The sequence below is a fragment of the Schistocerca nitens genome, chromosome 8, assembly GCF_023898315.1.
Source record: "Schistocerca nitens isolate TAMUIC-IGC-003100 chromosome 8, iqSchNite1.1, whole genome shotgun sequence".
In the NCBI taxonomy this organism is placed as follows: domain Eukaryota; kingdom Metazoa; phylum Arthropoda; class Insecta; order Orthoptera; family Acrididae; genus Schistocerca; species Schistocerca nitens.
Window position 1 is genome coordinate 529,667,675 of NC_064621.1, and position 144,179 is coordinate 529,811,853.

General features: G+C 42.1%; 1 protein-coding gene, 1 non-coding gene and 1 pseudogene across 2 annotated transcripts; 1 reads left to right on the forward strand and 2 right to left on the reverse strand.

The window, feature by feature from the left end:
* Positions 1 to 8,194: 8,194 nt before the first annotated feature.
* Positions 8,195 to 81,429, reverse strand: LOC126199657 (glucose dehydrogenase [FAD, quinone]-like). Its single transcript, XM_049936586.1, has 3 exons — positions 81,286 to 81,429; positions 36,871 to 37,230; positions 8,195 to 9,745 (listed from the first exon to the last, which is right to left on the reverse strand). Exons 1-3 carry the CDS (start codon positions 81,427 to 81,429, stop codon positions 8,195 to 8,197), a joined length of 2,055 nt encoding a protein of 684 aa, XP_049792543.1.
* LOC126200031 (5S ribosomal RNA) lies at positions 10,953 to 11,070 on the forward strand (annotated as a pseudogene).
* Trnat-ugu (transfer RNA threonine (anticodon UGU)) lies at positions 22,457 to 22,531 on the reverse strand. The gene has a single exon. It is a non-coding gene; the product is annotated as a tRNA-Thr (tRNA).
* Positions 81,430 to 144,179: the final 62,750 nt, after the last annotated feature.

Genomic DNA, 144,179 nt, shown 5'->3' on the forward strand with positions numbered 1-144,179 from the left:
CCATTATGCTATCCTCTTTTGTTTTAGCTTCGCCCGATAATAGTCGTGCCTTACTTCTCGTTATCATTCATAAAAACAAATTCATCTAAAATGCACAATAAAATTAATCTACTCCATATATTTTTTACACATAAACATAAAATTTCAACAACGCTGTTCCAACGCTGTAATCACAAACACAATTTGATGTGGTACAGAAACCGCACACAAATCCGACAAAGTGCGATGCGGTACAGACACCACATCAGCGAAACACAAAAAAAACAATGAACAAAAAAATATATACACTGAAAACAAAAACTGTAGTCATGCGCCGCTACTTAAAACTAAACGCGGAACTACCAAAAAAAACTTGGGTATTAATCATTAAAAAAAATAGAGAGAAAAAAAATTGAATGTTCCTACTAAGAATCCTGTTTGTTTATCAGAGATTCACAGGAAAGATCCGAGGCCAAGGGTCGCCATATTATGCGAGGTGCCGGGGCTAGTAGTGTATTTATCACTAAATTCTACTAGAATCCACATGTGTAAATCATGCTCTAAGCCCCCCCTATTCTAACTCCGACTTTTGCTGTTGCACAAGGATAAAACAAATACGCGAACTGACTCTAATCAACCCTGCTAGTGGAGTAGAAGAGAGTTTGGCACCTGCAATAATTTAATTTGATAAATAAGTTAAATAAACAAAGGTTTCATTAGCATAGTGAGGAATGATAGGGTTGCTCTATTGATTAACAGAAAGAAAGTTCTGTCCAAAATAACAATATGATTTATTAAGATTAAACGCAGAATAGTAAAAGAGACACAGGAAATGTAAAACATCAAATTGGCTAAAATTGGAGATTCATACAAACACAGTAAAGGTGAAGTTGTCCCTAACTTAGATCGTGAGGTTTAAGACGAAGTGGTATGTGGAGCCAATTCCTTTCCACTCAAATCTCAAGAGAGACACACAGCTAACCCAATAGTAATTGCTGCTACTCGAAACTGAACAAAGTTAGAAAAGGATGAACAGGCGCGCTCTGCTGAGCTCTGATTATCACCTAGGAAAATCCCTATCTGCCGGTGCTGCGGACGTACATTACCAACAGTCTTCTTATCTCCCAGAACACGATCTGGCGTACCGCAGGCGAGGGCTGGTTGCTCCCACGTCCTCGACCGAAAGGCGACTGCCGACTTTTCAGAGCACCCGCACAGGCCGAACACCGAACATTCCCGCCCCCACGACAGTGGCCGTGGTTACGTTCCAATCAGCAACTCGAAAACCGGCGGAAATTCCACTCCATTGCCGGAGCACTACCATTCCACCAATGGAGATTCTTGGCGCCAATTTCTGTGCTGATTTTGCAGAAAGTGCGGGAATTTTCCCGCCACAACTGCGTGGGTACACAAGTCATTCCCACGCCTCGCTGGTAGCCCGCCAGAAAGTGTTTTCGCAAGGTTTCTCTGAAGTAACGGAACCTCTAGCCCAGCCGCTACTTCACACCCCAGCGGGCGTGTCTCTTGACAATGTCGGCGTCTGAAAAGCATTCACTCGACTGCCTCACACACGTCGGCTTAACTCTCTCCTGTTCCACAGAGCCCGCCTGTCACCGGCCCACCCGGGTGACGAGAGACGCTGCGTGGGAAGTACGCGTGTTAAGGAAAAGCAACCCTCCACCGCATGCAACTAGAGAGGAGAATCGTAAGATAGAAATATGAGAGGGGGCTCATGCCACCTCTCAGTGTGTGCATATGATTTGTTTGTTATTGTAATTATGAAAAATTTTTTCAAATCTGTATTGGCCATGGCCCAACACAATTTGTAAAATTTTTTGTGGGGACCATGGGGGCTATGTAAGTAGGCTGTTTATGTTTTCTTATTGGTAACGCCAGGTAGCGCTCTGTATGAAAATCACTGGCTGTGCTGTGTGCAGTCTGTGGCTAGTTTGCATTGTTGTCTGTCATTGTAGTGTTGGGCTATTGGCTGTTAATAGCGCGTAGCGTTGCGCAGTTGGAGGTGAGCCGCCAGCAGTGGTGGATATGGGGAGAGAGATGGCGGAGTTTTGAGAGCGGATGATCTGGACAGAGTAAATTTGTAATACTGGATATCATGGACTCTATCAAAATCTTTCATTTGCTAACTATGCCTATCAGTAGTTAGTGCCTTCAGTAGTTTGAATCTTTTATTTAGCTGGCAGTAGTGGCGCTCGCTGTATTGCAGTAGTTTGAGTAACGAAGATTTTTGTGAGGTAAGTGATTTGTGAAAGGTATAGGTTATTGTTAGTCAGGGCCATTCTTTTGTAGGGATTATTAAAAGTCAGATTGCGATGGGCTAAAAATATTGTGTTTCATTTTAGTGTTGATCAGAATAGGGAAAGAGCGAAATGTCTGAGGACGTTCATTTCTGCTCAGCTGTTTGAAAGTCAAATAATGTAAGAGGTTTATCAGCACAGTAATTCATTAATTTTTCTAATGGGACGTTTCAACAGACATTAGCCGATATAACCTCAATTAACTAAAAATGTGCATCTGTCTTAGCATTCATTCGCTTCAATGAACAGTAAACTAATTGATTTCACTGTAACAACAGTTATGCAATCAAAAATGCTTTTTCTGTCACATCTTTCGGCATTTGTTATTTTACTTGCAGTCTAAAACATAGTAAACGTGTAAAAATATTTAGTTTTGCTTTAATTATTTCAAATGAATGTTATGACGATCAAAGGGTGGAGGTATTTTGGATATGAATTGGTTATATAACTATATACAGATAATCATCCAGATATTTGCACTCTATTCTCACTTGCTAAAAATGGTTCAAATGGCTCTGAGCACTATGGGACTCAACTGCTGAGGTCATTAGTCCCCTAGAACTTAGAACTAGTTAAACCTAACTAACCTAAGGACATCACAAACATCCATGCACGAGGCAGGATTCGAACCAGCGACCGTAGCGGTCTCGCGGTTCCAGACTGCAGCGCCTTTAACCGCACGGCCACTTCGATTCTCACTTGCTATTAAGCAGTACTTCCCTTAGCAGACAACAACAAGTTTGGACAATGTCTAACACGTAATTGGTGGTTTCATGATCTTGTGTCCTGGAGATGTGCAGCCGAACGAGACCACACGTGGGCAGCGTATGCAGAGCAGCCATCCGCTGGCGATGGGATCGCGGCTTCGAATACCGTTCCTGCCGGGCATGTCCTCCACAACACACGCCGAGAATCAACGCACGTTGTTCCAGACTTCGGCCACGGCGTCGGCACCGTCAGCCGTCGGAGAAGCCTTTAGTTGATTTTTCATCGTATAATGATAGGAAATTTTAAACAAAGAAGTTTGTAACATTTCGGTCATATTCAGAGACATTTTATTAAAAGTGCACGTTGCACATGGAGTAATGCATCCTCCATTACACCAAGTAGGATAGACGTTAAGAGCTTGGTCTTTATCTGCAATATTACGAATGTGGAGTGCAAAGGGGAGGTGGGATCGATCCATGGAGGGCTTTTGTAGAGCCTTTTTCTCCCGTGCACCGTGCCTGAATAGGTGGACCCTTCGATTAATTGCTCAAGTTACTGGACCCCCTCTCCATGAACTAAAGGGTAATTCAAGGTGCAAAAACTTTAAACAAAAATTAAGCAGCAAAAACAAGTACAGTGAACCCATTAACTGTAAATGAACCGTAGAATTTCAAAGTGTGAAAGCTATGACAAACTGAACCGCATAGTAAGCTTGTGACATTCGCGAACTGTGATAGATAAACTTATGTAGTGTGTGACAGACTCGCAGGTGGTATATCCACAACACTATTACATTTTTGTATGGACATCCCAGGGGGCGATGTTGCATCCCTTGGGTAGTGAATTCAATAAATCGGATATAACGTATAGAAAAAGTGACATTAATAATCAACGAAAAATATTTTTAAACGTATAAAAACGAACAAACTCTGATGTATAGATATTTTGTGTAATTATGTCCAACATTAATTATATGAAAAACGATGAGAGATGTAGATGTAACGAGATATATAAGAATCACTGCCATTGTAATTAGTCTATAAATAGCGATTCGCAATTAGAATGTATCTTTATTGTTTTTTTGGTTTTGATCTTGTTGCTCGTAGGTCGAGCTACCTTTGTTTCACTTGTTACAAGAGCAATTGTTCTTATCTGACTTAGATGTCGGTATTGTGGTAAATGTATCGTGATTATGTTTCTTAATACACTGTAAAGCAACACTGAGCGTACATATATTTATTTGTTAGACCATAACCTCCACTTACCCATTATTTGGGATTTTCCAGCAATTTAGCACATCTGCTGCGGAGGCAAATAGGATTATCGCTGACCGCCATTTGATCCACCATTACGAGTACTTTCTAAATTTCAATATATTTAAAACCAACAGCGCACTCTAAGGTCTTACAAACGCTCACAATATGCAGTAAATGATCGTGGCGAGTACTTAAACACAAAAACTTTGATTCAAAAACCAGAACTTGACGTAAGTAGAAAAGTGGCATGACTGTATCAAACTGCGTAACTAGTTGACATCTGATTGCCAACTGTAGTGATAGTGACGTTCATATTTCTGTGATCAACTCCAAATGTTCCAATTTGAGTATCCCAGTGGGACTCTAATAGCAGCCTAGCTTCATCGTTTACCATAACAGCAAGTTGTAACACTTGGATCAGTTGGCCTTAGTGTACAATCACCTTGGCCATGGTAGGCTGATATGTCCCATGAATGACGTATGGTCGTGGTAACGACATTATCATCCACAGCACTTGCTTAAAATACACTCCTGGAAATGGAAAAAAGAACACATTGACACCGGTGTGTCAGACCCACCATACTTGCTCCGGACACTGCGAGAGGGCTGTACAAGCAATGATCACACGCACGGCACAGCGGACACACCAGGAACCGCGGTGTTGGCCGTCGAATGGCGCTAGCTGCGCAGCATTTGTGCACCGCCGCCGTCAGTGTCAGCCAGTTTGCCGTGGCATACGGAGCTCCATCGCAGTCTTTAACACTGGTAGCATGCCGCGACAGCGTGGACGTGAACCGTATGTGCAGTTGACGGACTTTGAGCGAGGCCGTATAGTGGGCATGCGGGAGGCCGGGTGGACGTACCGCCGAATTGCTCAACACGTGGGGCGTGAGGTCTCCACAGTACATCGATGTTGTCGCCAGTGGTCGGCGGAAGGTGCACGTGCCCGTCGACCTGGGACCGGACCGCAGCGACGCACGGATGCACGCCAAGACCGTAGGATCCTACGCAGTGCCGTAGGGGACCGCACCGCCACTTCCCAGCAAATTAGGGACACTGTTGCTCCTGGGGTATCGGCGAGGACCATTCGCAACCGTCTCCATGAAGCTGGGCTACGGTCCCACACACCGTTAGGCCGTCTCCCGCTCACGCCCCAACATCGTGCAGCCCGCCTCCAGTGGTGTCGCGACAGGCGTGAATGGAGGCACGAATGGAGACGTGTCGTCTTCAGCGATGAGAGTCGCTTCTGCCTTGGTGCCAATGATGGTCGTATGCGTGTTTGGCGCCGTGCAGGTGAGCGCCACAATCAGGACTGCATACGACCGAGGCACACAGGGCCAACACCCGGCATCATGGTGTGGGGAGCGATCTCCTACACTGGCCGTACACCACTGGTGATCGTCGAGGAGACACTGAATAGTGCACGGTACATCCAAACCGTCATCGAACCCATCGTTCTACCATTCCTAGACCGGCAAGGGAACTTGCTGTTCCAACAGGACAATGCACGTCCGCATGTATCCCGTGCCACCCAACGTGCTCTAGAAGGTGTAAGTCAACTACCCTGGCCAGCAAGATCTCCGGATCTGTCCCCCATTGAGCATGTTTGGGACTGGATGAAGCGTCGTCTCACGCGGTCTGCACGTCCAGCACGAATGCTGGTCCAACTGAGGCGCCAGGTGGAAATGGCATGGCAAGCCGTTCCACAGGACTACATCCAGCATCTCTACGATCGTCTCCATGGGAGAATAGCAGCCTGCATTGCTGCGAAAGGTGGATATACACTGTACTAGTGCCGACATTGTGCATGCTCTGTTGCCTGTGTCTATGTGCCTGTGGTTCTGTCAGTGTGATCATGTGATGTATCTGACCCCAGGAATGTGTCAATAAAGTTTCCCCTTCCTGGGACAATGAATTCACGGTGTTCTTATTTCAATTTCCAGGAGTCTAGATCACGTACAAATTCTTTCCAAGAAGTAAAGGAGCTGTAGAAGTTTTATGCGTTGTACCGAGTTCTCTCAGCACCGCCGTGATCACAGTACACGCGCAAAGTAGGCCGGTAAGTACAACAACCTCCTAAATATAGAGGGTGTAATGGATGCGCAGATACTCTTGCTGGTGACCGAGGACGGTATACTGAACAGCTTCAGATCTACATCTACATCTACATCTACATACATACTCCGCAATCCACCATACGGTGCGTGGCGGAGGGAAAAACGACGGCTATATGCCTCTGTACGAGCCCTAACATCTCTTATCTTATCTTTGTGGTCTTTCCGCGAAATATAAGTTGGCGGCAGTAAAATTGTACTACAGTCAGCCTCAAATGCTGGTTTTCTAAATTTCCTCAGTAGCGATTCACGAAAAGAACGCCTCCTTTCCTCGAGAGACTCCCACCCGGGTTCCTGAAGCATTTCCGTAACACTCACGTGATGATCAAACCTACCAGTAACAAATCTAGCAGCCCGCCGCTGAATTGCTTCTATGTCCTCCCTCAATCCAACCTGATAGGGATCCCAAACACTCGAGAAGTACTCAAGAATAGGACGTATTAGCGTTTTATAAGCGGTCTCCTTTACAGATGAACCACATCTTCCCAAAATTCTACCAGTGAACCGAAGACGACTATCCGCCTTCCCCACAACTGCCATTACGTGCTTGTCCCACTTCATTTCACTCTGCAATGTTACGCCCAAATATTTAATCGACGTGACTGTGTCAAGCGCTACACTACTAATGGTGTATTCAAACATTGCGGGATTCTTTTTCCTATTCATCTGCATTACTTTACATTTATCTATATTTAGAGTCAGCTGCCATTCTTTACACCAATCACAAATCCTGTCCAAGTCATCTTGTATCCTCCTACAGTCACTCAACGACGACACCTTCTCGTACACCACAGCATCATCAGAAACAGTCGCACATTGCTATACACCCTATCCAAAAGATCATTTATGTAGATAGAAAACAACAGCGGACCTACCACACTTCCCTGGGGCACTCCAGATGATACCCTCACCTCCGATGAACACTCACTATCGAGGACAACGTACTGGGTTCTATAAGTAGTGTTTACGTTATGTGGATGCAAGTAACGATAGCAATTACAAGTCGTATGTGTTTAGGTTGGGTAGTACCTCGAAGTACATATGGCAAGGGCAGGCTTTTAATGCTTACTTTCCACTGGGCAACTCATCAGATGTCCAAATCTGGACGCGTGAACTCAACACGGTTAGTCTATACTGACAGGCATGGTCCACTTAGTCGTGCACTTACGACCATGCAGAAAACATCAGGTCATAAAGTTTGTGGGAACATTATTCAACACACAAAAAACAAGCAACACACTAATGTGTGTACTCATTAAGTTACCACATACAAAAATATATGCACGTGTACCTGTTACATTGTGTGTGTGAGAGTCCCCCGTTATGGTCCTCTCCTCTCAACATCACTTTTTATAATAACCTCTAATCCAATATTCTTAATCTAACATTCTTTCATAGTATGGCTGTGGACTGTTGCTGCCATGGAGGTGGCTTCCCATCTTTCCTGCCGTTAAAACAGCTGAACATCCTCTCCATAACTGGTTATAAAGACCAAGCCAACAGACCAAAACAGCAAATTATTAGTGTCGTTTTTAGCCGTGAGAGCATATAATCGTCACTCCCCCATGTACCAGACTTGTGACATAGTGACTCATGAAAATATCAGATGGAAATAAATAATAAGTAGTTTAATAATTGACGTTGATCATGATAGCGGTTTGGCTGAGAACATGTATTTTGTAGTGTGGGAAGTTGCGATAAGTGTCAGCTTTCCGGGTAAAAGTAAAACTAGATCTTATCTAGTATTCAATCGTTCTTGGGGGAACCGCCTTTGTCTTCCTTACACTTGAGGATGTGCTGCTCTCGTTCTGTTTGTCCAACGCTAAGAAAGGTCCCGCCACTCTTCGGTCACCACATGTGCACACTTCTCGCCGATCATGATGGAGGCGACGTTGGTGTTGCAGCGAACAATGACTGGCATGACGGAGGCGTCAGCTACACGCAGATTGCGCACTCCACGGACTCGCAGCCACGGGTCAACGACTGCGTCAGCATCTGCAGAGGGTCCCATCTTGGCTGTGCCCACTGGGTGGAAAAGCGTGCTGGTTAGGTACGGCACAGCGCATCGCCAGTAATCGTGTTTCAGCAGCGATGAGCCGTTGCAGTTGTTAAGAGGGAAGTCTTTTACAGACCAACCAGCCTTCTTCATTGCCTCTGTCGAGCCCAGCCTGTGGGCGATTTCCACGCCAGCCAGTAGATTGTCGAAGTCGCCAGGGTCTCCAAGATAGCTGGGGTAGATGAGTGGCAGGTCCATCGGGTCGGCAGTCCTCAGTTTGACACGGCCACGGCTCCTAGGTGCTAATAATGTCACCGAAACTAATATCACGTCCTCGTTTTCAACAAGTTTCTTCAGGGTGCTGGTCACTTTGTCATTCAAATTGAAAGCTTTGGCAACGAGGCTTGCAGTGTTGCTTTGAGCAAGGACGAAGAGGAGCTGTATGTCAGGGTAGTCAGTTGGATCGATACCAGGAAGCGTTGGCGGCGCTTTATCTGTTACTGTGAACCCTGTGTAAGAAAAAAGCCGTATGGTTGAAAGAGGGCCTGTCTTGTTCATCAAATATTTGAATAAATCCTCTTCAGGTCTTGTTCCCACCAACTTTTGCCTTCTGTAATATAGTCCTATGTATGCCAGATGGTCCTGAAGGTTGTAACCAACTCTGAGATCCTTCAGCACTCGTACACCAACCTTATCCAAGTGGGCTTTTGGCCCAATTCCAGAATGCATCAGTATGTGAGGTGTGTTAATAACTCCTGCTGACAGTATTACTTCCTTTCTTGCTCTAACTTCCTTGACAGTACCATCTTTCAAAAACTTTACGCCATATGCTGCCTGGTCCTTTTCCCGAATCAGAACCTTGGTTACGTATGCAAACTTCAGGACATGCAGGTTCGACCTCTGTGTCACTGGCGTCAGGTATCCACGAGCTGTGCTCCACCTCGTACCATTCTTGATGGAGCAGTGTATATCCCCAAACCCCACAAGGGGCTCGGCGCTGTAGTCCTCAATAATTTTGTAGCCTAGTTCTTTGGCAGCAGCGTCTAGTGTCTCAAACGCCGGATCTAGGCGCTCCAGTTTCGTGACGTAAATAGGTCCACTGCGCCCATGTACACCTGCCATGAGCGGCCTTTTCTTCAGTTCTTCCTCATCAAAGGCCTCCAGTTTCTTGAAGAAGGGCAGTACCTCCCGGTAGGACCACCCATCATTGCCGAGCGCTGCCCAGCCATCATAGTCCTGCTGGCTGCCTCTGATGTACATCATGCCATTGATTGAGCTGGTACCACCGAGACCTTTGCCTCGTGGCCAAGCACATCTTCCATTCACCTGCGCCAGGCAGGTTTGATTTTCTGGTTCCGTCCGGTAAGTCCAATTCATCTGGAACAAAAGTAACCGATTTTATTTATATTTATTTCCTACTTGTTGCTCATTTAACTCTTATATAATTGGTTGGGTTTACATTGTCCGAAACTTGTGGTATATTTTTACACCATACACGTAATTGTTATTGTGGTCTTCAGTCTGAAGACTGGTTTGATGCAGGTTTCCACACTCGGCTGTGCTGTGTACGTCTCTTCATCTCTGGATGACTACTGCGACTTACATCTATTTGAATTTGCTTGCTGCAGTTAAGACTTGATCACCCACTTCCATTTTTACCGAGCAATACTTAAATTACAAAATAAACTGTTTTGAGATGCGTTGATGATCTGTCCTACGAATCGATTCCTTCTTTTAGTTACATTTTGCCATACTGTTCTTTTCTCCCCAGCCCGGTGCAGTACCTTTTATCAGTTACTTGACCTATCTCTCTAATTCTCAACATTTATCTGTAACAATGTATTGCAAAAGATTCTCTTCTCGTTTTGTCTCTACCTCTTATTGTCCACGATTCATTTAATAATAAATTTAATCAGGCAAATATATTCAGAAAAGACTCTCTAACACCTATATTTACAATAGATGTTAACAGATTTATGTTTTTGAGATTTTCTTGATATTATTAGTCTTTACCTTATATCTCTTTTTGTTGTCAGCACTGTCAACAGCAAATTTTTCGAAAACGGCAAAACCGAGCAACTACTTTCAGTGTCTCATTTCGTAATGGAATTACTTCAGCATCACCTGATTTTATTCAGCTATATAATATTACTCTTATATTACTTTTGATCGTGTTCATTTAATATCTTCGTTTCAGGACACTACGCATTCCAAATGTTTTATTGTGGTGGACAAATTTACATTGCAATCGGCAGTGCTCAAGGTATTTATTTATTCTTCTTGAAGTACAATGAAAATACATGAACTATCTAGAACAGCGGGTTGGACGTAGCAATTAACATTCCCTCAATCTGGTTTCACTGAGGGATCTGTTAATCAATCAGTGACTGTTGAATATGGTGTACATGAAGAAGGCTGTGAAAAGTTTCCATCGCCGAACTGAAGCCTTTATCAGGTCTACAGACGTGTTACGCGGTATTTGTGTGGTGTCTCCTATTTTACTGTGCGGTGTCCTTATTTAACCTCGAAGTGAATGTGGTGGAGCCGCCTGTGATTGATTTCCTGCGTGCCGTGTACACACACAGCCAACGGCCTTGCAGCAGTGGTAACATCGGTTCCCGTCAGATCACCGAAGTTAATCGCTGTCGGGCTGGGCTAGCACTTGGATGGGTGACCATCTGATCTATCCAGCGCTGTTGGCAAGCGGGGTGCACTCAGCCCTTGTGAGGCAAACTGAGGAGCTACTCGATTGAGGATTAGCGGCTCCGGTCACGAAAACTGACAACGGCCGGGAGAGTGGTGTGCTGACCACATGCGCCTCCATAATCGCATCCAGTGATGCCTGTGGGCTGTGGATGACACGGAGGCTGGTCGGTACCGTCGGGCCTTCATGGCCTCTTCGGACGGAGTTTAGTTTAGTTTTTTGTGTACATACACAATGATCCCTAGCTAAGCCGTCAACAGATAACACACGCAATGATTATCTGAAGTGTGAAACGCCAATTAAATTTTTATATGAACACGAATGGGGGACGAATGAAGTCTCGAAACGGTGTAGAATGAAACCGAGAGCAAATGTTTCAGTGCAGATGGAAATAAAGTTCGATTAACCCTTGTGAATATGTACGGTCTACCTGGTGGTGTTTGTTGAACATAAGAACTACAAGTATGTCCGCCCCCGGTAGCTGAGTGGTCAGCGCGACAGAATGTCAATCCTAAGGGCCCGGGTTCGTTTCCCGGCTGGGTCGGAGATTTTCTCCGCTCAGCGACTGGGTGTTGTGTTGTCCTAATCATTATCATTTCATCCCCATCGACGCGCAAGTCGCCGAAGTGGCGTCAGATCAAAAGACATACACCCGGCGAACGGTTTACCCGACGGGAGGGGCTACTCACACGACATTTGCATTTTTACTACACTTATGGTCCAAAAATACACCCTAAGGGAAAAAACGACGCGTCACGAAGGAATTATCCGAAAGGAATGGAGATCGGTAGATGTGATATACATCTACAAACACTTGATTAAAATTTCAGTAAAATTGAAAGGTTTATTCAAGAAAAAGAGCTTCACAAATTGAGCAAGTCAATAAGCCGTTGTTCCATCTCTGGGCATTGTGCAAGCAGTCACTCGGAATGGAACTGATTGACAGAGTTCTTGGGTGTCCCCCTGGTGCATGTCATGCTAAATTCTATACACTTGGTGCGTTAGATTGTCAAAATCCGTATCTTGTTGGGTGTCCCTGCCCTTAATGCTCCTTACATTCTCAACTGGGGAGAGATCCGGGGACTTTTCTGGTCAACGTAAGGATTGGCAAGCACAAAAAAATGGTTCAAATGGCTATGAGCACTATGGGACTTAACATCTGTGGTCATCAGTCCCCTAGAACTTAGAACTACTTAAACCTAACTAACCTAAGGACATCACACACATCCATGCCCGAGGCAGGATTCGAACCTGCGACCGTAGCAGTCCCGCGGTTCTGGACTGAGCGCCTGAACCGCGCAAGCACAAATACAAGCAGTAGAAACTCTCACCATGGGCGGGTAGACGCTGAAAAGTAGGCCCAGGATGGCTTGTCATGACGTACCACTGTGCTGTATGGATGCCACGGATGATAAACAAAGATGTCCTGCTATGACATGAAATGTCACCCCAGATCATCACCACTGTCTGGCCATACGGCGCGCGACAGCCAGGTTGGTATCTCACCGCTGTCTGATAGGTCTCCAGACATGTCTATGCTGATCGTTGAGGCCTGGAATCTCACTGAATGGGGTACAACTGTCTTCAGTGATGAGTCCTGCACTGAACTGAGCTCTGATGACCAGCAAAGACATGTCTAGAGACGCCCCTGACGCCGGTGGGATACGAACCTATCACCCGCCATTCGGACCGACAACCAGGAGTGCGGGTCTGGGGTGCCATTTCAATTCACAGCAAGACTTTTTGGTTGGTACCCTTATAGCGCAGCGGTACATCGATGATGTCCTTCGCTTCATTTTGTTTCCCTTTGTGGCAAGCCATCCTGAGCTTACATTTCAGCAAGATAAGACCTGCCCGCAGACGGTGAGAGTTTCTAATGCTTATCTTTGTTCTTGCCAAACCATACCACGATCGGCAAGGTCAACAGATATCTCCGGAATTGAGAACGTTTTGAGCATTGTGGGCAGGGCACACCAACCAGCTCGGGATTTTGACGATCTAACGCGCTATTTGGACACAAATTGTCATGATGTCCCTCAGGAGGACATTAAACAACTTTATCAATTAATGCCAACTCCAATAACTGTTTGCGTAAGGGCCAGATGTGGACCATTGCGTTAAGAAGTGCCTAATTTGTGAGGTTCTTTCTCCTGAATAATTCATCTAATTTTTCCGAAACTGTATTCATCCTTTTGTCTGTACATGTACGTCAGATCTACTGATTTCTGTCCCATTCGGATAATTCCTTCGTGGTGCGCCGTTTCCCTTTTTTTCCCTTAGAGTGTGTCATGAACACCTGCCTAACATCCCGTTGGTCGGTGGTCTAGATTCGTAACGCAATACAGCAACGACACTGTGTCCCGTAGACTCAACAAATCCTTGGCAGGTTTTCAGAGGAACGTGGCACAAGCTGTCTGTTCTTTCGCGTTCGGATCCGGTGAATTTACTGACCGTGACATTAACGTGTGATCACTATCAAGCTACTCGAACTACTGTAGCACGACAGCACGATTATGACCTTGTCTCACAGACAGTTGTCTTTCTGGAAAATGCCATCGTCGTGGGGGAAGATATGAAGCGTGAGTGGATGCAGGTGGTCTCCAGCTAAGTTCAAGCAGACACACAACTGTCATGGTGCCGTCTGTTACCACCACAGGTCCCATGAAAACTAAGGTGAAAGTCAGGCATGATCCTGACCACACTGGCCTACGTCCGCGTTGCAGCGCACGTTTTGAGCAGCCATTCGCCTGGATGATGGCATCTCCAGCCACAACCATTGATCTCGAGTAACAAGAAAAACATTTCCATTGATCCACGGTCCAGTCTCAATGATAAGTACCCACTACAGTTGGAAATGGGAGCGGCGTTGACTTGATATGGAAACATGTAAGTGTAAAAAACTTGCAGCTGCAGAGGCATTATACTCTGCCACCATATTAGCAACAGATCGCTACAGCAGTATAGATATATGCATTGTGAAACACTTTATTTGCATTTGCAACATGTTACTAGAGGTCATTGACTGAAATCGCATGACATGATAAGTCACGCCTCCTTTCAATGACGTCACACATACGGCTTGCCAAGCTGCAATGTTGAGATTCTGTGTCAGCAGTAACCTGACACACGGCAAATTCTGCCTCATCACACACACACACACACACACACACACACACACACACCATACCACATACATTTTGCTGTGGCAATGAGAGCTCACTGTTTTATCTGCCATTAAAATGAAACAGCCAAAAATAGCCAAGTATTTTAGCTGGCGTTAATAGGTAACAGCCTATCAGTATGTAGCCGCCATCTTGACCGTGCTCAAAAATACCCCCAGACCTGAACTTTCTGTAAATTGGCGTCATGTTCAGAAGGAATCAATTTTTAGTAAAAATACATAGAAAGTGTAGCTTGCAGTTTTTCCATATCTAAAATATGTGTCAAGAAAACATCAACAAACATAGCGTGCCTGCCAGGTGTGTTCAACATGTAATACAAAATATTTTTTTTCTCCACCAGTTTCGGTTAAAAATGAGGAATCTGTTTCGTCACACCGTGGAATATTCCCGCCTTAGCCCTTATAGTCTCATGAAGTTCCGATTGGTGGCGGCGCTACATGTAACCTTCAAAAAGACATCTGCAACGGATGTGCTTTCCAATCAGAGAGATGTTATCGAGTTTCTTTTGGCGGCAAACTAGAGCAGCACAGATATCCACAGGCGCTTACAGAATGTCTACGGAGCCCTGGCCGTGAACGAAAGTGCGGTGAGTCGTTAGGCGAGGCGTCTGTAACCATGGCAACGAGGTCGCACAAATCTGTCCGATTTCCCGCATGCTAGCCAGTGCTCACTGCTGCGCTACCCTCAGGGAATGGAAGAAGAGACTTCAGAATGTTTGTCGCCCCAAGGAAGCAAACGAATTTCTCCTTCTGCATGATAAAACAAGGCCCCACACAAGTCTGCGTACCCGAGTGGAGCTCACAGAAGTTCATTGAACTGTTCATTCTTATCCGCCCTACAGCTCGGGTCTCTCACCTTCTGACCAATGAAGGAATGTCGAAACACTGCTCCAGAACGACGTCTGGACTCGGCTGATAACCCGAGAACACTTCATCATCGAGATTCGCCGAGAAAGCCTGCATTCCCTCGATTCAGGATTTTGGGCGAGTGAAAAGGAACTAAACCACTCAATTTAAATGAATCGTATGACGCCACATTGTATGACTTTCTTCCCAAAAGTATCAAAAAAAAAAAAAAACGTGAACAGCTGTGATCAAGTCAAGAACTTGATGAACTTCAACTCTTTTAAGACACATTATGATCACCAGCACTGTGGCCGGCCGCTGTGTCCGAGCAGTTCTAGGCGCTTCAGTCTGGAACCGCGCAACCGCTACAGTCGCAGGTTCGAATCCTGCCTCTGGCATGGATGTGTGTGATGTCCTTAGGTTAGTTAGGTTTATTTAGTGCTGAGTCTAGAGGAGTGATGACCTCAGATGTTAAGTCCCATAGTGCCCAGAGCCATTTTTGAACCAGCACTGTGAAAACATTAACCAGGGAAATCATATGTGTGTGTGCAACAGAGAGAGTAGGGAGAAAATGTTTGTGAAGAACAGTCTTGCACATCAACCATTCCAATTTCTCATTAAATCAATGTTAACATGCCATGATGAGTTACATTCGTGAACCTTCAAATCAAAGTCTAACTCCGCATTTCTCGTACCAATCCATTCACTACATCGACATCGTGTGATGAAATAATTCAGTGTCTAAAACCGAAGATAATGTTTTGAGTCTGTTTTCTTTAGGTGACATTTTAATGATAGTTAATAAAATATATTATGTGTTCAACTTGGGTAAGAGAGACTGACTGCAGGTCTTGAACATGAGCAACAAAAAATATTGAGATGTAATCTTTGCACAACTTAAACATCAATGACTGATACTATCATTGTTGATGTGGTATTCAGTCTAGAGACTTGTTTGATGAAGTTCTCCATGCTACTCTATCCTGTGCAGGCTTCTTCATCTCCGAGTAACTATTGCAATCTAACATTCTCCTGAATCAGCTTAGTGTATTCATCTCTTGGTCTCCCTCTACGATTTTTAGCCTCCACGTCTCCCTCCAGTACTAAATTGGTGATCCCTTGACGCCTCAGAACGTGTCCTATCAACCGATCCCTTCTTCTAGTCAAGTGGTGCCACAAATTCCTCTTCTCCTCATTTCTATTTAGTACCTCCTCATTAGTTACCTGAGCTACCCTTCTAATCCTCAGCATTCTTCTGTCACACCACATTTCGAAAGCTTCTGTTCCCTTCTTGTCTAAACTGTTTATCGTCCATGTTTCACTTCCATACATGGCTACACTCCATACATATACATTCAGAAATGACGTTCTGACACTTAAATCTATACTCGCTGTTAACAAATTTCTCTTCTTCAGAAACGCTTTCCATGCCATTGCTTGTTTACATTTTAAGTCCTCTCTACTTCGACCATCATCAGTTATTTTGCTCCCCAAATAGCATCCCTCATCTAATACTTTAGGTGTCTCATTTCCTACTCTAATTCCCTTAGCGTCACCTGATTTAATTCGAATACATTCCATTATCCTCGTTTTACTCTTGTTTACGTTCATCTTATGTCTTCTTTTCAAGACACTGTCCATTCCCTTCAACTGCTCTTCCAAGTCCTTTGCTGTCTCTGACAGAATTACTATGTCCTCGGCAAACCTCAAAGTTTTTATTTCTTGTCCATAGATTTTAATTTCTCCTCCAAACTTTTCTTTTGCTCCCTTTACTGTTTGCTCAATATGCAGATTGAATGACACCGGGCATAGGCTACAACACTGTCTCACTCCTTTCTCAATCACTACTTCCCTTACGTGCCCCTCGACTCTTATAACTGCCATCTGATTTCTGCACAAATTGTAAATAGCCTTTCACTCCCTGTATTTTATCCCTGCCACCTACAGACTTTGCAAGAGAACATTCCCATCAACATTGTCAAAATTTCTCTGTCTACAAGAGCTAGAAACGAGGGTATGCCTTTCCTTAATCTATCTTCTAAGATAAGCCGTAGGGTCAGTATTGCCTTGCGTGCTCCAACATTTATACGGAATCCAAAGTGATCTTCCCCGACGTCGACTTCTACAAGTTTTTTCATTCGTCTGTAAAGAATTCGTGTTAGTATTTTGAAGCCGTGACTTATTAAACCAATAGTTCGGTAAATTTCACACCTGTCAACACCTGCTTTCTTTGGGATTGGAATTATTATATTCTTCTTGAAGTCTGAGGGTATTTCACCTCTGTGCCCGCATCTCGTTGTCGTGCGGTAGCGTTCTCGCTTCCCACGCCCGGGTTCCCGTGTTCGATTCCCGGCGGGGTCAGGGATTTTGTCTGCCTCCTGATGGCTGGGTGTTGTGTGACGTCCTTAGGTTAGTTAGGTTTAAGTAGTTCTAAGTTCTAGGCGACTGATGACCATAGATGTTAAGTCCCATAGTGCTCAGAGCCATTTCACCTCTGTCATACATCTTGCTCACCAAATGGTAGAGTTTTGTCATGTTGAGCTCTCCCGATGCTGCAAGTAGTTCTAATGGAATTTTGTCTACTCCCGGGGGTTAGTTTCGACTTATGTCTTTCAGTCCTCTGTCAGATTCTTCACGCAGTATCATATCTCCCATTTCATCTTCATCTAAGTCCTCTTCAGTTTCCATAATATTGCCCTCAAGTACTTCGCCCTTGTATAGACCCTATGTATACTCCTTCCACATTTCTGCTTTCCCTTCTGTGCTCAGGGCTGGTTCTCCATCTGAGCTCTTGATATTCATGCAGGTGGTTCTCTTTATTCCGAAAGTCTCTTTAATTTTCATGTAGGCAGTATTTATCTTACCCCTAGAGATATATGCCTCTACATCCTTGCATTTGCCCTCTAGCCATCTCTGCATGGCCATTTTGCACTTCCTGTCGATCTCATTTTTTAGATGTTTGTATTCCTTCTCTACTGCTTCATTTGCTGCATTTCTATATTTTCTACTTTCCTCAATTAAATTCAATATCTTTTATGTTATCCAAGGATTTCTACTCGCCTTTCTACCTACTTGCTCCTCTGCCGCCTTTCCCTGTTTCATCTCTCAGAGCTATCCATTCTTCTTCTACTGCATTTCTTTCTCCTGTTCTTGTCAGTCGTTCCATAATGCTCTTTCTGAAACTCTCTACAACCTCTGGTTCTTCCAGTTTATCCAGGTCCCATATGCTTTTTGCAATTTCTTCAGTTTTTATCTACAGTTCATAACCAATAAATTGTGATCAGAGTGACAGTATCAGTATAAAATTGAATATTTTGAATACATAATATAAAAATTCATTTTTTGACTTGGTATTTCAACTAAGAACCTTTACAGAGAACAAGTGTGTAAATTAATATTTGACCACACTACTTCTGTATCTCTATTTACTGATTTGTAAAGAATTTTGATGGACGGTGACACATAGTGTGAATTCTGCATGTAAAGTTGAATTTTGCACTATATATGTCTCGAGTTGTACAAGTTTTTGTGCAAAGTGTGTCATTGTGCAGCTATGTACTATTATGCACATTTTGGCATTTTACCATGTCGTAATGCACATATTTTTAAAACCGATGAATGAATTTGTGGTGTCGTCCAAAGACTGAGGTCTCATTTTACAACTGCTACCTGACAATGTGACCACAAGCTAAAGACAGTACAGTCGGTGCCAAATACAGCCACGAATGAGAGACATAGGTGAAGACACTTGCTCAAGGGGTTCCATACACCACAGCTTTTGGATGTCTGCTTACGTCAGAGCGCAGCGCCGCTCGCCCCTCTCTGTGATCATAGATTAAGAGAACACCATCAGCTCTGGCAGCACTAGTATCATTAGTCAGAACTGTGCACCAAAATTTTAATGTTAATTGCACATTAATATGCGACTGCCTCCATTTATTAGTCATGTACAAACATTTCTTCTTGTAGTCAGCTATAGTAGTATGGTTCAAATGGCTCTGAGCTCTATGGGACTTAACATCTGAGGTCGTCAGTCCCCTAGAACTTAGAACTACTTAAACCTAACTAACCTAAGGATATCACACACATCCATGTCCGAGGCAGGATTCGAACGTGCGACGGTAGCGGTCGCGCGGTTCCAGACTGAAGCGCCTAGAACCGCTCGGCCACAACGGTCGGCAGCGATAGTTATAAAAATATATTGTGATTCTAGTGGACAGGGAGTGTATCTGAGTTAAGTATTCTGTATTGAAAAGTTACAGTAAAATGAACTAATATTTTATATGTGTGTTGTAGTACTTACTTGAACTTCTCCTTAAGCAAATGTAAGTTTGCTACGACACAGAGAAGACTTAAATTTTAAGAAATTATTTTGGAGTGACAGTGGGCATCAATTGGTCTTTTAAAAAGGAATGAAAAACTATGATTGAACCTAAATCATCAGTGTGCGAATGAGTAAGAAAATTAATAATGCATCTTTTGTAAAGTCAATAAGAATGAATGAAATTTCAGACAAGAACAGAAATTTTAATACTAATTTAAGCGAAAAATGAATTGCTATATAAGCTGATACCCTTAATGAATGTCACGTTGTTTAATGAAGTTATCTTTTATACCGGCCAGAAAAAGAGTGAGTGTGTGATGGCGTAGTAGAATAACAAGGGATATGATAAATGATGAAATGTACACTTGGCAAAAATCCTGTCCTTCATGAAACAATGCAATCATAGGACAGATCTGTTTGATGCGATAACGCTATAACAAGTTTTGAGTGCAACTGCAGCTGAATAAATTTGAAAAGAGGAGGAAGGGCAAAGTTACATGCAACCTCACATCGCAAAAATGTTCGGGCTCACATGCGGTTCCTCTTAATCGAAATGCGTCGGCTCAAAATCGTCTAGGGGTTGAACCGCACGTGTCACAATACACGCCCTAAATTAGACAGTTGTGACCCTTTGTCTGGCTGATCGCATGTTTGCAAAATTGTATGAAACATACAACGTTAATATAACATGTAACAACGCTAATAATAATATCGGGAGCTAAATTAACGACCTATAAATGATGTAGCCACACAGTTGCGATTTGGAGAGAATAATGTTTATTCATAAAGCAAACTAATAGCGAAAGTGGTCGTATTTAGAGTTACTACTAAACTGGAGCGCAAATCCATTTGACACCGTTCGATCATTCACAATCTCATCTCGAAATATAAGTTATCTATGCGAAAAGTTAGAGTTCACACCAGGCTCACGGCTGCTCAGCGCTCAGACACTAAGTCCCGCCATACCACACTATTTTCTAAGTCGTTTCACTTCCTAGCTACCTAAAGACCGACCGTCCGCTTTCGCGTCTCCATCAGCACTGTCCCTCCGCCCGTCCCCGGCCGCGTTTCCCGCTCGCCGAACACACTCGCTCAACTGACTAGGGCATTTCCCTTTCGTGAAGCCGTCCATCTGATTGGCTACAGCTTATTCTACATTATTTTACATTTTGACATGTTTAAATAATCAAAGCTTAACCACTTTCACGTTCTAAATAAAGTAACAATAATATCCATTACATAATAAACGTTAAATTCTTTTACATAAACCTATACCAATTCCTTCTTAACTTTCAATGTCACGGCCAGTAGCCTTGTACCAATGTGCTTTCTGATAAATAAATAAAGAACAAAAGTAACTATTATGCACTAAAATTTACAACAAATGTTCTGTTACCTAATGATTCAATAAGGTGTGATGCTGTCATCGTTCATTGTGTTTTGTATGGAGGAAATGAAGATCTGATGCTGAAGTGAAAATACTAATAACTAAATTTACTATATCTTTCAAACAAATAAAGTTGCAGAGTTGATATTTACAACATTTGTCGTTTTAATGATGCGCTTCTATATGAAATATCGATCGTTAAGATCGACCAAACTGTTCAGATTTCAGCATTCAGATCTTTGTAACAAAACTTGTTAATTTCACTTTAATAGCAAATCCTAAACTATTATAGATATGATCAATATTCAAGTTTTATTGGGATCGCCATGAAAATTTATGAAGGATGGTAGATTAAAATTACTGTAGCTCCATTCCCTGAATTACTACAGAGTTAAAAAGTTTTCATAAATGTTTCTCTTTATGGCCGATCTTAGGACCGCCTTATTTAACACTGCTACATCACCATGGCCACACACAGCTTTTACGGGGTTTCCCTATGATGTAGGTTCTCGTCTGTCTCACTGGCACACAACAGCACTTAGGCCTCATTCAGCACAATAGTCGCCTGTGAATTTCCCCAAATTGTAGCGAATCTGCATTCTTTGTGGCACACGGTCCTGGACGACAGGGTTTGTTTCTGAATTCCTGGAGGCTGACTCTTTCGGCCATATACTTAAATGAGAGCGAAATGCTCATTAGCTCACACACCGCCACTTCATAACATGTTGGCGTGACATGTATGTTATGAAGTACCACCCAAATTTACAAGACACAAATTCATAATACAAAAACATAAATATCCTAAGCGCCAGATCAATAGTGTACTTAATTGTAGTGGTGTTGATGCAGCAAGCTTTAAATTTAAAGAAACTTATATCTGACATAAAATTATGAATTGCGGCATTTTAATTAAATGCCAAATAAAACTATACATTTATCAAAATCGACTGTCTATTGAAATGCTCGGAAATATCAGCGGCACTCCGCTCAGTTTCACAGAACTTTTTGTCACAACGAAGTCTCCAGCGGCGCTCCACAGATCCGGAGCCGAGTACCCCACCGAATTCTGTATGGCTCTGCGTTTCATCGCCAACGTGTTTCGGGAACAAATCTGTTGAAAATCGAATCGTGTGTAGATACCAGAAAACAATCACTTTCCGAAACCACCCAGAATCTGCACTGAACGCTTCCTCCAATGGAATCGATACAAACAGATCTAAACTACACAGTAAATTCTTCAATGATTCAAACACGTAATTCAGGTCCCACTAGAGACTTGCATTTCTTGACAGATTCCCAATCGACTTCATCGGCAAATTAATATTTTCCTCATAATTTAAATAACCCCCCTAGACTCAAAACTAACTACAAATATGAACAAATCTAACCCCTCGTTTAACTCTGTTCAGTGAAGCTGCGTACACAAATCGATACTTCATACAACAATAAAGTATTCCCCAAAATATTCTCAGATAAGTAGATAAACATTCATCTGTCTAACTATATATGACGGTAGTATCTGTTCCCGAAAGAACAGTTACCGTCGATGACCATGCAGCTTTGCTCGAAATGAAAAGATAATTAAATAGACACCCTAGCTGCAAGCAGGCGTTGATACACTTCATTGGGGACATGTTGAAAATGTGTGCCCCGCCCGGGACTCGAACCCGGGATCTCCTGCTTACATGGCAGACGCTCTATCCATCTGAGCCACCGCGGGCACAGAGGATAGTGCGTCTGCAGGGACTTATCCCTTGCACGCTCCCCGTGAGAGCCACATTCCCAACATGTCCACAACACTACTATTAGGCGCACTACTTTGAACGTTGGATGATAGTGGAGCTAGACGCATGGAACATTCCATATCGGAAATCGTTAGGGAAGTCAATATTCCGAGATCCACAGTGTCAAGGGTTTGATGAGAATATCAAATTTCAGGCATTACCTGTCATCACAGACAACGCAGTGGTCGCCGACTTTCACTTAACGACGGAGAGCAAGGTGTTTGCGTAGGGGTATCAGTGCTAACACACAAGCAACGCTGTGTGAAATAACCACAGAAATCAGTGTGGGACGTACGACGGACGTATTCGTTAGGACAGTGCGGCGAGATGTGGCGTTAATGGGCTATGGCAGCAGACTACCGATGCTGCTGTCTTTGCTAACAGCGTGGTATCGCCTGCGGAGCCTCATCTGGGCTCGTGACCATATAGATTGGACGGTGCAAGCTGGTGGTGGCTTCATAATGGTATGGGCTATGTTTATATGGAATGGACTGGGCCCTCCGGTCCAGCTGAATCGATCACTGACTGGAAATGGTTATGTTCAGCTACTTGGAGACCATTTGTAATCATTCGTGGACATCGTGTACCGAAACAACTATGGATTTTTTCTGGATGACGATGCGACACGTCGCTGGGTCACAGTTGTTCGCGATTGGTTTGAAGAACATTCTGGACATTTTGGCCACCCGGATTGCCCGATACGAATTGCATTGAACATTTAAGGGACCTAATCGAGAGGTGAGTTCGTGCACCAAGTCCTGCACTGGCAACACTTTCGTAATTATGGTCCGCTGTAGCGTTAGCATGGCTCAGTGCTTCTGCACCGAACGTCCAACAACGTATTGAGTCCATGACACGTCGAGTTCCTGCACTATGTCGGAACAAATGGGGTCTGACACAGTATTAGCAGTTAGTGCATGTCTTTTTTACCTCTGTGAATAGTATAGTGAGAAGACAACTTTTTTTCAGTTTAAGAGATCGCTCTCCTGCTGACAATATCAGGTAACACTGACGAACCTTCTAGTATTACTACGTCTTTAATTTACTAGGCTAATTCATAACTGTTCCTAATTCGAGGAATTGGAACTTTAATGGTGGCAACTATTTATTTACAGCTCGTACAAAATAGATACGTATTTCCAAGTTTGACTGACCAACATTGTGTATAACCCGTTGCCAGCGATGTGGGAGTCGTAGGATACTCTTAGCAGTGCCAGTTGTGTTGACAGTTCGAGCGGGGCGGCCTATTGCCCGACGAATTTGTAGCAGTTCTGAAGTGAATGCCGTGAAGTGTTTCCCTCAGTTTCGAAATCGATTTGAACTCACGAGAATTAAGTCAGGGGAATGCAGTAGGTGGTATAGCACTTGGCAGCCCCATGGGTCAAACAAATCAGTAACAACCTGCACTGTACGTGCTTGAGCATTGTCCTGCAAAATGATAGTCAGGTCCTGCAGAAAGTGTCATCACTCTTGTCTCTATGCTGTTCATTTTTGGAACACAACCTACGAGCTGTAAATAAATAGTGGCCGCCATTAAAGTTCCAACAATCATATTGATATGTGCATGCCGCCTTCAGTCTTTTATTCAACACATTCTTTATTTTATAATTTGTGCGACAGGTGTTTTTCTCAGTAGGACATGTCGAATTTTTCTCTTTATGTAGTTTTCTTGTAAGCGTGATTCGGGGATTCGCTGGCTCATTACTTAAAGTTTAAATGTTTCTCCGTATAGGTAGACTGATAAGGTAAGGAATGAGGAGTTTCTCCAGAGAATCGGCGAGAAAAGGCACTAGATAGAGGTACTAGAGGGAGCTGTAGAAGGAGAGATTGGAATACAAGTGTGTTTATAGACTTTTTACTTGCATCTGTTTGAAATTTGCTCGTTGGATCTTTTTTGACTACTATTATTCCATTCTAGGTAAAAAAGAAAAAAAACTCGGTTTCCTTGATGTAGTCCGTATCATGTACTGTAACCACCGTTGCACCAATATCAGCCATAGTCAAGACAGCCTTCTGTGATTCTAGTTTCTCCAGAATTAGAGACATTTTCGTAAGAAATGTAAAAATAGTCTTCGCACAAATAACTTGTTAAAATTAAGGTTCCGCCATACTCGTAAATCCGCAATAGTAAGAATTAGTTTCAAAATTGAGGTACTGTAATGACTACAGTTAACAATACTCGTACGTAGGATAAACAGGGAATAGAATTGAAACAAGATTTGAGTAGCAGAAACACTCTCAGAACAGAAGAGTGTTTGGGGCACATGTGGCTACGTGAAGCATCCAGTCACGAACAGTGAGCAAAACTTGGACATCCTGCAGAGAACCCGAAAGTGACGATACCGTTAAGTCCTGTAGGAGCTTGAAATGTATAGTCAAGAAAAGCAAGAGCCAAACGTAATTCTGAATAAGTAGAACGAATTCAGTTATAATGTTTATTTCAACGTTTATGTTTATTTAATATGATGATAATTGTTGTGTATATACACTGAAGCGCCAAAGAAACTGGTGTTGGCATGCGTATTCAATTACAGATATATGTAAACAGGCAGAATATGGCGTTGCCGTTGGCAACGCCTATATAAGAGAGCAAGTGTCTGGCGCAGTTGCTACATCCGTTACTGCTGCTACAACCGCAGGTCATCAAGAATTAAGTGAGTTTGAACGTGGTGTTCTAGTCGGCGCACGAACGATGGGACACAGCATCTCCGAGATAGCGATGGAGTGGGGATTTCCCCGTTCGACCATTTCACGGGTGTACCGTGAATATCAGGAATCCTGTGAAACATCAAATCTCCGACATCGCTGCAGCCGGAAAATGATTCTGCAAGAACAGGACCAACGATGACTGAAGAGACTCGTTCAGCGCGACAGAAGTGCAACCCTTCCGAAAATTGCTGCTGATTTCAATGCCATCAACAAGTGTTAGCGTGCAAACAGTTAAGCGACACATCAACGATACGGACTTTCGGAGCCGAGGGCCCATTCATGTATCCTTGATGCCTGCACGACACAAAGCTTTACGCCTCGCCTGGGCCCGTCGACACTACACTGGACTGTTGATGACTGGAAATATGTTGCCTGATCGGACGAGTATCATTTCAAATTGTATCGAGAGGATGGACACATATTGGCTTGAAACAACCTCTTGAATCCATGGGTCCTGCATGTCAGCAGGGGACTGTTCAAGCTGTTGAAGGCTCTGCAGTGGTGTGGAGAGTATGCAGTTGCAGTGATATGGGACCCCCGGATACTTCTAGATATGACTCAGGTGATACGTATGTAAGCATCCTGTCTGATCACTTCGACCCATTCATGGCCATTGTGCATTCCGATGGACTTGGACGATTCCAGCAGGACAATGCGACACCCCACATGTCCAGAATTGCTACAGAGTGGCTCCAGGAACAGTCTACTGAGTTTAAACACTTCTGCTGGCCACCAAACTCCCCAGACATGAACATTATTGAGCATATCAGGGATGGTGGCACTACACGATATTAGGCAGGTGTACCAGTTTCTTTGGCTATGCAGTGTACATTAAAGGCGATAGACGAAAGGAAGCGTGCGGTTGGAAATTTGTGAAATGCATGCCATATATGACACTGGTGAAGGGGCCTTCCTTTCCTGCTCTCTGCTACGGCGGTGACCCGCAGACGACTGGTTGGCTCACAGCACAACACCAAAACAGCGATCACATGAGAAAGCAATTCACGACGAAGACAAGTCTGCAGCAATGCTATGGATATTTTCGCCACTGGCCTTTAACTTTGGCAAATTTTTATGATTTTTTATTCCAGTACATATTGTTAATTTTCAATTAAGTGCCTGCAAGAACACAGTTCTCTCTACAAAACAATAATTATTATTATTTCAATGGGAGTGAACACGTATTATTCAAATGTGACAAATATGCCAAATGCCACCCTGTGGCAGCAATCTTGTGGTCTATATTTTTAACTTTAATTATACAAAATCATAATTTTATTATATGATGTAGCATCTACAGTGTGCTGATAGTTGGACAGGTTAGTCTTTTACCCAGTACAGTTAGTTACGTTCTGGTGTATCTGATATTGGCTAGTAGCATGGTTTGATAACCTTTTAGTATTTTCATAGAACTGTAAGGTGGCGTGGTCTCCTGATCTTCATTTCTTACATATTCCGACCTCACAATCGTATTCTGAGTATCAAGACGTTTCATTCGAGCCCAAACTCGATAGGGTAGAGTCAATTTTACATATTTGCATTTAATCGATATGCAAATCTAATAAATAAATCGCAAGTGCACACCAAGATTAAGAAGTCGAGGCTGGTGTACACAAACATTCAAGACACGACAGGCACAGGAGTTTTTGTTTGGTGGAGGCAACCAGCCCACTGGAAAGTCCGTAGGAGGGTGAGTTAGCACACAGCTGTGCCGGCTGGCTGACCTCCGAGGGACCAAACCAGTTCTCTGCCTCGTGATGACTGGGTGTTGTGTGCTGTCCTTAGGTTAGTTAGGTTTAAGTAGTTCTAGGGGACTGATGACCATAGGTGTTAAGTCCCATAGTGCTCAGAGCCATTTGAACCAATTTTGGACCAAACCAGTTTTTGCTAAAGAAAAGGGATAATGGCCTGCGTGTTCACCTTAAAAGCAAAACCCACTATATTGTTTGGGAGAGCCCCCTGCATACGCATTTTTGATGGACCTAGTGCGCAGTTTCAGAGTTCTCACAGATGGACAGTAAATGCCTAACACAGATGCTTTATATTTCCGGATTTGTCGGCTTAAACGGTGCGCCATTCTCCCGTTTGTAAGAGTAACGCTGATAGGAGGACTATTTCTGACGCAATGAGCCGGAGAAGTGAGGGAAAGACAGCGGATGATATACCTAACCCTTCGCGTTTTGCGTGGAGAGAAGTCGTTCCGGTGACACTCTTGAAGTGGGAACATGTAGCAGGAGCAAGTGCGCTCGTGCATGTACGCAGAGAGCGAGGAACAAAGTCTCTATTCAATACTGCACTGAGAGACCACCTCTGTCGCTAGTGAATCAGAGTGATATTCTATACTGAGTCGCTCGCAATTAAGCGTTTGTTCAGTGTGTTGGCCACGACACTTAATGTGCAGTGTGAACACGGACAAAGTATTAGTTAGCCCCTGTGAGGGAACACTGAGTGGCATCGCGGTGTACTGGTTATTTGACAAGTGTACCAGGCCAATAGTTAGACTAGGGGCAGATAGGAGTCCTTGACTTCATCAAGGCATAGTGAGAGTTTGATTGGTGAAGGTCAATCCAGATGGAAAGAGATAGTTTTGCTATTTTTTAGCGGCGAACAATGCAGGCAGCAGTCGTCGCTCATGGTATTGTGCGCTACAGTGTAGGCGAGCCCCATCTTGCCTCCATTACAAATAACATACTTCATTCATGTCACTCCATAACATCTCTCACGTGGCAGCCTGGACCGTGCTTAGAAAAATTCAATCGGATAATTATTCAAGTTGAGTAGGTGCGGTTCTCAGCTATTCTGCTGAGTAAATAACAATTTTAAAGAAAAGGGATAAAAGAGCTTTCCCACAATTTGTGTATAAATTTCATTAACAGGATTCCAATCCATGAGAGGTAACCTTCTATACCGATAAGAACCCAGAAATTTGTGTATTAGTTTATAAATAAAAGTTTCACTTGATTTTCTCAGATTTTGCAGTAAATAATATTTTCCGTTCGTTTAATGTTTTTCTTACACTAACTAGCAATACTCCAGTAGCCAAGTGTCCCACTAGTTACACAATAAAATGGAGAATTTTTGTGTCTGTTCCTTATAGTTGACGACTTCAAAAGATATTTATTGCTGAAAGTTTTTCAGGCATTTCATTTTGGTACGTTAGGAGCGTCTGTCTGTCTTCTGTAGTAGTGTGGGGTGGAAACTGCTTCTGGCAGGATCCCAAGGATACTGGTCAGATCAATCTGTTGCACAACTCGTCAACATAACACCACACACACGCAGAACATGTGCTGGTTATTTATTTTACTGTTGTCTGTAGATCTGCAGATGGTTCATGTTGTACCGAAATCGGTCGGCCATACTTGACACAAACAAATGGAATTTGTAAAACTGTTCTATAAGTGTCAGCTAGTGGAAAGGTGCAATTAAGGTGTAACTTACACTCGAAGCCCAATTCTAAGGGTGATATGAACAACACAACACTTTATTAGACATGGTGGCTATGTGCTCTTCGCTTCCTCTGGCCCTTGAACTTATTTACTGACTTACCCAGACAATTGCTAGTAATCTGTAGTTTAATAAGGGCTCCAAACTTCGGTGCAGTTTTGCGCATCTCACATTTACAAATTATGATCTGGAGTGATTTTTTGTGTTTGTCTTTGATCCATGGGCACTATCGATTACTCATTCATGGCGCGAGGGTACTACATCTGGACATTCGATAACTCTTTCCTGGTACCTCGTGAGAGGATGCGTGAGCGACTGGTCGTGGTGACTTAACGAGCTACTTTGGCTCTTGGTCAGTTCCGTCTTGCCACTAGCTGGAGAAGGAAGTTCCTCAGCAGCCAGAAGCGCTCATTGTGTGGGGCTGTAAACCGATGCGGATTTCTCGGCATTGCGCTGTCTTGGACTGCTAAGCTCACTTGTCTGAGCAAAGAGACGCTCGAGTTCCAATACGGCCTTGGTTCGGCTTTGCTGTTTGGTCCGTGAGTGTACAGATAGAATGGGGCAGCGGACACATATGTATTTGTTTGGTGAACGTCTTGCTTGGTCCTGTGACATGCTTGTGCTCGGCGATTAAGTGTACCCACTTCCAAGGATGGTGTATCAGTAGCGGCGTTATTGGGTTCTTTTGCTAATGTGCAACTACAGAACTTGCCTTTTGGCGTCTATGTGTTTTCCAAATGTGTGCAGTGCATGGGATGGTTCATGTTCTTTGTTTTGAGCCCAATGAGTTGGTCAGTGCTGGCCATATTTATATGTACTGCATGAGGCGAAGGGGTTTTGTCAAGCATGAGCCAGTTGAGTCTTTCATGCTATAAGTCATTGGCACCTTTCTTTAATCTTTAATCTGTTGTTTATTTGTTTAATATTTACTTGAAACGAAAAATCCCTTTTGTGTAAACTGTATTTGCCCAAAACTGCCATTCTGAGGATACTTTGTGGTGTAATGTGGGCATTGCTTGAAGTTTATGATTACTGAAAAAATAATCTTGAATATGTAGTACGGGCTTTGTTTGAAGTTCAGTATTTTGAGCACATTTGTTCGTGCAACTGTTGGGGCCTCATTTCCTTAATAGCACTTAGAATCCACCTTCTGTTATAGTCATTGGGTTATGACTCTCTGGTTGATCTGTACCGATTCTTCAATCTTCTCGAATGCTGCTTCTCATCAATATATCAAATGTACATTTTTTCACATTTTTAGTATTGTTTTTCTGATAGAGACTGAACCAGTGGCAGCAAAGACTACAAGTAATTAAATCTCTCCTTTCTGTACCTCCTGTAATTATGTTATTTATACATCACTGTTTTTAAAATTTTCCTCTGTTGCTTGAAAATTGATTTACTAGAGAAGTCTTTTTGTTAAATTATTATTGCTTACTAAGTAGCTGTCTTGACCTTTATTTTCTTTTAAATTCTTTGCACTGTGAGAGTCATCCATTCCGCTGCCATAAGAAAGCGTTTTATAATAAAAATCAAAGTGGAATATCAGAAATTTTATCGTAATTTATTTTAACTTATGTTTCCAAATAATTGTCTTTTCTGGTTGGGAGGTAACAGGCGAGTTGTGGCGTCCTGAAAATATTCTAAGTTCGGAGTTGCCGTGGCCGCATCGGCCGCTCGATAAGCTGGGGCTCCTCAGCAACCATATGGTGCCAAATGTTATCTGGAGCAAGAGGGGTAGACCAAGCGCGTGGTCCCGGCCGACCACGTGGCTGGGAATTTCATGTTTATCCTGTGTCGAGGACTGTGAGTTGTTTAAATATCTTCAACATTTCGCGGCCCTGTCAGCAACTGTGTAAACATTAATTTTCATTTTAATAATTAACAGCCTCAGTTGCACTGTTTGCCTAGAATTTACCTAGGTTTCAGTCGGGATAACCCAACCTTCTTCAGAATAACCGTAACTACCGTCTTTCCATAGACGACATGGTCAAGTTAACACTACAGATCCATAAATTATAGTCAGACTATAAAACTTATCTGCAACTGCCCCGGCCCCACTTCGTGACTCCGATGTGGCAGCCACGACTGGTTTCCACAATGGAAAGACGGTAGTTACCGTTATTCTGTAGAAGGTTGCGTTATGCCGACTGAAACCTAGGTAAATTCTAGGCAAACATTGCAGCTGAGGCTGTTAACTATTAAAATTAAAATTAATAGTGTGCTTTGTGTTGATGAAGGAGATTTGTACGCCAGGAGTGCCAAAGATGGTGGATTGCGTGAAACCATAATGGCAGACATTTCACAGTTCATGTAGAAATTAATAATAGTCAGAGGAATCACGACAGAAAGAAACATGTACATTACCATTATTTGCACGACGATTCTAATGGTGTAATCAGATTTTCAATATCTTTATTAGTTTAAAGTTTAGTATCTGACCGTAAATTACACAAGTAATACCCAGCAACGAATTTCCAAAATCTAAACGGTTCATCCTATTTTGTCGATCGACGTGTCTTTAGAAAGCTATTAGTGTAAACCTAAATTGGTATGAATTACAGGCATGTAACTTGAGTAGTACATGAGTTATTAGAGGTCAAAGTGGCCGATTACTATTGATCATGTCACACAGTAAGTACTTCAGAGTTACACGAAAAAACGGTAGCAGCATGCTCATAAATATATATTTATTCGTCTGTGTCTTTTTTTATATCCGATATATACTATTCATGAAGAAATTGATCAAATATTTACTGTGTTTTAGAAAGCATAGAGCCGGCCGCTGGTGGCCGAGCGGTTCTGGCGCTACAGTCTGGAACCGCGCGACCGCTACGGTCGCAGGTTCGAATCCTGCCTCGGGCATGGATGTGTGTGTTGTCCTTAGGTTAGTTAGGTTTAAGTAGTTCTAAGTTCTAGGGGACTTATGACCTCAGCAGTTGAGTCCCATAGTGCTCAGAGCCATTTGAACCATTTAGAAAGCATAGAGACATTAGGCTACTGGCCTACTTTTGCTTCCATTCCTTTGATATATGTATATTTAATTTGTTTTTGTATTTAATAATGTGTGTAAGAGCATGTTTATGGTCCAGCCAAAGGAATATTTATTTAATTTCAAGTTATTTAAATGTAAATCCAGTATTTCGTATGTGTTTCAATATGTTTATGAGTGTGCGCTGGCTTGGAGACATGGCGGGAGCGCTTTAGCCAATAACAGCGCTCGTTACTAGAGTAGCCGACTACCGAAGTCAATGGAGAGACTGTATGGAGGAGGGGGAGGAGCATCAGGTGGCACAGGACACGAGGGAGTGCTGGACGGGAAGGCGCGATGGACGGTCGCAGGAAATACTTGGAGAGTGTTGAGCAGTTTGTGCGTGGCCACGGGAGATAGAAGTATTTCGTAGTGCCGACTTGTGCACTTATGAGATTTCCGTGGCTTCCGCAGTCAAGACGTAGTATGTGTTTAGAAGTGGATGTCTCGCGAGCTATGTTGTTGTTCATAACTAATTACCTGAAGTAGGAATCTATTGTTTCCCTGTTATTCAACCTATATTTTATTTAATTGCTGGACCATCGAAACCACTAATAGTTTTGCAGTAATAAACGGCATGCTTAAAGGTACTTCTGCTATCGTACTCATCATTTTAAGTCGTTAAATATAGTACCTGCAGATTTTATTTGATTGCAATCTTTCATTTATAAATTTCTATGTTGCATTCAAAATTTGCAATTGCTGACTGATAGGAACGTTCGACCATTCGATCCATGTGTACATTCATATTGTATACTGTAGACTCAGCAGTATTTGGCTTGTAAAGCGGCAACTACGTATCCCAGCCCCTAGACAATGAAATCAGCCAAAACTTTCAATATTCCAATTCTGAGTCTGAGGATCGTAGTTGAGGGTCACATTTTTTATTCGAAAGCCAGCATAGTGAAAACGTCAAGTTTTATTTGCCAGCACCTTATCGCTTCCAGTTCCCCGCTGCCCTATAACAATCCTTTTTATTTTCTCTATTCTTTCTCGCCAAACCCACTTTTTTTACTTTTAACGCGCGTGCCATAACTAGTTTAGCACAACCTTTAGTACGCCAGTTTCGCTTTCAACGGCGTAGACCCTAAGGCCATCATTACAAAGAAAACTGCTTTAATGTTTAAAACAAAGCTGAAAACAGATATTCTTATCTCTTTTAAACTAAAAGCCTCCTTTTAAATTAATTTGGTTCTCTCCGGAAAACAAATTTCTTACCTCTTGGGAATGGAAATTCGTTACGTGTTGTTACTCGAAACATTTTTTCCCTTCTTTGAATGTAGAATTCCTTGTTCTTCAAACTTAAGTGGTTCCGTTTTAGATCAAATCCTTCCCATTGAGCACAGTGTACTACATTCCGTGTTGTTACAACTACAACCTGTATGACTGTACTTGAAGATCGGGGTAGATTAAGGTTAACCTCCCATTCACGATAATGTCATTAGGGACCAAGCAAAAGCTCTGATTAGAACAGGATAGGGATGGAAAACAGCCGCGCCCTTTTCGAAGGAACTATCCCGGCATTCGCATTAACCACGTTAGAGAAATCACGGAAAACGTCAATGTGGATGGCAAGAAGGGTATGTGAACCGCTTTCCTCCCAAATACAAATCTAATATCTCACTACAGAGGCACAAAGCTGAGTTTGTGCTTCGGCGACGTCTGCTGTAATGTATCTAGAAATTCCAACTAGCGCTTTGCTCAGATGGTGTCTTCAATGCTGTAGATCTAGACAGCTACGTGGATGCAGTATTTATTGATGTCCGAAAAGTATTTCCCGTAGTACCACGCCAATACTTCTTAACGACAGTTCGAAGATATTAGTTCTCCAACAAAATTTTTGACTTAATTGAGGATTTATTGGCAGGGAAGTTGCAGATTAATGACCTGGCGGACAATATTAATAGTAATGTCAGACTTTTATCGATGATGCAGTTGTATCTATAAAAGGGGACATCATGGAAAAGGTGTACAAATATTTCTTCAGACCTAGACGATGTTTCAAAGTGGAGCATAAGATGGGCGACAAGTTTTAAATATTAAGAAATATAAAAGTGTGTACTTCACATACAACAAACCATATTATGCTATAACTACAATATAAATTAGTCTCAACTGGAATTTGTCAACTCGTACAAATACATCTTTGTAACAAGTTATATGGGTATGAAATTGAATGGCTGTACAGAAAGTCATAGGAAAAGCAGATGGCTTCCTTCGGCTTATTGATAGGGCACTAGGAAAATGAAGGCAGTTTACTAGAGAGGATTTCTTACAAAATACTCTCGATACTGACCTCGGAACATTGATCAAATATCTGGGACCTATACAACATTGGTCTAAAACGGGACTCAAACAAATACAAGGAATAACAGCACGTGGTATTAAATGTTGTCTGATTCATGGAGGAATGTCATGGGAATGCTGAAGAACATGAAGCAGAAGGTGCTTGAAAGTAAGTTGGGAGAATCATTTACGCGGTCTGTCTGTTCTGTCTGTATTTCGCCAAAGGATTATACAATCCAGATTCACTGAGCTGTTAGAATAGTATCAGTGGTTACCATATCACGAAGAGATCTGTAGTACTATTGGAGTATATTTAATCAGGCCCATCATTTCCTTGTTTCAGGATCGAAACACGACCTTCTTCCTAATCTACATAGACACCAATAGGGTCTCATCCTCACAAAGCAAAAAGGATACATAAGGTCCCATTAATATTTTAAATTTGTATAATATTTTATTTGACTGTTTCGAGAACGTACTCATCACACGATGTCGTCCGAGATAATTTCATTCATTCTAAGATCCTCCCCTAATGAGGTCTGTGACGGAGGTGCGTTCCAAGCACAGAGCTGACTGAGTTTCTTTTGGCCGAAAATGAGAGCATCGCAGATATTCATAGGGTGTTGTAGAATGCCTTCGGACACCTGGCAGTGAACAAAAGCATCCCGAGTCGTTGGGCGAGGCGACTGCTATCATCGAAACAAGGTCGCGCAAACACGCCTTATCTGCCGGTTGTCGGCCGTCTACACACAGCAGTGACTACTGCTATGTTGGAACGTGCGGACACTCTCATTCGAAGTGATCGACGGGTCACAATCAGACATTCGCTTTTCAAATGGACGTCTGTGTTGGTAGTGCTGACACACTCGACCACCGGTTCTGGTACTCAAAGGTGTGTTCCCACTGGGTTCCTCGCCAGCAAACAGAAGACTGCAAAGACCAATGAAGGACAATCTGTACGGAATCGCATGCGACTTACGAGGCTGATAATGACAATTTTTTGTCGAACATCGTCATACGCGATGAAGCATGAGTTCAAAACTTCGATCTGGAGACAAAACCGCAATTTATGGAGTAACGCTACACCGCTTCTTCTCTAAAGAAAAAGTTTAAAGCCACAGTTACAGCCAGTGAAGACAAAGCGACGTTCTTCTGGGACTCTGAAAGGGTTATTCTCTTTTATATCCTCCCTCGTGGTTAAAAAATGGTTCGAATGGCTCTGGGCACTATGGGACTTAACATCTGGGGTCATCAGTCCCCTAGAACTTAGAACTACTTAAACCTAACTAACCTAAGGACATGACACACATCCACGCCCGAGGCAGGATTCGAACCTGCGACAGTAGCGGTCGCGCGTTTCCAGACTGAAGCGCCTAGAACCGCTCGGCCACTCCGACCGGCTCCCTCCTGGTGTAACGATGAACTCTGGGGTGTATTGTGTCGCCCTCAGGAAACAAGACACGACTGCAGCGCGTTCGTCGACACAAAAATTCAAACGAGTTTCTCTTTCCCCATGGCTACGTAAGGCTTCAGACAAGACTGCTCGCGAGAGAGCGATTCAGAAATCCTCATTGGACTGTTCTTCCTCATTCAGTCTGCAGAAGTTTCCAGCTTCCATCTTTTCGGCCCAATGAAGGATGCACTCGGCAGACCCGCCAGGATAGCCGAGAGCGCTAACGCGCTGCTTCCTGGACTCGGGTAGGCGCGCCGGCCCAAGATCAAATCCGCCCGGCGGATTAACGACTACGGCCGGTGTGCTGGCCAGCCTGGATGTGGTTTTTAGGCGGTTTTCCACATCCTACCAGCTGAATACTGGGCTGGTCCCCACGTGCCGCCTCAGTTACACGACTCGCAGACATTTGAAACACATTCCCACTGCCGGCCGCGGTGGTCTCGCGGTTCTAGGCGCGCAGTCCGGAACCGTGCGACTGCTACGGTCGCAGGTTCGAATCCTGCCTTGAGCATGGATGTGTGTGATGTCCTTAGGTTAGTTAGGTTTAAGTAGTTCTAAGTTCTAGGGGACTAATGACCACAGCAGTTGAGTCCCATAGTGCTCAGAGCCATTTGAACCATTTTGAACCACATTCCCACTATTTCACGATTTACACTAGACCCCATACCCCCGGGACGGGGGTGGCGGCAGGAAGGGCATCCGGCCACTCCTTAAAATTAACCATGCCAACTCCGTACTTAATCCTGCCGACCCTCCGCACTATGCGGGATAAAGGCAATAGCAAAAGAAAGAAAGAAAGAAAGAAAGGATGTGCTCGGCAGGAAGCAGAACGAAGATGGTGGTAGGTTATTGATGCAGCAAGACGTTGGCTCCAACGTCAACCAGTAGAATGGTACCACGAAGCCATGAGTCCTCCCAGTAACGTGGCTAAGGCCATCGGATTAAACGTAGATTATGTCGCAAAATTGGGTTTTTTAGCCAATAGAGCGGGGAGTAATATCGTGTTTTGGAATCCTGAATAAAACCAATCAGCTTCAAAGAAAAAATTGTGTTGCGTTGCTTGTTGAATGCCCATTGGACATGCCAACTGTCTCGCGATATCCTACTTACACAGTTTCAGGTACTACTATTAAATGAACCATGTAGGAATTTACTACTGCTTCCTGCGCATTGCTCCCACATGGGGACTACGAAGACATAATTACTTAACTACCGTGCGCGTAGCGGGTTTAAAGTACTCGTTATTCCCCTGCTCCATTCGTGAATGGAGTATAAGAAGCTGTAATGCGTGGCACTGTGGGAAGTACCCTGTAACACGTACGCCACAGCGACGTTTACCATGTGGCGTCGTACCTCTGTCTGACGCAACGTCGGGAAGAGACTGGGGACGTCTGACGTTGGGGTCGGGTCTCCGCCCGCCTCCAGGAGCAGAACATTCCAGGCCGGGTTCTCGGAGAGCCTGGAGGCCACCGCCGCCCCCGCGGACCCGGCGCCGACCACCACGAAGTCGTACTCCGGCAACGGGGGCGACGCGTCCCGCGGGAAGGCGCCACGGTCGGCGAGCGCGCACTGCGCATGGGCGAGGGAAGCCAGCAGCTGGCAGAACAAGGACCCGGCACTGCCGCCGCCACTGCCCGCACCGCAAAACTGCGCAGAGGCTGCAAGCTCGGTTCCACTCATCAGGGCAGGTCTGCAGCGCTGCCACTGTCCATTCTGTAACAGATTTATGGAAAACCTACTACATCTGCATATACTTCTACGTATATAATCCACAAGCCACTGCATGCTGTACAGCGAAGACACCTGCGTACCACGACTACACTCCGTACAGCAAGAGAAGAGCTGTGACTGTCCTCGATGGTGAGTGTTCATCGGAGGTGAGGGTATCATCTGGAGTGCCCCAGGGAAGTGTGCTAGGTCCGCTGTTGTTTTCTGTCTAAATAAATGATCTTTTGGATAGGGTGGATAGCAATGTGCGGCTGTTTGCTGATGGTGCTGTGGTGTACGGGAAGGTGTCGTCGTCGAGTGACTGTAGGAGGATACAAGATGACTTGGACAGGATTTGTGATTGGTGTAAAGAATGGCAGCTAACTCTAAATATAGATAAATGTAAATTAATGCAGATGAATAGGAAAAATAATCCCGTAATGTTTGAATAGTCCATCAGTAGTGTAGCGCTTGACACAATCACGCCGATTAAATATTTGGGCGTAACATTGCAGAGCGATGTGAAGTGGGACAAGCATGTAATGGCAGTTGTGGGGAAGGCGGAAAGTCGTCTTCGGTTCATTGGTAGAATTTTGGCAAGATGTGATTCATGTGTAAAAGAGACCGCTTATAAAACACTAATACGACCTATTCTTGAGTACTGCTCGAGCGTTTGGGATCCCTATCAGGTCGGATTGAGGGAGGAAATAGAAGCAATTCAGAGGCGGGCTGCTAGATTTGTTACTGGTAGGTTTGATCATCACGCGAGTGTTACGGAAATGCTTCAGGAACTCGGGTGGGAGTCTCTGGAGGAAAGGAGGCGTTCTTTTCGTGAATCGCTACTGAGGAAATTTAGAGTAGCAGCATTTGAGGCTGACTGCAGTACAATTTTACTGCCGCCAACTTATATTTCGTGGAAAGACCACAAAGATAAGATAAGAGAGATTGGGGCTCGTACAGAGGGATATAAGCAGTCATTTTTCCCTCGTTCTGTTTCGGAGTGGAACAGGGAGAGAAGATGCTAGTTGTGGTACGAGGTACCCTCCGCCAAGCACCGTATGGCGGATTGCGGAGTATGTATGTAGATGTAGATGGAGACAGTTAAAGTCGCCTTGGCGCACGTCCTTCGCACGTCCACCACGACCAATGGGATCACCACACTTCGTTTATATTACCGTAGCAACGCACCAGTTTGCCGCAGTGCTAGGCAACCCCTGCTTTCAGTCAGTGCTGCTGCGTGATTCGTGCAGGATTGTGTATGTACGTTTACGTTCCACTAATTTTGTCAGTTTGTTGCTGTGTGTGTGTGGAATATGGCTTCCTGTAGTACAGAGAAAAGGACTTTTGCAAAAGGAGCTAAGCTGAACTCTCAAGTACGAGAATTTATACACCGGCTGCGTGTTTTCTTTGAAAGGGAAAGGGACAATGGTAGGCCTTTGGTACCAGTGAATAAAGTGACTGACAGGGTGGCAGAAGTACTGAACGTATCTGCAGCGTCACTGAAGAGAGTCACAAATGATAAAGAGGCTACCAATTCAGCTGGGACCCCTGTTATAATTGCGCCTGGAAAGTCAAGGAAAAGACTTTGTCGTGTGAGTGAAACAATCAACTATGAAAGAAGTGCTATCAGACTCATAGATTTATGAGCCAAAAAATTATGACTACCTGCTTAATAGCCTGATTGTCAGCCTTTGGAACGAATTACATCACTGATTCTGCGTACCAGGTTCAAAAATGGTTCAAATGGCTCTAAGCACTATGGGACTTAACATCTGAGGTCATCAGTCCCCAAGACGTAGAACTACTTAAACCTAACTAACCTATGGACATCACACACATCCATGCCCGAGGCAGGATTCGAACCTGCGACCGTAGCAGCAACGCGGTTCCACACTGAAGCGCCTAGAACGGCTCCGCCACAGTGGCCGGCTTGCGTATCAGGGATCCAACAGTTTGGTGGTAGGTCTTTGGAGGTATGCGGCACTATAGTTGAATTCTTTTATCTTGGCGGCTCGCGCATGCCCGCCCAGACGCGGGGGATTGCTGCGTTGCCAGTTGCACACGACGCACGCGCCAAGAGAAGCAGCGCCATAGTATAGTATAGTTTGCAAGCTTACGTTTAGGGGGGAGCGCGCAGTTTATGAAGTAAAGCCACCACGGCCGCATTAACCCTTTCGCTGCTACAGAGACGTGCTCCCCGCATTCCGCGCTGTGCGCGATTTTGTCACTGCACTGCTCACCTGTACTGACACATGGTGTTTCCGACTGCTTTGACACACTTATCATTCGATTCCACAAAAACTATTTGGCCCAAAAATTAGATTTTTACCCATCTTCTTGACTGATACCTTCCCCCCACTTCCTTTGACTAATTGAAGTGCCTTAAAATAAAGCCAAACGCGCCCGGTGTAAATAAAACTTTTATTACAGTCGCGAAAGACGGAATATTTCTCAATATTACATACGACACCTATGTGGTACTTAAATTAAATGAGATATTGTTATACAGTAAATTTTATATGAAATTTAGGTACCTTGTCCACATTTCATTCTCAACATTGTGGCAACTAAAATCGACCATACGGAAAGTATACGCTATGGAGTTTTACCTCTGCAAACTCTTCAAAATTTCGTGCTATGGTTTACTACATTTAATGCTGCACAATAACTGGGTTGAACATCGAAACAAAATTAAGTCATTTATGGGGGGAAGGTATCAGTCAAGAAGATGTGTAAAAATTAAATTTTTGGGCCAAATAGCTTTTGTGAAATCGAACGATAAGTGTGTCAAAGCAGTGGGAACACCATGTGTGTGCACAGGCAAACAGTACAGTGATGACAAAATCGCGCACAGCGCGGAATGCGGGGAGCACGTCACTGCAGCAGTGAAAGGGTTAATGAAGAGACAAAGCACTAGAAATGTCAAAAAATTGCATTCAAACGAATAAAATTCGTGAAGTAAGACACTTCGATATTGTTTTTAAATAAAGAAAATATTTAGCATCGCACAAGGTTTGATCTCATTACCTTTCGCTAATCAATCCAACGCCTTGACCGTTACGCTAGCGCAGCTCGTCTTACAATGTCTCTCCATGACTCTAACAGGTCACGCAAAATTCGGACAAACACTGTTGGTATGCCTATAAATAACTCGCACTTCGTCGAAGTACAATAGGAAATAAACAATTACCGCTGTTCTTTATTGCGAAAAAGCGGTTCGTGAAATTGATACAAACACCTTTCTTGTTTGGTTTAATTAATTAATAGAAAATGAAGCAATTGGTATAAAGAATGGTTTTCCAAACTTTCAAAAAACAAAGTCTGCTATCAAGACACTGCTTTTGTTCGATTACTTTATTTATGACTGAATGTTTCTAAAACTGAAGACACTCGTCCGTGCTCTGCTCTGCAGTCGAGATCTGGCAACGTCGTTCTCTGTTCATTGGCTGACTGTATTTTTTGACGTCAGATGCGCAGAACGAACCTAAACTCGGCCGCCAACATAAATGACGCGCACTTTAGACGTCTACGCACAGGTCATGTAATACGTTTAAATATGGGGCCGCTGCTTTTCGTACGTTGTGATGCGTTCCGTAGGATTTACATCAGGCCAGTTTGGTCACAGAGTCATCAACGCGAGTTCCCTATAAAGCGTCTCAAACCACTCTAGGACAGTTCTGGCTCCGAGACACGGGCAGTTATGCTCCTAAAAGACGACATCCCTGCCGGGGAAGATATCAAGCATGAATAGATACAGGTGGTTCGCAGCTGTCAGCGTGTCTTTGATTACTACCAAAGGTCCGACACAAGTGCACGATAATGTCTGTCATAGCATAATATTGTACCCACCAGCCTGTGTCTGGTTTCGAGCTGCCATTCAGCTCGATGACGGCGTTTGTGGAGACGACCAGCGAGCTACTGTAGCAAATATGAGGTTCACCCAAAGAACCGGCACTTTCCCATTGATCTACGGTTGAATCTCGATGGACCCGTGCCCACTGCAATCGTAACTAACAATGTCATTGGGTCACCATGTGAACACGAACGAATGGTCTGCTGCGGAGCTCTGTGTTCAACAATGCACGATGAACATTGTACTCTGAAACATTTGTGCGGCGGGCACCAGCATTGTGCTCTTTCGGCAGAGATGACACAGAACACCACGTGTCTTACTTAAGAGAACAGACACGCCTCTGAACCCCATGTTCTGTGAAGAGTCTTGGACGTCCAACCGTTAACTGCCTAAAGTAGTTTCACTGTCCTTCTACCTCTTTTAGTAGATGCTCACGACAATAGCACGTGAAAATTCGGCTAGCTGGCCGCTGTGGCCGAGCGGTTTTAGTCGCTTCAGTTCGGAACCACTCTGCTGCTCCGGTCTAGGTTCGAATCCTGCCTTGGGCATGGATGTGTGTGATGTACTTAGGTTGGTTAGGTTTAAGTAGTTCTAAGTCTAGGGGACTGATGACCTCAGATGTTAAGTCCCATAGTGCTTAGAGCCATTTTGAAAATTTGGCTAGCTTCGCCGTTTTCGAGATACTCGTTCGCAGGCCCTGTGTAACAATAATCCGCTCTTTGTCAAAGTCGTTTATCTCAATGGATTTTCCCATTTGCAACCCATATCTTCGCTACGGTGATCCTCCGTCCGTGTCTGATCTGCTTACATACTTTTGTTACCGCATCACACGCCCGCAACGCGACCAGGTGGCAACCATCGCGGGGGGCAGTGGTCATAACGTTTCACCTTATCAGCGCGAATAGGCATACTGCAGCCGGGAGGAGTATCTGACTTTTAAAAAGTTGATAACACCACTGTCTTTCAGATTCGTGTGTGTACATGTACATTCCACTAATTCTGTGAGTTTCTTGCCGTATGTGTGGAGAATGGCTTCCTGTAGTGCGAAGAACAGGACTTTTGGAAAAGAAGCTACACTGAAATTTCAAGCAGGAGAATTTATATACAAATTGCATGTTAATTTTGAATGGGGAAGGGACAATGGTCGGCCTTTGACAATTGGCAGAAGCACTGAACTTCTCCACAGCGTCAGTGAAGAGAGCCACAAATGATAAACAGGCGGCAGTTTCAGCTGGGAGCCCTGTTTTTGTGACATCTGGAAAACCAAGGAGGAGGCCGTGTCGAGGAAGGAGTACCTGACACTTAAAAAGTTGATGGTTTCACTGTAGGACAGTGGTTTGTCCACAGACAGAACGACAAGTCCCTCTACTGTTTTAGCGAAAATTGGCTTCTGGTGGGAAAAGTTCTCAGGAAGAAAGGTGCCAATGCTATGCACTGACATTGTGGCATGTAGATGTCTTTTCCTGCCTGAGTTGTTAGCAGCAAATCCGGAAATGTAATATGGATTGACGAAAAGTCGGTGGGCAGACGACGGAACTATGAGTGTGCCAGCTGGTAAGGGAGGGCAACAAACTACTGTTCAGCCCGCCCGGTTAGTAGTGCGGTCTAACGCACGGCTTTCTGGATTGGGAAGGAGCGCCTGGTCCCCGGCACGAATCCGCCCAGCGGACTTGCGTTGAGGTCCAGTGAGCCAGCCAGTCTGTGGATGGCTTTTAGGCGGTTTTCCATCTGCCTCAGCGAATGCAGGCTGGTTCTCCCTTATTCCGCCTCAGCCACACTATGTCGACGATTGCTGCGAATAAAAGTTCTCCATGTATGAGTGCACCAACATTACTCCACCACGCAAACATAGGAGTTACACTCTTCTGGTGTGAGATGTTCCCTGGGAGGGGGGAGGGAGGAGTGGGGGGGTCCACCGGAGGCCGAACAGCACAATAACCCTGAAAGAGTTATTCGGTGGGGGCGGCGGAGGGGTGAAGTGGACTGCGGTAGTCGACGTGGGGTTGCGGACCACTGCGGCTGTGGCGGGGACGGAGGTGTCCGTCGTTTCAAGGTCACCGGATAACACACAATACAGTACAATACAACTACTGTTCACGCTGGCTCTATGAATGGTTTTGTGCCTGGTGCGATAATCATGTATCAGTAAAAAAGAAAAAGAAAGAAAGAAACTTTCTATTATCACGAGAAAATGAATATAGATACATTTAAAGGCTGGTCCGTTACTCGTTTGCTACCAAATGACAGTTCTTGTAGTGTTTTTGTAATTGAAGGTGCGCCGTACCATTCAGTACAATTAAACAACGCACCAACGGCTGCTGCATGGAGAGACGAAATAGTCAGATGGTTAAAAGGTAGTGAAATAGGGTTTGAACAGAATATGCAAATAGTGGAACTTGTGGAATTAGTGTAAGAATACAAGCCAATCGCGCTCACAAATGTACACAGTACCACTTCAATTACAACGCTATCGAACTTCGTTCAAAATGATTCAAATGGCTCTGAGCACTATGAGACTTAACATCTATGGTCATCAGCCCCCTAGAACTTAGAACTACTTAAACCTAACTAACCTATGGACATCACACAACACCCAGTCATCACGAGGCAGAGAAAATCCCTGACGCCGCCGGGTATCGAACTTGTATGGGCTCAATAAAAGCAGATGTCGCGGAGCGAAACAAAACATTTACGTCGCAAGACACAGACGGAGAGGCTCGTATATGAGGCTCACACACGAATACCGCCAGAAAATTGGGAGAGTGTCGTGAATCATGTGTTGAAAGAGATTACCAAGACGAATATACACTGCTGGCCACCGTAAATGCAACACCCTGAAGGAAGCATCCGAATCAAGTGAAATTTACACCATGAGTTTGCAGTGATGAGATATGCAACTGATTAGAATTTCAGCGCAGACGCACATCACGCGCGCCTGTGGCGCCACCTCATAGCGCCATTTAAGGCTTGGCGATTTCGACGAGTGTACGTTCGGCACGTGTATTTACCTTGTGGTTGTTTCACAAGACGATCAGTTACGCCTCGTAGACAACAGCGAACATCTTTTGATCAAGTATCCGAGTTCGACAGAGGAAGGATAGTGGCTTACCGAGATTGTGGATTATGATACAGAGAAATCGCTAGTCGTGTTGGACGAAACCAAACAACTGTAATGCGGATATGTGACCGTTGGATGCAGGAGGGTACGACGGACCGACGTGGTCGATCGCATTCACCTCGGTGCACCACTGCACGTGCTGATAGGCAAATTGTGCGCATGGCAGTGACGGATCGCTCAGTGACATCCCGAACCATAGCACAGCATATTGCGTCTGTAACGCATCATCCAGTGTCTGCGCGTACCATTCGACGCCGTTTACAGCAGAGTGGTCTGTCCGCAAGACGTCCATTGCTTCGTCTACCATTGACGCAGAACCACAGACGTCTCCGTCGCCAATGGTGTGATGACAGATGGGTGTGGACGGCAGAATGGAATGGCGTTGTCTTTGCTGACGAGGCACGCTTCTGTCTGCAGCACCACAATGATCGGATTCGAGTGTGGAGACACCGTGGAGAGAGGATGCTGGACAGCTGCATTATGCACCGCCACACTGGTCTTGCACCGGGTATTATGGTATGGGGTGGTATTGGATATTACTCTCGCACGCCTCTAGTACGCATTGCCGGTACTTTAAATAGCCGGCGCTACATATCCGAGGTGCTGGAGCCAGTTGTCCTTCCTTACCTTCAGGGCTCGGCCACAGCCATATTTCAACAGGATAATGCGCGACCACACGTGGCACGCATTGTCCAAAGGTTCTTCGTCAATAACCAGATTGAATTGCTTCCCTGGCCGGCTCGCTCTCCGGATCTTTCGCCGATAGAAAACATGTGGTCCATGGTTGCTCAACGAGTGACCCAGATTACATCCCCAGCTGCCACACCAGATGATCTTTGGCAACGTGTGGCAGCTGCTTGGGCTGCTGTACCCCAGGAACACATCCAACGTCTCTTTGACTCAATGCCGAGACGTGTGGCAGCGGTGATCTCCAACAATGGCGGCTACTCTGGCTACTGATTCTGGCAGGAACCACATGTCACAGACGTCTGTAAACGCAATCATTTGATACTTGGTCAACATGTTATCTACAAAATAAATTTTGTTGTGCTACCTCTTGTCTTTCTTGGTGTTGCATTTACGGTGGCCAGCAGTGTAGAAGAAAGCATAAGAGAAAAGTCCATAGAAAATACTGTAATTTCCTTATCAGACGGGGAGGAGAGCAGCAGCGGAGATACCGAAGTGTGTGTGTTAGTGAGAAGAGATCAATCAGGCAATGATGATCTAGAGGTTTCAGTTGTCCCACACGTAATAAAAGGTAACGTCTTCATTCAATATTTTACGCATAACATTTGTGTATTTTGCTGTACGTTGTTAGTGTCGAATATCGCTTTATTTGTGTGTAAATAGGCAAACTCTGCTAGCATATGAAAAAAAATACTTCCAACAAGAATGCTGCTATGAGTCATGCAGCATTGTTAGGCTCTGTAGCCCTGGCTGTCACAGGGCTGAATGGTGGGAGGGGAAGGCCTGTCGACCCGCTCGCCCCCACCCCCCTCCCAGCCCTTTCCAACAGTCCATGGCCCTCTGCACTTCAATGTCGATACTAACAACTGCGCTCCCAGCTTTCAAAGCATTCTCTCACAGTTCAGAGTGTAGCCAGTTTCTTTTGTGTTCCACTCCCAAATGAAGTACGGGAAAGTAAATGTGTATATGCTTCCGTTAGAGCCCTAACTTCTCTTATCTTTCCTCACCATCCTTATGCGAAATTTATTTATTTCTCACCTCATCCTTTTTTAGCCTTACTCTTTATTGAGAAATGGTACCTAGCATTCACAAATTATGTTTACAGACTATGGAAAATCCAGTCTGGACTGCATCCTATAATCATTTTGTTAATGTACACACAATTTGCAATGCTACGTTCCAACCAGCGCTTTGATAATGATTTGCCTTCATTCAAATTTTGGCGTTACATAGTTGCTCACCTAAACCGCTCTTCTCTTTAAGCTTGTAGTTGCAGACTCATTTCTTTCTGATTTTTCTCATTGTTATTTAATGTTAAAATTGTATTCTTTCTCTTTTTGCACTGTTTTATGTTATTCGTTGTTTGTGAATATACACTCCTGGAAATGGAAAAAAGAACACATTGACACCGGTGTGTCAGACCCACCATACTTGCTCCGGACACTGCGAGAGGGCTGTACAAGCAATGATCACACGCACGGCACAGCGGACACACCAGGAACCGCGGTGTTGGCCGTCGAATGGCGCTAGCTGCGCAGCATTTGTGCACCGCCGCCGTCAGTGTCAGCCAGTTTGCCGTGGCATACGGAGCTCCATCGCAGTCTTTAACACTGGTAGCATGCCGCGACAGCGTGGACGTGAACCGCATGTGCAGTTGACGGACTTTGAGCGAGGGCGTATAGTGGGCATGAGGGAGGCCGGGTGGACGTACCGCCGAATTGCTCAACACGTGGGGCGTGAGGTCTCCACAGTACATCGATGTTGTCGCCAGTGGTCGGCGGAAGGTGCACGTGCCCGTCGACCTGGGACCGGACCGCAGCGACGCACGGATGCACGTCAAGACCGTAGGATCCTACGCAGTGCCGTAGGGGACCGCACCGCCACTTCCCAGCAAATTAGGGACACTGTTGCTCCTGGGGTATCGGCGAGGACCATTCGCAACCGTCTCCATGAAGCTGGGCTACGGTCCCGCACACCGTTAGGCCGTCTTCCGCTCACGCCCCAACATCGTGCAGCCCGCCTCCAGTGGTGTCGCGACAGGCGTGAATGGAGGGACGAATGGAGACGTGTCGTCTTCAGCGATGAGAGTCGCTTCTGCCTTGGTGCCAATGATGGTCGTATGCGTGTTTGGCGCCGTGCAGGTGAGCGCCACAATCAGGACTGCATACGACCGAGGCACACAGGGCCAACACCCGGCATCATGGTGTGGGGAGCGATCTCCTACACTGGCCGTACACCACTGGTGATCGTCGAGGGGACACTGAATAGTTCACGGTACATCCAAACCGTCATCGAACCCATCGTTCTACCATTCCTAGACCGGCAAGGGAACTTGCTGTTCCAACAGGACAATGCACGTCCGCATGTATCCCGTGCCACCCAACGTGCTCTAGAAGGTGTAAGTCAACTACCCTGGCCAGCAAGATCTCCGGTTCTGTCCCCCATTGAGCATGTTTGGGACTGGATGAAGCGTCGTCTCACGCGGTCTGCACGTCCAGCACGAACGCTGGTCCAACTGAGGCGCCAGGTGGAAATGGCATGGCAAGCCGTTCCACAGGACTACATCGAGCATCTCTACGATCGTCTCCATGGGAGAATAGCAGCCTGCATTGCTGCGAAAGGTGGATATACACTGTACTAGTGCCGACATTGTGCATGCTCTGTTGCCTGTGTCTATGTGCCTGTGGTTCTGTCAGTGTGATCATGTGATGTATCTGACCCCAGGAATGTGTCAATAAAGTTTACCCTTCCTGGGACGATGAATTCACGGTGTTCTTATTTCAATTTCCAGGAGTGCATGTCCTTCATGTTCTCATGTCAGATAGTTTTATATTCTGACAGAATGTGACTTTGCAGTGTTACTTGAAAATGGCCATAACGGCGAAATTGCAATAGTAACAATAAATATTTTATACAGTCAACGGCGACTATGATGTCTTTTAAGAAAGATGTATTTTATGGTCTCTGCTGTATAACATCCAAATTGATATGCTTTGCTTTGCCTGTCGAACACATTAAGCGCTACTTTGTGCTATTATTCACGCTGCCTTGTGACCATGTTTGTTACTTCGTACATAATGTCATATATTCTCACTCTATTGTACTCTGACTGTGGTACATAATGCCAACTCTTTCAGTACATTCATTTTAATTTATATTTTTCCAAACCTCTGTCAGTTTTAAAAAAAAGCTGTGTTCTTCATCACTTCTGTAATCTCTAAATATGTCAATAAAGTTGAGTTGCTGAACATCAAGTGGCTAAATTTTTGTCCAGCGACGAGTGTATAAAATAACTTCATTTCTCAATAGCGTTTCATGAAAAGAACGTTGCCTTTCCTCCAGTGATTCCCATTTGAATCACAAAGCAGCTTCGTTACACTCACATGTTAATCCAACCTACGAGTAAGGAATATAGCATCTCGTTTCTGAATTGCTGTTATGCCTTCCTGGTGGGGAGACCAAACACTCGAACAGTACACAAGAATGTATCACACTAGTGTTTTATACCGTTGTTTCATTTGTTGATGAGCTACACTTTTCTGGAATTCTCCCAGTACCTTGAAAGCGAACATTCTGCTAATGTCCTAACGTGCCTGTACAACTTCATATCACTTTGCTGCGTTACACATGGATACTTCAGCGATATGACTGTATCAACCAAAACTGTGCTAATACTGTGTTCCACCATTACAGGATTAGTTTTCCCACTCATCTGAATTAACTGTGCAGAACAACCAAGATAGGAGTGTGGTCAACAGGTTAGGTTGTGGATTTAAAAGTAACAAGGTGAAGTCGTCTTTTACACTAAAGTGGTTTATTTGAAAAAGGGATAGAGAGACGCAATATAGGGGAGGTTTGATAGTGTCTCCAACATCAGTCCACTGCAAGCCAGGGCCAGTAATAGACAAGAGTGAGCAGCCTGAGAAGGCCGCCACGGGTATAAGTTGCCTGACCTGGTTGGGGGAAGCTCATTGGTCGTTGGTAAGTGCCGCACCATCAGTGCTCACACTACACCATCAGCACTCGTGGTACACATTGTAAACCCTCGCTGCGCTGCCCCACCCCTGCGGAAGGATCGGAAATATCGAGACTGTAGCGATGCTCCGTAATAACTACCTGTACCAGGTCACATTTTACTGTGGCTCAGTCTTCTTAAATGGAAAAAAAAGATAAAGCACATGTTTCTATTATGTATGGGAATTGGATATATGTCCTGATCTCCTTCTCTCCCTTCCCCTTTCTATATCCATCTCCTCCTCCTACCTCCTCTCGCTGTCCATCGCCTCCTCCCTCTCTCTCCTTCTTCTCCTCCCTATTCTGTCTCCATCCGCTCCTGCCCCCTCTTTCTGTTCACCTCCTCCTTGCCGTTTTCTATGTTCATATCCTCCCATCCCCCTGCCCATCTCCTCCCCCCCCCTTTTCTTTGACCTTGAACCTTGAGCCTTGTTTTATTGTTATTGCTAATTCAAATTCTGTAGTAGTATCCCAATCATAAACAAATAAGCCATAAATACTGCTTACTATATATATATATATATATATATATATATATATATATATATATATATATATATATGCGTGTGGTTCATATCTGCCTAAACGTTTATTACATTAACGTGTAAAAGTTTGAAGTAATTCGGAAAGGCACTTTTTGAGATTTCTCATAACAACGTTTCCCCTTTATAAATTACATATGTACATTCAGGTATTACATACACTAAAATATACATATATTGAAGAATTAGATGCCTAAAAACACGCCCGTGTTAGAATTCAACATTGTGTAAAAATTTCAAAGGAATCGGTCAAGAACGTTCGGAGATTAACGATTTTGAACAAACCAACATTTATAACGTTACTCTTTTTATTACATATATACCAGATGGCGTTCCAGTAAGTACATAAAAACACGTGAGTATTCGAATGCAAAATGTGTCAAAATTTCAAAGAGATCGGTGAAGAACTTTCGGCGATTTGAGATTTTGAAGAAACGAACATCTACATTCGAACTTATATAGAAACTGTAATTGTTCCTAATCGAAAATCTCCGAAAGTTTTTGAACGATTGCTTTGAAATTTTGACAAAAATTTCCACTGGAATACGAGTATTGATTATATATACCTATTTTTAAATACATGTAGTTCATAATTTTCTTATAAAATTAATAATAGGGAAACGTTATTACGAAAAATCTCGAAAAGTTATATATACGCCTGTATTAGAATGTACAATTTCATCAAACTTCAAAGCAATCGGTCAAAAACTTTACGAGATTAACCGTTTTAAACAAAGGAACATTCGAACATTTACCTTTTTATTTATCTAGAAAGTTATATATTGTACTCTATTCCTGTCCCCAAAGCTCCATGTGAGTTGGTGTTTTTGTTCTGATTGGGACTTACAACTAATGGAGGGAGGATTATGGAGAAAAGGAAAGTTAGCACTGTTACATTCACAGTATGAAGTCTGCAAAGCTCATGAAAACAACAGTAACAATAGGATTTATGTGACTGGCCTTCGGGTGAAGGATTCGAAAAAGGGATGACCGTCATAATAACTGATTCAGCATACACAAAAGTCACAACAAATAATGTTAAATTAAAAGTAAGGATGGTAAAATTATGAGTTCGATGGGTATTCCACTTTTAAACACTGAGGGAAGTGCAGAAAGATGGAAAAAGTACATTGAAGGTCTATTCCCGCTCAGGTTGATATATATATGTATACAAGTATCCACTGTAGGAGGAAGTATTTTTTCTTGTGCAATAACTAAAATTTTTGACTTTATTTATTTCTGTATGATCCTCGTTGTCCCGTAAGATATGAGTGAAGTTAATGCATGTACCAAATACGTGGAAACATAGGTTAGAATAAAGTACTTTATATTTCTTTTACGTTGACCTCAAGTCTAGATTGATTTTCCTTAATGTCTTGTTCTTTCGGTTTAGCATACAGCTCAATCGTAATCTCACCACCATTAATGAAGGCCGGAGCATCTATGTTCTGATACGAGAATTGTAAATCTGTCCTTAGCTAAATCTCCGTCCATACAGTATATCTCGTCCGACAAACGACGGGCGGTTTGTTTTTTCTCAGATCCTCGATCGCAGTACAATGAACACAACCGGCATTTCAGCTCTACTGATACAAAACTACCCGCATCCAGAACGTCTCCACCTACCTTTCCTACGTCCTCTTCACGTCACGCAGTTGGAGGCAGAATGGCGTCGGCGACTCGGTTTTTCACTCCTTGAGAACGCTGAAGAAATCACACAGATGGAGGACACCTCTCTGCCTTTGTTTCAGACACAGCACCTCATTTCGTCAGCTGAGTCTCGAACAGAATCTCAAGTTTTGCCATTAGTAGCAGTTTCCATTGTCACCTCTGCCTGCAGTGTCACGTTTCGCCAGTAAAACTCGCTGTTAACATTACACATTCCTTGTAAGTGAAGTCGTATTGTGTCTTTATCAGTCGCTGTTTCGTCTCCCGCAGACGCTTTGTACCTCTCATGTTAACAAATGTGTCACAGATTTTTCTGTACGTCACTGCTGGTGCAATCATTCCTATAATATTAAATTGTACCTCGTAAAGTTACTTACAAACTGGGCAAACTGGGACATTATGTGATTGCCTTATCATTTTAAGTCATTCACTAATACAGCAGTCGCTCGGCAACAGCTGTTGTTGTTGTTGTGGTCTTCAGTCCTGAGACTGGTTTGATGCAGCAATCATTCCTATAATATTAAATTGTACCTCGTAAAGTTACTTACAAACTGGGACATTATGTGATTGCCTTATCATTTTAAATCATTTACTAATACAGCAGTCGCTCGGCAACAGCTGTTGTTGTTGTTGTGGTCTTCAGTCCTGAGACTGGTTTGATGCAGCTCTCCATGCTACTCTATCCTGCGCAGGCCTCTTCATCTCTCAGTACCTACTGCAACCTACATCCTTCTGAATCTGCTTGGTGTATTCATCTCTTGGTCTCCCTCTACGATTTTTACCCTCCACGCTGCCCTCCAATACTAAATTGGTGATCTATTGATGCCTCAGAACATGTCCTACCAACCGATCCCTTCTTCTAGTCAAGTTGTGCCACAAACTTCTCTTCTCCCCAATCCTATTCAGCACCTCCTCATTAGTTATGTGATCTACCCAACAGCTACAGTTAGCAAATAATGTTGCGAGAATGTAAAAGGTGAACGTCCTGTGACGTAAGGTGTTTAGTCGAAGCGCCGTCAGAGATGCAGTGAGTTACTGACTTTGAAAACCGCGGCGCGAAAAACGGACAGCAGAAGATCATTTTTACACATTATTTTCATGTACGAGATATTCTCGATAAACAGTTACTCATTTTTTTTCTCTTGTCTCTTGTAACTTGTGTCGGACGCGAATGTCTTGCCGCCGTATTATTATTGTTAAAAATAATATTATTTTAGTGTGGAGTAAAAGTGCAATACTAAAACTGCAATACCGCATAGCAGTAGATTTATTGTGCGACGTGTATGTGAAAACGTCAAAGCAATTATTTTCATTACGAGAAGAGAAGTGCCAGTCAAAACGGCATCCATGTTAAATCCTTCATTGCAGTGTAAGTTCATCTATTAATTGCCGTTAATTCAGAGTTAAATGGAACTGGTGTATGGACTATTTATTTAGTATAGAATCTATGTCTCACTCCTTCATGAAGTTATTTAATTTTCTTTATGTTTCTGCCAAATAGAGAGTTCACAGTCATGAATTCTTTCGTCGAAATCGGACGGAAGTTGCATGCGGCGAAATATTTTCTCCGCGCAATATCCTACTGGTAAATGCATGATAAACTACGGTCCCTTAGGAAATTCATGTTGAGCTATCCAAAAATAATTATATTTTGAATAGTCATTTACTCTCCCGTGCAAAGCAACTTCCGACTGATCAGACGACCCAACAAGAAACAGCCGCATACGGTCGGCTTTCGCAAATATATTTCCACCGCTGATTATAGCTATATGTTACAGCACAAAATTAAACATATTGTTATAATTAGCGACTACGAACGGGGACATTTATAACTGTATGTTTATGAATACACATTACGTAAACATATCGTTATAAAACGTACTTGTTTGTCCCCGTATTTGCCGTTCACTGATAAATACTATACTTTTGTAACGCTACACGAGCTATATAGCTCCTCCGCATTGAGGCCCCAACCCTGGGAACTAGGTCCACTCATTCATAACACAATAAAACATCCCGCAGTAAAGGTTTTTCGGTTGCTGATTTAGTTTCTTACAAACATACTTGTTTTACGAAGTATTCGCCGTTCACTGCTAACTACACAGACCAAAAAAAGTTTTTCATTACCCCGGTTCCGAGAGTTTAGGAATCTCTAAAGAAAACTGGAACAGAGATCAACATAAACTTCATTTCCGCCCTTTTTATTGCACATGAAAATCACACATTGCATGTTGTACCACCATACAGCGAGACCTTCAAGGGTGGTGGTCCAGACCGTTGTACACAACAGTACCTCTAATACCAAGTACCACGCGTCTTGCATTGATGCATGCCTGTATTGGTCGTGGCATACTATGCACAAGCTCAGCAGGGCCCTGTTGGTCCAGATTGTCCCACTCCTCAACGGCGAATCGGCGTAGATCCCTCACAGTGGTTGGTGGGTCACGTCATCCATAAACAGTCATTTTCAATCTATCCCAGGCATGTTCTATAGGGTTCATGTCGGGAGAACATGCTGGCCAGTCCAGTCGAGCGATGTCATTCACAAGATGTGCGCGATGGGGGTGCGAATTGTCATCCATGAAGACGAATGCCTCGCCAATATACTGCCGAATGTGGTTGCACTATCGGCCGGAGGATGGCATTTACGTATCGTGTAGCCGTTACGGCGCCTTCCATGACCACCAGCGGCGTACGTCGGCCCCACACGACGCCACTCCAAAACATCAGGGAACATCCACCTTGCTGCACTCTCTGGACAGTGTGTCTAAGGCTTTCAGCCTGACCGGATTGCCTCCAAACACGTCTCCGACGATTGTCTGGTTGTAGGCATATGCGACACTCATCGCTGAATAGAATGTGATGCCAATCCTGAGCGGTCCATTAAGCATGTTGTTGGGCTCATCTGTACCGCACTGCATGGTGTCGGGGTTGCAAAGGTGCACCTCGCCATGGACGTCGTCTGAATCGTAACACGACGTCCTGTGGCTGCACGAAAAGCATTATTCAACATGGTGGCGTCGCTGTCAGGGTTCCTCCGAGCCATAATCCGTAGGTAGCTGTCGTCCACTGCAGTAGCAGCCTTTGTGAGGCCTGAGCGAGCCATGCCATCGACAGTTCCTGTCTGTCTGTATCTCCTCCATGTCCGAACAACATTGCTTTGGTTCACTCCGAGACGCCTGGACGCTACCCTTGTTGAGAGCCCTTCCTGGCACAAAGTAACAATCCGGACGCGATCGAACCGCGGTATTGACCGCCTAGGCATGGTTAAACTACAGACAACAAGAGCCGTGTGCCTTCTACCTGATGGAATGACTGGAACTGGTCGGCTGTCGGACCTCCGCCGTCTTATAGGCGCTGCTCATGCGTGGTTGTTAACATCTTTCTGCGGATTTAGTGACATCTCTAAACAGTCAAAGGGACTGTGTCTGTGATACAATGTCCACAGTCAACGTCTATATTCAGGAATTCTGAGAACCGGGTGATGCAAACTTAGAACTACTTAAGCCTAACTAACCTAAGGACATCAGACACATCCATGCCCGAGGCAGGATTCGAACCTGCGACCGTAGCGGTCGCGCGGTTCCAGACTGTAACGCCTAGAACCGCTGTGCCACCACGGCCGGCGAAAATAAGAGGAACTGTCGCTATGGACCAAGTGATAAGTCGACCATAGGGAATGTTCTTTACATTGTGGGCACCATGGATTAAAATTTAGCGAGAATGGCGCTTTAGCGAAGACAACGCAGTATCATATGAGCATATACAGAAAGTCAGTGGTAATTTAAAAACGCTATGATTATTTTTACAGAAAAGAAGATGGAGTTAAATAAAATGACAGCTTGGCACCAGGACAGTAATTCAAAGTATCGCTTGGTTCTAACGAGAGTGACATCACCTGTCAGAAACAATCATGCATTTCTCATCATGTGACCAATGGTGATACCCTCTATACAGCTTATAATACGCCCATGAATTCAGGGGCTTTGGTACCGTCGATACTGTTACCAGTTTTAGCTCTGAAGATTCCTCCCGCCTATGGGCTCGAAACGATATGGAACTGTTTCGTACATCGAACACGGCCTTTCATTAGGGGAGTCCTAACAGAAACGGTTGCTGGCGTTTGGCTGCTACGGACGGTAGCGTGGCCTTATTGAGGTTTTCTTCAGCTGCGCTGCCCCTGGGGCCCTGATAACATCTTCGTGGTTAATTAGCCACTCGACGGGCTCCGCTTTCCGAGTTGGACAGCTGAAGACACGCTTCGGCGCCTCGCTCACACAAAGCGAGTATCAGATCTGCTGGTAAACTTGTGCCGACGCCTTTTATGAGAGGCCACACTGAATGCAGGATTCAGTGGACGAAGGACTCATGTTCGACAACGGATACACGTGTTTGTTGGAGAAAATCAACACTGATGGGATAACACTTGGAAGCATCTCGTACAGTATGGCATTAGAGTCACTCATGTTTTCATTAATGAGCGTCGACAGCCAACACAATAGCGTCGCTTTGCTCTCTGTTTTCATTTTCATACTCTTATTATTCTTGTAAAAAGATGAAAGAGTCCAAAACCAGACCCATACTTCGCTTCTCATTTTAAAAAAAGTAGTCCAAATATAAGTGTTAATAGAATGTAATATTTACTTTATAATGTTACGCACCATTTACATTTCACTCTTGAAAATGTAATTAAAAGTTATTACGAAATTTTTTTCGAAAACCTTACATTTAACTATTTTGAAAAATAGCTGCGAGAATCTAACCCTTATTAAAAATAATTAAAATAACACAAAACAATGTTAGCAAATATCATTAAATAAGAAAGAGCATAATCCGGTTGCAAAGGAGGTATAATGTAACATCTTACCATCTTCCAGAAATATAGAATTTCTCTGTGTTTTCTTCACTGAACCCAAGAGCCTTGCTATAGAATATTCCTGTGGACTTTATTTCTAACAGTTCATATTTGTGGCGTTTTGGAAAAAGAATAAACTACTTTTTCCCAGAAATTTCGTCCCTCAGAGGAAGTTCAATGTTATTTTTCTCTTTCTAGTGTACGGCCATTCATCACGAGTCTTCACGAATAAGCTCAGAGGAAGAAGCTTCAACAGCAAGACAATATTAAGATCTTTGCCCAAAATTGTAGGTCTGCTTCTTTTTGTGTTTGCTGCTTCCTCAAGGTACTGTACTTCATGTTGGGCAACCTTGTAATTATTGTTTTTCGAACAATGAACTTTACTGGCCTTCTTCCAGTCCATCTTCTTTTTCGGAACTGTATCTGTAGCTTTAGTCATTTTAGACGTACTCCACTTTCTTTGATAAGCCGTCCCCATTACCCTCTTGGAAGCTGCAAGAGAATAAGTGTATGTAGTAATACAGGCAGACTTGAAACGTAAGAAATTAAGGGGTCCGGTTTAAGCAAGTGAAGGGTGGCCAGTTTACGCGACTAGAGCCTAAAATTTGTAAACAGGCTAAATTTTTGACCAAACGTCTAAATAGAACGATTTGATCGTCAGAAACATTAAGTGCTATTCAAGAACACAAATAAGTTGAAAGTCTTATCTGTCACTATCTAAGAGAAATAGGAAAAATTTGGCACAATGTAAAAAATTTTTCCATTGTCAAAAATTTTAATGGTTAATTGTTAAGTAAAAAGTGAAGCAGGTAACTTGTGTATCTCACTATAGGGCGGTTGAAGCCTAAACTACTATGTAGACTTGGTCCCACAAGAACGCTCAGGAGAATTCGGAGACCAGCGGGGATGTGGGGAGTCCTCTATGTCTCGTGCATAGCTGTTCTTTTTCTCCAGCACTATTGACACGAGGTGTGACAATAAAGTAATGAGACTGATTTTCTTTGGAAGATGTGGCAACCCTGCAGGCTTGCATAGGCACAATGTCTTTGACCTTGGTCTATAAGCTGCTTCTAGTCCAAGCGGCGCATCAATGCAATTGCTCAGTCGTGAGTTGCGCTGTAATAAGTTAACATGTGTTTGTGTCTCTCGTCACGGAAACGGAACTGCATAATGTTGAGCAACGGTATGCCATCAATTAAGAATTGTTGAGCCATGTTATCACTGGTGATGAAAGTTGGTTTTTTCAGTACGATCCAGAGACAAAACGCCAAATTTGAGCAATCAATGAACCGTGTACAAAGCCAGACCAACAGGCATTACATGCATTGACTAAAAATGATAGTGCATTGAGAATGGGTAGTTTCTAGGTGAAATCTAGATCTGCCAATAAAAATTCCAAAGAACGACTTATAGCTGAAATCTATTATTTACAAATCAAAACGCCAAAGTTCGCAATGGTGCTCAAAGGGATCACCCAGACCAAAAAAAGCTCGAATGTCGAAGTCAAAAGTGAAGTGCAAGCTTGTGTGCTTCTTTGATTCCAAGGGAATTGTTCGTAAAGAGTGGGTGCCTCCTGGACAAACAGTTAACCAATATTATAACAAAGAAATTTTATAAAGACTTCGTAAAAGAGTTCTTCATGTTCGTGCCAACATTCCTAATAATTGGATTCTGCGTCGCGATAATGCGCCATCTCATACTGCTCTGTCAGTACAGCAATTTTTAACCTCAAAACAAATTTTAGTACTACCACAGCCACCTTATTCACCAGATATCACTCCATGCGACTTTTTTCTATTTCCAAGAGTCAAAATGGCGGTAAAGGGAAACCCTTTTCAAACAACACAAGATGTCCAAAAATCTGTGACGAGGATCTTGGAGGATATTGCAGAAGATGAGTTCCAGAAATGTTACCATCAATGGCAGAAGCGCTGGAAAAAGTGTGTGCAATCAGAAGGGAACTACTTTGAAGGAGACAACACTTAACTAGACTAAAACGGTAAGCAACATTTTTTTCACATCAGTCTCATTACTTTATTGTCACACCTCGTATATGTCATCGCAACACACAATATTTCCCACAATTTTCAACCACGATACACTCACTGACAAAAGGCATTAAAGCATCGCGAAGAGAAGGAGGAAATGAAATGAAAGTTCATGGTTTCAGAAGGTTTGTGATGTTATTTCAGTGATTAAAAATTCGAGTCATATTAATAATAGACGTGGCAGTACGTGCCCACTAATGAGCACCCCGTCTGGCCTGGATGTATGCTCTGATTGGACTGGGAAGGGTGTCATAAAACCGTTGTATTTTCTCCTCCCGCTAGCTGGCCCGTAGCTGTTGTAAGTGTTTCTTGATATCCTGTACATTTTTGTCCCTGGAGCTAGAAGGTACCGTTGTTGCAGTCTCGACCCCAAGAGTTCAGCTTGCTGTTTCGAAAGTTTTGGATCGCGAACCAAATCGTTCCATTCCTTTTGATTAAAGAGCTGAGGCGAAGTGTCAGATATTGAGGGCAGTACTCTTCGATATGTTCAATAGTTTCTAATTCTCTTGACATTGTGCCTGGTTCCGTGGCTTCCAAGTTGCAGACAGGAACACACAACCCCTTATCATGGGGCACAGGCAAATGCACTGAAGATACATTTGGATACTTTATATTGTGTCTAGTTTTGCTTGAATGACCCGAAATATTTGTAAGACAGAAGTAACAGTCTGAATAATGGTCCTTAGGCTCACACCACAGCATCGGAACAGCGAATGGCATGGCTCGGCGTTTTCCTCTCAACCGCTCGGTTAAGGTTGTAGTATAGGTTATGCAGGCAATATGAGGTGCAACATTTTTATCTTGATGACCAACAGGACAATGAAAATACAATTTATATGCCTTCTTAACCAAATCAGTTATTAGAATTATAACGAAAGTAGAATTACGTTAATACGTTCAGCTGCTGAGGGCATTGATATATATCAACGGGGACAGGTGAAAATGTGTGCCACGACCGGGATTTTCTCCTTACATGGCAGCCGCTCTATCCATCTGAGCCACCGAGGGCACAGGGGATAGTGCGACTGCACTATACTCGCGCATTCTTCCCGCTAGACCCACATTACCTTGTATGTCCACACACTACATTCGTAGTGTCCCACCTCAAAGCACTCATTACTCGTGGAAGACTTTCTTACCAAGTCCCGTAAGAGTTCGGGGGATATGTGTGCATCCGCACAGAAGAAGAAGGTCATGGCCGGTATTGCCACAACTATATACTTATATGGATATGGTGTCTGTTCTTTCGGACATGTCCAAACGAACAGACACCTTATCAATATAAGTATAAATCAGTTATTGGTTTTCTTTGGGCTTTTGGAGTGAATTTCCCACACACATAACAAAATTTGTTGTGGTGGTTTAGACAGCAACGAGATTTACTAGTTGCCATTTTTATTAGTGCATGTTTTAAACGCAAAAAAATGTTCAAATGTGTGGGAAATCTTATGGGACTTAACTGCTAAGGTCATCAGTCCCTAAGCTTACACAGTACTTAAATTATCCCAAGGACAAACACACACACCCATGCCCGAGGGAGGACTCGAACCTCCGCCGGGACCCGCCGCACAGTCCATGACTGCAGCGCCCAAGACCGCTCGGCTAATCCCGCGCGGCTTAAACACAAAAAGTTTGCACTACCTTTCAGAGGAATCACTCACTGAGGATCTGTTTCATACCACTGGATTACCACACCAACCATTTACTGATGATTTGTAGATCTTCTAGCTCTGTTCTGCAGATCAAAAACAAACAATTAAACATCAAAACAGAAGAAAACCAAAAAGCGAAATATTGAATACGAAAAATAAAAAACCTTTAAAAACTCATAAACGGTACGTGCTAGAACATTTTGAAAGGTATATTCGGATTCTACAAAGCAAAATACATACTTGTTGATGTATCATATCCCAGATGCCAAATAGCTGTTGACTAGTGTAATCCTGCCAATGCCATTTTCAATTAGGAACGGACAACAAAAGTGAAAAGAAACGACGGCATCTCGAATTCCAAATGGAATGAAAGTTTAAGTCTTTAACACTAGTTACGTGATGAACATTTCCACAAGTTTTGAAAACCATTGGTCTGGAGATTTGTGGAGCAATACATAATATTTCCGTCCGTGTAGAATACGTCACTGTCGTGACGCAGGATATCTGGGTTCCAAGTGTTACCTGCAACTTAAGGGAAGTATCCTTTTACACACCACATTAGTGTAAGCCACGACGGCTCTAAATGTTATTTCTAGAACCCCTAGTGTTTATGAACAATTTCTATTCAGACACACTGCAGCGGCCAGACTAACGACGTGTTCTCGCTGCAGTTAATTAAGTAAAAGTAAACGCGCTGTGTAGCCGCGGCCTGACGCACGCAGCGCTCTGGTTTCCTGTCGCTGGCGCCATTAGGCGACTGCTGCGGGCTCTTCATCTGCGTCACAGCTCGCGACAGCCAGGTATCAACATTTCCAGAGTTATTTTAATGAAGAACGACGCGGCGGAAGCCGGAGCTATTTTGATCGAGCGACCCGGTCCGCGGCTGACGGAGACCGTCCTAAAAGGCGGCGGCCATCTAGCACGCGACGTAATTTGTCTCTCCGAAGCGCCAGTGATTAATAGGCCGGCAGTCGACATCAGCGCCTCAAAAACCAAGTACATCGAGTTCACCCTGGTGCGATCACGGCCAGTTAAGTGCCTCGGACACGCAAATGTAGTCTGTAGCGATACGGCAGGGCATTACGTGAAGCAAAGCAGTGGGAATGTACTGCTCACCGTTCTCAGCGAGAGACACGGAGTGCCGCGGGGTTTAAATTATTATTTTGTAGCATCAAACGCAGTAAGGTGAATCAGATTTGTGTGCTGCGGCCAGATGAAAGTGGTAAATATTTTCACATTTACCGCTTTCATCTGAGCGCTGTATTTGTGACACAGTAGTTAAATGGAGCAAAGCATAAACATCAAGTTATGCCAAGAACTGCCAGAAACGGTGAGTGACACACACACATATATATATATATATATGAAAGATACCAGGGAACACTCGTAAAAAGTCGAATTCAACGATTCTGGCTGCCAAGAGAGCAATGAGTGAAGCCTTCAAAGTTACCGTAGCAGAATATTATCGAAAAATCTCTTACAAAATTCAAATAAATTCTGGTTATCTGTAAAGGCTCTTGGTGGTTAGTGTACAGACATTCACGGACAAAAAATGAACAGAAACTGCGGATAGCGAAGGAAAAGCAGAAATGCTGATGTGTTTTCAAATGTTGAAATGCTAAACTCCGTTTTCAAATGTTCCGTTGCAAAAGACAATTCAGAGGTTTGGTCCTTATTTAATTCTCGCGCCATTGCAAAGATATATGAATAATAGATATTAGTGCCAGTGTTGATGAGAAACGATGAAATTGCTAGAACTGAACCAAAATGCGGAGCTAGACGAAATCGCTATCAGATTCTATACCGGATTTGTGGCTGAGTGAGACCCTCTTTTAACCACGACATATCGCAAATCCCTCGAGCAAAAAGCCGTGCCCCGTAGTTGGAAGAAAGCACAGCTCACATCCATCTACAAGAAAGAGTACGAGGAGTGATCCACAAACTTACCGTCTAATATCCTTGACATCTATTTGTTGTAGAATCTTAGAATATATTCTGAGGTCCTCCTCCATGACAACCAAATCGATTCTGAAAACGTCGTTCATCTGAGTCCCGACTGCGCACTTTTTTCACGCGACTTCCTGTAAACCATTGATAAGGGCAGTCAGGTAGATGTAGTATTTATTGACTTAGAAAAGCATTTGAATCAGTACCTCACCCATCCTTATTATCGAAAGCACGAACTTATGTGTTATTAAGCGAAATCTGTAACAGGACTGAGGTTTTCCTGGTAGGGAGAACGCAGAATGTTACATTGGCTGGATGACTCCATGTAACGATGAAGAATTATTTTCAGGTGTGACCCACGCAGATTAATCTATTGCCGTTCATACTGTGTATTAATAACCTTATAGATATTATCAGTTTCAGACTCTGACTTTTCGCAAAGTGAAGCAGTTACGTACACTGTCTAACAAAGAAGTGAAGGAACCTGGAGAGTAGGAAGAAATGAAATGAAACCTTACCAATTGTAATTACATCTGATGTTATTTCAGAGATTACAAAATCGAGTCCAATTTACAGAGAACTGGCGGTAGGATCCCACATATCAGAAGGACGTCAAGCGCCCTCTTGTGACGTCGCGAGTTAATGCGCGATAACAATTGCAGTACATTGCAGTACAGCCCGCAGTATTGGAGCCGGAGGCTGTGGAGGAGGCAGTAAGTTGTGTTCTAGCAATGAGTCGTGTGCACCTGTTGCTACTGCAACGTGTGAACACGCCAAGAGTGTCACTTAACAGGAGCTTATATTCATGCCACCTATGAACATAAATAAACTATGTTAAATATAACTCAATCTTGTTCAAAATCGGTACGCTAGTGTTTGTTATTCAAGAGAAGATTGTACAAAAATTTCAGCCTTCTATCTGTCATGGTTTCGGAGATACAGAAAATTACCTAAAAAGTAAAAAACCGACATTTATGGAATTAAATTCAGTGAGGAACTATAACAATTTATCTTTTGGTGTCATTTGAAAACATAGCCAGAACTGTCAGTGTGCAGCATTATTTAATTAAGATTTACTTACAAAACTTTAATTATTTTTCATTTTCGTAATACAAAAATCTGAGAAAATTATTTTTGTTTGTGAATATTATGTCACGACGAATAAACGCTTGCATCAATGCAAGAGGACGTGCTACTGGGTATGCAAAGTACCGGTGTGTACAGAAATCTGGACCACCACCTCTGAAGGTCTCGCTGTACGGTGGTACTGAGAGGCACCCACCACATGCCTTGCTCATACTGTGGCATCAAGCAATCAGGCCTGCAAGATGAGTGGTCTGCCAAGCGAGTGGATTCATTCTTATTTATCGAGTAACATGAACCCTAGTACTCACACTTAAGTTACAAGTTATCCTCCTATATGATTAATACGCAACGGAAACACGCATCTGACTATCAGTAATTTACAGAACTCTGACTGTACACTACGCACTGGCAATACCACATTTTCTTTTTGTCTTTTATTTAACGGCTTTTGTCAACACGTGGCCACCGCACTGAATATGAATGGCGCACACATTATGAATTCGGGACATTATGACAACATACAATTCGAAGGAAAAGTCCACCAATCTTTTTCTTTTCACTATCTTATTTATTCCGATAAATTCTCTAACCTTAACACACAAATTCTATAATCTACAACAATAACACATGAGAAATTCCGCCCAGTGGGCATGGCTTTACATTGGTGAATCTCTATATTATGGTCTCGTAACTATTTAACGCTACAGTGCACTTTCTGGATAGGATGGTGGATCTTTTATTATTTCTCACACTTCGACTCTCACAATCATCATCACGAAACTATCCTCCAGACCGAGCAGTACAGAAGGAACAAGCATAACCCACTAATCTTTTGAAACTACCTTGCTACTCTCCCATGCAAACCACACATACCCAAATTACATGACATACACCACACTACGACATGAAATACAAAAAACTAAATAGTCACAACATTATCACTTTCAGCTTTCCCACTTCAATTAGTATTTATCCCAGTTTCACACGACACTGCCCCACTTTGTAATTCTACTTTCCTACTATGAACTCTGGAGATATTTGCACGTCTTCCTGTGCAATGCAAGCCAAGTGGCGTTGCTGGATAGACGGCCGACTCACCTTGCTTCTCTCTCAGAGTTTGAATCTAGCGTCACACGGAATCATATCACGCAAAGTAATATTAAGAACGTATTCATCACACACGCGAGTCCTCAACTGATACCATGGACGAGTACTTCTCTTTATCTTTTGTCTCATACACAGTTTGAGACTCACACAGTACTCTCCACGTGGAAGTACTCGTCTCTAATTTCAAGTCCTGCACACGCCATTTCTTAAATATTTCAACTTATGGTACACACGCTATTTCTTAAATATTTCAACTTATTGTACACACGCTAGTAATTCAGCTTAACTTTAGCACACGGAAGTATTTCAACTTATTGCTACACGTGGTTTCATTGTGACCGTTGGTCACTTCCGAAGATTACTACAATCCCATTAATATTACCTGCCTGACATTTAATTCTCCCCACAAAAGTTCCTGAAATAGAGAAATTATTATTTCAAACTACTCTTAAATGTTCCACATGCATACCATGTCTCCACTCTTTTGTCATTACGGAGCACAACTAAAACAGGTCTTAACAGCACAAGATCCAGCGGCAGAGTGCTGAAACATGGCTGTTCTCTAGGTCCTCTCACACCTCTGTCGAAGTGGGGGAGCACCTTGCTACCGTATTGGTCAGCCACATTTCAGACGCTCAAAGCTCAGGTAAATTTCATCTCTTTGGTCCCACCAAAGGTGGCTAAAGGATCGTCTCAAAGATGATGATATATTCACATTCACTATCTGCGGTTAGCAGACGACCATACATTCATTCATTTCACAGATCTCACCAAACTGGATGTAGGGATTTACTTTATGGGAGTGCACATGTGATCAATTAAATAAATAAATTGTCATTCCTTCCCACACTGGTATCCGGCTTCTCTGTATTAATTGAAATTGAGTTATTTTACAAAAAAAATGTGTTGTTCTGACAAAAATAATGAAGTATGTTGTACCTATTCTCAATGTCGGGCGGTACTGTACCCTTTCAGTACAACATGCAATTCGTGGTTCTCATGAGCAATAAAAAGGGCGGAAATGATGTTTATATTGATCTCTATTCCAATTTTCTGTACAGGGTCCGGAACACTCGGAACCGAGGTGGATGCAAAACTGTTTTTGATGTGTGTATAAAAGCATTGTTTAGTGTTTGTCTCCACATACGTAAATCAGAGGGAATTATGTAATTGCAAATAAAGGTAGTATTTGGCGAGCTGTGGTGTCTGATATGACTGCTATCAAAAACCATGGGCAGTGGGGAGACATGCCATTGTAGAGTGTCCGTCGCAGTGCTCCCATGTGTGAAGACAGATGAGCACTGCGTACTGGTGAACTGTTCTCTACTTTAGTTTTGTCGTGTTGTCGCCGATGACTTGTCACGTCTCGAAATCTGTGAGAATTGTTGTCTTGGATAATAGCAGATTCTGTATTTACTGCTTTCCTGGCCAGATGTGTGAGGTCTCGTGTGGCAAAGAATATTAACGCTTTCTTCCCAAAGCAGATTAGCTGCGTTGTGGTATTTATAAAACATAAATTGTTACGCGAGTAAAGATTCGAGTGTGGTTTTTGTACCACTGGTAACGGCACGCTTATGTTTGAGCGAGCTCTTGATATATGATGGGCACCTTCTTGGAATGTGTTTCGATGTAATGATGAATGCACAGCTCTACAATGTAGTCCAGTTTTACCAGAATTAGTTTCCCTTTATTGGTAGTGTATTCAAAATTTCCGTGCGTGGTCTTGTTGAAAGATTCAGTGGGCTGAATTAACATTTTGGAGTGGAGTGTACGAATAACTGCATGGCACTTGAAACTTCCGGGCTGAGAGGTTGTGGTCGATGTATAAAATTTCCACCTGACGTTTCGTCTCCATCTGTGGGAGACATCTGAGGTCGTCCGGCTGCTGCCACTGAGGCTCCAGGTACTCCCGCATTTATAGAGCGCATAGAGGGCACCACCATTCGTCACGAGATGCCGACGGTATGCTTATCTTTGGAAGGCATTCTCTATTAAGAGTAATCGATTGTCATTCTGCTTGCGCAACGTCGACATCCATATTTTGTCCAACTTTAAAACTTCCTCTTTTCTATTAAAATTGTTATGGTGTTTGTGAATTTCTATTGCTTCTCTATACATGCGCGCATGATAATGGGATGTTCGTGCTAGAACGCTTCTCCAATTAAATTTAATTTCGTGTTTCCCATCTCGAAAAACATGCTCAGATACGGCCGATTTTTCGATGTGTCCTAAGCGACAGTTTCTTTTATGTTCGGCTAAGCGGGTGTTTACACTTCTTTTCGTTGTTCCAGTATATACTTGTCCACAACTGAATGGAATTTTGTATACCCCAGGTGTTGCTATGGGATGTCGGGCGTCTTTTGCAGTTCTTAAATATTCCTTAATCTTCTTGGTGGGTCTGAAGATTGTTTCGATCCCATACTTGGCCAGCACTTTCCCGATACGGTCCGTGACCTTATTAATGAACGGTAGGAAAACTTTTCCAGTAGGTGACCGTTGTTGCTCTGGACTTCTGGCTTCTCCTTGATGGAGGGCTCGATCAATTTCCTTGCTGGTATATCGGTTTTTCATGATGGCTGACCGTAGGTGATTCAGTTCATCTTGTAAGTAAGCCGGCTCGCAAATTCTTTTGGCTCTGTCCAACAAGGTTTTCATGACACCTCTTTTTTGCCTGGGATGATGATTAGATTCCTTGTGGAGGTATCGATCCGTATGAGTGTTCTTTCTATGTACCTTGTGGCCCAGCGTCCCATCCACCCGTTTAATTACCGACACATCCAGGAAATTGAGTCGACCGTTGCTCTCTTTCTCCATCGTAATATGTATCTTCGGGTTAATGCCGTTCAGGTGCACCAAGAAGACATCCAACTCTTCACCATGAGTCCACACTACAAATGTATCATCATTGTATGATTAACTGCATCACAGTTAAGGCAGATGAGTTTCACAGACTGGAGCAGTGCGGCTGGTCGGCAGGGAGGTAGTACTGACAGGCAGATCAGTGCCATGCTCCCGTCTCAACTGTCACCTACTGTAACAGTGAGCTGTGTTCAAAAAATGGCACTAAGCACTATGGGACTTAACATCTGAGATCATCAGTCATCAGTCCCCTAGACTTAGAACTACGTAAACCTAGCTAACCTAAGGACATCACACACATCCATGCCCGAGGCAGGATTCGAACCTGCGACCGTAGCAGCCACGTGGTTGCGGACTGATGCGTCTAGAACCGCTCGGCCGCAGCGGCCGGCAGTGAGCTGTAGTTCAAATGGCTCTGAGCACTATGGGACTTAACATCCATGGTCATCAGTCCCCTAGAACTTAGAACTACTTAAACCTAACTAACCTAAGGACATCACACAACACCCAGCCATCACGAGGCAGAGAAAATCCCTGACCCCGCCGGGAACCGAACCCGGGAACCCGGGCGTGGGAAGCGAGAACGCTGCCGCACGACCACGGAATGCGGGCAGTGAGCTGTGTCCTGGAGTATGTTGTCGAGCAGGGTTTGTCATTCCATATTCTCTCACAGTCGGCCAATATAATTTCGTAGTTTTCTGCACCAACACAACTATTAGATTCACATTGAGAATTAATCAGACTGCGAGACGATATCGGGAAAACTACACGTTTTTATCCAACATGTGAGTCCAGTGTGCTAAAGACTGTGCCACCTCGCTCGGTGTATGTTTACAGAAGGAAGTTCTAAAAAGAAATGTAACTTTAAGGTAACTTACGTGCTGCAATAGTTTACATGTTTTAGGTCTTGTACGATCTCTTTGAGAATGACTCATATTTTACACAATTAAGTTCATGCACTCGACTCTCATTGCTCATCTTACCAAAACATTCCTAGAAGTAGATTTCGGTATATTTAATGATCGCACAACTTTGCACGTTCGTTCTGTATCGTCAAGCAGCAAATTTATGCAAGATAAAAACTGCTGTAGGAGAACAGGAACTGATAAATACACACTCATCTTAATTTCACCTTCGAGTTCTGAATTCCTCCACTTTCAGTGTTTTTCACCGCTTGTGTTATATTCGTCTCGCTAGCTTCCTCGCCTACAGTAGAAGGCAGACGTAAATCTCGCACTTCAATGTTTTTGAGTGCGTTTTCGCAGTCAGACGTTTATGATCGAGCGTGGAAATTCGTAGCCAGCGAAGAGCAGGCGAAGGGGCGGGAAACAAATGGGTGCCGTTCGCTTTCCATTTGCCCTGGCGTGCCTACTTTTTGCGTGGAACTTGCAAAGTACACTCGTTCTCTTTAGAGTGAACAACTCGTTTGTTCTCAGATAGGAAGCTGGAACGATCTCCACTGCAAATGAAAACGTCGACATTCAAGAACGAAAAACAGTTACCGAACGGCAGTAGGAGTACATCTGAAGCACAGAAAGGACGGAAAAGAAATAGAGCAGAGCTTGTGCTGTGCGCAATCGTCAGCTATCACTACGTATGCAGTGCAGATTAAGAGGCAAGTTCAGACCGGGTGGATAATACCCTTGGCACCTCTACATCTACATCTACATGACTAATCTGCAATTCACATTTAAGTTCTTGGCAGAGGGTTCATCGAACCACAATCATACTATCTCTCTACCATTCCACTCCCGAACAGCGCGCGGGAAAAACGAACACCTAAACCTTTCTGTTCGAGCTCTGATTTCTCTTATTTTATTTTGATGATCATTCCTACCTATGTAGGTTTGGCTCAACAAAATATTTTCGCATTCGGAAGAGAAAGTTGGTGACTGAAATTTCGTAAATAGATCTCACCGCGACGAAAAACGTCTTTGCTTTAATGACTTCCATCCCAACTCGCGTATCATATCTGCCACACTCTCTCCCCTATTACGTGATAATACCTCTTGCCTTATGCTTAAATGTCATATGTAAGCAGGATGTCAGGCAACTGGACAGTGTTTCGGGATTCTCGGAGAGACGTTTGCTTTTTACTTATTTACTTTTACGGGAATGCTGATAGGTAAACGTGAATTTAAACTACACTGTTGTCCTTACATGAAGAAGAATAGAGAAAAAAGAACAAAATGAAAAAAGAAAGGCCAGCCATCACTGTAAACAAGGGTCATGAATTCTCCATACACTCGAATCAGGTTATATGCGTAGAAAAGGAGCAATGGGAGTTTAGAATTGGCATGTGATCCAACCAACAGGAGGATGGAGGAATGTTCTTTTTTTCATGTGAACCATCTTGACTCTATCCTTAAGTCATAAGGGGAAAAGGTACTGAGACCGCCTGTGACGTTTCAAAGTTGCAGATGTCCTAGATTATTTCTTCACGACCGATTCCACGCATCCAGTTGCTGTCGTTGATAAATATCTCGAAGCTGAAAATGTCCATCACAAGGACTATAAGTGATGTATCTTATTCTGAACACAATCACACCTCATCACTCTGCTCAAGAATAAAAACAGATACATGCAACATAGACGCATCCACCCACCCACCCATTCACCCATCCACACATCCACACACACACACACAGATGTAGAGATAACCAACCATTCATACACACATGTGTAGCTACATACACACATAAAAAATTTAATTATTGTGTAGGACAACAACTTCCTTGAAATTGTAACGGACCACGATTTGGTGGGCAGTGTTAAGGACAAGCTTGTCGTCTCAACTCATTAAAAAATAATTTACAGACTAATGTATAGCTAAAACTGCGATTATTGTAAAATATTTTGTTATGCTGCGTATACATTGTTGCAGAGAGCTGGAGGGGATAAAGGAACGCTACTACCTCTGTTGTAATGTGTGTTCCAGACAAGCAGCATCCGGTACGGCAAAGATCGTACTTACCGGCGCAGTTGGCAGCTGTTCGAGGTCACGACTGCCTACAACTACAATCTCTAAATTGTTGAAAGTGTAAATAGCGCGCCGTGCGGGGTAGCCACGCGGTCTTGGGCGTCTTGCCATAGTTCGCGCGGCTACCCCCGTCAGACGTTCGAGTCCTCCCTTGAGCATGGGTGTATGTGTTGTCCCTAGCGACTTGATGTTCGAAGCGGTAAGTGAGCGAGAATGTAGTGCTTCAATTAACGTCATGTTGACAGACGTATTTGAGGCTGATTTTGCAGTGATTAGTCAAGGAGCCGGACTGTAACTTTCGACGTTATGATTCGACTACGAATCGGTATTAAGAAGTGCATGGAATCTTGCATAGTGCGTTGGTAACTCCAGGGCGTGAATAAATAACTGAATCCTACGAGATTATGTTTCGATTTTAATGTGTGTCATTGAATCAGTTGTTATTTGAGGAAAGTGACGGGTGAGAAATTATTGGTGTTGAGTCCGGTATTGTGTTCCATTATACTGGAAAAGCGTTCCGGCACAGAACACTCTCGCCCTGAAGAATAATTTCTGCGCAGATTTTAGGGAATGACTGTTTGGAAATCGCAGTAAGTACGTAGAGACGATTCATTTGCTTAGTCTGCAATATTCAGTTCTTTTACTGGACTATAGATTCAATGCATGGAGCACTGGCCTTGAACTTCGACAACATCTTTGCCAGATTTATTGCTTTCGTTTTTAAGGGAAGGAACCGTTAAAGCGACCAACCATCCGGTACAAATAAACAAATCTGAGGAGCGTGTTGGCTGTAGGTGGTACCACAATTGCAAGCCCCATCAATCAAACAAATCAGTCTTTCTGCGTATGTGCCATGCATTGTCCTGCAGAATGATGGGTGTGCCGAAAGAGTCGCAGATTCTTTCTCTAAGCTGGTCGAAGGGTGTGTTCCAAAAGTGAACGGTCCAAAGAAAGAATCTGCGACACTTTCTAAAAGACCTGTCCATCATTTTCCAGGAAAATGCTTCGATGGAGTTCAAAAATGGTTCAAATGGCTCTGAGCACTATGGGACTTAACTTCTGAGGTCATCAGTCCCCTAGAACTTAGAACTACTTAAACCTAACTAACCTAAGGACATCACAAATATCCATGCCCGAGGCAGGATTTGAACCTGCGACCGTAGCGGTCTCGCGGTTCCAGACTGTTGCGCCTAGAACCGCTCGGCCACTCTGGCCGGCTTCGATGGAGTTGAGCCCTTGTGATTTTAGCTTGATTCCTAAATTGAAGGAGGAACTTCATGGCACTCGCTTCAGAACTTTTATGGAGATTTGTCAGTCAATAGACCACACCACTCACCACTCGATCTATCAACACTAGAGATGGATATAGAGAGAGAGGTGGGAGGAGAAGATGGAGAGAGGAAGGATGAGATAGAGGGGGCAGGAGGAAATGGGCAGAGAGGATCAAAGGAGGAGGTTGGCATAGATGGGGTGGGGGAGTTGGGCAGAGAGTTGGGGAGGAATAGATGGTACAGAGAAAGAGGAGAGAGGAGACAGGTAGGGAGTGAAAAGAGGAGGAGATTGGAAGTTACAGGAGTGAGGAGATGGAAAGAAGGGGGAGACATAGAGATTGGTGGGCTGGGGGGGGGGGAAGAGGAGGTGATCGGAGAGAGAGCAAGGTGAAGATGGTCATAAAGAGGAAGAGGAGCAGACAGCAGAAGCAGAGAGAAGTAGATGGCCCAAGGAGTGGACCAAGAGAGGAGGGAGGAAGAGATGTGTGCAATATATGTGCCAAACATGTAAACAGGGAAAGGCTGCACATAAAGCTGAGTGTATGTATGAGGGATGTCCAAAAAGAAACGAGCTGGTGTCTGAAATGTGTAAACCGGTGACACGAGAGTAATATTGTGGTGTGTGTAACGAGATATGGTTCTGACCACAGCGTGGAAGTTCACAGCCTGTCGCTACAGGCCACATGTGCTTGTCACTTCACTATACAGAGCTAGCAGCAGCATGCATCAATCATCCAACACTGACAGTCACATTGCAAACAGAGACATGGAAGTATCAAAAAAAGAGCAAAGACGTTTGTTCGTTCTCTGACAGCGGAAGGAGTGGGAGGAACGGACATTCATCGACGAATGTCACAAGTGTATGGCAAATACTGCATGTCCATTGCAAGGGTCAAAGCATGGCACAAGCACTTCAGGGAAGGACGGGTGTCGTTAGCCACTGATGCATGGTTAGGAGCACCACACAGCATTACCAGTGATATTGTCCAGGTATTGGATACACTCATTACGCAGGACTGCCAAGTGACAGTGAAAGCCATAGGTGCCATAGTCGGCTTGAGTGTTGGAAGGGTTCCCACCATCATGAAGGAAAATTTGGAAATTTGTGGTAAGGTCTCATGGGACCAAACTACTTAGGTCATCAGTCCCTAAACCTAGGCACTACTTAATCTAACTTGAACTAATTTACACTATGGACAACACACACACCCATGCCTGAGGGAGGACTCGAACTTCTGACGGGGGGGGGGGGGAGGGGGGAGCTGCACGGAACATGACAAGGTGCCTCAGACTGCACGGCTACCCCACGCGGCGCTCATGAAGGAATGACTGCACATGCGCAAAGAGCGTGCCCAGTAGGTGCCCAACAGTCCTCAACCACACCAAAAAGCATGTCAAATGGTCCACTGTCTTGCTCATCTGCAGTACTATGCTTGGGAAGGGAATGCATTCTTGGCACAAGTGATGGCTAGAGATGAGTCATGGTGTCATCACTTCGAATCTGAATCAAAACGACAAAGTCTCCAGAGGAAGCATCCGGGGTAGCCACCACCAAAAGAAGCCAAGGCCATCCACACGAGTGCAGGAAAGATAACGCTGACAGTCTACTATGGCCAAGATGGCCTCCTTCTGATTCACTTCCTGCAGCACGGGACAACAGTGAAGGCCCAGCATTACTCGCAAACCTTGACCACTCTTCCCAAAGGGACAAAGCAAAACGACCAGGCAGTCTGACTCATGGGATCATTCTGCTCCATGACAATACAAAGCCTCATATGGCACAGTCACAGCACTCCTGCAGAAATTCCAGTGGGAGGGTTTCAGCCACCCTCAATACATTACAGACCTTTCTCCCTGTGATTAAAGAATTTTTGGTTCCCTTGAAAATCCTGAGGGGGAAACAATTCACCTTGGACAACGACGTCCATCTGTTCACAAGGAACTGGTTAACATAGCAGCCCCAGTAATTTTATGAGACAGCCATTCACCACCTTGTGTCACAGTGGCAAAAGTGTCTCAACAGCTGGGGCCAATACTTATAACATACAGATACTGGTTTCTGTAATTATGCCTCTGGCTCGTTTCTTTTTGAATGTCTCTTATAGGTATGCATGTATATATAAGCTGGAAATCCTCCAACGTCCCTGGACCAAAGTGTGCCAAATCTGGTAAACAAACTGCTTGCCCTTAGGGGAACAACATAGGGCTTTCATAACACTCTAGCTCTAATATTCACAGATTAAGTAGTGTCTAGGTTTAGGGACTGATGACCTAAGTAGTTTGGACCCATAAGACCTTACCACAAATTTCCAAATTTTCCTTCATGATGGTGGGAACACTTCCAACACTCAAGCCAACTATGGCACCTATGGCTTTCACTGTCACTTGGCAGTCCTGCGTAATGAGTGTATCCACTACCTGGACAATGTCACTGGTAATGCTGCTCGTTTCTTAAGTTCCTACTGTAAAGGACACCATGCACAACAGGTGTGTCATGTGGGAATAATATTGACCTGCCTTATCGACTGGCATCAGGGGCAAGAAATGGTTTTCGTGTCCCAATGTGTAGGCTGCCCAGCCCCAACACATAGGCTGCACAGCACAATAGGCATGTTGTTTTGGAATAGTATCAACCAGCTTTATTGGTCTGCTTTGCATGGCAGCCTGTACATAATGGGGAAAAAAGGTATCCATGACCTTGGCAAGAGGAGATGTAAAGACAGAGAGAGGGGGGAGGAGAAGATGGGCATGGAGAGGAGGTGGAGGAGGAGATGGACATAAACAGTGGAGGAAAGTGGACATGGGCTGAGATGGTGGAGGGGAAGATGGACAGATTGAGAGACAAGGAGGTGATGGGCACAGACAGAGAAGAGAGGGAAGGAGGAAATAGACCAAGAAGTTTGTGCGTTAAATGTGACATACATGTGAAGCTACGGGGAAAAGGCTAGCATATATATAAATCAGATGGTATGTGTTCGAAAATTCCTGTTACATACTTCTAGGACCTGTAGAGAGGAATGAGTACATAATGTTTTGAACAGAAAACCATTTCCAGAAATGTACTGCTTACATTCTATGATTGTTTCATTTCAGATGTTTAACTCACCCACATCTACTTGAAGTGTGTTGCAGTACAGTTATTAGGTAACACTTCGAAAGGAAACATAGCAAAATATCCATTTATCACTCAAGCACATGTGTTTGTATTAACACTTAAACATTATGTGTCCAGGTTATTCCAAAACAAAAAAGAACCAAGCATATTCTATACACAGAATGGTACTGATGCTTTACAACAGCAGGTTGATGTGGCACAGTCAATGTTGTTACAGACATAGCACCCACAAAGCATGTTCTGGTACACACTCTCGATCCTACTTGGCCTCTCTTGAATTTATAGTGCAGCAGCCATAACTTGTGCCAGCTGATCTTCGTCTGTCTCTAGAAGAGTCTCATAAATTAAACTTTGCAAGGCAGATGTTAAGTGACATCAGGTGACTATCTGAGATAGTACACATCATTCTCTCTACGCTATTGCATTCCAGGACAAGCAACTCTGAGATTTTTCTCTTTCCCTCAACAGACATGGACATGTTACACATTGGAACTCAAACCATTATAGAACAGAAATGGCACATATCTGAACATGGGTTCCTGTTCAAAATACTATGGACTCAGTCCCCTCTACAAGTGCCAGAAAATTTTAATGGTAAGTTCTGAACAAGCTGTATATATCTGGGAACACTTCACAAACCATTGGATCGATTTCAATAAAATTTAACACACTAACATCAAATTTCGTGGGTATCAGCACCATGGGATTTATAGCCTCCCAGCTGCAATGGGACAAATACGAACATTTGAAGGCCCTGCCAAACAGACTGATCCACATGGCAAGCATGTTGTATGTGAATGGTATCAGCCTGCTTTATCGACCTGTTTTGCAGAGCAACCTACACATCAGGAGCAAGTAAACTAATTTGAAGCCTTGACATGTAGGCTGCATGACATGACAAGCATATTGTGGCAGCAGTATCGGCCTGCTCTAGTGACGTGATAGAGGAGGGGATTGACAGAGAAAGGATGCAGGAGAAGATGAGCAGAGAGGAGGCAGGAGGGTGTGGACAGGGAGGGTTGTGGTGTGAGTTGAGAGATAGAGAAATGGGACAGGAGGGAATAGATAGGGAGAGGTGGGAGAAGAAGATGGCGATAAGAAAAGGGGGAAGAAGCAAATGGACAGAGAGATGGGGGCAGGAAGAAATGTTCAGAGAGAGGAAAAAAAAGATGGACAGAGGGCGAGGTAGAGACAGAGAAAGATGGTTGAAGGCACGTTGTGCAGGTTGTGCCAGCACGCCTTCCAGGGGCTACGCATGTCTGAGCTTCGCTGAGCAGAGAGAAAGGGGGGGAGGGAGGATATGAATAGTGAAAGACAGGGAAGATGAGGAGGACAGAGAAAAGCAGAGGAGGGATGGACAAATGGAGAGGGGAAGGAGGTGACTCATGGAGAGAGAGAGACAGGAGGGTGAGATGGACGATGGACAGATGGAGAGGGGGAAGGAGGTGACTGATGGAGAGAGGGAGACAGGAGGGTGTGATGGACAGAGAGAGCAAGGAGGAGTCTGACAGAGAGAGAGAGAGAGGAGGGGGGTGGGTAGCAGGCATGATGAGCAGGTTGTGTCAGCATGCTTTGCAGGGGCTATAGGTGCACGTCCAAGCATGACTGAGCATAGAGAGAGGGGGGGTTCTGGACAGTGAGAGAGGGGAAGAATGATATGGACACAGAAAGGGGAAGGAGGAGATGGACAGACAGAGAGGAGGTAGTAGGTGATGGATGGAGAGAGGGGAAGGAGGTGAGGGGCAGAGAGACATGAGAGCAGGATGTGAGTGGAAGAAGAGAGTGGAAGAGTGGAAGAAGGAGACGAACACAGAGAAGTGGGAGGAGAAAATGTCTGAAATATACAGGATATTTATAAATTTGTCATGCAAAAGGAAATTTTAATTAAGAAAAAGGTACGTACTTTACAGAAACGTTTGATATAGCACTGAATGGAGTATACCTTCAAGTTTTATTTACAAATGTTCAATGTGGCTACCTTTTGTAACACGACAAATGTCTCACCTGTAATCAATTTCCAGCCAAATCCTATTAAGAAAATTTTGATGTATGGTGACAACTGCTTGTGTTATCCAGTTCGCAACTCATCTACATTTCCCAGAAGTGGAGGAATAAGCACTCTGTCTTTAATGTAACCTCATACGGAGAAGTCCATTGGGATAAAATTAGGTGATCGTGGTCGCCAGGATATTGTTCCTCCACGTCCAGTTGAAGTGGGCACATTCCTACAGGGATACACGACAACTTCATGATGATAACATGCTGCGAACCATCTCGTTGGAAAATAAATTCTGTGCCCTTATCCTGTTGTAATCGAGGTATTAGATAGTGTTCAAGCATGTACAGGTACGACGTGCCAGTCTGCTGGGCGACTGTGAGCGACGTCCAATATGATACGAAGCCAGCTTCGATGCAACGATTGTACTGATTAATAACAGCTGGAATAACTCATTCGCGTGTGCTGTCTTGCGGGAACGTCAGGAACTAACTGTCTTTAGGATGGAATAAAACCTGAAGATATACTGCATTCAGTGAAGTAGCAAACTTTTCTGTGTTATTTACACTTTTTACAAATAAAAGTCAGTTTTTTATAACTAATTTATAAACACAACGAATGTAACGACTAGCCTAACGGAGCGAAAGGCTAGTAATGAAATAAGATAGAACATAACAAGATTAGTACTGGAGAAATATTGGCACTGTTCGAGATATTAAAATTGGTACTGTTTTTCTACTGTTTCAAATTTAGCCTTAAGTATTTGTCAGTTTTACGAAGCTACTATATTCTGCAACATCTGGTGATTGTAGAAAGTCTGCTATTAGGCACGTAAGATGGACTACCCAAAACATATCCATAAAAACTAAATATTTTCATTAAGTTATGTCGGACGATGAGACGAATCTTAGGACGAGCACAAATAAGTTGTAACGTTTATAACTACCGAATCATGAGACAAAGTTTAATTTTTAACAGAACTATAAACTCTTTCCGTTGCATCTTAAACCACCTTTGAAAAGGGCTTCATCGGTATAACATGTGTGGTACTTGATCAAATAGTAAAAACATAACACAGCTACAAAACACTGTGATGTCAGAAGAAGAGGTCTCACGCGTGTCTCCCTTCCTGCAGCACATGCTAGAGTACCTTATCTTTGAATGGGAAATGCGAGACATGCCTTTAGCAAGTCACCTCAAATCCGATGCGAGCCAGCCAATAGAAACTCCTGGCGTGCAGGATTAGTTACCGAGGGCCGCATGGTCAGTGGACAGTGCGACTCACGGGATTCTTCCGTCTAGTGCTGTGAGGAAGCGTCTATCTGTTTACGATGCTTTGTATTGTAATGAAGAAATGCAAATGTTTGAGAGGGGAAAAGAAAACGTCTTGTCATTGGTGAACGGGCTGTGACGTCTGTCTTACGTCCCACCTGTTGGGCAGGAAACGCGATAAAGAAGTGGAATTGAAGAGAAATTAATACGAAGTTGACGGAGAGAGCAAGAGAAACATCATAAATTTTTACTGTTGGTCACCACTGGCAGAAAAGCGAGAAATGCAACAGAAATTTAAAGAGACGCGAAAAAGCTGTAGACGCGCGGGAGAGTACGTTTCCTAGGAGGAAAGATTCGGTCGGTCGATCAGAGGGCATGGAAGAGACGAGATTCGATCAGGGGACGCGAAACAGAAAGGTTAGAGCAAGGGAAATGCTGAGCAGAACAGATTAACGGCCAGAGATCATCAGAGCACACACACACGCACACACACATACACACACACAGACGACGGGCAGTGACGGAGAGCCACGTCGAATTCTGCGGCTCGGTGGGAGTCGACGCAACTCACGGGAAGAACACATAGAGGCAACCGCGTGCTCTGGACAGATAGGCACAAAGATTCATTTTTTCAGTTAGAAGGGCCGGCCTCCAGAATGGTCGTTCTGTCCCAATAGTAACATTATCTTCTCCGCTGTCAATTCCTCGCCGTGCAATTACTACTTAGCAACCATACAACTTCGCGTGTCTCTAAATATGATATGGTCGCAGCATATCCTGCTTCTTATCCCTACTCGTCTGAAAACCCTGCTAAAACAAACCGATGTTTGTTAATGTGAACTCTTGTACATTAATTTAGATGAAATTGTGAATGATAATTGTTAATCCCGATAAATTACAACGTTATTTGTGGAATAACTCCTGGATAATGGAATTGGTGACTTTAATTACATAGTTAGTAAATCCTAAATCATGCTAAAGAGTTAGAGCACATTCATAGAGAACGCACTCATGATACATTGATTTACTAAAGATAACGTTATTCAGATTCTGTTGCGTAACTTCATTAATTATTATTGTTCCCTAAGGACAGATATGCTGCTGGAATCAGATCGATCAGGTCCGACTGTAGAAGCATAATTGTGGTGGACATTTACAAGAAACGACGGAGGTCTCGCATGCTCGAGTAAATCGTTCTGGATTATGGTGACATTGTCTCCTCCTTGCTCTGTATTTGCCTAATGTAGCTTTCTGGAACACCAGATCCATTTATGCAAGGTACTTTACAACTTGATCCACAAACACCAACCGTCGGCACGTGCTAAGGGACCCCACAATGACAGGGTTTTCTTTTAATGCGGACTTTATTAGTTCTTTCTTCGCGTTCGAAGTTTCATTGGAACACGCGGATATCAATATCCAATTTCTATTGAGTCATCTGAGCTAGCAAGTAGATTATTTCATCGCTTTTCTACTAATTAATTAATACCATGGGCATTAATAAGCACGTAGGGTGATTTTCTTTTTTTTTTTTGTATGTATATGGTCATCTAAAGTCATAGTCCGTTGAAGGGCAATTGTATGTGAACACGATAATTTGTATTTATTTTCTAACAATATATGGGCTAAGCAATTATATAATTACATTTCTACACTTCTTTCTTGAATTGTCAGTGCCACTTTTACTCCTTGTGGTCAAAACTAAAACTAATTTATTTCCAGCCGAAATCGGTACCGCGTTAACGCATTAAAATGTCGGCGCCAGAGTGGCCGCGTGGTCTAGGGCGCAATGTTAAGGATTGCGCGGCCCCTCCCGCCGAAGGCTCGAGTTCTCCCTCGAGCATGGGTGTGCGTGTTGTTCTTAGGTAAGTTAGTTTAAGTAGTGTGTAAGTCTAGGGACCGATGACCTCAGCAGTTTGGTCCATTAGGAATTAACACACATTAAAATGTCTACCAAGCTTCGCTGCCATACGATAATTACGACACACTATGGACCTCTGTGAGCTGCACTTAAATTATAACGAACCTGTGCAATGTAGAAGCGTTTCACCGAGTTATGGAAACACAAATATGTTCCATTAGAACTAGTGTACGCATCGCAGTTACACAGAATTGTGATTACGGTTTACAGTAACAACACTAGCAGATGATTACTGCTTGCTGTATTCATGGACAGTAACACAAGAATGTGTCGTCATTTGTTTACTGCATTGTGTAGGTCGTTCATATCAGCAAAGAATTTGCAGTAGAAGAGATTTATTTCATAGCAGTGAAAATGAACGTGTGGTCATAGCTCTTCACATATGCATTTTAGCGTCCGTGTTCACTGGATCTTTTTGTCTTTTTTGGTACATACTACGAAATCTCAGAATATGGAAAAAAAATTTAACACCACGTATATGGGAGGCACGTTCAGAAAGTGAGTGTGCTATGAGGACAATGGGCAGTGGAATTTTGGTATTTGAGAGTTGCCAACACTGACTGGTAGAGGGTGGGAGAGGGAGGGATCCCCAGATGAGAGCGAGCATCGCAGGAACACGCTGGCACGTAAATTCAGATTGTAATGCCCAGTTGCGTGAGAGATGTCGCCGGCCGAAGTGGCCGTGCGGTTCTAGGCGCTGCAGTCTGGAACCGCGAGACCGCTACGGTCGCAGGTTCGAATCCTGCCTCGGGCATGGATGTGTGTGACGTCCTTAGGTTAGTTAGGTTTAACTAGTTCTAAGTTCTAGGGGACTAATGACCTCAGAAGTTGAGTCCCATAGTGCTCAGAGCCATTTGAACCATTTTTGTGAGAGACGTCGGGAAGAAATCCCGCTAAGTGTGAGCCACATGCTGTGATGCGCTTCCTACTCGCGGAAGGAATAACACATGACAAAATTTTTTTGCGAATCAAGACGTTTTACGCGAACCCCTTATGAACAGAATTAGTCTGTTTAAGTTGTGTTGGAGTTTAGTGGAGCGTACCAAATGTTCATGACGAAGAGAGAAGTGGAAGATCTTCCATTATGATTGATTAGCTGGTGCAAAAAATCGAGGACACTGTTCGTGACGACCGCCTATTGACAGGACAAGAAATTTCAGCGACGTTTCCACAACTCTCCAGAAGTCTCTTATACGAGGTACTCACAGAAACGCTGGGATGCTGGAAACTATGGGCAAGATGGGTCCCAAAACAGGTGACAGAGCAGCAAAAAGTTTCTTGTGTGTCTTGAGTTGGAAGGACAGGATTTTCTGAGCTCTGTTGTGTCTGGAGATGAAATGTGGGTGACTCATTACACACCAGAGGCAAAAGGAAAGTCGTCCTCGTGGCGTCACACCAATTCCCCTTTGCCAAAAAATTCAAAACCTTGATTTCGCTCAAAAAAATTATGGTGTCAGTGTTTTGGGACTGACAAGGCGTAATTATGGTCGAGTGCCTGCCCCTGGAGGAGACCATTAAAGCAAAACAATATTTTGGGACTGTAAAAAACTCAAAAGGGATATTAAGAAAAGGTGGGGAATACCACCAAGGCGCTCTTGGACTCCTTTGGTTGGGATTCCTTAACCCAGCCCCTTATTACTATGATTTGACGCTCTCACATTACCATCTTTTCACCTCCCAGAATCCACACATGAGTGGAATTACATTTTCAACTGACTACCAGGTGCAGAAACAGATTCTGAAGTGGAGAAAGGAGCTGTCGGGGGAGTACTTCGAGGAGGACATAAATAAGCGTGTGCCATGGATCACTAGATAAATGAACGGGATGGCGATTATACGGAAACGTAATCAACAAGTGGATCAACAATATCCTGTACATTTCTTTCAAATACACATTTCCTAAAAACTATAAAATTCTAGTATACTTACATTCTGAACCTGCCTCATAAGAACGACACAAAGTGTTAGTTTTACAGGGTCGCCACGCGATTACTTCCTACGATTATCACTCTCCTTCAGAACGTGACCTTACTATTACATCACTTTGTGTGGGCCATTACATCGCTTTGCCTGGGCGGCTGCGGAGGGCACTCGCTGCCGCCTCGCCTGCGCGCAGCTTTGATCCTCAGCAGGTGCTGGCAGGACTGGGGCCACGCCCTCGTACATCACAGACAACGGGCCCGCTATTTGGAAGGCCGCCAGGGTCGCCGGCATAACGGCCGATTCCCCCCGCGGTCCCGGCGACACAATAAAGTGGGGGTCCTCCTTTCCCCGTCGCGGTATCTCGGGCGTGTATTTATAGGCGCCGCTCGCGAGACCCCCAATTGTCGCCGCCGTTTCCGAATCTGGCGCCGCGCGTACATCTCGCCGCCCCCGACTTTCTCTCTTTCTGCGCCGGAGCACCCTTTCTGAGCTCCCCGCCTCCACCGGACGTAAACATCGTCGCTGGCGCCGCCGCCAATTTCGTCGCAGACGCACATCCCCGGCCTGCAGCCTTCGTGTGCCTTCCAGCGGACGGACGGTGCTCCGTCTCCTTGTCACTGCACTCCGTCTAAACGCGGGCGGATATTTACCTTCTGCGCTGTCTGCTACCGTCGCCCGGTGATATCTCCGCGGATACGCGGATGTTGTGATGTCACGCCTCTTCCGCCTTCCGACGCTATTGTATTCCGCTCGGCGGAGCTTGCGTGCGGTGAGAGATTTCGTCGTAAAAGCGAAACGTGTTTTGTATACAACCTCCTGCACCGGCGTACTTTTGTTTTCGCTACGCGTCTGACGTCTCTTTTCGCACAGACTTCCTGTCTGTCCTCCCCTGCCCTATCTAACTGGATGTCTCGGCCTGGAGTAAACTGTCACGTGCGTGTTTACGTCTCTCTGCCCGCCTCTTATAGCTGTTTACTGTTCGTTGGTCGGGTGGAAAGATTCGGCATGCGAATCTTTCGGAATAGTCGAGCCGAAGTTGACAGACCGACTGTTGATGGAGCTGCGATTTACTCTTCAGTCAAATTACACAGTCGGAAGAACTGGCACAAAAACAAGGCCATCGTCGGAAACGATGCAATCTTGAAGCAGTTGGCCTCCGTTCGGGGATCCGGATTCCAATCCTGGTCCGGAAAATCTGAATTGCATCTCCCACAGTTTCAACTGACAGATACGGTTTCTCGTAATAGTATACAATAGGATGTCCCATATAAACATTCCCTTAGAAAATAAAAAAGAGAACAACAAATAAGTTATAAACCTTCTACAGGCTGAACCCAGATGCCAGACAAATAATGTCAGTGGTTCTTCAAGAATATTTTCTAAGCACTCCCTTGTTTTGTTATGGGGAAATCATGGTGTCCAGTCACTCGTCGTACATTAATTCCATTTGTATTTGTTTAGTACCCACATTTTTATTTATACGAAGGGACGTCTGAAAGAAAGTTGCACGTTATTATGGCGAGTCAAGTAACTTTTACTGAATTGTGCAGACCACTGCAAAGGGACAAAGATAAATGGCACTATTTATCCACATAGTCATCGAATCTCTCTAAACAACTGTTGGAACTTGCTACTGTCGTTCTGTTCCTCGGCGATAGAAATCCACTCGCTCATTGATCACGGACTCATTCGAAAACGGCTGTGTGAATAACCTCGTCATTGGATGATCTCTTCACCCCTCCTCCCCCTCCCCCCCCCCCCCCCCCCCCGTTTGTCCTTCCCCAATTCCTTGAAGATTGTCCTTTGTGATCGATGTCGTTGGTCTTTCTTCCCTATCAACATCACCCGTCTCTGCGAGGACTTAAAATTGTTGGCGCCATTTCACTAAGCCTGGACCCATTTGGTCTACATACCGCCACGACAAATCTGTGTGCAGTTTCAACATTTCGCGCTCAAGAATTGTACTGTCACTCGTCCTTCAACTCTAGATTACATTTCCAGTTTCCATGAAATTTCGCTCCCACTGTCATCCGCCTCTTATCCGTACCGCAGCAGAAACGTCGTTTTAACCGGGGCAAATGGCACATTTCCTGTAAAAAAATTGTGGAAATTTTTTTCTCAGCGGTTGTATGTGTTTTTTTCGGGTGCTGAACGCAAGTGTCATTTTTGCTGCCTTGTAGGTCAGATTCAAAAAGGAAAACGCAAGACACCTCAACATTTTCGTACTTTTTTCACTTTTTCGCTTATACCTCGAAAATAATACGAGGTATGTCCACAAAGTAAGTTCCGTTTGGTTATATAAAACAAACGTGTACAGATATAAGAAAAATATTTTTTGGACAAAAATCTACAACTGTTAAACTACTTTTCTACATAGCTTCCAAAATTTTGTAGGCACTTGTCATAGCGTGGCACAAGTTTTTGTATGCCTTCTTCATAGAAGGTTGCCGCCTATGTATTCAACCATGTGGTAACATGTTCTTTCAGCTCGTCATCATCGTTGAAGTGTTGACGACCGAGGACAGATTTTGGGTGTGACAAGAGATGAATGTCGCTAGGAGCGGCCTGTACGGAGGATGATCAAACGCCTCCCAGTGAAATTCCCATAAGAGTTGTTTGGTCACATTCACCGTATGAGGTCGGGCATTATCGTGAAAAAAAAACAACACCTTTTGACAGTAATCCTCGGCACTTGTTCTGTATTGCACGGTGAAATTTCTTACTGGTCTCGCAGTAACCATGAGCATTGATTGTTTGGCCTCGTGGTAAGAAATCAATCAGCAAAATGCCTTTTCTGTCCCAAAACACGGTGCACATGACTTTTCGAGGTGTGAAGGCTTAACCTTCGTTGGGGATGAAGGGTGCCTCCATTCCGTTGATTGCCGTTTTGTTTCAGGGGTGTCGTACGATACCCAAGTTTCATCCCCAGTGACTACCCGAGAAAGAAAACCATCGCGGTCTTCATTGTAGCGTGTCAAAAGCTGAAGTGGACTGCCCATCCGTTGTTTTTTGCGTTGTTCAGTAATAATTTTGGGTACCCAACGTGAGCAAAGTTTTCGAAATTTCAGTTTTTCAGTAACAATTTCATGAATCAGTGATGTTGAGATTTGCGGAACTTCCGTAGCAAGGGCACTAAGTGTAAACTTACGGTTGTGCTTAATCTTCTCTTCAATTGTGTGAACCAGTTCATCAGTAACAATAGACGGGTGTCCATTCGTTCTTCATCGTACACTTGATCACGTCGTTCATCGAACAGTCTGAACCATATTCTAATCATTGAATCACTCATAGCATTTTGTCAATAAACCTCGCAGATCTCCCGATGAATTTCCTTTGGTTTAACTTCCTTTGCGTTTAGAAAACGAATCACAGATCTGATTTCACCCGCGGCGGCGTTCTCAATTACGACTGACATTATAAAGAAGCACTACAAAGCACACGTCGGCAGCAGCGATCTGAAAATGGCGTACATGTCTTCTCCTTGAGTCAGAGTAACTGCTGTGCATGCTCGGAACTGCGATCGTAGCGCTGCCGCGCATTGAAATAGAAACGGAACTTACTTTGTGGACGACCCTCGTACGTTTTTCAAAGATGACAAAATTTCCTCCAAAATGTACCAGTCAAGTCTGATTTTCTGATGAGCGCTATAGGCGCAAGAGGGCAATGAAGAGTGGTATTTTTTGGCCCTTTCGAGAAAACGTCAAAAATGTCCACGTCCATCCCCTGCAGCTCGATAAATAATCATATCATCAACAAAGACCTGTAAATCACGCGACATTCCATTAAATTTCCTACAAGAGATGACTCTAACGTGGATGGAGCAGGGCGAAAATTAGAAAAAATGCCTTGTGCTTCTTACAGCAGCCAAAAAACTTTAAATTAACTTATGGGGAAGCATCTATGTCGAAAACATCAGCAAATTATATTTTCAACATATTAGGTACATGACACTGAATAGCACAACCAGTATGCGATTTGTGTGTAGTAACGTACGTATGTCGTGAAATTAGTGAATGCCGACCGCAAGATTGGGTTCTCACATCGAGTAGGTAGTCTGTCTTCCAAAAACGAAGGCATTTACCGATGGAATATGGATACGAAAGACAGATGAGCTGTAAAATGAATTATCGATGTATAAAGAAATACTTTTGGCTGTGGTAGCCCAGGCGATGTTTCTTGGGCACTAGACGGTCCAGGTAAAGCGTCAGGAGCCGTGGTACGTCCTGGCCGAACTGTCAGATGTTGCCGTCCTTCATCTGAAAAAAATTTAAATGAATGATTAATGTTATGATAGAGGAATTTCATTTAATAAAGATGGATGATGATTAAAATATTGTATGAATTAATACCTACTGTCGCCTCAGCTGTTTCAGACAGTGGCGCTGCAAGAAGCTTGTTCATGTCGTCTTTACCTTCTATATCAAAATTGTCGTCGATGTTGGAATATGACCGTTCACAATGCTGGCGCAGTTTCATACAAAAGAGTTGTGCTCACCTAAACGCACAGCCACCTTGGCAACCTGTCTAGCGTTTGCAAGATATAATATGAAGAAGCATCTCAGGAGCCGACCGTTCAAGTGTTGTAATGGGAGCCATCCAGCTCCATCCCCACTGCTCTAGATTCTGTTAGTATAGAACATGTTATTGATGGGGACTTCCTGTTCCACAGATTTGTATGGTCGAGTGGGTGTACCTTCGAACAAATCTGCTACTCATGTGACAATGTGCTACTCTTGCGAAGCAATTGCCATGGCATGGGGCGACATGTGTAATTTACTTCTGAAGTCTCTACGTATCTATAATATACTAGAAACATCTGCAGAACAGTACGGTAAGCGCAGTGTGTCTTGTCTGAAAACAAATTAATTCCATTCACTAACCGTTGTGAGTTAACGAGCATTTCGAACTCATTTAAGTATATGGCCGAAAGAGTCAGCCTTCAGGGATTGTGATACAAACCCTGTCGTCCAGGAGTATGTGCCACAAAGGGCGCAGATTCACCACGAGTCTAAGGCGCTGCAGTCATGGACTGTGCGGCTGGTCCCGGCGGAGATTCGAGTCCTCCCTCGGGCGTGGGTGCGTATGTTTTCCTTAGAATAATTTAGGTTAAGTAGTGTGTAAGCTTAGGGACTGACGACATTAGCAGTTAAGTCCCATAAGATTTCACACACATTTGAACATTCACCACGAGATGGGGAAACTCACAGGCGTCTATTGAGGCCTAAGCGGTGTAGTGTGCGAGTGAGACAGACGAGAACCTACGTCTTGGGGAAACACAGTAGAAGGCTTTTGTGGGCAAGGAGACGTAGTAGTGTTAAATATGGCGGACCTAAAATCGGCCATAACATTTATGAAAACTACTTAATTCTGTATTAGTGCAGGGAATCAAGCCACAGTAATCTTAATCTGCCATCCTCCATAAATTTTCATGGTGATCCCAATGAAACTTGAATATTGATCATATCTATAATAGTCTAGGATTTAGTGTTAAAGTGGAATTAACAAGTTTTATGACAAAGACCTGAATGCTAAAATCTGAACGCTTTGTTGATCTTAACGAACGACATTTCATATAGAAGCGCATCATTAAAATGAAAAACATTGTAAATATCAATTCTGTAACTTTATTTGTTTAAAAGATATAGTAAATTTAAATTATCAGTATTTACAGTTAATCATCAGATCCTCACAAAACACATTAAACGATGACAAAATGACACCTTATTGAATCATTAGGTAATAGAATATTTGTTGTAAAGTTTAGTGCACAATAATTACTTTTGTTCTTTATTTATTTATCAGAAAGCACATTGGTGCAAGGCTACTGGTCGTGACATTCAAAGTTAAGAAGGGAATTCTATTGGTTCTACGTAAAGAAATTTAACGTTTGTTATGTAATGGATATTATTGTTACTTTATTTAGAACGTGAAAGTAGTCAAGCTTTGATTATTTAAATATGTTAAAATGTAAAATAATGTAGAAGAAACTGTAGCCAACCAGATGTAGCTTCGGGAAAGGGAACTGCCCTAGTCAGTTGAGCGAGTATGTTCGACGCGCTGGAAGACGCGGTCGGGGACGGGCACAGGCTGTGCTGGTCCAGACACCAAAGGGGATAGGTCGGATGGAGACGAGAAAACGGACAGTTTGGTTGGAGATAACAAAGTGTTAATGTTCGGATTGAGACGCGAAAGCGGACGGTCGGTCTTTAGGCAGCTGGGAAGAGAAACGACTTAGAAAATTTCGCGATGTGTGGTATTGCGGGACGTAGTCTCTGAGCGGTGAGCAGCCGCGCGCCTGGTGTGACTAACTTTATGCATAGTTAACGAGGTGGAGTATTGGACTTGTATTTCGCGATTAGACTGTGAATAATCTAACTGAGTCAAATGGATTAGAGCTCGAGTGTAATTGTAATTCTAAATACGACCACTTCCGCTATTAGTTTGCTTTCGGAATAAACATTATTGTACCCAAATCGCAACCGTGTGGCCTACGTCATTTATGGGTCGTTAATTTAGTTCCGGATATTATTATTACTCCTATTATGTGTTATGTTAACTTTGTATTTCGCAAACTTGCCATCAGCCAGACAATTTAACCAAAGGGTCACAATCGTCTAATCTAATGCGTGTAATTCGACACGTGCGGTTCAACCACTAGACGAGTTTGAGCCAAGACATTCCGACGAGGAGGAACCGCATGTGAGCCGGAACGTCTTCAGGATGTTAGCTCGCACCCTACAAACTGTTGACAACAGTAATGTCCACTTCACTCTTGGCCCTCAAGCGTGGATTTAACACATCTCGTTTCTGTCTTGGATTCTTTTTTCCGGCAATGTTAGTTGCTCGTTAAAGGTAATACCCAGCAATATCGATAGGTTTATCTACGCACCTCGCATATGGAGTCACTAAATGCAGTGAAAGAGCGGCAAAAGGATGCCTTGCTGACCTGTTTCCGCAGAGAGGTAAGCGTTTCATGAGGTTTTTTGCTTTATTATGTGACTGAATATTGCACAATTTTTTATTTTTTGTGAAGGTATTTTCACAGAAGGAGGTAACTGCGGAAACGAATAAATAAATCGCAAATACATTGTTTCTCTGGAACGAGCCACAGGAGACCACTGGCCCATGACACCAAAACACTCAGGAAAAATCCGAAAAAAATCTCAGATATTATGTCGTTAGAATCTGGTCTCAGCTGCCGGGATGGACAAAATATAGGAACACTAAAAGCACAACACATTATCATGCCTAATACGGCGTACAAAAGCTTCCAATCGTTGCGGAATAAATATAGTTGCTGCATGGTTTTCAGAAGAGTCTTATACCATTCTTTCCGCAAAATAGTGACAAATCCAGGTAACGATGATGAAGGTGAATAGCGTTCGCGTGAAATTCTCCCCAAAGTAGACGACAAAAGCTCAATAACAATGGGCTCTGGTGACTGATGGCCAGGAGAAATGCGACAATTGATCATCGTGCTCACGAAACCTGTTCTGAACAATGCGAGCTGTGTGAACAGCGACCCTGTCGACTTGGAATACAGAATTATCGCTGGGAAACGAAAATTGTGCCATGGAATAGACCAGACCAGCCAAAGTGGTCAATGATGACCTTGCAGAATAACCATGTGGCCCACGTAGTATCATGATGTGGCTGCGCAGATCATCACCAAACTCCTATGTTTCACTCTTTGGACGTAAACTCGGCTAAAAGTTCTAAACAGACTGCAACAAGACTCATGTGACCAAATTACTTTCTTCCATCGCTCCACAGTCCAGGATTTATGGTTTTGGGCGCCACTTTTCTCATCGCTGATGAGTAGTTTGGAATTTCCTACTCGCCCTGCACTTCCCTTGGAGATGCTTCGGTGGTGACAGGGACTGCGAACGCAACAATTATTTCAGCACTAACTTCTGGAGCTGTCGTTCTCTTATTTTTCGTCACAATCCTCCTCAATGGCCATCTGTCACCATCACTCAGCACACACTTTTAACCGCGCTGTAACTTAGCGGATGAGGATTTCTCGCTTTCCCTGTATGCGGTATCGACATTCGATACGACAGCTCTTCAAACACCAAACACGTCGGATACTTCGATTACGGAAACACCACACGAGCACCAACAATTTGCGAACGTTCGAATTCACTTAGCTGCGACGTAACGCTCTCATATCTACACAGAACACTGTTTTGCCCATAACTGACACTCGCTACCTCTAGAGGACGTATTGAGAATTGCACATATGTTGTCCGTTCCACAGCCAGATGCCTTGGTCACTACATCAGTGGCGTTTGCGTTGAATAGCGTTTACCTTACGGGTATATAAGCGGCAGCCGGAAAAGTTTGTTTCCTCAACTCCTAGAAAAATACGCGTTCTGTACACCATACATTTTAATGAATAGTGCTCGGTTTTTCAACATCTATCAGTCCCGCCAGTTCTCAGTCGACTCCGTGTCATGAACTTTAGGGGTAATTTTTTCAAAAACAGATTGATGTTGAACAAAAAAATCTTATAACCTTTCATTTGAGGTTGTACATAAACGACTTGCCAAGTAAGAGGAGAATCGATTGGCCGCATCTCGGGGCTTCCCCCTTTAGAGAGACATTAGGAACAGGCGCCAGCAACGCAACCGAGTTTGCCGAGTTGTCTGTCTGTAGGAGCCTCGCTCAGGATACAGTAACATTCCGGTTAACCGAACAAGGGTCAAGCGAAACTCGGGTTATTCGTAGGTAACCAAGATCGCAAAAATAAAAATATAATAAATGTATACCGCACGAAATAATTCGAGGGCGAGAATGTGCTCGGCTACAGCTAGTGGGAAGAAGTGAGCGCCTGACCTTGAGTTGCTCCGCTAGTCACCGACCACCAACCTACTGCCAGCAATACTCCAATCAAGCGGTTGTTTGTTTCAGTTGCAAGTGTATCTTTGTGTTGCGGTGACTAAGCAGAAACGTCTTGTGAATACTTTCACTAGTAAATTAGTTATTAATAAAGATGTTGGAAAATGAATTTTATTAAAAACTGTTATGACTAAATATGGAGTTGGTATTTCTACCGTTTCAGAAAGGGTGAAGTCTATATCAAAACTTCTACAGCAAACTGTGAAATATTCTCACACTGGAAACATTTGATTTCAAAAAATAGGTGAAGCTATTTAACAACGAGAAAAGTCATGCTTTTGACTCCATAAAAAGCTAAAATGTTAGCTGAGTTGTTACGTGAGGAAGGAAAAGACATTGTTTTCAAGTTCTGTGTGGTTTAACAGATTTAAAAATAGATATGACATTTGGCAGCTAAATGTACGAGGAAAGAAGCTGCGTGCAGACCGAGATGCGGCTAATGTTTCCAAAACAGAGCTTGAAGATTACACACAAGGCTGCAGTAAGGATCGATTTCAAGATGTTGCCTACAAAAATCTGTACTTCTCCATATTCACACAATGTTCTAGCTCCTGAGTACCACCTTTTCATTAGTGCGTCTTTACTTAGGTTTGCCAACGTCTCTTCGTACCCTCTTCAGTGATCTGCATGTGGTGTAGTCCACGTCGTATCGTGCTGTTCAGCATTCTCCTGGCCATACGCCTGCTTGGAAATGATCTGGTTTGGGTGCCCATGGTTTTTATCTGACTTGCTTAGCTGGTGAATGTGTTCACAGTAAACGCTCTTCCTAGACTTAGACCTATATCTTGATGAAGTATATGTCCATGAAATGGGTGTAATTCATTTTTTTTCGTCTCTCTTCGTTTCAGAATTCCCTGACACTGCCCGGCGTATGGCAGGAGGAGCAATTCCTGACGTGCCACGCGCAACCTTGAACCCTGTTCTTCCTTCCTCTTCTTTTATCTGGACCCTCTAGTGACTAATGCCACACGGCATTTAAATTTACATCTGCCTGCTTCAAAATTCAGGAAATGACGAAAAATTCACTACGACACTGAATTCTTATGAATAATAGTAAAAGCTAGTATTACGTTGCGCTACAAGAGTAGAGTTAGAATATCAGTTTCAATGGAATACTAAGGACACAATGATCACGAAGATTCTGCGGGGTCGTACAGACGCCGACGGAATACAAGTTTTTCTTTTCTTCATTTAAGACGAAACTTAAGGCGTAGGAACGCTGTTGGGTAAATACAGTATCATTCTAATAAAGAAATCCACAAAGAAAATACGGAAATATCTATACTCACAAGGGGAAGCCGCCAATTGTGAAATTCAGATTCGATTCATGCTGCGAATAATAAAAGCTCATGGCCAGAGGTGTAATGTGGCAAAGCACCAAGATGCACTTCTCAGCCGTTGTCGAGAAAATCGACAGTTAAAAGAAACCGTTTCGGTGAAATACTCTCTATGATTAATAATTTTCTACAGCGTCGTGGTGCAGCAGTAAACGCTCGGGTTCGTAATCCGAAGGTCGCCGGATCGAATCTCGCACGATGGCCATGTGACGTTTTTTTTTTTAGTATTTGTTTTTTGTAATTCAAATGTGTACACACACACACACACACACACACACACACACACACACATATATATATATATATATATATATATATATATAATTCCCGGCAATCAGTTGCCACAATTATGCATATAATAAGTTGTTGAAAGTCGTTTCTCGTGGAAAACTGGCGACTTCGAACATCATTATGTTTTCCGCAAACAAAGTTGTATTTCACAAATGTTATTAATTGTCTTCATAATGTTAACCACGTATAGTTAACGGAAGACGTAGAAACGATATTCCGAAGCGAATACGTATAGAGTAAGTCAAACGTTCGAATTAGAATAGAGACCCTACGAACACAAATTTGCTGTTGCAGGTATGAAATATAAACTCCGTTACTCGCTCGTTACACTTGAAGGACAGATGTTGAATGGGCCGAAACGAGCAGCCGCATAACAGCGTAGCTGCCTGCTAACTTCGAAAGAAGGTAGATGCGGTCCCTAGCGCAACTTATAACATCGTCGAAAATCAGTGCGGACGGGAGAGCTTTGGTACACCCTGTTAAACAAACGGAAAAATGGAGGCGGTGCAATTGGAGAGCGATCCGCCTTCACCAACATGCATAAGCGATTCATTAATAGTTTATAGGAACGCTGTTGGGTAAATACAGTATCATTATAATAAAGAAATCCACAAAGAAAATACGGAAATATCTATACTCACAAGGGGAGGCCGCCAATTGTGAAATTCAGATTCGATTCATACTGCGCATAATGAAAGCTCATGGCCAGAGGTGTAATGTGGCAAAGCACCAAGATGCACTTCTCTATATATATTTGAATTACAAAAAACTAATAAAAAATTGCATGGCGCGAGATTCGATCCGGCGACCTTCGGATTACGAACCCGAGCGCTTACCCCTGCGCCACGACGCTGTAGAAAACTACTAATCGTAGAGAGCATTTCACCGCAACGGTTTCTTTTAAGTGTCGATTTTCTCGACAACGGCTGACAATGAGAAGTGCATCTTGGTGCTTTGCCACATTACACCTCTGGCCATGAGCTTTTATTATGCGCAGTATGAATCGAATCTGAATTTCACAATTGGCGGCCTCCCCTTGTCAGTCAAAAATCTCTGAAACGAATTAGAAAAAAAAACAGTAATTTATAAAGCAATTTCGAGCTGAGAAGACATACATAGATACTGCGAGGGAAATGATGGAGAAAAGCATATGCAAATGCGAAGCAACTGTAGAAACATGAAATGTCCATAGCGATTATAGCAGAAAATGATTTTGTAAGTAGGCTGTTTAGGTTTTTTTATTGATAACGCCACCTCAGTATGAAAATCACCGGCTGTGCCGTGTGCAGTCTGTGGCTGCTTTGCATTGTTGTAATACTCAACCATTGTAGTGTTAGGCAGCTGGCTGTGAACAGCGCGTAGCGCTGGGCAGTTGGAGGTGAGCCGCCAGCAGTGGTGGATGTGGGGAGAGAGATGGTGGAGTTTTGTAATTTGTCATGATATCAAGGTAAATACATTGTTTGTTCTCTATTAATATCTTTCATTTGCTAACTATCCCTATCAGTAGTTAGTGCCTTCCATAGTTTGAATCTTTTATTTAGCTGGCAGTAGTGGCGCTCGCTGTATTGCAGTAGCTTGAGCAGCGAAGATTTTTGGTGAGGTAAGTGATTTGTGAGACGTATAGGTTAATGTTAGTCAGGGCCATTCTCTTGTAGAGAATTTTGAAAGTCAGATTGCGTTGCGCTAACAAAATATTGTGTGTTGAAAGTCAGATTGCGTTGCGCTAACAAAATATTGTGTGTTGAAAGTCAGATTGCGTTGCGCAAAAAAAATATTGTGTGTCAGGTTAAGCACAGTCGTGTAAAATTGTTAAAAGGGGACGTTTCATATGTCGACCCATAGCCTAGGATACCTCACTGGAATCTTCTGATTTTTTCTTGTAGTTTGTGTAATTAGTGTAGCTTTTGTTTATTGCTAGCGCGTAATTTTAGAGAAAATCTCCTTTGTAGTTGTAGTTTTTCATTGTTGTACAATAAAACAGTTGTGGTATGCATGTAGATTTGCACCAAGTATTTCGCAGCTGCAATTAACTAGATATTATTTTCAGTGTTATGTTAATGTGTTCTCTTATTTTTGCTCTTGAAATTGTGTTTTTCTGTGTTGTCGTGTGAAATACTGTGACAATAATGGCGTGTGAAAAACGTAACACTAGGCTCCAAAGCAAACTGAGAAATAATAGTGACGACGAGCGTAGTTTGCCAGCACCACTGTGTAATGAATTAACAGACGTTCAAAGTAGTAATTTGGTAATTGTGCATAGGGAAATGGAGCGGGTTGCAAACAATGGTGTAGACAGCGAAACAATTAGAGAACAGGGAAGCATTATCGATCGATCGGTCGGCAATAGCGCGGCTCAGGAATCCGAAATGACACGAGACGATCTCACAAATACTGTAGATTCAGGTTTTGGATCCTCACCGTTTTCTCAAATAAGTCAAGACACATTTTCTGCTTGTCAAAATGTGAATGTTGCCGGTGCAAATGCACTGCCGAAAAGCGTAGAGGAACAGATTCCAGACACTAATGCATTGTTATTACAGCTAATGCAACAAATGGAACAACATCAGAGACAAACACAACAAAAGCTTGAAAAATTAGACACAATCGAACAAAATCAGAAACAAATGGAACAAAATCAGAGTCAAACACAGCAACAGCTTCAAAAGTTAGACTCCACGGTTGAACAAACACGTGAAGATTTAACTACTGAGTTACATCACATTGAATCGAAATGTCAAAAAGTCTGTAATGACGTAAAAACACAAATTTGTGAGCATTTTCAACCTATTTTTTCGCGGCATGAAAATGCATTACAGAATCACGAAGCAGCTATAAAAGAACTGCAAACCATTGTTCATGAAAATCATGAGACCTTGTCGGCTAAAATTGACTCAGTTGCATTTACCGATTCGGTTACGCAACTTGCAAAAACTCAAGAAAATTTAAAGGACACAGTAGATACTCTGAAACTTGGTTCAGAAAAATACACTGAGGAAGTAAGTACACTATCAGAGAAAGTAGCCGAACTTTCGGATCAGTTCACTAATTTATCTACGAAGGTAGATGAAAATCTGAATGACACAAAACCGGTAGTCTTTAATGACACAGAAGAGAGCGAACAAATTAGGAAACTGAAACAAAATCTGAATCAACACCAAAGAGAAATCCGGGAAGTACAAGATCAGCTGACAGAGGTAATACAAGAATTACGTATTTCAGAGGACACTCGCGCCCCAATACAGGAAGAGAGACATAGAAATACGGAACAGCCACAAAAGAATAACACAGCGCATTTCGGAAATTATGAAACAAATTGGCAAGGTGCACCGAATTTTGAAATGGAACCGCCGAAACGACGTAACAATGACCGATATGCGACTCGCCGACATGATGACTTTGACTATAAGCTGTTCATTACTACACGTAAATTCAAAACGTTTAAAAATTCTGCCAACGACATTCATCCACAAGCGTGGCTCCATCAATTCTCTCATTGTTTTCCTCCCAACTGGTCATTAGAACACAGATTAGAATTTATGTGTGGCTATTTAGAGAATGAACCAGCTGTAAGAATGCGTTCGGTCATTCACGATTGTCATAGTGAAGGAGAATTTTACCATGCCTTCCTCTCAGCATATTGGTCTCAAGCCACACAAGACCGAGTAAAACATAGCATCATAATGATGAAACATTTTGAACAATATGAATTCTCCAGTCTTGTGAAATATTTTGAAGACATGTTGCACAAGAATCAGTACCTGTCAAACCCATACAGCCCCTCAGAACTCATCCGCATTTGCTTAATCAAACTGCCTGAACATTTGCGACACATTATTTTGGCAGGACGTTGCAAAGACGACATTGAAGCATTTCAAGGACTCTTACAAGAACTGGAAATTGACACTGACAATCGCGGAACCCACGAGCACAACAATTACAGATCACATCCGTCGCAATTCCGCGATGAAAGAAATAATAACTGGACGCGACAAGGCTATTCTCACAACACAAATCGTGACCGAAACAGACACCACCCGTATAACAACCGTTGGCAGAGTAGTAATAATTACAGGGAAAGATCACCTCTCCGCGGTAATGACTATCACAGAGACAGTCAGAGAAACAGACAATATGGGAACGAAAACAATTATTATTACGAGGGACAGAATAACTTTAGACGCAACGGTCCAGCGCGCAGTCACGATTCAGGGAGAAATTCTCCACCACTTAACCGACAAGAAAGAAACCACAGAAACTACCGACATGACGACAGACGATGTGATCGTAACGACAGACCTGAATTGCATCAGAACTGGCGGGATTTAAACAGAGCTGGGCCCTCTCGGCAAGGCGAATTTGTAGAAGTTCGGTCTCCTAATCCGAATAACGATGCGCGCCAGCAAAGAAACAGACAATGACTCACACAGCAGGCAGCCGCGTGCGCCCGCTGGCTCCGAGAAAAATAACACAGACGCTAACCTTGAGAAAAATTCCAGTATTCTTTACCGACGTATACCACTTGATAATTGCGTTAAAGTTGAAACTCTGCGTACTAGGAAGAGCAAAGGTTTACACCACATTTCACATGTAACACCGTTTATTGAGAGATAATGTGCTTTTTTAACTTGAGATTTTAATGCAACATTTTGGTTTACTTGCAAATACATTATGGATTCAAGGTGCTTTCTGAGAGGTACCAGGTGACACAGTGGTTAGTTTATTTGACAGCTACACGACTATATCACGACGCTACTAATGTGTGACACAATTTACCTTGTTGCTTTTGCGGTGTATCTGTTTTATATCTGCACAGTTTTTCTGACTTCTTCTGGAAAGTAAAACATGTTTTAGTAGTAACTTTTGTGGTATAGCTACAATGAGACAGCCTTTTTCGTAGCACAACAATACGTTACAGTACAGTACTTTCTTCATCACAACAATAAGCGTAATAACTACGATATCTATACACAAAGCATTTCACTTTTGTGTATCATGAGGTAAGTACATTGACTTTAGCAGAACTTTGCTTACAGAGGACGATAACTACGACAGTTTCATAGAATTATCTTACAACATGACGCACAGTTTAGCGCTACAGGACACGTATTTGAGTGATTAATTTTATACTTAAAACATTTATTTTAAAGATTTTTTTTTTACAAAGAAAGTTTTCCGTGATACATTTCATTCCATTGCTGTAATCTGTAACACCTGAGGTTATAATTACATTAATCCTCAGGGGGGTACACGTTTACTTTGTGTACCATGTGTTTGGCACGCACAAGGAGCCCTAGCTAATATGGTATTTGCTTATACAACTTTACACATCGGTACCATATTTCTCCAACACAGTATTACACAGCTATCAGATCATTTAACTGAGAGAGACAAACATTTTTTTTACTACGTCAGTGACAGATGTTTACGCAATTATACCGTTGGATAACTTCACACTTACGAAATTGTATTTTGTCTGTACTTTGTAAACTGTTCATATTTTTTCGGAACCATTGTGATACTATGTGAGCTTTGAATGATGTGTTTGGTATGGAATCATGATTTTAAAGTACGTTTGAGGCAGATGACACTTTTGAAATGAGCAGAGAATTTTTTTTAGGTTTTGAAACTATTGGAGGAAGCTACGACGATTTTGAGATTTGACTGAGGTGTTATGATGTTATTTTTACGACGACGATGTGTATTATGTTGTTGAGGTATGTTTATGATTAATAAGCTAATGTTATATGAAGAATTTGATTATGCTATGTATCTAATGATGAAGTATTGAAGAAGCGTCGACGAATTTGTATATGTGTAATAAGGTAAGGAGTAATGAATAGTGATTAGGGCACTCTGATTTGTGGAAAAGGATGTTGGAAACCAAGAATCGTACTTTAAGAGTTATGAAATGTGTGTAAATGCGTGAATGTATCACAATGCCGACGAAAATTTTTTGGACACTGTTATATTCATGGGATTTTGTTTTTACAGGTTTGCAACGCTAATTCTTGACCTGTGAAATATTTTTATTTAAGACTGCCATTGTAGCGGAAACTGCTGTCGTAAATATTTCCGTACGAAAGTTAAGTGACCACCTGCACGTAATACGTCGTGGGCACACAGCTGTGTCAGACACCTGGGCGACAGCCACCCGAACAAAAAAAAAGCCATTAGCCTTCCAGCGGCACAGGTAGAAGAAAAAAGAGGCCATTATAATCGCTATTGACGTTCCTTTGTAGAAAGCATCGCAACATTTCACGGCTATTGTCGTGCTAGTTGAGAGAAATGCCATATGGCGACAGAAATGCCTAATGAAATGACGAGAAATATTTTTACATCTGCACACCTGATTACGACAAGCGTCTTTCTACGAGAGTTAACTTATGAAATGTCACATGACTATTGAATGATATTTTTATGCTTTGCCTTTCATAGTTGCTTATTTCATTTGATATTTAGTTTCCAGCTGTTTTGCAGCATTGGTTTTATAAAAAAAAAAATTTCATTGGCTAATGTGAACACTTTCTGTCGACAGATCTATTAAATAATTATTTTATGACCCACATTCTTCGAAAAAGGAGCTCTTGGAATGGAAAGAACAATAAGAAGGGACTAATAACAGGAACTGTATACATAATTTTCTTTTCAACTACTTGGTAAATTTTTTTTCGTAGAGTAAGTTTTTGTGATGCATCACTCTAGTGTTAAGATGTGACGTAAGTTTTAAACATGGCCATTTTCACTGTAATATTTTTTCTGCTTGAGCTATGTCATGTTTAGGTATAAGTTGCTGCTGTTTGCCAGGCATAGTGTTATTGAATTTGACTTTGTATTATTCTGTTAAGCCAGTTTTACTAATGATTTCTTGTTATTATTTGTTGCACATTGCCTTAGATTAGTTGTAATATTACAATTGCTTTGCTAATTTCTTAATGCTGCTTGCTTCGCAAATCTGCGTTTTTTTTCATTGCTGTTTATATTAATTGTTTTATGTGATGCTGCATTGCCTCGTCCCTTAGTTTAGCATCTGAGCTCAGTAGATTTAAGTTAGCGTAAGAGGGGTAGACTATATAAGAAACAGATTTGGCAAAAATGAGTATTGTGCACTAAGAACTAACTATTTTGAAAGAAATATGGTTGGAACACAGAAAAGAGGTACAGATAGGACTTTTTGGGAATAATGATGAACGAAGGGAGATCTCCAAGAACAAAAAAGGTTTTGTTCGCAAAATACTGCAGTACCAAAAGTTACACTGAAAACGAACCCTGTCCTTTCCTTTTGTGTTATCTCACTATGTGTTTGTGTACTCTTTTATATTTGTGTTTTTCCTGTCTTTATGTGTTTAGCTAATAAGATTTATGTTGTATAATTTTTCAAATACTATGTTATTTACTTTGTAAAGATGTTTAGACATTTATCTGTTCTGTTTTAATGCTCATGTGTGATGTTGATGTTCCAAAAGTTATTCTGGTCTTTATGTATGTACTTATGTCATTATTTTTGTAACACTGATGTATATGTTTATTTCTATTCTTTTGTAAAGCCCCTATTACCGCAACTGTTATTTGTATTGTTATGTTCTTGAATGATGTGTTTTGTATCTTTGTTATTGTGTTCTTATGTTATAAAATTGTAATTGACACCAGGTCATCAAATTAAGCAACTTGTAAGTTACATTTCACTGCACACGTTTTTGTTGGTCATAGTATATGGACAATATGTGACAAGTAGGGACTGTTAGTGTTTGCACGTGTGTTAATAATTCAGCAAGGGACTGGATAACAGCATTGCTTGTTCTAAGGACAATTCCAACAACTTTGTGAGTGCACAAGTGGTGGTTATGGACTTGTTATATTATCCGCAAGACTCTTCAATGGTGATTGTGTACCTGCACAGTCACAACAGATGGCTGCTGGCCATCTCTACAAGGACTACAGTGGGTCTGCGCCTCTGGTGGCCCACCAGTACCATTATATCTCTACAAGGACTGCAGTGGGTCTGCACCTTTGATGACTCACCAATACCATTATTTCTACAAGGACTGCAGTGGGTCTGCACCTCTGGTGGCCCACCAATACCGTAATCTCTACCAGGACTACAGTGGGTCTGCTCTGTGATGACCTACCCACCAATACTCTTCAAAACTTCGACTGACTCCGCTGTGAGTTTGCTCTCTTGTGGCCCATTACCTGTCAGCATGTCGAGAGTCAGCACTGTCTTTCCGTTGGAAGGACAACGATACTTCTTCAAGACTGCATGGAAATCCACTACTTCCGTGTGCATTTTCTTTTACTGCTCAGACTTTGAGAAAAACACTGCAATGTGATGCATGATCAGGACTGTCTTTATGGACTGTGAGAAAATTTTAGCTTTTGACCAACATTGTATCAATAAGTGTGTGCATTTGATTTCTTTGTTATTGTAATTGTGAAAAAAAATTTTAACAAATATGTATTGGCCAGTGCCCAACAAAATTTGTAAAATTTTTTGTGGGGAGCATGGGGGCTATGTAAGTAGGCTGTTTAGGTTTTTTTATTGATAACGCCACCTCAGTATGAAAATCACCGGCTGTGCCGTGTGCAGTCTGTGGCTGCTTTGCATTGTTGTAATACTCAACCATTGTAGTGTTAGGCAGCTGGCTGTGAACAGCGCGTAGCGCTCGGCAGTTGGAGGTGAGCCGCCAGCAGTGGTGGATGTGGGGAGAGAGATGGTGGAGTTTTGTAATTTGTCATGATATCAAGGTAAATACATTGTTTGTTCTCTATTAATATCTTTCATTTGCTAACTATCCCTATCAGTAGTTAGTGCCTTCCATAGTTTGAATCTTTTATTTAGCTGGCAGTAGTGGCGCTCGCTGTATTGCAGTAGCTTGAGCAGCGAAGATTTTTGGTGAGGTAAGTGATTTGTGAGACGTATAGGTTAATGTTAGTCAGGGCCATTCTCTTGTAGAGAATTTTGAAAGTCAGATTGCGTTGCGCTAACAAAATATTGTGTGTTGAAAGTCAGATTGCGTTGCGCTAACAAAATATTGTGTGTTGAAAGTCAGATTGCGTTGCGCAAAGAAATATTGTGTGTCATGTTAAGCACAGTCGTGTAAAATTGTTAAAAGGGGACGTTTCAATTTATGCCAAAGAAAACGTGAGAGATTCTATTTGAAAAATATCAGGACCTGACAGAAATATACGTATTCAGTGAGAGAGCTGTAATTTAGTAGTTTTTCTCGGCCAAAATTAATTTCAACAAAATTCTTTTGGGTTGTTTGCCACATCATATTGTAAAATATTGGAAATTGGAAATTTGTGGTACGTTCTTATAGGACCAAACTGCTGAGGTCATCGGTCCCTAGGCTTATACACTACCTAATCTAACTTAAACAGATTTTCGCTAAGGACAACACACACACCCATGACCGAGCGCGGACTCGAAACTCCGACGGAGGGGGGGGGGGGGGGGGGCTCTGCGCGAACCATGGCGCAAGGCGCCTAAGACAGCGCGGCTACTCCGCACGACGTAAAATAGTGTACCAGCTTTCCGGCGTCTATTGTGAGTCGTCTGTGTAAGGTACGTAACACTTACGGTGTCATGTAGTCTGATGAAAGCCACTAGAAACAATGGCCAAGGTGCCCGTACTTTGTTTTGCAAGATGATGCGATTTACAGCCAACAACAGTTTTATGGAAATGCGGTCAAGTTGGTTAGTTGATTCCATATTCTATTGCTCATTGGCTTGATATCTGATGAATATGTGTGCAATGTCTTTCTTAAAAGCGTACATATACATGTATCGGTCATTTATAGAGCGCAAAATAGAACAGTGGATTTAATTTAATAATATAAGACCAGTTATACTTTGACACTATTCATGTTTCCAGCGAAACATACATAAATTTAACAAGTAAGAATTAAGTAATTAAGCTGTTTTTTGTTCTGCTGCTGTAATTTAGAACATCCTCAAATTATGCTGAATTATGTGATCTGAAGCTCATTTTTGTACGTTTTTCTTGAATAATTAGAAAAAGGTGGAATCTACCGAAAACGTATTCCCATACAATATTTAACGAGATTAAATTCCTACATAAAGGTCCTGTTTACTTTTTCTGTGGGACCAATACTTTGCACATAGATAGAGACAATATGAAAATCATGCTCATGGCAATTAACCTGTATATTTCTGTCATGCTGCCTAACTCCATCAGGGGGCAGCTATGAGAGTACTTTGCAAAGTATAGTCACGTAAGAGATAAAAGAAAGGAAATATGCAAAAGATGTTCGAATGTTGAGTTCCTTGTATTCAATAGAGTCATTTACGTGAATGAAAAATTAGCTGAAAACAGCTGTTTAGGTAGCTCAATAACATGTTTTTTTTCCAGCTCCCAGTTTCATCAGCCGGCCGCGGTGGTCTCGCGGTTCTAGGCGCGCAGTCCGGAACCGTGGGACTGCTACGGTCGCAGGTTCGAATCCTGCCTCGGGCATGGATGTGTGTGATGTCCTTAGGTTAGTTAGGTTTAAGTAGTTCTAAGTTCTAGGGGACTGATGACCACAGCAGTTGAGTCCCATAGTGCTCAGAGCCATTTGAACCATTTTTAGTTTCATCAATAGACGGTGAATCAACTAAAACTTGCACCGCAAATATTGCGGAAATGGAATGTGCTATTGATGTGCGGTTTTCACATAATGAATTGAGAGTCAAGGACTCGTATTGTTAGCCAGCAAACAAATTGAACTTATAAAGTATATTTTTCTCCTAACATACACTTTTTGAAATGAAACAATGCATTCTGACATTAACAAAATAAAATTAGGATAAATTAGAATGTCAGTGGTATTTGTTGCAGGATTCTAGTGCGAATCGTTTACGAGATATCGTATTTTGATAAGTTTCAACACCAACACTTGTTTGTGCCATTCAACAAGCGTGGTTGCTGTGTAAGATTTTGCTTTTTCTGCTCACACTGTGCCCGTGTGCTCCTTGAGTGCAATGCGGCTTGCTAGTCAGTTTGTGTGTTGCAGTCCAAGCAGTAGGTCGCGAGGGGACAATAGGATTTACCAATGCAGAAAAAGCCGGCATGCTCATGGTGTATGGAGAGTGTAAGAAGAATTCATTTCGCTATTGTACGGTGTAAGTGGTAAGATACCCCAATAGACGTGAAACATATCGGCAGTTATTTATCAGCCGCTTCAGCCAGTTACGTGAAAGCGATAGTGGAACACCTAGACAACGTAACAGAAGGAAAGAAGTGACGACAGAAGGGTAGGAAATAAATGATCTTGTTGCTGTTGCAGTTCATCCACACGTGCAACCGCACCACGAAGTGGCATGAGTCAGCCAACTGTCCTACACATTCTCCATCGGCATAGGTTCCATCCCTGTCACAGCTCTCTCCATCAAGAGCTGCATGGAAACTATTATGAGAAACCTATTGACATGGCCTTTAACACAGGGTACTCCAGATGTATCACGTAGTCCGTGGAGTGTAAACGTGTGGTGTGGTAGAAGCGAACCATCTGCTCATTGGCTCGTTTTTAATAAACTGAACCATGAACTCGCCCAAGTATTGCAGCCTCCGAAAGGTCGTCTTCCAAGGATGCTAGAAGACGCTCCTCTGCAATCTAGGAGGAACTTTTGGTAGCAATATAGTGTTTGTCCACCTCATAGTGCGCAAAGGATCTCTTTACGAATTGTTTCCAAATCGTTGGACTGGACGCAGAGGAATTGTACATTGGCTGGCCTATCCCCCGGATTTGATGCCTGTCACTCGATGATATTCAAGGATGTATGACTACAGCCTGCTTGGACACATCAGCTGAAACGCTAACACGTGTACGTCTGTCGTTCCATATCAGACTGGAAGCGTGTATTGCAATTGCGGGTGCTCATTTTGACATAACTCGTGATGTCAGTTGCCTCGTTAGTGGTCAGAATCCACATAACAAGGGTGTGCACTGGTGTTGCTCTTTAGTGTGTGCTCCACACGTATTGTACACCAGTCGGTGTGGGAACTTTCCAAAATACGGTATCTAGAAAACTTCTCGCACTAGAATCCTGCAACAAACGCCACTGACATTCTAATTTACTTTTAGTCCGTTAACGTCAATAGGGATTGTTCCATTTAAAAACTGCAAGTTTTTACAAAAAATAAACTTTCTAATTATTATTATAATCTGTTGATTGGGTAACAATACGAATCCCTGACTATCAATTCACACTGTGAAAAACGCACATCAATAGCACTTTCCATTTCCGCAAGGTTTATGGTGCAGGTTTTAGGTGATTCACCTTGTATACACATCCGAGAAACTAGAACATTCAGTTCTCCACGCTTCCTCTTCTTTATGTCCTATGTTAGCTGATGTAGCTATAATCTCCTCAGTTGAGAAATGAATACATTGTTTTTCTTTCGCAATTAAGGAAACAGTCAATCGCACAGAACTGCTTAACATTTCCTTAAAAAGAACATTAACAATGTCTTAGTACTGATAGGTCTCGAACATGAATAATGAGAAAAAAGTGCTGCTAGCGGTCTAACTCTAGATATATTATGACGCATGCTTAGACCAAGGTTCATTTCACAGGCTATTGATGATTATTTTCAGGTCGCAATCTGTAGACTCCCATAAATATTTTGCTCGAGTGTTGAGTGTAATGAACTTCATTGTCACCTAGATTTATCCCACAGCTTTGTCCATATATGTTTTCGTCGCATATATTGCACACAGCCCTGCTCTCCCCTCTCTGCGTCTACCTCTTCCTCTGATGTCTCTCTTTCCACTTCTTCAACTCATCCTCCCCCTCTCATTGTCCTTCTCTTCCACTCCCTCTCTCTGACCATACCTTCCTTCCCCCTCTCTCTGTCCACACCCCTCCACCCCTCTCTCTGTTAATCTTCACCTCATCCCTCTTCCTTTAACATATGCCCACTAGATGTTACACCTGACTCATGCATCTCCCACCCCTCCTCCCTCTCTCTGCCCATCGTCTTTGACCCCCTCTCAGGACATCACATCTGGCCCTCATCTATTTGTACATTTCCTCCTCCTCTCACTCTCTGTTTCTCCTTGCCTCTCTCTCTGTCCAACTCCGCTCCCCCCTCTCTATATCAACTTCCACATTCTCTCTCCATTTCCTCCTCACCCTGCACACAAATCTCCTCTTCCACTCTCTGTGTCCCTCCACTTCTTTCCACTCACTCTGCCCATCCCCTCCCCCTTCCAACTTATCCTTCCCCCAGCCATACCTACCCACATATGTAGCCCCTGAAAAACAGTTCGATAAAACAGACTGCTGTTACTCCCACAACATACCTGTCATACAGGACAGCCTGTACATCAGGGACTGGAATACCATTTCTTGCCCCAGATATGTAGGGTACCCTGCAAAGCAGTTTGATAAGGCAGGCCAATATTAGTCCCACACAAGATGATTGTGTGGGGACAGGTGCCGAAAAACACGTTATTGCCCTATCTTTGCTCCTCTTGTAGGTAGGAGGTTATAAACTCGACACTGCTAAAGCTAATGAAGTTTTCCATTTGTCTGCCAAATTTGGCTGAAATCCATCCAGGAGTTTGGAAAGAGATCCTGGGCATACATACAGTCCGTTTTATATACACTACTGGCCATTAAAATTGCTACACCACGAAGATGACGTGCTACAGACGCGAAATGTAACCGAAAGCAAGAAGATGCTGTGATATGCAAATGATTAGCTTTTCAGAGCATTCACACAAGGTTGGCGACGGTGGCGACACCTAAAGCGTGCTGAAATGAGGAAAGTTTCCAACCGATTTCTCATACACAAACCGCAGTTGACCGGCGTTGCCTGGTGAAACGTTGTTGTAATGCCTCGTGTAAGGAGGAGAAATGCGTACCATCACGTTTCCGACTTTGATAAAGGTCGGATTGTAGCCTATCGCGATTGCGGTTTATCGTATCGCCACATTGCTGCTCGCGTTGGTCGAGATCCAGTGACTTTTAGGAGAATATGGAATCGGTGGGTTCAGGAGGGTAATACGTGCTGGATCTCAACGGCCTCGTATCACTAGCAGTCGAGATGACAGGCATCTTATCCGCATGGCTGTAACAGATCGTGCAGCCACGTCTCGATCCCTGAGTCAGAAAATGGGGACGTTTGCAAGACAACAACCATCTGCACGAACAGTTCGACGACGTTTGCAGCAGCATGGACTATCAGCTCGGAGACCATGGCTACGGTTACCCTTGACGCTGCATCACAGACAGGAGCGCCTGCGATGGTGTACTCAACGACGAACCTGGGTGCACGAATGGCAAAACGTCATTTTTTCGGATGAACCCAAGTTCTGTTTACAGCATCATGATGGTCGCATCCGTGTTTGGCGACATCGCGGTGAACGCATATTGAAAGCGTGTATTCGTCGTCGCCATTTTGGCGTAACACCCGGCGTGATGGTATGGGGTGCCATTGGTTACACGTCTCGGTCACCTCTTGTTCGCATTGATGGCACTTTGAACAGTGGACGTTACATTTCAGATGTGTTACGACCCGTGGCTCTACCCTTCATTCGATTCCTGCGAAACCCTACATTTCAGCAGGATAATACACGACCACCTGTTGCAGGTCCTGTGCGGGCCTTTCTGGATGCAGAAAATGTTCGACTGCTGCCCTGGCCAGCACATTCTGCAGATATTTCACCAATTGAAAAGTCTGGTCAATGGTGGCCGAGCAACGGGCTCGTCACAGTACGCCAGTCACTACCATTGATGATCTGTGGTATCGTGTTGAAGCTGCATGGGCAGAGGTGGTTGTTCTGGGTACTGATTTCTGAGGAACTATGCACCCAAATTGCATGAAAATGTAATCACATGTAAATTCTAGTATAATATATTTGTCCAATGAATACCCGTTTATCATCTGCATTTCTTCTTGGTGTAGCAATTTTAATATCCAGCAGTGTATTTATAGATTACAGCCTATAACTATTTATGGCATAAGAAATGGTGAGAGTGAAAAGTGGGTTGTGCATGTGTAAATACCTAATAATCTTTGAGCACATTTATTAACAACAAAATTCAATGAAGCTGTGCTTGTGAGCAAAATTAAAAGCAATGTAAACAACCACATGCAAAACTATAAAATCCATGCCCTTCAACTTAAATTTAGGGTAACAGTAACAAGAAGGGTAGAAACAATAGACAACCATAACACTAATAACTAAATGAGACTGAATGAAAGGTAAGAAAAATTAAATAACAAGTTTCTAGCACAGGATACAATATCTAAAGTTAAACCAACCACAGACAAGAAACCACACCCCAAATCTACTAAAAATACTACTACGAAGAAGAAAAGTTGTAAATAGATATTTAAGACACCCCTAACCATGCCACACTATGTTCGCCACAGGAAAAAATAAATCAGATTACTAATTCTATCAAGGCCAGCTATCTTGAAGTCACAATTGACATTAATAAAAGGCGCGTCATTAGCGTTAAATCCGCAAAGGATCTTCTACTACTGAAACATATTGTACATAACGCTGTCTTGCAATGGCCCCATTTGTCATGGCAATATAATAATATGTTAGTAAACACCACCGACCCTGGCACCAATAGCCAAGTCCCATCACTAATTCACGGCACTATAAACAGCAATGCCCAATTTCATAGTCTATATAGATATTCTGGCAATATGTAAGGAAGATATAGGTAACCTGTTATGCTACAGCTATAGAACTTATTGATAAATAATCCCATAGACGAGAAAGACAACCAAAAAAAGTCAGTAAAATGTTTGTATGTGCCAGTAGAAAACTTTGCAGAACGCTGGGAGAGGTTCCCATCCAATGTGTACACTTCACTTAGATTGTAACCTCTGTGAGAGGTCCTTTACTTCCATGTCCTAAGTAAGACACTTCAGTTATTGCTGGGGGGAGGGGGGGGGGGTCATACAAGACTTTACGGATGTATGTTACTGATGGCCAGTGGTGAGTCACAATTGCTATCGCCTGCTCAGTTCCATTCAGCTTCCACTACCTGCAATACCCACAAACATCATGTGTGGTGGACTGTAATGTGCTCTTGTTCTGAGTGTGTGGTTTCTTAAGCCCTGAATGCCAGAACGCCGTATGCTCTATCTGGTAATGACATGCACTAATACAGTCACTTGTGGTTTGCTTGCCAATGGTCTGTAAAAATAATTAAACTCCAGGAAGTGGAACTTTACATGGATTTTATTTTAAACAGTTCTTGCTTCCAGACTTATTGTTCTTAATTCAGTTAAGAATAAACAAATTCTAGAACAGATAGTGAGGAACAATAAACTCTATTAAAAAAGAAAGCACAAGAGCAGCATTGTCAATTATCTTGCATGTCATGGACATTTTTTTTATTGGATCACAGAGATGAAAAGACATTAACTGTTTTATAATTGTGTTTAATAAAGGTCAACTGTAACTTACGAAGTATGGGCTAAACTCAAACAAATCTGTTATGATGAAATCCATTGACATTCCTGGAACTGACACACCTTCAAACATCCCTTTCGTACATAGCTGAGAGCTTTCACAGTGTAGCACAACGTAACACTCAGGGCTGCAGTCATAATCCGCGCATGTTTCGTGATGTGCCGTGTCGGAGACAAATTACGTGAATTACTGGATTTACCCAGAAATGTGTATTGGTGGTCCTGGATCAATTCCTTTCATTGATACACTTGTAAAATCAAAATAAATGTAAGTCATCAGCCACACTTTCACCCATGATGCAATGTTAGACTTCTCATTACCCCAATATAAGTAAGTAAAACCTGTACCTACATAACTACTCTCAGAAAGTTTCTTACCTGGAAAACTCACACTAAGAGTTCATACACTGCCTCCACCTAGCTTGTAACAACTTCCGTCGATAATCCCCACACCAAAAAAACAAGGATAGAGTTCAAAGTTCATAGGGAAAGAGTTGCAAAGAAACATCACACTCAAATTTCCAATGAAATACTGAGCTTCTGCACACTCACTGAATGGCAACACTCGTCTAGAAACCGACCGTTGCCGCAACCCGAGATATATGCCGATGCACAGGAACACACTTACAGATTCTCTCTGTTTACATTAATAATTGGTAGCATTCAATCATAATTTTTGTCCTATGCATAACTCAACGACCCAATTCGAGACACAATGGTCTCATAATTTTCAAAATTAGCTTATGAGGTCGAAATGCAACAAAGTCTACACAGCTGTGCCGTTCACAATTGTGTTGGTGGACTTTTAGCCTTATAAGCTCATGAGCTAAATTTCACAACCTGATGACAAAACCACTGTCTCTCGAAACACACTATTGATGTGTGTTTAGGACAAAATTACCATTGCGTGCTGCCAATTATCACTGTAAAAACATAACAAGCCATAATGGATAATATTAAATTTCCTCAATTTCCCATAAAACTACACAACAAAAAAACTTTTTTTCAGGTACAGAGTTAAAACATGGTGCACCTAACTTATTTGGACTTGGTGAATCTGAAAAAGCAGTTAGATTTTCAACATCACTCTCCAATTTTCTGTTACGGAGGTTTTTAAAGAAAGTGTCTAAAAGCAGAGACTAGCGTGGTCTACACTAAATTTAGACAATATATAACATACTTAATGCCATAAAATTATCTTACTCTAGTGTCCTGAGCCTAATGTACAGTTTTACAAGAAACATTTCAGCTTTCATTTGCTCAATGATGATGTTGATGATGGGGAGTTGAGTCTTCTTGATGACATCTTCCTTCTGTGATGTATATAGCCTTCATGCTTCAAAAACGAACAGTAGTCACTTAACATTGAAGGGTTCCATTTACCTTTATAGCGGCTTTCAATTCGTAAAATTTCCTGATGGAACCTTTCTTCGTGTTCGTCACTAACCGCTCCCAAATTGGTAGGGAAGAAATCTAAATGAGAATTAAGAAAGTGAATTTTTAGTGACAGTCTGCACCTAAGATTTTTATAGTTCTCTAAAAAAGCTCCCAGTAATATGTCACTGTTATCTGCTCTTTTATTCCCTAGGAAAACTTCAGCGACATCCTTAAAAGAACACCAGGCTGCAAGTTCTAACTGACTTAATTTTTCTTCGAAGTTCTTATCATGCATTAACTTCCTAATTTCTGGCCCAATAAAAATCCCCTCTTTCTATTCAGGGAACACTTCACGTAGATATATGAAACCATTAGCATTTGTGTCCATTCCCTTGACAAAATTCTTCATAAGGCCGAGTTTAATATGCAGTGGGGGAAGGAAAACATTTTGAGAATCCACCAAAGGTACATATTTCACATTTTCTCTCCCTGGAACCAATTTATTTCGTGGTGGCAACATTTTAACTTTGTAATGTTTATCTGTTGCACGGCTGACCCAGAGACAAAGGAAACAGCAATACTTTGTGAAACCACTTTGGAGACCAGTTAGTAAAACAATTACCTTACGATCATTACATATTTTCCAATTTTCCTCCTTATACTTAATAGCTTCAAGTACCTCTGACAAAATTTCGTAGTTCTCTTTCATAGTCACAGAGTATCCTGCCGGTAGTGTCGGAAACGTATTATCATCATGCAATAGTACATCTTTCAAACTTGTCTTGGGAGGGTCAATAAACAAGTGCCACTCAGCATAATTTTATGGTATGTTTAACTGTTTCATTAATCCTACTACATAACTACAAGCACAAACGTCGTCCACCATAAGGTAATATGTCATCAGATCTTTATTACGTTGCCTAAAGTGAGTCATTCTTGTTTCTTCATTAAGTAAGTTCCATCCCTTAAGACGTGAAGATAAAATTTCTGCATGCTCCTTGGATAAATATCAATCACGAACAAAGTCATTCAAGTCTGCTTGTGTAATTCAATATCGTCTTTTTCGGAAAAGTGCTCGTCTTGATTTGATTGACATTGTGCTTCCTCAGCGTTTGTAGATTCATGATCAGAATTAGGAACTTCTTCCCACACTAGTAGAGGATTTGGACCTGGTAGGTTTTCACCGTATGGAACAGGTCTAATTGCTGAGGGCAGGTAGGGTACTTAATATTCCTCTTATTCTTTGACGAAAAGCCAGTTACATTAGTCAAAGAGAAGTAGCAATCATCAACATAATTTTGAGGCACTCGACAGATCATTGGTATGCCAAACGGTAAGTGCTCTTTTTTTCCTTTCAACCATTGTGTTAGTTTAGAACTGCACCTAATGCAAGTTATGTAAGGTGCCCAATCTTTATCCTGATCTCCCAGTTGGCATTTGATGTAGCAATAATACGATGTCTTCAGTAAGTTAGAAATTGGTAGTCTTCGTTTCTTTGTCATGAATTCACCACATATATAACAAAACGAGTCAGAAAGGCTTGTACATCCATGTTTTGATTTCTTCATGTTGTATTTTCAATACCTACAAAACACTTTGTCGTCGAATGAACTTAGCCAGATCAATTCCTGAAAAAGAAAAGAAAAATTCAAAGATTTGAGATAATATAGAAGGAAGAGTAAGAAAATGTATGTGACTGGAGGGTTTGATTACACAATGTAAAATACACTAATGTTACATATTATATTTAAAAGTAGTTCACATTAAAATTAAGAACAAAGACGGTAACTATACTAACTTTTAAATACAAAGCACATAAGAATTATACAGTAAATTCAACTATGTTACATAGCTTGCAGGGCATAACTTTTAAACCTGACATGATGGATACTTTCTGATTTCACATTTTGTGTCACATTACAATATAGAATTCAGTTTTATATGTATTTTATCTGTACTAAAACCACTGTTGACTAGTGTAATGCGAGATATAACATCTTCTCCTGACTTCTGAAATGTACTACGAAAATACCACCTTCACATCGGAAAGTACATGACATCTACATCCCACAAGGGATGCCAACAAACTGGCCGTTTTTGTGAGTTCCAAACTAGTCCATGAAATTATTTACCTTTTAGCCCTTTCAACCAATGAGAATCTACTTCCATTGGCTATTTCCTGCCACTGTGTACAGCACTTCTGGAAAGTGGCGTTCCCTGGTCACACTTTCAGAAGTTTCTCTGCAACTGAGTTTGAAAAACAGCGGTCATCGCAGGAAGGTTATTCACCCCTGAGAATATCCCATTGGGCTCCACCACACACTTAGGTGGATTACGGAAGAACTGGGCCATCACCTTCAGACTGGTCACAAACCCTCTTTCCCCTGCAACCAGAAACTGGACCTTGTCAACGCAGGATCAGCACACAGGTATGGCCATAAAATGATCAAATTACAAACTGATCCCTTTTGTTTATTAAATGAAAAGCAAACGCTGCACTGAAATGCTATCATTCCAGTAACGAACAAAAGGTATCAACATTTAAATAGCGCGTGGTCTGACCTTAACTAAATACCATCATTATGCATTCCTGACACATAAGAGGGCTGTTTCGCGCCATCTTCTGCATTGTTCAACAGATCTTGCCCCTGCCAGTATTCTTTCTCCTCTCTCGAAGAAACACTTGAAAGGATGTGCCCTCATCGTGCCTTATTTCTGTTACAGAGCAAAGTGATGTGGCAACGACTGCAAACTAAATATAAGCTTACGCAACATTTCTGTAAAAATTGCAAAAGTACCCCCTCTCAGGGCACCTGCATTTTCTGCCAACGTTAGTACTGTATCTGGATGGCTTTACATCAGCATCTGGAGAATTATCTTGGTGTTGTCTTCCTGTGACGTCATTGATCATCTTGGATGTTACAGGTATTTCACTTTGTCCTGATCATAATGGATGCACTTCTAAACACTTCTGTCGCACGTATACGCACGTTTTCGTTAAAGTACTGTCCCATTAGTCCTGGCACAGCATGTTATGACACTCCCTTCCCATTTTCTCGAGTTTTAACCAGAATTTCACTTTTCTTCATTGCTGCTGTCGTTTGCTCTAAACCTTATTTCCGCAAAACGTACAGAGAAAGTACACTTATGAACGTACAACCATGTGGCTTTTCTGGACAGTAAGTGAGCGACCTTGGGGCAGTAGCACAGTTTAAGCAGCTCTCAGCAATTCGTTCACTTTGTTTTTTGATTACAGGTTGTATAACAGTTGAGTCACTTCCTACAAGTACAAAATCATCTTGATGTATGTTGAGTGAACAGTCATCCATACATAAAAATACGAGTAGACAAAAAATGTAACCTATTCTTGATTTCTTTCCGATTACTAAATTTTTTTCTCTGTCTACCATTATTTTAAACGTGCAACACAACTAGTATCATTATGACGTTAAAGTATCCTTATTGATTCTGACATTACAAATTCCATGAAATATCAAGCTTTTTGACAGAGTATCGTAATTTACAGAATTACAAATAATGCTGTTGTTGTCTGTTGTGATCTTTAGCCTGACGACTGATTTAATGCAGGTTTTCATGTTGCTCCACCCTTTGCAAACCTCTTCATCTCCGAATAACTACAGCAACTCACATCCATCTGAATCTGCTTACTGTATTCATATCTTGATCTATCTACGGTTTCTGAAACGTCCCCTTACAAAAACTATACACGACTGTGCTTAAACTCACACACAATATTTTTTTAGTGCAACGCAATCTGACTTTCAAAAATCCCTACAAAAGAATGGCCCTGACTAACATTAACCTGTACCTTTCACAAATCACTTACCTCACAAAAATCTTCGTTACTCGAACCACTGCAATACAGCGAGCGCCACTACTGCCAGCTAAATAAAAGATTCAAACTACGGAAGGCACTAACTACTGACAGGCATAGTTAGGAAATGAAAGATTTTAGTAGAGAACAAACAATGTATTTACCTTAATAGTGTTGAAAGATCATAATATACATAAAATATCATGACATCCAGTCTTACAAATTTCCAAACTCCGCCATCTCTCTTCCCACATCCACCACTGCTGTTAACATCCAGCTGCCGCTGCCCAACACTACAATGGCAGACAACAATGCAAACTAGCCACAGACTGCACACAGCACAGCCAGTGATTTTCATACAGAGCGCTATGTAACGTTGCCAATAAGAAAACATAAACAGCCTACTTACATAGCCCCCATGCTCCCCACAAAAAAATTTTACAAATTGTTTTGGGCCATGGCCAATACAGATTTAAAAAAGTTTTTCATAAATACAGTAAGAAAGATATCAAATGCACACACTTCTTGATACAATGTTGGTCAAAAGCTAAAATTTTCCCACAGTCCATAAAGACAGTCCTGATCATTCATCACAGTAACATTGCAGTGTTTTTCTCAAAGTCTGAGCAGTAAAAGAAAATGCACACGGAAGTAGTGGATTTCCATGCAATCTTGAAGAAGTAGTGTTGTCCTCCCAACGGAAAGACAGTGCTGACTCTTGACATGCAGACAGGTATTGGTCCACAACAGAGCAAACCCACAGCAGAGTCAGTCGAAATTTTGAAGAGTATTGGTAGGTAGGTCATCACAGAGCAGACCCACTGTAGTCCTGGTAGAGATTACGGTATTGGTGGGCCACCAGAGGCGCAGACCCACTGCAGTCCTTGTAGAAATAATGGTACTGGTGAGTCAGCAAAGACGCAGACCCACTGTAGTCCTTGTAGAAATAATGGTATTGGTGGGTCATCAAAGGTGCAGACCCACTGTAGTCCTTGTAGAGATGGCCAGCAGCCATCTGTTGCAAATGTGCAGGTGCACAATCACCATCGAAGAGTCTTGCGGACAATATAGCAAGTCCATAACCACCACTTGTGCACTCACAAAGTTTTTGGAATTGTCCTTAGAACCAGCAATGCTGTTATCCAGTCCCTTGCTGAATTTTTAACACACGTCCAAACACTAACAGTCCCTACTTCTCACATATTGTCCATATACTATGACCAACAGAAACGTGTGCAGTGAAATGTAACTTACGAGTTACTTAATTTGATGAACTGGTGTCAATTACAATTTTATAACATAAGCATACAATAAAAAAGGTATAAAATACATCATTAAAGAACATAACAGTACAGATAACACTTGTAGTACAGGCTTTACAAAAGAATCAAAATAACATATACATCAGTGTTACAGGAATTCTGACATAAGTACATACATAAAAGGTCTGAATAACTTTCGAAACATCAACTTCACACGTGAACATTAAAACAAAACAGAATAAATAATGTCTAAACATCTTTACAAAGTAAATAACATATTATTAGAAAAATTCTACAATATAACTCTTATTAGCTAAACACATAAAGACAGGAAAAACAGAAATATACAAGAGTACACAAACACATAGGGGGATAACACAATGGAAAGGACAGGGTTCGTTTTCAGTGTAACATTTGGTGCTGCAGTCCAACCCAAAACTTCATTCCATAGATCTTTCGTCTTATTTCAACATTTGTTTCCATAAAAAAAATCCAATCCAAGCATGCTTTCTGTATTTATATGTTCACATATTTCTTACCTCATTATTTATTTTCCATTATCTAACCTCATCATTTATTTCCAAGAAAATCCTACCTAAACCTGTTGTCCCTAAACCCCACTTTTTTGTTCATATCCTCTTTCAAAATACTTTTTGGCAAACCATTTTCTTATAGCTTCTCAATGCATTTCTTCCAATTAATCACAACTTGTTCTCTTATATTGCCTACCCCATCTTAAGCTAACTTAAATCTACTGAGCTCAGATATATATACTAAGGGATGAGGCAATGCAGCAGCACATAAAACAATTAATACAAACAGCAATGAACAAAAAAATGGAAATTGTAAAAAGCAAGCTGCAGTAAATCTAAATTACCAAGCAATGCAACATTACAACTAATATAAGGCAATGCGCAGCAAACAAGAAAAATAAATCAGTAGTATAACTGGCTTAACAGAATAATACAAAGGCAAATTCAGTAACATTATGCGTAGCAAACAGCAGCAGAAAATGCAGTTACTTACATCTAAATATGACAAAGCTCAAGCAGAAAAAAATATTACACTACAGACAACAGTGCAGACAAGGGAAATGTATATTCACATCTTAATGTCTATGTAATTAAAGTGGTGCACCACAAGAAGTGGTTGTACCAAAAAATTACCAAGTACTTGAAAAGAAAATTCCGTATGCAAATCCTGTGAAGGGAAATGTCTTTTTATGCTCCTTCGTTTTTTTTTAATAAATTGTAAAATTGTTTACTGGATCTGTAGGCATAAAATATTTATATTAGTACATCTATTAAATTTTATTTTAACCAATGCTGCAGTGCAGCTAGAAACTAGATATTAAACAAAATGAGTAAATAAATACATAAAGCAAGCCATATGGCATTTCTCTCAATTAGCAAGAAAATAGCCGTGAAATGTTTCTCATCGTTTCATTAGGCATTTTAGTAAATATCATAAATTAAGAGCTCCACAGTATAATCATATGTTTTCAAGTTCGACCGTGTCGTTTTTTTGCGATGCTTTCTACAAAGGAATCTCAATAGCGAGGATAATGGCCTCTTTTTTTTTTCACCTGTGCCTCTGAAAGGCACTCACTAATGACTTCTTTCCAGGCGACTGTCGCCCATCTGGGTGCCCACGACGCATTACGTGCAGGTGGTCACTTAACTTTCTTACGGAAATATTTACGACAGCAGTTTCCGCTACAGTGGCAGTCTCATATAAAAAATTTCACAGGTCGAGAATTTGCGTTGCAAATGTGTAGAAACAAAATCCTATGAATATAACAGTGTCCAAAAAATTTTCAGTGGCATTGTGATACATTCACACATGTACACACATTTCATAACTCTTAAAATACGATTCTCGGTTTCCAACATCCTTTTTCACAAAGCAGAGTCCCTAACCACTACTCATTATTCCTTACCTTATTCGGCGACATTTCTTCAATATTTCATCATAACAGATACGTAGCATAATCAAATAACTCATATAGCATCAGCTTATTGATCATAAACATACCGCAACAGCATAATACACATAGTCATCGTAATAATAACATCATAAAACCTCAGTCAACTCTCAAAATCGTCGTAGCTTCCTCCAATAATTTAAAAACCTAAAAAAAATTCTCTGCTCATGTCAAAAGTTTCATCCACCTCAAACGTACTTTAAAAATCATGATCCCATACCAAATACATCATTCAAAGCTCTCATAGTATCACAATGATTCCAAAAAAATATATGAACAGTTCACAAAGTACAGACAAAATACAATTTCATAAGTGTGAAGTTATCCAACTGTGTAATTGCGTAAACATGTGTCACTGATGTAGTAAAATAAATGTTTATCTCTCAGTTAAATGATCAGATAGCTGTGTAATTTGTGTGTTAGAGAAATATGGTACCGATGTGTAAAGTTGTATAAGCAAATAACATATTAGCTAGGGCTCCTTGTGTTTGCCACACACATGGTACACAAAGTAAGCGTGTACCCCCCCTGAGGATTAGTGTAATTATACCCTCAGGTGTTACAGATTATAGCAGTGGAATGAAATGTATCACGGAAAACTTTTGTATCATTGTACTTCAAATATCTTTAAAAATAAATTATTTAAGTGCAAAAGTAATCACTCAAATACGTGTCCTGTAGCACTAAATGTGCGTCTTGTTGCAACATAATCTCTGTGGAAGTGTCGTAGTTATCGTCCTCTGTAAGCTAAGTTCTGCAGAAGTCAATGTACTTACCTCATGATAAACAAAAGTGAAATGCTTTGCGTATAGATATCTTAGTTATTACGCTTATTGCCGTGATGAAGAAAGTACTGTGCTGTAACGTATTGTTGTGCTACGGAAAAGGCTGTCTCATTGTAGCTATACCACAAAAGTTACTACTAAAACATGTTTTACTTTCCAGAATAATTCAGAAAAACTGTGCAGTTATAAAACAGATACACCGCAAAAGCAACATTGTAAATTGTCACTCATTAGTAGCGTCATGATAAAATCGTGTAGCTGTCACAGAAACCAAATACTAAGTCATCTTTAATCTCACACAAACTACTTCAAATAAGGAATGTCTTTTCAAGTAAACCAAAATGTTGCATTAAAAATCTCATTAGCAGTATATGTTCTAAGTATGTAAGCCTTATAGTCATTACGTAATCGAGCAACTAACAAGCAAGAATGTACACACACAATAACACTGTGTCGTCTGTTCACAATAACAATGCATTCGTAATTTCTGTTTAAAAATTTTCCCTAGGTTCTAGACTGGATATTTAACTTCAAACATTGTTGCGTGTTAACAGTTTCTTAAGTCTGACAAAGCATACTAGAAATGTGAAGTGAAAAGTTTTATGGCAAAGACAAAGTTAAAAAGCGGATTATCTTTCAATAAACGGTTTTACATGTGAAATGTGGTGTAAACCTTTACTCTTCCTAGTACGCAGACTTTCAACTGAAAAGCAATTGTCATGTTTTATACGTCGGTAAGGAATGCTAAATCTTTTCTCAAGGTTAGCGTCTGTGTTATTTTTCTCTGAGCCAGCCGGCGCAGGTGGCTGCCTGCGGTGCGAGTCATTGTCTGTTCCTTTATTGGCGCTCGTCGTTATTGGGATTAGGAGACCTAGCTTCTACGAATTCACGGTGTCGAAAGTGCCCTGCTCTGTTTGAATCCCGCCAGTTCTGATGAAATTCAGGTCCGTCGTTATGATTATCTCGTCGGTCGTCATGTCGGTAGATTTCATAATTTCTTTCTTGTCGGTCATGTGGTGGAGAATTTCTTCCTGAATCGTAACAGCGCGCTGAACTGTTGCGTCTGAAGTTATTCTGTCTCCCTTGATAATAATTGTTTTGGTTCCCATATTGTCTGTTTCTAAGGTAATCTCTGTCATATTCATTACTACGGAAATGCGATCTTTCTCTGTAACTATTGTTACTCTGCCAGTGGTTGTCATATGGGTGGTGTCTGTTTTGGTCACGATTTACGTTGTAAGAATGGCCTTGTCGTATATTATTTCTGTCATCGCGGAATTGTGACGGATGTGATCTGTAATTGTTGTGCTCCTGTTTTCGTGTTCCCCGATTGTCAGTGTCAATTTCCAGTTCTTGTAACAGTCCCTGAAAAGCTTCAATGTCTTCTTTGCAACGTCCTGCTAAAATAATATGTCGTAAATGTTCAGGCAGTTTGATTAAGCAAATGCGGATGAGTTCTGAGGGGCTGTATGGGTTTGACAGGTACTGATTCTTGTGCAACATGTCTTCAAAATATTTCACAAGACTGGAGAATTCAGATTGTTCGAAATGTTTCATCATTATGATGCTGTGTTTTACTCGGTCTTGTGTAGCTTGAGACCAATATGATGAGAGGAAGGCATGATAAAATTCTCCTTCACTGTGACAATCGTGAATGACCGATCGCATTCTTACAGCTGGTTCATTCTCTAAATACCCACACATAAATTCTAATCTATGTTCTAACGACCAGTTGGGAGGAAAACAATGAGAGAATTGATGGAGCCACGCTTGTGGATGAATGTCGTTGGCAGAATTCTTAAACGTTTTGAATTTACGTGTAGTAATGAACAGCTTATAGTCAAAATCATCGTGTCGGCGAGTAGCATATCGGTCATTGTTACGTCGTGTCGGCGGTTCCATCTCAAAATTCGGTGCACCTTGCCAATTTCTTTCATAATTTCCGAAATGCCCTGTGTTATTATTTTGTGGCTTTTCCGTATTTCTAAGTTCCTCTTCCCGTGTTGGAGCGCGAGTGTCCTCTGAAATAAGAAATTTTTGTATTACTTGTGCCAACTGATCTTGTACTTCCCGGATTTCTCTTTTGTATTGCGTATTAATTTGATTCTGATTTTGTTTGAATTTCTTAATTTGTTCATACTCTTCTGTGTAAGTGATGGCTACAGGTTTTGTGTCATTCAGATCATCATCTAACTTTCCAGATAAGTTAGTGAACTGATCCGAAAGTTCGGCTACTTTCTCCGATAGTGTACTTATTTCCTCAGTGTGTTTTTCTGAACCAAGTTTCAGAGTGTCCATTTGTGTTGAAATCGTATCTACTGTGTCCTTTAAGTTTTCTTGAGTTTTTGCAAGTTGCGTAACCGAATCGGTAGATGCAACTGAGTCAATTTTAGCTTGCAAGGTGTCGTGATTTTCATGAACAATAGTTTGCAGTTCTTTTATGGCTGCTTCGTGATTGTGTAATGCATTTTCATGACGCGAAAAAATAGGTTGGAAATGCTCACAAATTTGTGTTTTTACGCCATTACAGACTTTTTGACATTTCGATTCGATGTTATGTAACTCAGTAGTTAAATCTTCACGTGTTTGTTCAGGCGTGGTGTCTAACTTTTGAAGATTTTGTTCCATTGTGTCTAACTTTTTAAGATTTTGTTCCACTGTGTCTAACTTGTGAAGATTTTGTTCCATTGTGTCTAACTGTTGCTGTGTTTGTCTATGGTGTTGTTCCATTGTGTCTAACTGTTGCTGTGTTTGTCTCTGGTGTTGTTCCATTGTGTCTAACTTTTGAAGCCTTTGTCCCATTTGTCTCTGATTTTGTTCAAGCGTTGTGTCTAACTTTTGTAGCCTTTATCCCATTTGTTGCATTAACTGTAATAACAGTGCACTGGTGTCTGAAACATGTTCCTCAATGCTATTCGGCAGTGCATTTGAACCGGCAATATTCGCACTTTGAAAAGCAGAAAATGTTTCTTGATTTATTTGAGAAAACGGTGAGGACGCAAAACCTGAATCTACAGTATTTGCAAAATTGTGTCCTGTCATTTCGGATTCCTGAGGCGAGCTCTTGCTGACCGATCGATCGACAATGCTTCCCTGTTCACTAATTGTTTCACTGCCTACACAATTATTTGCAGCCCGCTCCATTTACCTATGCACAATTACCAAATTACTACTTTGAACATTAGTTATTTCATTACACGGTGGCGCTAACACACTGCTTTCGTCTTCACTGTCATTTCTCAGTTTACTTTGGAGCCTAGTATTACGTTTTTCACACGCCATTATTGTCACAATATTTCACACGACAACACAGAAAAACACAATTTGAAGAGCAAAAATAGGAGAACACATTAACATAGCACTGAAAATAATATCTAGTTAATTGCAAGTGCAGCTGCTAAATACTTGGTGCAAATCTACATGCAACTGTGTACAACATGCAACTGTGTACAACAATGAAAAACTACAACTACAAAGGAAATTCTCTCTATAATTACGCACTAGCAATAAACAAAAGCTACACTAATTACACAAACTACAAGAAAAAGTCAGAAGATTCCAGTGAGGTATCCTCGGCTAAGGGTCGACATATGAAACGTCCCATTTGAACAATTATACACGACTGTGTTGAAACTCACACACAATATTTTTTTAGCGCAACGCCATCTGACTTTCAAAAATCCCTACAAAAGAATGGCCCTGACTAACATTAACCTATACGTTTCACAAATCACTTACCTCACAAAAATCTTCGTTACTCGAACTACTGCAATACAGCGAGCGCCACTACTGCCAGCTAAATAAAAGATTCAAACTACGGAAGGCACTAACTACTGATAGGCATAGTTATGAAATGAAAGATTTTAGTAGAGAACAAACAATGTATTTACCTTAATAGTCTTGAAAGATCATAATATACATAAAAGATCATGACATCCAGTCTTACAAATTTCCAAACTCCGCCATCTCTCTCCCCACATCCACCATTGCTGGTGGCTCACCTCCAACTGCGCAACGCTACGCGCTGTTAACATCCAGCTGCCGCTGCCCAACACTACAATGCCAGACAACAATGCAAACTAGCCACAGACTGCACACAGCACAGTCAGTGATTTTCATACAGAGCGCTATGTAACGTTGCCAATAAGAAAACATAAACAGCCTACTTACATTTCTACCCCATCCCTAGCCACACCTAACTCCAGTACTAAATTGGTGATCCATTGATGTCTCAGAATGTGTCCTATCAACTGATCCCTTCTTCTTGCCAGGGTGTGTCACAAATTACTTTTCTTCCCGATTCTATTCAGTAGCCCCTCATTATTTACGTGATATATCCATCAAATCTTCAGCACTCTTCTGTAGCTTGCTATTGTCACTTGCTATTGTCAGTTTGCGTCTTATACCGTCTCTACTTTGGCCATCATCAGTTATTTTGCTGCCCAAATAGCAATACCGATCTACTACTTAATTTCCTAATCTAATTCCCTTATCCTCACCTGAATTAATTCGACTGCATCCCATTACCCTTGTTCTGCTTTTGTTGATGTTCATCTTACATCCTCCTCACAAGACACTGTCCATTCTATTCGACTGCATTTAAAGTCCTTTTCTATCTCTGCTATAATCTAGTTTTATCCACTATAAACATAGGTTTACCTTTGTTTAACCCATCTTGAGAGATAATTCGTAAAGTCATTATTGCCTCTCGTGTTCCTACATTTCTCTGGAATCCAAACTGATCTCCTACGAGGTCAGCATCTACCAGTTTTCACATTCTTCTGTAAATGATATGTGTTAGTATTTTGCAACCTCACAACACACTGTCCATTCTATTCGACTGCATTTAAAGTCCTTTTCTATCTCTGCTATAATCTAGTTTTATCCACTATAAACATAGGTTTACCTTTGTTTAACCCATCTTCAGAGATAATTCGTGAAGTCATTATAGCCTCTCGTGTTCCTACATTTCTCTGGAATCCAAACTGATCTCCTACGAGGTCAGCATCTACCAGTTTTCACATTCTTCTGTAAATGATATGTGTTAGTATTTTGCAACCATAGCTTATTAAACTGATATTTTGGTAATTTCGCACCTATCAGCAACTGCTTTCTTTGGACCTGCTATTTTGTCTAAAACTGACATGGCGAGACCGTGGCTGTGTAGAATTAATGTAGGTTGATTCTTACAAAGAAGAAGACAGCAAACAGCCACTATTAATACTGCTATTTATTTAAGTAAATAGCGCCTTAACCAGTTTAAAACTGACTAGTTCATCATCAGACGGCTGTTCACAAGATTAACAAGAAGCACTTTATATAATCATCAGTTTTCGATTTTTATTCTTCCACTGTAGGGAAATATTTTCGGTGTGTTGGTGCCCTACGCTAGAAAACGGTGTTAGAAGCGCCCTGTGTGAACGTAACTAACCTCCAAACGATGAAATACAGAGTAAACAAATTTGTGAGGCTAACGGGGGTAGGACATCAAACGGGCCGACTTGGAGCAGGAGAGGCATCACACGACATTTTAATTTCCAGAGTCTATACTTTTACAAATAAGTTCATAAAACTGTGTCAGCATCACCAGGAAGGAGTCAGGATTCATACTCATTGCAGTGGAAGTTCGAAAACATAACAAAATAGTTTTCATTTTTACGTGCGAAATTTCATTATTTTTTCTCTTACTAATGGCTGCATTTGTTGCTATAGGTACACTTTTCTTCATAAGTTAGAGAGATTCTTCTATGAATTTTGCACAGCATACATAACGTACTTACAGGTGTATGAAACTCAAGAATTTATTTAATTTATGAAGAAACTAATGAGCTGTTATATTTTAAACTTCATGTTTAGGAAAAACACAAATTTTATAGTTAATTACCTCAATTTTTACCACAGTTTTCAATAGATTTGGAAAATTCTAGAGTTTCATTCACCTTTAAGTATGGTTTGTATGCTGTGCAAAATTCATCGAAGAATCTCTCTTACTTATGAAAAAAAGTGTAGCTCTAGGAACAAATGCTGCCATTAGTAAGTGAAAAAAAATGATGAAATTTCACATGAAAAAAAATTACTTCTTTATGTTTTCGAACTTCCACTGCTATGAGTATGAATTCTGAATCCTTCCTGGTCATGCTGACAAAGTTTTATGAATTTATTTGTAAAAGTATAGACAGAGCAAATTAAAATGTCCTGTGGTGCCACTCCTGCTCCAAGTCGGCCCGTTTGACGTCCTACCCCCCTTAAGTGGTTACAGTACTTACATCGAAAATTCCGCTGAATTTTGTTGCGAAGTTGCAGGATTATATTTTTGAAGTATTGCAAAATATATGCAGCATTTATATGATTCGTATATCACCATATTGTGTAAAGCAGCACATACACACACACACACCAAAAAGTATTTGCCACATGTGAAAATGACGCAACGATTGCAGTTTTACAAATACAACAGTGCCAGAGATGCTCTCTCTCAGAGATATTACAATATACAGATTGCTTTGATTTGACAGTATGGCTTTTTTAAAAAGTAGACATAAAATCATGAAAAATTCAAACACAAAGTTAAAGCTTACATTTTGAGCGTATTATATTACAGATGAAGTTGATAGAGGCAGTAACCAGCTTGTGTGAATGCTACGTACGTGGTATTATGTAAATACTGTGCTATATATAGGGAGCAACAGAGATGTGAGATGAAATGAATAATATGACAGTAGCAATTATGTTAACATCGTACGGCGCACTGAAATTTTGAATCAAGTATAGTTGCAATAAAGTATGACTGAGCAGGCAGCTATATTTTGGTGTAAAGCAGTACCAAAGAAGTTCATGTATTACAATATATACATTTCCTTAATTTGACAGAGGAATTTTTTTTACAAAGAATCAAGGTAACATTACAAGCATTTGTATTACAAAAAACCAACGTTTCATGGTAGTATATCATATTCAGCGAGCATTAATTACAATTAAATTGGTAAAATGTAGTAACTGATTTGTATGAATGTTATTTATAGGGAATTGTGTAAATAGTATGCCATAAACAGGCAACAACATAGAGATGAGGTAGATGAATAATGTGACAGTAGAAATTATATTAATGTAGTTTGGCTCAGCACTTTTTCTTTTTTTACAGTTGCAGTAATGTGTGACTGAGCAGGCAGCCATTTTATGATGTAATATTTTGTTTGGATTATTGATTGCATGTTGTTTGGAACTGGAATCTTTACATTCTTCTTGAAGTCTGAGATATTTCGCCTGTCTTATACATCTTGCACACCAGTTGGTAGAGCCTTGTCCTGGTTGGCTCTCTCAAGGCTATCAGTGCTTGTTACGGAGTGTTGTCTACTGCTAGCGCCTTGATTCGACTTACGCCTTTCAGTCGTCTATCAAATTCTTCTCTCAGTATCGTATCTCCCATCTCATCTTCATCTACATCCTCTTCAATTTCTATAACATTGCCTTCAAATTCGTCTCCCTTGTGTAGATCCTCTACATACTCCTTCCACCCTTCAGCTTTTCTTCTTAGCTTAGGTCTGGTTTTCCATCTGGGCTGTTGATATTCACACAGGTGTTTCTCTTTTCTCCTGTAGGCTATATCTCTCTTTCATCTATTGAAATACACTTGTAAATCCTTACATTTGTACTCTAGCTATTTCCGCTTAGCCACTTTGCTTTTCCTGCCAGTCTCTTTTTATACGTTTGTATTCCCTTTCGCCATCTCCATTTGGTAGATTTTTTTATATATTTCCTCCTCTCCTCAATTAAATTCAATATCTCTTGCGTTATCCAAGGATTTCCAATAGCCCTCGCCTTATTATCAACTTCATCCTCTTGCAATTTCTTCAGTTTTAATATACAGTTCATAACCAATAAATTGTGGTCAGAGGCTTCATCTGCCCCTGGAAATGTCTTACAATTTATAATCTGGTTCTAAAATCACATACTACCACTAATTAATCAATCTGAAACCTTCCAGTAGCTCTAGGTTTCTTCCATATACAAAATCGTCTTCCATGATTCTTAAAATAGGTGTTAGCGATGATTAAATTACGTTAAGTGCAAAATTCTACTAGGCGGCTTCGTCTTTCATTCCTTTCCCCATTCCATATTCTCCTACTATTTTTCCTTCTCTTCCTTCTTTAACTATGGAATTCCAATCGCCCATCATAATTAAATTTTCAGCTCCCTTGAATATCTAAATATTTTTTTATCTCCTCATACATTTCTTCAATCTATTCATAATTTTCGACGCTAGTTCGCGTGAACCATGGAACTTAGTGCTGGTGGGGTGGCTTGTGTGTCTCAGCGATACACTTACCATAGATGGGAGGGGTATCTGTTGAGACGACAGACAAACGTGTTCTTCTTGAAGAGGGGCAGCAGCCTTTTGAGTCGCTCCAGGGGAAACTGCGTGGATGATTGGTTGATCCAGCCTTGTAACATTAACCAAAACGGCCTTACTGTGCTAGTACTGCACACGGCTGAATGCAACGGGAAACTACAATTGTAATTTTTCCCGAGGGCATGCAGTTCCACTGTATGGTTAAACAATGATAGCATCCTCCTGAGGAAAATGTTCTGGCGATAAAATAGTTCCCCATTTGCACCTCCGGATGGGTACTGCTGAGGAGGACGTCATCATCAGGAGACACAAAACTAGCGATCTATGGATCGGAGAGTGGAATGTTAGATCCCTTAATCGGTCAGATATATTAGAAAACTTGAAAAGTGAAATGGATAGATTGAAGTTAGATATGCTGGGAGTTAGTGTAGTTGGGTGACAGGAGGAACAGGACTTGTGGTCGGGTGAACACAGGGCAATAAAAGCAAAATTAGGTAATGATATTCCAGGATTACGTTTAATTATGAATAAGAAAGTAGGCATGGGGGTACGTTACTATGAACACAAATAATATTACCTAATGTTATTTAACGCTTGTAACAGTTCATCGTTAAATGTGTATGTTGCATTCTCTTTAGCCGCTTTTATGTCGTCTCGTTGTCTCTGTAGAACTGTATCATGGGAAGCAAGGAGAGGAGGTTGGTTGATGGCGGTATAATCGTTCTATACCACAGACTACACCCAATTAATAACTGGATTCTTTATTCATAAAGAAAGAGCTACTTTACTTAAAGTTCCATAAACTGAGGTACAAGCTCTGATGTGTGTGTTGTCCTTAACTTTAAGTTAAATTAAGTAGTGTTTAAGCTAAGGGACCGATGCAGCAGTTTGGTCCCATAAGATTTTACCACAAATCTCCTAAATTTCTGGTTTCTATTCGCAAGAGTTAAAAAACACGCCTAGCGACAATATAGTGTCTGTACGTAACACTGAAAGGGGACACACAATACTGAACACACACTTAAAACTACACCATGGAGGAGACACGATTGCAGATGGGGGGGGGGGGGGGAGAGGACCCAGACCGATGCGGAGGGAAAAAGGGGGGGGGGAGAGGAAAAGACAAAGCATGGGAGCAAATGGAGGGAGAGGACACATAAAAAGGGGGGGCAGGGTGGACGTGGGAAGGAGTGAGGAAGGCAGAGGGGAACCAAATAGACTCAGGGGAGAGAACGGAGTCAAAGAGAGGGTAGGTGGGGAAAAACAGGATGGAAGGGAGGAGAGAGGGGACCTGAGAAAAGGATAGAGGGAGGGAGGGGCAGGTGAGGATCAGAGTTGGTTGGGTTTTTTTGGGGAACGAGACCAGACAGCGAGGTCATCGGTCTCATCGAATGAGGGAAGGACAGGGAAGGAAGGCGGCCGTGCCCTTTCAAATTAACCATCCCGGCATTTGCCTGGAGCTATTTAGGGAAATCACGGAAGACCTAAATCAGGATGACAGGACGAGGATCAGAGTTGATAGGAGGGATAAATGGGAGGAGAGAGGGCGTCATCTGGGAGGGGGAGTTGACGGAAGCCACCTTGGTAAAGGAGATGAAGAGTGTAGAGACGGAGGGCAGGGGGAGGGGGGCACAACAGTGACGGTGCGGCAGTGGGTGAGGGTTTGAGAGAAGAGGAGCAACCAGGGGAGGGAGGGGGATCAAGTCAGCGGAAGGCGTAGAGAAAAAGGAACAGACGGGGGAAAGGAATCAGGTCACAGAGGATCCACATGGGGTATGGGAGACATATATGGAAAACGAGGTGGAGTGCATGGCAGCCCTCTGGTCCGTGGCGGTGATCCTAAGTACTGGCAGCTGAGAGGGCGTTGGTGGCATGTTTCCAGTGAGTTCCAGTGTATGCCAGCACAGTGCAAATGGCGGTCTCAGTCAAGCAACCCTTCTGGAACTAAAACTGTAATTAACTAATTAAATGGTTTCAATGTAGGTTTGACCTGTCAATGAGTACATTAATTTCTTATGAATTTTGGGTAAATATGGTAGTAAAGTAATTTGGATGCTAATTATCCAGGTTTTCCGTGTGAATTTTATTACGAAGAGATTTACTAACGGCATCTTTTGTGTTTCTGGTGCATTCATTACATGTATCACTATGGACAGCATGTGCTAAGTTTGAAATCCACTTGAGACATCGGTGTGGAATCACATTATCAGTAGTATTATGTTGAGGATATGCAGCTCAGTTGTCAATCGTCTCCTCATGCCGCCCCCACAAACTAATATTTTTCAAAAGTGCGGTGCACAAGACTAATTCCATACTTCTAAGTCCGGAAACCCAGACTGAGCAAATGAAAACTCTTAGACAAATAGCTGCAGAAAATGGTTCTGATGCTGGTTTGACAGAGTGGTTGGATGTAGGAGTTAGGCATGGTAACAGAAAAATGATAAAAATCCTGACCAATATAGAGTCATGTCGTATTGGGGGACCATCTCACATAAATTAGAAAGGTTAGTTAACAAGAAAAAGATTAGAATTGCTTTCAAGACGAGCAACAAACTGCGATAGATGCTGAGCGTAAAACCGACACAGATGAGAACTGGATAAGGAAATCTTGAGTTTATGAAGTAAAATATCGGGATTATGAAGCAAGATACAAGGGGAAGAAGGGACAGAATTTTGAAGTCAGATTCAAAGAGCATAATAATAGAGAGAACGGCTCGTCAGCTATAGCAAAGAATCTTAAGAATGAACAGCATTCTTTGGGGGATATAACGGGAAGCATGAGGGTATTGCACGTTGAAGAAAAAGAGTAGTTGCTATGAAATTTAGAGGAGGTAGGGACTTATTGCGCCTTGAAAGATCAGTTCGTCGGAATTCTAAATGAGAGGACAGAAGTGTCTAAACGGTATTTCTGGGCACACTTTAGCGATATCCTCCTTAAGAATCAGCTACCAACATGTTTTATCTAGTGACACAGGATTTATGCAAACTGTTTGCCTTCATATTGCAGCGTAGGGGTAGTTTTACGTTAGAATGGGCTAGGACCAGAGAGGTATTTCTCAAAGATTTTATGACAGACAGTAGTATGGTCAGTGCTGAGCTTTAGGCTTAAGTAAATATCATCGTCGTTAGGAGATGGCACTGGCTTTTAGTTTGCAATTGTACCTCGGGAACGATAGACGCACCGGCTAGTGATATTTTATGTTCTATGGTTTGAGTTGACAATGCAAGTGTACAGTTGGTTTTTAGGTTGTGAAGAGAGCTAATGGCATAAAAACCTTTTTTAAGGTAGATTATGACTCAGGACTTCTGTGCTTTTATCTTGTTTCCTTGTTTTAACACCTGAAAATTGGATAATTTTGTTCCGAAACATGTTGTGGTAACAATCACACGGCTCACGACTGGGCTGAATATCCTCAGTATTGCTTGGATAACAGTTGTTTAATAGCTCGACGTCAGATATACATTATCGGAATACGATATGGGTTTTAGGTCTTTGGTGAATGTGTTAATTTTAATGAAAGTTGTTTATGCTGCTTCTAGTTGCTTCTACTTTTGTAGAATTGTCTTTTAACATCTCTTTCTTGCTTCTTCGACTGAATCATGTGGCCCTCCTGGTTTTGGTGTTGTGTTTTTCTCTTGTTACACAAAATTCCAAATGCTTTTGATACTAATGTTAGCAGTACTAAATTATAATTATGTGCTTATATATAGTTTCAGCAACTTCTGTTGATATATTGCAGTAATGTTTGTAGAAATGAAGTGATACAGGATGTTGACTTGCTCGGACAATTATGTACATTTCCCTTACATCGTTGAAGGTTTCAGCTGTTGATGTTAGTATCTCGACGCGTGGCCGCCAAGAATAATTAACGACTGTGTACTCAGAGGTCCCCTGCGTTTCTCGCAAATACATACAAGAGCTGCAGTTTGTCGCGGGCGGTATCTCCGGCCTAGGCTGCTGACTGCCGTACGCAGCAGCGAGTTGCGGAGCCGTACATCACCCGACTCTTTGCAGGCGACACACGTAAATTCTCGCCGCACTGCGTCGTTTATTTACTTTGAAATATCCAGCGGCCAATACAGGTTGTCGAAGGCGACACGGCGTAGCTCAAGGTCCGTATCTGATCTCAGAGAGCGATGTAGTTGTTGGAAACGGCGGATGCAAGAGTACTCGCCTTGCACGCTCGGATGTGTGTATTTTAGCAGCAAAGCTTACAGAACGTGCCAGGTTAATGCAGGCGCAAGGCTCCTTTATCGCGTTCTGAATTCTCATTGGTGGATTCAGCGTGCATACGTTTCCATTTAAGCAAGTGCATTGTTTCCATTTCCTAGCGTTCTCGAAAAATACGGTCTTGCTAACACTTTGTACATTCGGTTGCAGATCTGAAAGAAACGATTTGCTTCCTCTACAAAGGTTCCTCTCGATTCGCGTAGCACGGAATACGCAGTACTGCAAAGCAGTAACTTTTCTCTGTCAGAGACAATCCTCTGAGATGTTGTAAGTTTGCCACCACCATTTGTTTTGCAAAGACGTGCGCACCTCTTGTCAGCAACCACGATCAAGGTACAGTTAACACAAGGCGATTGCAAAATTTGTGAACTATTGAAAATATGTTCGAAACAAGAATGAACCACAAATCTTATTCTGGTACCAACACCTTTGTATAAAATAAAAATCAGAATCAGAAAACCAAGTACGCACACGAACATTATTATACACTACTGACCATTAAAATTGCTGCACCACGAAGATGACGTGCTACAGAGGCGAAATTTAACCGACAGGAAGAAGATGCTGTGATATGCAAAAGATTAGCTTTTCAGAGCATTCACACAAGGTTGCCGCCGGTGGCGACACCTACAACCTGCTGACGTGAGGAAAGTTTCCAACCGATTTCTCATACACAAACAGCAGTTAACCGGCGTTGCCTGGTGAAACGTTGTTGTGATGCCTCGTGTAAGGAGCATAAATGCGTACCATCACGTTTCCGACTTTGATAAAGGTCGGATTGTAGCCTATCGCGATTGCGGTTTATCGTGCTGGATCCCAACGGCCTCGTATCACTAGCAGTCGAGATGACAGGCATCTTATCCGCATGGCTGTAACGGATCGTGCAGCCACGTCTCGATCCCTGAGTTAAAATATGGGGACGTTTGCAAGACAACAACCATCTGCACGAACAGTTCGACGACGATTGCAGCAGCATCGACTACCAGCTCGTTGATCGTGGCTGCGATTACCCTTGACGGTGCATCACAGACAGGAGCGCCTGCGATGGTGTACTCAACGACGAACCTGCTGGGTGCACGAATGGCAAAACGTCATTTCTTCGGATGAATCCAGGTTCTGTTTACAGCATCATGATACATGAATTCGTCATCACCATACTGGCGTATCACCCGGCGTCATGGTATGGGGTGCCATTGGTTACACGTCTCGGTCACCTCTTCTTTGCATTGACAGCACTTTGGACAGTGGACATTACATTTCAAATGGGTTACGACCCGTGGCTCTACCTTTCATTCGATCCCTGCGAAACCCTACATTTCAACAGGATAATGCACCACCGCATGTTGCAGGTCATGTACGGGCCTTGCTGGATTCAGAAAATGTTCGACTGCTGCCCTGGCCAGCACATTCTCCAGATCTCTCACCAATTGGAAACGCCTGGTCAATGGTGGCCGAACAACTGGCTCGTCACAATACGCCAGTCACTACTCTTGATGAACTGTGTTATCGTGCTGAAGCTTCATGGGCAGCTGTACCTGTACATGTCGTCCAAGTTTGACTCAACGCCCAGGCGTATCAAGGCCGTTATTACGGCCAGAGGTGATTATTCTGGGTACTGATTTGTCAGGATCTATGCACCCAAATTGCGTGAAAATGTAATCACATGGCAGTTCTAGTATAATACATTTCTCCAATGAATACCCGTTTATCATCTGCATTTCTTCTTGGTGTAGCAATTTTAATGGCCAGTAATGTATTAAAAATGTCTCATGCTTTTGAAGGTCCGCAGTCCATTCTTTTGTGATGCATACTATCTAAATCTACATCTACGTCTACACTTTAAAAATTAATCTTGGATTCATGCTCCTCATTCCGTTCACGATTGATATGCTGGACGAGTGACACCTTGCACACCTCTGAGCGATCTGTTATTTGCTTAATTTCTATCTGTGGATTCCCTGTAGGCTGAAGACTATTTATAGTTTCTGCCCTGAAATACGATTCCTGAATTGAAGACGTAAAGTCCGAGTAAGAGCGGACGATCATACTCGTATTTTGCTCTTTTTGTTACAGTGTTTCGTTATGTTCGTAATTCTAATTTTTTTCATAACTATTTTCACGTTTGCTGCCATCATAATCTGTTGAAACACAAAATGAAAACAAAACATTACAAATAAAGTGGATAATAATGTTGGATATGTCCACTGCAACATACCGACCTAATGTGCGTTTTCTGGATATGTTGTTACCTGTCAGATGTACATTCTATTCGCAAGTTCTGTTGCAGATAGCGGGACCGTAGTTCTGAAAGCAAGTAGCTACAATCGCTAGATTGCGTTGATGGTAAGATCGCATGATTGTCCTTACCAATTGGTTAAAGACAAGTGTTGAATAAAGAAATATAATAGCTTTATTTATTTCATCTACTTGCTTTGCACTTTGTCTATTTGTAACGGACCGTTATTTAAAGACAAAGATATAATCATTTTCCTGGGAGTTGACCACTCCCGTATATTATAACATTTGCAAAAAATCCAAGTGAAAATTGTTCTCAAAAAATTGATGTACGATTTAATCTGGGATCATTACTTATCTTTTGCTCGTTGTTCGCTTTTTTGAATGGACGTGCCCAGAAAGAAGGCACTTATTTAATTTAATGGTATATTTGATTATTACAAATATACGTATGTTGTTTCATTATTGTGTATCGTCACTAAGATTTTGTTCTACTGTAAACGATGCTCATTCCAGGTAATAAGGTCATTGGAGGTGGACTATTTGTCCGCAGCTCGTGGTCGTGCGGTAGCGTTCTCGCTTCCCACGCCCGGGTTCCCGGGTTCGGTTCCCGGCGGGGTCAGGGATTGTCTCTGCCTCGTGATGACTGGGTGTTGTGTGATGTCCATAGGTTAGTTAGGTTTAAGTAGTTCTAAGTTCTAGGTGACTGATGACCTCAGATGTTAAGTACCATAGTGCTCAGGGCCATTTGAACCAATATGAAATTAAAGGTAATAGTTTTCATTCAAGGTAGCAGGAAGTTCCTTCTACCCATTAATCTAGAGAGACTACAGTTCCACGTTATTAGTGTCATACTGCTGCTGTGTCTCACTTATCGGACAATTACTACTCAGAAACTTCATTTTGTTCATTTTATTATCTTTGAGTGCCCCCTAATGAACCAATGACCTTGCCGTTGGTGCGGATGCTAGCGTGCCTCAGCGATAGATAGCCGTACCGTTGGTGCAACCACAACGGAGGGGTATCTGTTGAGAGGCCAGACAAACGTGTGGTTCCTGAAGAGGGGCAGCAGCCTTTTCAGTAGTTGCAGGGACAAGAGTCTGGATGATTGACTGATCTGGCCTTGTAACACCAACCAAAACGGCCTTGCTGTGCTGGTACTGCGAACGGCTGAAAGCAAGGGGAAACTACAGCCGTAATTTTTCCGAGGACATACAGATTTACTGTGCGGTTAAATAATGATGGCGTCTCTTGGGTAAAATATTCCGGAGGTAAAATAGTCCCCCATTCGGATCTCCAGGTGGGGACTACTCTTGAAGACGTCGTTATCAGGAGAAAGAAAACTGGCGTTCTACGGATCGGAGCGTGGAATGTCGGATCCCTTAATCGCGTAGGTAGGTTAGAAAATTTAAAAAGGGAAATGGTTAGGTTAAAGCTAGATATAGTGAGAATTAGTGAAGTTCGGTGGCAGGAGGAACAAGACTTCTGGTCAGGTGAATACAGGGTTATAAATACAAAATCAAATAGGGGTAATGCTGGAGTAGGTTTAAAAGTGAATAAAAAATAGGAATGCGGGTAAGCTACTACAAACAGCATAGTGAACGCATTATTGTGGTCAAGACAGATACGAAGCCCACCCCTACTACAGTATTACAAGTTTATATGCCGACTAGCTCTGCAGATGACGAAGAAATTGAAGAAATGTATGATGAGATAAAAGAGATTATTCGGATAGTGAAGGGAGACGAAAATTTAATAGTCATGGGTGACTAGAATTCGGTAGTAGGAAAAGAAAAGAATGAAACGTAGTAGTTGAATATAGATTGTGGATAAGAAATGAAAGAGGAAACCACTTGGTAGAATTTTGCACAGAGCATAACTTAATCGTAGCTAACACTTGGCTCAAAAATCATGAAAGAAGGTTGTATGCATGGAAGAAGCCTGGAGATACTAGAAGGTATCATATAGATTATATAATGATAATACAGAGATTTAGGAACCAGTTTGAAGTTGTAAGACATTTCCAGGGGCATATGTGGGCTCTGACCACTATCTATTGGTTATGGACTGTAGATCAAAACTGAAGAAACTGCATAAATGTGGAAATTTAAGGAGATAAACTTATTAGACCAGAGATTGTACAGAGTTTGAGGGAGAGCATAAGGGCACAATTGACAGGAATGGGGGTAAGAAATACAGTAGAAGGAGAATGGGTAGCTTTGAGGGATGAAGTAGTGATGGCAGCAGAGGATCAAGTAGGTAAAAAGACGAGGGCTAGTAGAAATCCTTGGGTAACGAATAAATATTGAATTCAATTAATGAAAGGATAAAATATCAAAATGCAGTAAATGAAGCAGGCAGAAAGGAATACAAAAGTCTTAAAAATGAGATCGACAGGAAGTGAAAAATGGCTAAGCAGGGATGGCTACAGGACAAATATGATATAGAGGCGTATCTCACTAGGGGTAAGATAGATACTGCCTACAGGAAAATTAAAGAGACCTTTGGAGAAAAGAGAACCACTTGTATGAATATCAGGAGCTCAGATGGAAACCCAGTTCTAAGCAAAGAAGGGAAAGCAGAAAGGTGTAAGGAGTATATAGAGGGTCTATACAAGGACGATGTACTTGAGGACAATATTATGGAAATGGAAGAGGATGTAGATGAAGATGAAATTGGAGATATGATACTGCGTGAAGAGTTTGATAGAGCACTGAAAGACCTAAGTCGAAACAAGGCCCCAGGAGTAGACAACATTCCATTAGAACTACTGACAGCCTTAGGAGAACCAGTCCTGACAAAACAGTACCATCTGGTGAGCAACATGTATGAGATAGGCGAAATACCCTCGGACTTAAAGAAGAACATAATAATTCCAATCCCAAAGAAAGCAGGTGTTGACAGATGTGAAAATTACCGAACTATCAGTTCAATAAGTCACGGCTGCAAAATACTAACGCGAATTCTTTACAGACGAATGGAAAATCTCGGGAAAGATCAGTTTGGATTCCGTAGAAATATTGGAACACGTGAGGCAATACAGACCCTATGTCTGATCTTGGAAGAAAGATTAAAGAAAGGCAAACCTACGTTTCTAGCAATGTAGACTGGCAATGGCGAGTAAAGAGTTTGTGAAGAAGAGAAAATTGTTAACATCGAGTATAGATTTTAGTGTCAGGAAGTCGTTTCTGGAAGTATTTGTATGGAGTGTAGCGCTGTATGGAAGTGAAACTTGGACGATGAATACTTTGGACAAGAAGAGAATATAAGCTTTCGAAATGTGGTGCTACAGAAGAATGCTGAAGATTAGATAGGTAGATCACACAACTAATGAGGAGGTATTGAACAGAATTGGGGAGAAGAGGAGTTTGTGTCACAACGTGACTAGAAGAAGAGATCGGTTGGTAGGACATGTTCTGAGGCATCAAGGGATCACCAATTTAGTACTGGAGGGCAGCGTGGAGGGTAAATATCGCAGAGGGAGACCAAGAGATGAATACACCAAGCAGATTCAGAACGATGTAGGCTGCAGTAGGTACTGGGAGATGAATAAGCTTGCACAGGATAGAGTAGCATGGAGAGCTGCATCAAACCAGTCTCTGGACTGAAGACCACAATAACAACAACATCTTTGAGGGACAGATTACTTAATATTTTGTCATCAGTAACTCTTGCTGCCCACATACGATTTAAATACGATAGATTATCTTAACACGCTAATAAATACTGTGTTTTGAAGTGAACATAACCACGTTCTGTATAATTTTTATTTTGAATATTTGTAGTGATTTTTGTTTTGGGACGTTTCAGCTCTTCAGACCTCATGTCAACCCGGTTCGACCAATTTATTGTGAACATCACTTGTGTGAGAACGGGCAATAATCTGGCGCCTCCAGAACACGATTCTGATGTAGTGTTTAATGTTGAAAATTAGATTACACTGTAATTTGAAAGTGTACCAATGATAATTTGATAAAAAAAAAACGAACCACCTTAATAGCATCCATCAAAACATTGCTTTCATTGTGGAGATTAAAGAGAATGGATGTCTCTCTTTGTTGGACGTACTAATAAAGAAGGCAAATGGTGGACAAGACAGTTCAGTGCATAGGAAGAATCCCCGCACAGTCTTCTACCTACGTGCAAAGAGCTGCCCCCTGACACATAGGGCGCGTGTCATGTGCTACAAAGAAGACCCTCCTAGCCGAACTACAAAACCCGAAGGAAGGGTTCTGTAAAAAAAAGGGGATACAGTGGAGCAGAGATTAGAAGGCAATTCAAGAACAGAAAAGATGCAGCAAACCGGAAGATGAAGAAGAAACAAGGGACTCATTTTCCTTCCGTGCTTGGGAACACTCTCAGCCAAAATTGGGAAGCTACTAGAAAATTCGAATCTGAAAACCTTCTTGGCTTGCTTCTGCGAAAGAGATGCTTAAACTGAAGGACCCTGGGATTTACAGCGTCGCCTGAAAATGTGGCCATCATTATATTGGGAAAAGGTATTGTTGTATTTCGAAACCCTGCGAGGGGCATATCAGGCATGTGCATCTTGGACAGAAATATCGGTCCCAGATAGCAGAGGATAGAGGAAGATCCACCTTTAACTACAACGAAACGAAGGTGGTAGGCTGAACAACCGGCTATTGGGGGAGCATCAGAAAACAATTCAGTTCACGATAATCTGGTCGACAGGGATGAAGGAACCAACTGTGTGGCTAATGGAATCTCGCATCATCGGCAATACGACGAGAGCGCGACCTGTACCGTCCACCTCTCCCTCCCTTTTCTCATGTGATATCCTGCGAACCACAGATGAAGGGCAACAGGTGGATTCCATATTTCTAGATTTCCGTAAAGTATTTGACCCGGTGCCACACTGCCGACTGTTGACGTTGGTACTAGCATGCAGAATATTTTCCCACATACGTGAGTGACTCGAAGAGTTCATAAGCAACGGAACCCAGTATCTTGCCGTCGACGGTTCATAAGAAAACAAAGCTACCGTCAGGAGTGCCCAAGGAAAGTGTTATATGACCGCTATTATTATTTATATAGCTCTGTTATTTTTATATACATAAATGATTTGGTGGGCACAGTAGGCAGAAATCTGCACTTGTTTACTGATGATGTTGTGGTGTACATGGTAAGGTGTCCAAGTCGAGTGGCTGTAGGAGCATACAAGGTGACTTATACAATATTTATAGTTTTTGTAAAGAATGGCAACTAGCTCTCAATGTAAAAAAAAAGTAACTGAATGGAGATTGGTAGGAGAAATAAACCTATGATGTTCGAATACAGCATTAGTAGTGTGTGATGCTTGACTGTCACGTCGATTAAATACCTAGGCGTAAGGTTACAAAGCAGTATGAGATGGAAGACGAATAGCCGCGTTCGGTATATTGCAGGAACTTTAGGTAAGTGTGGTTTAACTGAAAATTAGACCGCATACAGGACGCTAGTGCTATCAATTGTTCAGTACTGTTCGAGTGGTTGCGATCCGCACCAGGTGGGCTAACAGAAGACATCGAAGCAGTTCACAGCAATTTAAAGGCGGGCTGGTAGATTTGTTAACGTTAGGTTCAAACAACATGCAAGTAATACGGGATGCTTCGGAAACTCAAATGGGAATCACCAGAGGGAAGGCGACGTTTTTTCCGAGGAGCACTATTGAGAAACTTTCGAGAACCTGCATTTGAGGCTGACTACAAAACGATTCTGCTGCCGCCAACGTACATTTCAAGTGAAGACCACGAAGATAAGATTACATTACTGTTCGTACGGAGGCACATACACTGAAGAGCCAAAGAAACTGGTACACTTGCCTAATATCGTGTGGGGCCCCTGCGAGCGCGAAGAAGTCTGCAGTACGACGTGGCATGGACTCGACTGATTTCTGAAGTAGAGCTGGAGGGAACTGACACCATAAATCCTACAGTGATGTCCATAAGTCCATAAGAGTACGAGGGGGTGAAGATCTCTTCTGAACAGCACGCTGCAAGGCATCCCAGAGAAGCTCAATAATGTTCATGTCAGGGGAGTGTGGTGGCCAGCCGAAGTGTTTAAACGCAGTAGAGTGTTCCTGGACCCACTCTGTAGCAATTCTGGATGTGTGGGGTATCGTACTGTCGTGCTGGAATTGCCGAAGTCTGTCAGGATGCACAATGGACATGAATGGATGCAGGTGATCAGACCGGCTGCTTATGTACGTGTCACCTGTCAGAATCGTATATAGACGTATCAGGGGTCCCACATCACTCTAACTGCACACACCCCAGACCTCTACAGAGCCTCCACCAGCTTGAACAGTCCCCTGCTGACAGGCAGGATTGATGGGTTCATGAGGTTGCCTCCATACCCTTACACATGCATCCACTTGATACAATTTGAAACGGGACTCGTCCGACCAGGCAACATGTTTGCAGTCATCAACAGTCCGATGTCGGTGTTGACGGGCCCAGGCGAGGCGTAAAGCTTTGTGTCGGCTCCCAAATCCCATATCGATGATGTTTCGTTGAATGATTCACACGCCGACTCTTGTTGATGGCCCAGCATTGAAATTTGCAGCAATTTGGCTAAGGGTTGCATTTCTGTCACGTTGAACGATTCTCTTCAGTCATCGTTGGCTCTGTTCTTGCAGGATCTTTTTCCGGCCGCAGCGGTGTCGGAAATATAACGTTTTACCGGATTCATGATATTCACTGCACATTCGTGAAACAATCGTACGGGAAAATCCCCTCTTCATCACTACCTCCGAGATGTTGTGTCCCATCGCTCGTGCGAGGGCCGATTATAACACCATGTTCAAACTCACTTAAACCTTGATAACCTGCCATTGTAACAACAGTAACCGATGTAACAACTGCACCAGACACTTGTCTTATATGGGCGTTGCCGACCGCAGCGCCGTATTTTGCCTATTTACATATCTCTCTCTTTGAATATGCATTTGGCTGCTTTGGCTTTCCAGTGTAGCATGTCGTTTCTCCCTCGCTCTGTTTGCCAGTGGAACAGAAAAGGAAATGTCTTTGTAAGGCAATTTTTATACAGGTGGTAGCGGGACCTCGGCTGTTCAGTATAAAGTGTCGAATGGAAACAACTTCACCCGCTTAAATTTCCACTGGTTATTTTATTTCAGCAAACAGTTTCAGCGCTACATACGCCATTTTGAGGCTCCCTGATCGACGTACAGGAATAACTCCACCTCTGCTCCAGACAAAATAGGGTCCAGCGATTAGTGATTAGTATCACTGGTGGTTGGCAAGTGAAGATCGAAGGGATCACTGTATCAAGAAGAATTGTCAGTTGACTTCTCAGATTTACAGTATTTACACAGTTTAGACTGGATGGCTTCCATTTATACAGAAAATATTTTATTAGGGAAAAGTTAAATTTCAATACCAAATAATGAGAAATCAGTTGTACCTGCTCTTCTATCTTTTTTGTGAATTCATTATGTTCATAGAAAGTATCATCCCTGAAAAAATCCAAGAATCCGTTAAGATACCTGAACGCTGAATTTATTTCTGCAGGCAATCCTGAAAAGTCTCTGCTTAAAACTTCACATTCTTTTTATTGTAAATCTTGTAGTAATAAGGTTAACCAATTAGTTATGACCTGTGATCTTATATCACTATTTATCCATACCCACTTCTGATAAACAATATATGAAATTCCGTTCACAAATAATAAGTGAACGAACTTCTTAATTTGACATAATGATTCCATTGGTGCAGATGAATTATTTTGGTATAGATAGCTGTGTTATGGACAGTGTTTTCTTTTACCATGAGAGCTTTGATGAGCATCGAAATTAACTTGAGATAATTCTAAATTTGAAACTTTACATGAAGGATACATTATTTCTCATAAACATCAGTGTGCTATAGACCCAGTACATGACTAGTTTTATGAACTAGTATTTCAAATAGATTTGTTTTATCTTTTGGTGTATTCCTATCAATTTCCAAGTACCAGAACTCTTCAACATTCATATGTATTTTCATGGGTCACTACCCATATTTGAAAAATGTATAATCTAACACATTACCTTTTCCATCCAGATCCTTTGGACAATGGTGACCACATATTTCATAACTATGTACTTGTCTTTTATTTATAATTAAATTATCTGGATTATTTTTATCTTGACCAGATGAAATGTCAATATACTTTTACCATAAATGAAATAATGCTTTTGCTGCTAGTAATACCTTTTCAGTTGCACCTCCATAACACCGTTTTATATTTTTGTCATTCCATTTACGCAAACTAGTTCTGTAGTCAGCATAGTATTTTTTACCAAATCTAGGTTTATTAATTAAATGTAACATTTCTTCATTCAGTTCATTAGATATCTCAAGATTGTATGTTTACTGAAATAACATGAATGATTCTCTGAATACGTCATAACTCACTTGAGTAAATTTTACATCATCCTGAATATCTGATTAACAACAATCATCCAAATATATCATGGCTTTACTAATTTCATCTGCAATACTATTTTCACAAACGACAGTAGTAGAAGAAAAGTCATTTATATACATTTAAAATATTATAAACTCTTGTTATAATAGTTGAAGAGAACAAAACAGCACTACCTAAACATTGCAATAATCAATAAAATCTATCAAAGTACCTATTATTTACTATTTTGATTATGGAAAATTCTCATAAAAATTAGTTTTATTAAATGGAGTCAGTCATTGACCTCAGCATCAAGAAGTTCACATGTAATACTAATGTTTATGATTATTGATGAAAAGAATAAACTGTGGTTTAAAGCTAAGATTTGACCAAACTTTTAGAATTTACAAACATGAGAAAGGCAATATTAGACCATGTTAGAGAAAAAATATGGAGAAAGTATAAGGATTTGACAGATAACAATTAATTACTCTTGTGTTCAGATACAAATTTTATTAATGAACCTGGTCTATATTTATTATTATGAAATAAAAAATGAGGTCAGCAGAAAAGTATCAATATTTGGTGTGTGAAGAAGTATTACCTTCAGTTAACAAATGTGAAGAATATAAAATTAAAAAATATATCAAGATTAGATAACTCATTCAGAAAATTTGAGTGAAATTCCAGGAGATCATATTCAAAATGTAAATGGGATAATTAATAATGCTGTAGAAATAAAACAAGAAAGACAAAGAAAAATAGGTATATTATTACCCCATGTTGTTCCTCAAACACTTAATCAGGACTTAAAACCAACTTTTGTTCTTTTTAAATTATTTGTTGAAAACTTTGAATGTAATTGTTGTATCCTTAGAGTACAAGGAACAAAACGTAGACAGGCAGTTGTATAGAATCGAAGGTAGACATGAAAATTGTCAAGAAATGTTAAGTATTAATTATAATACTAATTCAATAAATTTGTACAGAAGAATGAAAGAAATTTTAAGAGTAGTTTGTTGTCACAATTATTTCAGCACTTTAAATGATTACATACAAGAGCAATTGATTAATGATATAATTAGTCTTCAGCAAGTATAATATTTCTTATCTTACAAATTTTTTAACAATACTTCTGCAACCTGGACAAGAAAGATCATCTACTAATCATTTATCAGTACATTCTTTGTGAAAAATTTGATTACATTTTGTTTTTACAAATTGACGATTTTGACCAATGAAATACGTAGAAAAGCTATTACCTTCAGTCTGATCCATTATTTCATAATGCATTATCATTTTTTGTATGAATGATTCTGATAACTTTTGACAGCTTAAAATTTTTTCTCCAGCTAACCTTATCTTTAAATTCCATTATAAAATCCTCAGAAATTTTTTGTTCAGCTGATGTATCATCCCAATTTAATTTGTGTTGAAATTCTCTCAGATAGTCTTCAGTTAATTTTTGCTGTCATAATACATATGACCAATTCAATTCATCTTGCAATTCTCTCATGAACTCTTCAGATAATTATTATTGATATATGTCATTCCAGCCCAACTCACTTTATCTTGAAATTCTGTGATAAATTCTTCAGATAATCTCTGATACACTAATGTAAATAAACAATTAGTTTATCCTTAACTTCTGTCACAAAAACTTCTGATAATTTATGATACCTTAAGAGATTATTCTATTCTTTTTTACCTTTAAATTCTGTCATAACATCTTGAGATAATTTTTGTTTCTTTGATAAATACATCCCATCAAATTCAGTACATAGATTTTCCCTTTTAATACAATCAGAAACTACGTCTCCATATGTTTCATTTGTTAAATACAATTAATATAATTGGTCAAAATATAATTTTTTAAACATAAGATGAGTCAATTGATGAAGTTGTTGTTCATTAGCATTTAGTTCATTCACCTCATGGTTACTGTTATTGTTAATATTACTATTGCTGTTGTTGTTATTAATATTATAATTGCAGAATGAGGTTTTCACTTTCAGTGGAGTGTGCACTGATATGAAATTTCCTGGCAGATTAAAACTGTGTGCCAGTCCGAGACTCTTACTCGGGAACTTTGTATTTCGCAGGCAAGTGCTCTACCATTTGACCTACCCAAGCATGACTCACGACCCGCCTCACAGCCCTGACTCCGGCAGTACCTCGTCTCCTACTTTCTGCAAGTTTCGGAGAAGAGTTTCTGTAAAGTTTGGAAAGTAGGAGACGAGGTACTGGCGTAATTAGGGCTTTAAGGACGGGTCGTGAGTCATGCCTGGACAGTTCAGATGGTAGAGCACTTGCCCGCATAAGGGAAAGGTACCGAGTTCGAGTCTCGGTCCTGCGCACAGTTTTAATCTGCCAGGAAGTTTCTACATCTACATCTACATGGATATTCTGCAAATCACATTTAAGTTCCTGGCTGAGGATTCATCGAATCATCTTCACAATTCTCTATTATTCCAATCTCGTACAGCGCGTGGAAAGAATGAACACCCATATCTTTCCGTATGAGCTTATTTTATCTTGGTGATCGTTCCTTCCTATGTAGATCGGTGTCAACAAAATATTTTCGTATTCGGAGGAGAAAGTTGGTGACTGGAATTTCGTGAAAAGATTCCGTCGCAACGAAAAAAGCTCAATCCTGTATCATTTCTGTGACACTCTCTCCCACATTTCGCGACAATACAAAACGTGCTGCCTTTCTTTGAACTTTTTCGATGTACTCAGTCAGTCCTATTTGGTAAGGATCCCACACCACGCAACAGTATTCTAAAAGAGGACAGACAAGCGTAGTGTAGGTAGTCTCCTTAGTACGTCTGTTACATTTTCTAAGTGTCCTGCCAATAAAACGCAGCCTTTGGTTAGCCTTCCCCACAACATTTTCTGTGTGTTCCTTCCAATTTAAGTTGTTCGTAATTGTAATACCTAGATATTTAGTTGAATTTACGGCATTTAGATTAGACTGATTTATCGTGTAACCGAAGTTAACGAGTTCCTTTTAGCACTCATGTGGATGACCTCAAACTTTTCGGTATTTAGGGTCAACTGCTACTTTTCGCACCATTCAGATATTTTTTCTAAATCGTTTTGCAGTTTGTTTTGGTCTTCTGATGACTTTATTAGTCGATAAACGACAGCGTCATCTGCAAACGACTGAAGAGGGCTGCTCAGATTGTCTCCAAAATCTTTAATATAGATAAAGAACAGCAAAGGGTCTATAACACTACCTTGAGCAACGCCAGAAATCACTTCTGTTTTAATCGATGATTTTCCGTCAGTTACTACGAACTGTGACCTCTCCGACAGGAAATCGCAAATGCAGTCACATAACTGAGACGATATTCCATAAGCGCGCAATTTCACTACGAGCCGCTTGTGTGGTACAGTGTCAAAAGCCTTCCGGAAATCCAAAAATACGGAATCGATCTGAAATTCCTTGTCAATAGCACTCAACACTTCGTGTGAATAAAGAGATAGTTGTGTTTCACAAGAACGATGTTTTCTAAACCCATGTTGACCGTGTGTCAATAGACCGTTTTCTTCGAGGTAATTCGTAGTGTTTGAACACAATATATGTTCCAAAATCCTTCTGCATA

Coding starts and splice junctions, on each gene's coding strand:
- LOC126199657 (XM_049936586.1), bottom strand. CDS start 81,429: ATGCCGGCGACCCTGGCGGCCTTCCAAATAGCGGGCCCGTTGTCTGTG. Junction 37,231..81,285: donor TGCCCTCCGCAGCCGCCCAG/GCAAAGCGATGT, acceptor AATCTGTTACAG/AATGGACAGTGGCAGCGCTG. Junction 9,746..36,870: donor CGACGTTGCGTCAGACAGAG/GTACGACGCCAC, acceptor CTTTTGTTCCAG/ATGAATTGGACTTACCGGAC.